Genomic DNA, 144,179 nt, shown 5'->3' with positions numbered 1-144,179 from the left:
CCTCAGTAAACTACACCCTGTGATTCTGTGCTGTCATTGTCAAAAGTAAACCTCACCTTGTAGCTCGGCCGGATCGTAAGCAGAGTCTGTGGTTCACTATCGAAATAAATGGGAGAAATTGCAGATGAATGGGCAGATTCTCGCTCGCGCCAGCCACGATTCTCGCTCAAACAGCAGCCAAATACGCCAAACAGCAGCCCATGCTATCTATATGACAGAGGCGAGAGCAGAGCAAGTCACGGAAAAAGCTCCAACGGATTCAAGCGGAGAAGGGGAGACTCGGAGAGCTTTTACGAAGATAAAGCTGGAAATATTTCAGTGGTCCGGGCGTATGATGGCCTATGGGGAGCGTTTGAGTACCTCTCAGGCATGCACACAGTACAGACAAACTGTTCCTTGTCTTAGATAGACCATATCTGATTGTGTGATTTCACTCGAGCGCAGCGCGCTGGACACCATCAACCAAATTTAATAATGCCATTAACAGCTCTCAGTGGATTGTAAATGCTCCAGGCTCAGAATTTATTTCAATTCGTGAAAGTTGGTGGACCGTGGACGCGTCACGCCAACTTACAGCATACAGCCACAGACTAGTACTACAGTCACTTCATTCCTATAGGCTATTACCGACGGTCCGATCCCGACTTGGAAGTTGGATGTTAAATATATATATAATATATATATATCAAAAAATTATTAAAAAAAAACTTAAAACTTTTGCCCGTCAAATTGACGGTTTTAAAAATTAATAGCGAGTTACGGTTGACGTGGATATTTGAAATGTGAACGTATTTTACGGGTAAAAGAGCTAAAAACAGGCAGACGGGCGTCAAATTTAACCCCTGCCCAGAAATGTTAAATGGCGGTGAACTCACATCAGAATTCGTGCAATCACAGTGTTCATTCAAAGCACAATATTATCATTCGAAGTATAACCATCAGAACATTTATTTAGCATTCCAGATTGCAAGGCTATGTAAAACACCCAGTGTGTTGGTCCATGTGTCAATAAGACGTATCTTTGTCCTCTATTGTTTGCACAAAAAACTAGATTATGGCCTAAGAAAAGGAGGGAATTTGGACCTGTAAAAGAGACCAGAACTTAGCCTGTAGCAGGCCCAGCAACTAGGCCTTGAGGTCCTTGTAATTTGGCCCCAAGGGCCTTGCAATTCGGCCCAGTGTAACAGAACTCAGGCCTGTAAAATTCATGGTCGCCAACAAGCCCTGGCAATATCGGCGCCCGCTTGCATAAAACTTGAAGACATTTTGTCCTTTCAGCAACAGGGGAGTATCGTTTCCGTCCGGTACCTAATAGATTAAAATTTTTCTCAAAGATCCCGTCCTTCGTTGCAAATTGCACCACCCAGGCTAGGGTGATCTGCTCGTTTTGCTTAATAGATAAAACGTAAAATTCTATAATATCTGTAATGGGACTTTGAGCCTATCTCTTGAATTCTGTGACTACTGTCAGTAAATACTAGGTTGAGTCATATGGCTTAATTCCTAGTGTGATATATTATACTCCGAGGCTATCTCTTGAAGTCTGTGACTACTGTCAGTAAGTACTAGATTGAGTCATATGGCTTAATTCCTGGTGTGATATATTATACTTCATAGTCACCATCTGTCAGAGGGGGTATTTATTGTGGGCTCTTTGTATCGGGTATTATCATTTATGGATATATAAGACTCAGACACGTTGGCCCAGGAGGCGTTCATTCAATTTTTCAACCACCCTTTGAACATCTACTTATTTTTGCTGGTTCCATACCGGTATATGTCTTCCCGAAGACGGTACTTTTGTGTTTGTTTTTGAACTTCACCACACTATACTATACTATATTGGTTTGTGGATGCTCCTTACTGTGTTGTTATGGTTTTAGATGAGTTGTTTCGATATAGTTACTCTTTGGACGCAACATAGTTACTCTTTGGACGCGACCTAGAATCTACTACCGGTCACTATCTGCAGGTATGTCAATTACTCACTGGCTTTTTTTTTTATCGGTAGTGGTATGTTCGAATGTCACAGGTCCCTTGAAGGTTGTTGCGTATTTGTCTGGGAAGCAATTGTTTTGGCGATTGTTTAACAACTATACTGTTTTTATGCCTTGTTTTGGGAATGTTCCTTAAATTCTGTGAGTGGTTTTTGTGGTCTGAGCTTGTCCATATTCTGGTGCTTACTGTTATATGCATCTATATTTTATGTCTTATTTTTACTATCCATTTCTAGACCACTCAACATTGCTCACATGCATCCGGATATTGAGTACTTTCTATGCCATTGTTTTTCTTCCTCACTTGAAGGTTGTTGGCTGCCACTGAATCCTCGGGATGTGTCCCGCAGGGATGGAATTTAATTTGATGGTCAAATTTTCTTATTACTGGATGATTTGCTTGTTAAAACTTGAAAAAATTGCGTAAAGCTAAAGATAGTTCCTTAAAACGGTCAAGACCGCCCTGGGAGGTGTGAAAAATTTGAGTGAGTCTGCTTTGAAATTGCAACCTTGGTGGCGAGGCTAGCTTAATCTGCTGTGTCAACTCCACCATTACTGTCTGTGGCTTCTGCTCTCTCTTAGTCTGGTGTGTCAAGTCCACCATTACTGTCTGTGACTTCTGCTCTCTCTTAGTCTGGTGTGTCAAGTCCACCTTTACTGTGTGTAGCTACCGCTGTCCTTTTCTGCTGTCTTTTTAAATATAAACAGGATTATCCAAGGGATAGAATTTGATGAGCAGGATTATCCCAGGGATAGAATTTGATGAGCAAGTTGCTTGATAATTTTTCGGTTAATTATAATGAAATTTTTTCTTGTTAGTTTATATCTTATATTAAAATGATAAAAAATAAACATTAAAATGCAAAAACCGTCAAATGGTCAGATTCGAATATCCTTCGGATTTGAATATCTTACCCTGATCCAAGGGACCTGATAGAGTAGCATTTGAAGGTTTATTACCTGCGTAGTTGCACGTTTAGACTACTTTGATTCACATATTTTCGTTAATTTTAATTTAATCGTTTAAATTCCACTCTGGTCTCTGCACTCCTTGGTTATTACTGTGTTTAGGGTAGAAGTTTCAAATCTGAAACACTCGTTAAATTTAACAGTTTTTACCACTCTAGTGCCCATTGTGATTATTTTAACAAAAAAATATTGCCGGCCAAGAAATTTTTTTGACTGTATTTGGAGAGTAAATCACCATGAATGGGCCGTCAAATTCCATCCCTGACCATGTCTGCAGGATGATGTAAGGGATGTGATGTCTGAGCGTTGAACAGTTTATTACCTCCGTGCCCATCTCTATCTTCTTTTTAAATACCCGCTCTGCATTTGATTTTGGATCCGCCATTAATGTTTGAGCCAGTTAGACCTAATAGTGCCCTAACATCTTACGGTCACCTTTTGAAATTTCTACTTACCCGCACAATGTGGCTCTTCTATGTAAGTAATTTTTTTTGAGTTGTTTTAGTAAGATTTTTTGATGCTAAATTTTTTTAAGTGAAATCTTGATTTGTGTTATTTAAACTGTGATTTTGACTTTATATAAGGATTGAACACCCTGAAAAAACTCTAGAGCACTTGGATTGTGCATGGGTTACCCATCAAAATTGTGATTTCAATAAATTACTAGGGGATTTTAGAGAAATTAGACCAAAAAACACATCTCCTATTTCTAACTTTCCCTCTGGTGATTAAGTATTTTGCCCTCAGCTTATGGAGATCAACTAGGGGATTGGCTACTGCAATTTCAATCTAACAAGAATCCTTATAAATAACAGTCATTATCAGCCTCCATTTGATGACTTATTGTGTGTTATGGAATAAATTTACAAAAATTGTTAAAATAGAGTTTTCCATGACACTCACATATTTAGTTAAAGCGTAAAATGAAGGGTAAAAAAAATACAAAAACGTCAAAAAGAATTTGAAATTCCAGGCCTGGTCGGCCCACGAAGTAATTGACGGCAAAGGCGATCAGGGAAGTGACTTAGAAGAACTCTATGTAGTAAGACTTCAGGGAAGTGACTTAGAAGAACTCTATGTAGTAAGACTGAGGGCCGACAGGGATCAGAGTTTTTGGATAAGAGGGTGAGGTTCAATGCACAACAGAATTTGGAGGTGAAAAGAAGGCAACACAACCGATATTTGGAAAAAGCAGTAAAAGTGCAGTGCATGCTAGCGAGAGGACATTTCAAATCAACAGTGGAAAGTCTCACTCGGGAGCAAAATAAAAGTGTTGACGATTTTTGATGGATAAAAAGGCCTATCGGCCTAATTAATGCTTAGAGTGATATAAATAGAAAAACAATATATCACGATTATATTTATATTTTCATATAATTTTAATGCTTTTGTAAGCAATAAAATAAATAATTTTTTTTAATATATATATATATATATATATATATATATATATATATATTTCAAGTATAAAAATAAATATATTTAATAATTATTTATTTATTATATTACATAAATGAAATACAAATAAATTATAAAGATATTTAATAATTTTTTATTTTTTATTTTACAAAAATGAAACTTGAATAAATTAACTATATTGTATAACATTATATTGTGAATAAATTTATTAAATATTTTTTTTTGAGATTTAGCCCAAAACATTTGATAAAGGAAGAAATATAGAATGATCTTAAAAAATATGAGGAAACATGGAAAATGTAATCGTTCTTAACAATCTAAATGGAGAAGTGAGTAACATGTTGGAAAGAATATAATACAATTAGAATTTATGATCCAAATTCTAGAACAAAGTTTTGGAATAATAAGATTAAGTGTTCTAACAAGTTTGAGGATCTTTGGACTATGAATTTGAATGAGTAGAGTTTACTCTTAGAGGTAACGTTTTTATTTAAGATTTCAGTCACTAGCATTATTTTAATTCACTCTTCTTTGATTATATGTTGCATGGTTTTCAAAGTGCAATTTCAATCGGATCCACATTGCATTTTGGAAGGGTTTCTGTGGAATGACATCAATGACAATGGTAAACGCAGCCGCTATAGTTCTTGGTCGAAACACTGTGACATTAAACCTGAAAACAGAGCCACTGACGCCCATTTTCTCTCCTGCAGGCCATCTCGCATTCGGTTCTCGAGAAATTTTTGTCTTCCCACTCTACCGGCTCAGGGCCCATGCTACCTCGCCCCTGATGGAGGTCAAGCCCGGATCTGAATCGGGCGCTGCACACAACCTGATCGCTTTTGAGGATGACCACTCAATCATTGCCGCAGAGCAGACAGACGCAACCCTTAAGGGCAGAGACTATCGTAGGCATGAATCCAAAGTGCCAGATCTGAACAACTTCTGGGGGATCCTACATACCCTAGATCTGGTGCATCCTGAAATTGTTTGGGCTTCGAAAGGGAAACACTCCTCTCAATAAGGAATCTATGCCATGCATCGCTCTGGGTCAATCCCTCTCACCACGAAAGGGTGTATCAACCTCAGATCTGCGATTGAACTAATAGATCTAGCACACAATAGACAAATTTGCCCATACCAAGCCTAGATCTGGAAGTCTCCCATCTGCTCTAGATCATAGTCGCAAAACGTAGATCAAATCTCGGGGTAGGCAACCACCAAGATACCTCTCTGCCCTGAAGTCCAATGCACAGAAGAAGACTAGAAAGGCAAGCAGAACGGTGGTGATCAAGAGGTATCGAACAGAACGACATAGGCAATAGATCAAGGCCATTCTCAGCCGGATTCATACCCTATAGAGACAGATCTCATACAGTTCTTTATCAAATCACTGGAAGGTAGGCATTATTGCTTAAGACTTTGGAAGGTCTGTAGGATCCAGGATCTAAAGTATAAAATATAGAACCTCCTGGGTATACCAGAGCAGGGACAAAATCTGATCCACATGGGATTCAACCTATAGGATAACTACACCCTTCAGGATTACAATATAACTTCAGACTCTACAATCATCATAAATCTCTGTCTGTGGGGTGGATGTTCTGGAACCAACTCTAAGAACACAAGATCCTTCAAACATGCAGTCAAAGGTAAAGGGAAAATGCAGACCAAACTGGCAACAACACGTGAACTTCCCAGGTCTTACATTGTGTTGGTCACTTTAATTGCTTATTAATTCAAACAACCAAGTGCTACATAAATTGTCAACCCAGGGAAGTATGTTTATTTCAAAGGCAACTGCGTACTATATGTACTCAATCTCAAAAGCAATAGAAGTTGTAGTAAAGACTAGTCACACCTTGCTTAAGCAAACTGAAGCTCCACCCTGAGTTACAACAAAAACAATCTATTGCAGACAGCTACCAAACAACGGTTAATTTCGTTAAAGGAGTAATCTAATGAAAAATAATCAATCTGCAAAGGAAAGCACTAGCTATGTTGTAACAGAGAACAAGACCCTATTCCAAGAGCGAGAATCTTCAGCACCTGTTTCTGATTACCACACTGCCAACTCACTCTGTAAACTCAATTGCCAATGAAACACTTGTGAATGAACTATGGATAAACTGAATAATGCAGCAATCTATTGAAAAGAAAACATAGTTTCAACAATAATGTGAAAACAATATTTAGTAAATAGTTCTGTTAACAAGGCATAGATAAAAGACACACTTAACACACTGTAGAAATATAATGGGTGAATCTTGTGATGAAGGTCAGCGCTGTCCTTCTTACAAGATTTCCCAGGAGACGAGAACTAGAAAGAAATGTTCAGAACAAAATTTTATACATCCATCAATATGTCATGTTACAGAAAAAAGGATTCCAGTTATGTTCCTTCAACTAAGCCTTTCCCTCAATTTTTTCATCCCCTTCTAATGCAGATGTCTCCTCTTTAAAAAGAGGAGACATCTATTACAATAGATTACATTGTAAGTCCTATTTTAACCCTTTATACAAAAATAGGGAAGTCAATTTTCCCATCAACAAAATTCTGTTACAATAATGTTGTCTTTAGATCATGGTCATTACATCCAGTGTAGCAACTCCTTCAGTGATCTTCTTTTGTTGCTGTCAAATCTAGATTACAAATCACAAATATTCAGCCACAAGATTTGTGCGTCGTTCCTACTGTTTCAGCAACTGTATAAGTAATCTTCCAATCTCCAAGCAGTTTCAACAACGTGGACTGCACGTCATTCTTTAACCATTTAGCAACTATCAATTCAATGATCAACAATAAAGATAGCGTAATTATATGTAAAATAATTAAACGTATAGTGATGAGAAGAAATATTGTGTACCTTTGGAATAATTGGGTTAAAACAGTCACAAGGACTTTAAATATAAGTTGAAAAAGGATGACATCTTAGAAAAATGTATGGTCAAAAAGTGACAATATGAGGTCCTAACACATTGTAGAACAAAAAACTAAGAATCCTACTCTCACCATTGCAATGTCTGAGGTAAATGCTTTGTACTCAGATCTTTATTCCCACATAGTTATCTGTAGATTTAATGGATTCTGGCCCAAATCTGATGTTATGCACCATTGGATACACACTACATGGACTCCAAACTGCGAAATATACTTATGCCCTAAGGGTTTTTTTATGGTAAGATTTAATACATAATAGGAAAAGGAATATATCCTTAACAAGCGGCCATGGTTCTGGGGCAGCGCGGGGCTCTTCATGACCCCTTGGTTTCTAGATTTCGATGCCAACACAATGGTGGTATCAAAGATGCCAGTCTGGGTTAAGTTTCACAACCTTCCATTACACTTCTGGCATCACAAGGTATTAATCACCATAGGGAACACCTTGGGAAATTTTCTAAAGATGGATGGAGACAGACTTGCAAAGGGAATATTTACTTTCGCTAGAATTTGTGTTGAAGTAGATCTCAGTCAGGGACTACCAGAAAGTATTACATTGAATTTCAACAATACACAGTGGATACAACCCTTGGACTACGAAAATACAATGTTCTGATGCCGAGGATGTCTACAGAAACACCCCCAAATAGAACAAGAAGCAACATAGGAAGCCTAAAGGATGTAAACATACATAGCCATTGGATGAAGAAGAAGACACAACATAGGCAACAAAATTTAAATCAGAAATGGATGAACAAATAGTCCAGAACAACACACAAAAGAGAGAGGTAGCCCCTAGCAACCCTTTACAGCAACAAACTTCCCAGCCAACAGGAAAGGAAATATCAGGCAACAACAGAACTCATGGATCAGAAGGATCTAGTCAGACAAGGACTCTCCCACAACTATAACTGAAAATCAGCTATCCATTATAACTGCTACCCCCAACACTGGAGGATGGCGAAAGGTGGAGAAAAAGAAAGGGAGAAAAGAATGGCATTTTTATTTTTATCTTTTATTATTTCTGGTTTATGTGAAAACAAGAACAGATCATTTGCATATGCTCTTGAGCATCTACAAAATGTAATTTTGTCCCATGAATAAAATTACGACTTTTTCCACAGGAAAATAAAGTTTGAGGATCTTAATATAATTAACTAATTTTTTCCTTTGATCAATTAGCATTTTCTTTGGGATTACCTCTTGAGTATTCATCTTAGGGTGGTTCTATCATTTTGGTCTATTGTTTTCCTTTATTTTCCTATGAGGCAGGTTAATCTTCCAAAAAAAATTCTTTGGTAACATGTGTCTAAACTATCTTTACACTCAAAATTTTTATTTTCATAATTCAATTCTATACAATCATTACACTTGAAGTTGTGTATTCTTATATTACAATTTTGGAATTTATTGACAATCCTTCTATTCTATAATAACATATTCTTGTTAAAGTTCACTTCAAAAACACTAAATTTCAATTTCTTTTTAACTTATTATCATCCACATGAAGATGAAATCAATAATTTCACCTAAATTAATATCATTAAAATAAACATTTTATTCAAATTCAAATCATGAAACCATAAAATTAAGATTTAAAACAAATAAATAACTTTACTTTAAAATCATCATCTTTTTTCTCTAACTTTTTCAAAATATTTACAATTTAAGAAAATAATATAAATTATTTAAAACAAAAAGTCACATGGTCAAATTCATTTACTCAAATTATAAATCATAGCTACAATCCATAACAAACATATATTAAATATGGTTTATCTCTCTCTCTCTCTCTCTCTTTCTATATATATATATATATATATATATATATATATATATATATATATATATATTCCACTACCACTCAATATATAATGTTGAAAGTGTTGGGAGAGAGGAGTTTGTCATCATGATCCCTCCAAAGAAGAAGAAATCTCCTCATAGGAGGAATGTGATGTGTACTCACATTTTTGAAGCACACATGTACATCATGATGTATGATTGATTAACTCAGGCACCTCCTTTCATATGATTCTACATAAGCACTGGTTTTCCAAACATGAAAGGTATAATGGAGGAACTACTGTTTTCCTTTGGGATGACTCAATAGCTAAAATCATATGATGAGGAAATGTCAAATTGATGCTCAAGGATAGATGTGTTAGAACACTCCCTGGTGTTCTACAACTTCAAGGGTTGGTTGGAAACATGATATTTGTAAGCAAGATGAGTATTGTAGTTGTAAATACTATGTTTGAAAAGGAATCATGTAGGATGATTCAAGCAACAATGATATTGCTAACAGGAGTTTGAACTAGAACTATGTACAAGTTGTTGGGAATCACTATTAGTATTGGGTGTAACAATTGTTTTTTTCTTAAGGCTGTCGAGGAAGAAGTCAAAACTGCTATTATGCATGGAGAAAATGCAATGACGTGGCATCAAAGAATAGGGAAATTTGGAGAGAAGGGCCTTCAAGAACTATAGAGTAAAAGTATGGTTGACGTTATGTCTAATTACATAGAAGATCTTGGTTTATGTGAACATTACATTTTTGGTAAACAAACTCTATTAAGATTCTCAACACGCAACACAATATCCAAAAGGATTTTAGAGTTGTACATAATGATGTATTTGCACATGTGTATGTTTCGTCACTAGGAAAAGTTGTGTACTATGTCTTTTTCATTGATTATTTCTCAAGGAATATATGGATTTGTTTATTCTAAAATAATTTGGTTGTCTTTTGTAAATTGAAAGAGTTTAAGGCTCTTGTGGAGAAGTCGACAAAGAATAAAATCAAGGTGTTGAGAACAGATGGCAGAGGAGAATTTTGTAAGAATGAGTTCAAGGAATTCTATAAGTAATGTCTACAAAAAGGTAGATGAATACTCCTTACAAACCTCAACTAAATGAGGTTGCATAAAGGATAAATAAGAAATTGATGGAAAAATCAAGGAGCATGCTTAGTGATGTGAGATTAGGGTAGGAATTATAGTGAGAGGCAATGGATATCGCAAGGTTAACTAATAAATTAGTCACCCTCACCAACATTTGTTGAGAAGATTTGACACTAGGCATGGACTAATAGGAAACTCCTCTTGAATCATTGGAAATGTGTTGAGATATTAGCACATAATTTTAATATGCATGAATCTAGACTAGTCAACATCCCTATTCCTTGGTGTAAAGTTGTTATCTCCCCAATAAATAGAGTCTATAGATGGCGTGTAGAGTCAAAAAAAAACATTCTACAACAAATACCTACATATTATCGTAATCATTTCCTATTATGATAGTGAAACACATCTCCTCAATATAGTAACTAAAGTATTTATAATCAATATCAACTCTGAATGTTAAAATAAGATGAAAAAGCTTAATTTTCAAATCAAGTTTGTTTTTGGGTGATGGGTGCACTTTTACTAGGGTCATGAAAGAGGAGTTCAACAATTAATGCCATCAATATCGAGGTACATTGAGGGATTTAGGTTCTTGATTAAATGCTATTTCTGTACCTTGATACATGATAGAATCCAATGCAAACATTGCAGCCCCCCTAATCCTGATATCTTGAAAATATTTAAGTCTACTGGATTTTGAGTGGGATCTAAAATTGTACTTTATCTATATGAAATCCAATGAGGTTGAAACCAGTCTCAAACACCCTTAAATTATTAACTGTAATATTAAAAATTCAAGTAAATTGATGAAAATGAACGATAATAGGGAATATCACATTTACATTACCATTAATTACATAACATTAGTAAGGCCCTAGGGTTGATTATAAGTCTACACTTCTCATAAATTATTATTAAAAAAAATACAATTGAGGGTCCTTTGTCATAATGTGCAAAACTAGTTGTTTTTTCTGAAACAAGAGTGGTTTCATTTCGAACAAATCGGTTCCATATAAAAAATAAGAACTTTTGTACCAAATCAACCTTTTTAGGTTTAGTTCCAATGGTTAAACTCGTTAGGGCCTAAAAATAATTGGAATGACTGGTTCAATCAAGATATCTGGTAAGGAAGAGAGAGGAGGAGAGAGAAAAGTAGGGCAAAGAGAGTAATGGTAGAAATGGATGGGTATAGGGAGGGATAGGTAAAGAGAGAGTTGTTGAGAGAGGGGGGATAAAGTGAAGGGAGGGAGAGAGATGATGGGAGGGAGAAGGGAGCAGGAGGGAGGGATAGAGAAATACACTAAGGGATGAGATAGAGAATATGAGATATTGTAGAGAGTGAGAGAGAGAGAGAGATAGAGAGAGTGAAGGGAAAATGGGACTCTTTCTCCATATACATCACTCTCTCTCCCTCCCTCCCTCTTCCTCCCACCCTCACCTCTCTATCCCCCTCTCCCTCCCTCCCTCACCCACCCCCCCTCTCCCTTCCACCCTCACCTCTCTGTCTCCCTCCCCCCCCACCCTTCCACCCTCCCTCCCCCTCCCTTCCACCCTCACCTCTCTGTCTCCCTCTCCCTCCCTCCCACTTACATCTCTCTCTCACTCTCATCTCTCACACCTACCTTCTCTCCATCTCCATCTTTGTTTCTCTCTCCTAACACTGTCTACCCAACCGATATCTCTCTCTCGCTTGCTCCCTTTGAATCTTTCTTTTCTTCCCTCACTCCCTTAATCTCTCTAACTCTACCTCACCTCTCCAACTCTTTCTCTTTCTCCCTCCATCCTTCCTCTTCTATCTCTCTATATATGGTGCATGAAAAATAAAATAAACCATAAAGACTGAGCATTTACTAAAATCAAACCCATCGGATATGCCCACATGTTCAAAACTACATCTTTTCTATTGTTCATTTCATTTTTATTGCTTCAAAATAAATTCAAATACAAATAAACAAACTTCTCTAGACCATATTATTATTCTTCCAAAATTGGTTGTTTCCCATTCCTCCAAATATATAAAATGACATGTTATTTCCTTGGTGAAACGAGTGAAAACAGTGCAAGATACATGACAATGGAGATGCAAAGTTAAGCACATGCCATTTTTTTTGCTAATGAAGTCAATATTTAAAGAATAACTTCTACTTTGAAGTTAATATACATCTGTTATAAGAGTAATGGAATGGAAGCATACTCGGCCCATAACCAACATGACCCAATATTGAAACCTAGCTTCTTGGTTTAACCCATTGCTAATTTCCTAAGAAACTATCATTGAGAAGATAAAGAGTAATGTTTGTGGGGAAAATTTCATATTTTTAAATTTAAATTTAAATTTTTACTCAAATATATAATTTATTTTCTAAGGTAAAATGGGTAAAGGCTCTTATGAGCTTCTTCTATGTAGTGATTAGCTATATTTAAATTTAAACTATTACTTAAATACATAGTTTATTTTGTTTATTTTGTTAGGAAAAAAATGTAAAATCTCTTATGAGTTTTATGCTTTATAGCGATTAGCCAGATTTAAATAATAACATAAAGTTTACAATGATTTATTTAGACCTTGACATTATATAAATAACCTCAACCAATTATAAGTTCCCTTAAATCTAAAAGAATATTTATGTTCTTAATAAATACCATTATAAAATTGTACAAAGAGTCACTCTATAATATAATATAGGAAAGATATTATACGGAAGCATGATAGTAAATAACAATAATGATAAAATCTTAATTAGAAAAAATAAAAATTTAAGAGTTTACTAAAAATAATATTTTAACTTGTCTAGCAGTTGCACAATTAGCAAAAATCATGTTATCAAGCCCTTGTATATCCAAGTGATCGAGAGTTCAATCCTCTTGGACATGTCTCACGTGTCGAACCTACAAAAAAGGAATTAGTAATTCAACTCATTTTGTTATACTTTTTTAATTTTATTTTTTTTGAAACAAAATTCAAAATGTGCATATTATATTAAAATAAATTTTAATAATGAGAATTTCCATATGTAAATTTAGTTAATAAACACATAAAGTCTTAAATAAATTTTTTTCCTAAACGTTATAATATTTTAGAATTGCATGCTTAAATTTGGTTAATAGACATGTGAAACTCAATACTTATAATAATCTCTCTCTCTCTCTCTCACACACACACACTCGAGTTCAAATTTGGACAGGGTATAGTGACTTGCATGATTAGATTTCTTTTGATAGTTGGTGAATATAGAGTTGATATGGATTTATGTTTATTCCTTTTAATATATATATATATATATATATATATATATATATATATATATATATATATATATATATTAACTTTTATATATTAACTTTTAATTTTGAAAACTCTATTGATATTTTAAAATAAATCACCAATTACACTTATGAGTTGTTAATTTTCCTATAGTCACCCACTTCAGAAATCAAACCAGCGACAAAAGAAAATTATTTTTGACCAAAAAATGACAAGGTTTTTAGTATTTTTATTATTTTTGACCAAAAAATGACAAGGTTTTTAGTATTTTTCATCCCTATCATAAGGCTATTGTAGATATCATGATAAATAAAACAAGGTAAATTTATGTGAATCATATACAGGAACAATGTTTCATATAAAAGATAACGACAAAATGAAAATGGATAGGGTTTCTTATCTAAGATAATAAAACTTCAGAAATCAAACCAATGGCAAAAGAAAATGATTTTTGACCCAAAAAAAAAAAATACAAGGTTTTTAATATTTTTCATCCCCATCATAAGGCTATTGTAGGTATCATGATAAATAAAACAAGGTAAATGTATGTAAATTCTATACAAGAACAATGTTTCATATACAAGATAACAACAAAATGAAAATGGATAGGGTTTCTCATCTAAGATCATAAAAAACAATTAAAATTAATATGAAAATCGATTTCCTATAAATTAATGTTTAATTTAATTAAATCTTTTAAATTATATTTATATTTATATTATTATTTTATTATTATAATTATTATAATAAATAGATAATAATATATTATCATTATATTTATATTTTTATATAATATTAAATAACTTTTTACGATAAAATGACATAGATTTTAAGCCTTTTCATCCCTATCATAAGCCCATTGTACCTAGCACGATAAATAAAAAAAATCTAAATGCATGTGAATACTATACAAACAACAATGATGCATATAGAAGATAGAGAAAAAATGAAATGGATAGGGTAGGGAAGGTAGTAAACAATAATAGTGCATGGGAAAAATATGATTTATGAACAATAAAAAGGATAGTAGCTTTTAAAATGGTTTTTTAGCTAAAATAAAAAAAAATGGAAATTACTAGGTAATAAACTCTAATATTTGTGGTTTATTAAGCATATAGGAGATCATGTAGTTAGGTACAAATTTGTCAGTGTCTTTCTCTTAGAGAGAGGCTTGACCCTATGTCACAAGGTTTGTCGAGCTTTAACCTTGAGGTCTGAATTTTGGCGAACCTCAAAAATGTTTTGAGATTCGACGAACCTCATCGAACCTCATAGCCAATGACCAAGTCCATAGATCAAAACTCATAACTTCATGTCACAACTCAAGCTTGTATTTTATCCTTGCAGTTTCCAAGTTTGTGATAGCATATTTTATGTTTATTGATGTTGATTTCTTACTATTTTATCCTATAATTCATTTTAAATTAATATGTGTTTATATATATAGACGAACCTAATAGCAAACCTCATCAAAAAATTTGAACTCAAACCAAACCCAATCATTGTCGAACTTGAACTCGAACTCGAACCATGTGACATTGGCTTGACCTAGTGGATTGAAATTGATGTGAAATTAATTTCTTAGAAATTAGTGTTTAATTTAATTTAAACTCTAAAATTCTATTACATATTCTTTTGTAAGCTTGGTAGGACTTTCTGATTTTTTAGTTTTACATGTCCATTATTCACCCCACTACAGGGGAGGGTAGCACAAGATTCGAACCCAATATCTCCAGTTTGGTGAGACTTCATTCCACGACCACCATCACTTGAGCTACCCCGAATGAACTTTAAAATTCCAGAAAATGACAAGGTTTTTTAGCTTTTTCATCCCTATCATAAGCCTATTGTAGTGAGCATGATAAATAAAACAATGCAAATGCATGTGAATACTATACAAGGAGTAGTGTTTCATATAGAAGATAGCGACAAAATGAAATGGATACAGTAGGGAAGGTAATAGATAATAATAATGCATGAGATAAAGATTCATTATGAACAATAAAACAGATAGTAGATTTTAAAATTGTTTCTTAGCTAGAATAATTAAAAATTGTGGGTATCTTTCCATTAGAGAAAGTGTTTTTGTGTATATTAAAATTGTTATGAAAATCAATTGCTTATAAAATAATGTTTAGTTTAATTTCAACTCTATAATAATAATAATTAAAATTATAATTATTAAATAATATATGGGTATTAGATTTATATTTCTATATAATATTAATATTTTTTATTATAAGATTTTTTTTTTTACAATAATATAAATAATCTTAATATATAGTAATAATAAATATATTTAATAATTGTTTATTTATTATATAAAAGAAATGAAAAATAAATAAAGTATCTATATCTTATAACATCGTATTTTAAATAAATTTATTAGATAAATTTTTAGAGATTTAGCTAAAAAAAATTAATAAAAGGAAAAATACTAGAATACTTTTTAAAAATGTGAGGAAGCATGGAAAATGCCATCAATCTTAACAATATAAATGGAGTGGATGTGAGTAATATTTTGGAGAGGATATAATATGATTAGAATTTAGGATCCAAAATTCTAGAATAATGTTTTGGAATAATAGGATTAAGTGTTAAAATATGTTTAATGATCTTAATATAGTTAATTAATTTGTTTTCTAATTATTTTGTATTACTGTATTATACAATTTAATTTATGAATAGGTTAGATAATAAAAATTACACAATAAATGTAAAACTTGTCAATTTTAGAATTATGATTATTGTAGAAATAAAAAATAGAAAGCACTATTAAAAAGAAATCATATATTCAAAATCTTTGTAGGTACGGATAGTTTCATTAGTAATGATTATATAATCATATTTAGAAATGTGGTTGTAAACAAAGATGACCTGTAGCTAGAAAAACGAATGTGTTTTTGTTTATGTGTATGTTTGTTATACCAAAATCAAAACCAAAGAAACTAACTCATCTCACACATAGAGGAAAAAGATAATCTTGCTATTTTTTTAATTTATAAGAATGCAAATTCCCTCTCCAACCAATAAAAACAAGCCTAAGGATGTCATTTCCCTACCCTAACTATGTGCAAGGCATTAAAATCCATACATAATGCATAAAACTCCTAATGACACCCATATTAAACTCCTATGTTAAAGACCCCTCGTGATGCTTCACATTACTATGTTTATATTTTGTTCATGGTGCTTGAGCTTAGGTTTAATTAGGGCTTAAAATCCTTGTTTAACCCCCTTCAATATGTTTATACATTCAAACCCATTTCTATTGTAGGGCCTTATTTACGTGTTTTACCATGTTTATGTATACGGCCTTACTTACCCCTTTGACCATGTCTATGTTTGATTTTGAACTTTTCCCATTAGAAACTCATGACTAGCTAATATTATAATGGTCCACTTACCAATGGTTGGAATAAGAACATGCATACAATTTCAATGTGCAAACATTATCAATGGATGCGTGTTAATAATGTGTGCATGCTAAAAATATAGGGTAAATGCAGGAACACTCGTACCGATATAATACAGAAATAAAACAAGGCCTAAACTTAATTAATGTGAAAAATACCATGCTGTTTGTAGGAACACGCACTCTTCAGGAATACTATTATTGCAATACTTTCTTGTATTTTGTGTCATTGAGAATCGAGTCGTTGTATATTTGATTCTTGTGAAGATGGAAAACAAATGAAATAAAGCAAGAAATGATAATAGGAATAAAGGAAGGATAATAGAATATGATATTTTTTTTTAAATGTTTTTTTTTACTACATATATTGTATTGATTTATTTATTACATAATAAAATTTATATATATGTATTGATTTATTTATTATATAATAAAATTTATGGGACAATTATATTATGAAGAGTTGATACCATAAATTTGTAAATTCAATAAAATCTTATTCTTAGCAAATTCGATCATGAAGTCCAAAACTGCAAAACTTATAAATAATAAATTATAAAATTAAATACAACATTTCATTACATGTTTAAACACAAATTACTTTATAAACATTATTTACTAAACTAATTTAGGAAATTCTTTGAACACTTTATGAAATCCTTGATCATTCTAGTGCCCACACATATTTAAACCCTTTCCCAATTTTGAATTGATTCAATGTTAATGAAGCATGTGTGTATAAGGGTTTTAGTATCTCTTGAAACCATATTAATAAAAAAAGATTATCAGTTATATGTACCATCACATGCATACTCAACCAGGGAGATTGCTTTGATTTTTTTTTAAGGAAAAGGTAACCCATACTTTTAATGAGATATATAAAATCAAGTTATATTTTCGTATGGTATTTATGATTAAATAGTGAAATATTAATTATATTTAGTTAATTATTTTTTAAATATTAATGTTATTACTAAATAAAAAATAATGATATGTTGGAAAATACATATGATTTTATAATGAAGTATATTATAGAAAAAAATATAATTAAATAAAATATTATTATGTAAATTATTAAAGATTATTAATTTAAAACAATTTAATGTCATGGGAAAATAATTAACACAATATGTTAAATAAAATCTCATTAACATTTATATGCCAAATTCATGCAAGAATTTTGATACTTTTTTCATGGTTAATATCTTTTGATACAACATGTATGTTCTAGGATGATATATGGTATTGAAAATTTTCAACCAATGCTCAACTATAACATATAAAAATTAATAAATTTAATAAATAATACAACATTCCTATATAATATAGGTAAATTGTACAAGAAAAAAAAAACTTTTGCTTATAAGTGACAAAAATTGTTGCAATGATCGGTTGTAATATCATAATATTTATAATCATAGGCTAATGCAAACACAAATTCCATTTTCTATGGCTAATTATTCCTAAAAATACATAATTAAGAAAATAATTATTTAGTAAATAATTTTTTTACTACTAAATGAAGACATTTTCAACCATAAGAACTTTTGTAATCTCCTTTTTAAATTATTATATCGTCAAATTCATTTTTATTTTTAACTTTGTGTTTGAATTTGTATTATTAATTATAAATTTTTCTCACCCATGGTTATGTTTATATGCAATTACTTAAAAAATTATAAATATACGCATCGTACTTGTGAGTCTCCTAGTTGTGGATTTTCTTGTTGAAATTTGTTCATCATTTCTAATTCCTCTTATTTGACTTATTACATCCATTCGTTCAAAATGTTGTTTATGGACATTGTAGAAATGTTTAATGATGCCTAATTTCCTGCAATTTAGTAAAAGGGTTGGTTTCCCCTTCTAAGTTTTAAATCTTTTATTTATGTGATTTGAATTAGATAATTATATTGTTTTTCACCCACCTCGATGCATTTGGAGTGGGAAAAGTGGTGGAATCAGCTCGCGAGACCTTTTTTACCAGCGAAAACCAGTTTGGCGAAACGAGGTTTGAAACCTTCCGGGAGCATTTTGAGGCATAAAACAACTTTTTTTGGCAATAAAAGTTTGCCTCTGTAGTGCTGTAACATTTCATGCTATTATACACAGATTTACCTTTCCAACAACACAAGAACCTTGTTAATCAGAGTATGTATGCAAAAGTTATGTCACTCAAAAGTTGACCTTCCTATTTTCACATTTATAGTTCGGGAGGATGCTATGTCAACCCACATTATTCATGGAAAAGAGGCTAGCCATGTGTCTTTTATGTAAAATACTCTATAAGAGACTATTCTGTAACTCTAGTTAAGATTCAATGTAGTCAAACTTAACCACTAGTAGGCTATCGGGCTATGTTATAACCAAGCCACTAGGAGGAAGAGGCATTCCATTCCCTCAAGAGAATTTTGTTCCATAACTAAGCAAAGATAGCAAGCAAAGATAGGAGGTAGAGCACACATAGAGGATCTATGCACTATAGTGGCCCACGGGCCACAAGCATTGCTTGTTTGTACCTGCAACCATATTTCCAGACAAAGAAAGAGAGCAAAGCCACCTCACCTTCCAGATGGGTCTTCTCCCGAAAGGGTTTTCGAGAGAGCATATCTTTCATCTTATGTGTCGCTGAGATTATTTTGTAACTATCTATTTTCTGCATAAGCTATATTCACATGCATGCAATAATTATAGTTAAATCTTAAAATCTTAAAATTTAATAAACTCTAATAGTGTAAAATTTCCAAGGTTTGAATATAATATTATTAGATCTGTTGTGACAAACTCTCCAGTGGAATATCCATGGCAGTTTACGAATCATTTGATATCAAAGTGGGTTTCTTTGTATATTTTATGGAGATTACAGGGATCTAGATCGATGGGGTCGAAAATCATAAAACCCTAATCATGGGCGAAAAATCTATAAATGAACCTCATGATCCTGCAGACGCGAGGTTTTCTTGGCTTGAATAGAAGTCACAGATATAAACCATAATGTAAACCTCCTCATGGTGTCCCTAGGAAATAAGTTGGGGATATTTAGAGAAGATGGGGTTAGAATGCAAGAGAAAAATAAGAACGGGGATTAGGAGATTGGGAAGACACGACGAACCAGCTGAACAAAGAACCTAGAAAAGAGCAACCTGGTTTGAGTGTCATGAATCAATCTCTATTAAAAAAGAAAGAAAAAGTTGATATCAAGACATACCACAACGAGATCCATGCTCTGAAGCTGAACCACTAGCTACAACAACTAGAAGTTTATTTCAATGTCCATCAGATCAAGGAAGGCAAAAGATCTCATTTGCATGGCTGAAATTAGAGGGTCGTGCACTGACTTGGTGGGAGAGACACACAATAACCCTGAGGTTGGAGGGAGAAACTCTAGTGACTAAGTGGGAGGATTTCAAAACCCTCATTAAGTCACAATTGTATCCCATTGAGTACGTGGAGGAGAATTGGATTTGGTGGAATTACTTTAGGAAAGAGCGAGGCAAAAGCATGCAGGAATACACCGCATAATTAAGAAATATCACTATAATGTTTGGTATCTCTCCAAAGAACCCATATATATTCCTCAATTATTTATGAGGTTTGCACTGCCATCTGCGTGAGAAAGTGGTGTTGTTCAAGCCAAAATCGGTGGATGAGGCTTGTGTACATGCATAGTACCTAGAGAACATAGGCATGAAAAGAGCCCAATCAAGTGGATCAAATTTGAAGGAGAGACATGAAGCTTCTAAGGAGGGGAAGAGGAAGAAAAATGTGGTAAGAGATAAAAATATGCCAGCCACAACACACCAGTGCAAAGATCCTAGCAACCACTACAACTGCTACAACATTGATGGCCATATAGAGGAGAAGTGATGGAAGTTCTATCCAAAGCTAAATGCAAAGAACAAGAAGTAAGATAATAAGAAGAAGAACCTCATGGCCATTGATTCAAGCAACTAAGTTGAAAGAAGCTCATATGTGGATGAGAATATCGTGTGGAAATCAGTGCAGATGGAGGTGAATTTGAGTAGAATCCAGCAAGAGGAAGAGAAAGAAATGACCAAACTCTTCCATATAAAGGTACAAGTCAAGAAGACAAATATTGATTCTTTGTTTGACTTAGTATCACAGGTGAATCTCACTGTAGCAAATCTGATGAGGAAGTTGGGGTTGCAAGTTCATGATCATCCAAGCCCATATCCATTCAGATGGGTAAATAAGGATGCAGAGCTAAAGGTAACAAAAGAATGAAAAATTAGATATACTATTAGTGCTTATTTTATTGATGAAGTAGATCTCGATGTGGTTCCTCTTGATGTATGTGGAGTCATTTTTGGGAGTTCATACATGTACATGTATGACACAATATTCATGAGTAGAGCTAACCAGTATTGACTCATCAAGGATGGAAAATCATTCATCATTAACACGCAGAAATGAAACTCAGAAATTTCACTAGTAAGTGCCAACCAAGCCAAGAAATTGATTAGTTCTAGCAAGAAGTATGTTTTATTGTTTTTAAGAGAAATTCAGTCTAAAGAGGATGGGTGCACTAAGAAACATAAACAACAATTGGAGGACTTGTTACAGGCATACAAGGATGTGTTCTGAGAACCTAAAGGGTTACCACCTATGAGAGAAGTGGAGCATGAGATCTAGCTATTTCCAGACTCCCCATTGCCAAATATTGGGATGTACAAGAAGTTTGTTATAAAAGAAAGTGAGGTCAAGAAACAGTTGTAGCAACTGCTGGGAGAGAGTGTCATTCGACCGGGTACATCACCATGTGGGGCACCCATCATCATTGTTCCAAACAATGATGGGACTTGGAGGATGTGTATAGATTACAGGACATTGAATAAAATCACACTAAAGAGAAGATACCCCCTGCCGAGGATAGACAATCTGCTAGATCAGTTTCAACAAGCAAAATATTTCACCAAGCTCAACTTTAAGTCTAGATATCACCAAGTTTGAGTCAAAGAGGAAGATACATGGAAGAGTGCCTTCAAAACCAGGAAAGGTATGTATGAGTGGCTAGTTATGCGATTTGGCCTATGTAATGCACCAACTACATTTATGAGAATAACGAATGGTGTACTATGCCTTTTTATAGAATCATTTGTTATTGTCTATCTGGATGATATACTAGTATATAGTGCTACCTGGGATGAACATATTTCATGTTTGTCGGAGGCGTTGGAAACATTGAAGAAGCACCACCTACTAGCAACAACATCCTCTTTCACGTGGCGACATCACTACAACCATGATTGACAACATGAATATGCAACAAGCATATAGAGGAAATGATGATTAACACCTATGAAAATGACATGAATGCATCAAAAAAACACACAACCCATCCAGTCCAAGGGGTGAACCATGCTCTCGTACCACTTTCTAACACCCTCCTCCCACATCTACCGAAGTAACCGACCAACTAGGGTAAGCATGTGACCAGAGAATACTATAATGGGATTCAACCTCCTATGTGACCTTAAGGAAGTGGAATCGACAGAGACACAACATAAAGACCTTCCACATCAGCAAGAGGACTCCTAGGAACCATCCCAATCTCAAAGCCAACTAGCCCCTTGGTCCCACTGAGTTTTTAGACCATTTATCCTCTGGATACTACAATGATATGGGCATGCAAGAGTCCAGAAGGCTCTCAACACTCCCACAACATGGTATGCCAGCATCCAAGCACTATGTTTCTCAGTGCTATGCCAACGTCCCCCGGATTTGAACCACTTTTTCAGGCCTAGAGCCTAGGTCATTGCCCATAACTAAATGAAGCCTTCAGAACAGAAGGATAACAAGGTAATTATGATGCAAATACAATTACTTTAGCAAGCCCTTGATTGGACCCATACTAGCCATGACAATCATTTCGTCAAACATGTCACAAATATGTAATCTACAGGAGTAAACAATAGATATGAGCATAGGGGCCTCATATTATCTGAGAATCGATAAGAAGCATATTTCCCTTACATCATTAGTTTCATTATCATCTATTAGGTCATTGATACATTTTTCATTCATTTAAAAATCAAAACGTGAGGAAAGCCATACATTGCCACCACTGCAAAAAAGACATGCTTGTAACCAGCATAATAACAATAGAAATATCAATGGTACATTAGCCATAGAATCCACATATAAACTATTATATTTATACATAACATATCAAAGAAAGAACCTCTTATTAATGAATGCAAAAGCCAACCGGGGATGGGACTACCAAATTCCACCCAGTCATAGAATGGTTGAGCCAATTCTCTCTTCAACCATTCACCCCCGTGCCATATTCCAATCATGAATGTGGGACTGAAACCAAAAGAACCAACCAAGGTATCCTGAGGCTAAGCCACCTCACTTTCATCAATAGAAACCATACTTTACAATAATCCACACCAAATCACTAGGCCAACACAATAAACGTGTAATAACATGGTTTACCATGATCTCCACTAGCCACTAGGTGAAAAAAATCATGGATTCCACTGGATTTGTCCACCTACACCGTGACAAATTTTCTTGTCTCCTAGTCTCTCAGTGTTTACCACAACCAAGGGAAACAACAAGTAGTCTTTACAGTATATCCCGCCATTCACCGGTTGAGGATTCCTAGGTCCACCGAGGTAACAAAAGATTTGTCTTTACCGTAGCCCATAGTCTGGTTCAGGGGTTACTAGGCCATGTGCTCTATCATTGGTAGATCCACCTCACTCAGCTTCGAATCCATGTAAATATCCAACTCACCCAAAACATGAGAACCCCATCACACCATGGAAATCCAGAAATGACAAGGCTAGGATGAAAACACTGTCACAAATGGGAAACCCATTCCATAACAACAAAAGAACCACATGCAATACCATGCATGCAAAATCTAGCAAGGAAAACACACATGTAAATTGGTACCTACAAAGAATCCTATTGCAGCTGCTTGATCCTGCTCTTCCTTGCTTGCTCCTTCCTTCCTCTTGCCTTCTTTTCCTTTCTTGCTACAATTCCAAATTGCTCCAAGAAAACTCTAAGTGTCCAAGAGTGAGAGAGAGAGAGAGAATAATGAAAGAGCTCAAAAAATGAACTGACAAAAGGTACCAACTGATGCTCAGAAGCCTTTTTATCAATTAGGCCTATATTTTCTTCACTTTCCATTATTTTCCTTCAATTTCCTCCTCACGTGCAACGTGTGACATTTCACTTTCCTTTTCTCTTATTTTCCATTATTTTCATAAATAAATGTGCCAAAAATGTCATTTTGTCTTTCCAAATCCTTAGCCATTTCTTTTGCCAATTTCCTTAGCCATAATAAACCAATGAACAACCACACTAGGATGTCTTGCCCAACTTTCATATTGGAATAAGTGTCTCATCAATCATGGTTATTATTTTTCCTTTATTAACTTTTATTACATGAAATTTTTACCAAGCATGTTACACACTCTTCGAGAGTACTACTATTGTGATACTTTATAGTGTTTTGTGTCACTAGAGACGAGTCCTCGTTGTATTTGATCATTCTAAAGCTAGAAAACAAATGAAATAAAAAAAGAAAGGATAATGGGAAGTAGGGAAGTATAAGAGAAAATATATTTTTTGTTTTTTAAATATTCTTTTGACTACATATATGGATTTATTACCTTAAAAAACCTATGAGACAACGAGATTATGGAGAGTTGACAACTTAAACTTGTAATTTCAACAAATCTCTATCAAATTCTTAACAAATTTAACCAAAAAAATATATCTAAAACTACAAACCTTATAAAAAATAAAATATAAATGACATATAAAATTTCATTAGATGTTTAAATAAAAGTTTGTTTCCAAACATTATTATTTAAACCACTTCAAAGAATCATTTTAACACTTCATGAAACCCTTAATCATTATAATGCCCACATACGACTTCGAATTGATTCAACGTTAGTGAAGCTTGTATGTGTAAGGGTTTTAATATCTCTTGATACCATATTAATAAAATATTTTATCATGTGTATGTGCCATCACATGCACGTTCATCGAGGGAGATTGCTTTTTATTTATTTATTTTTAAAGTAAAAAGATAAGCTATAACTTTGATGAGATATAGGTAAATAAGTTATATTATTTTTTCTAAGGGTAGTTATGATTTAATAGTCAAATATTTTAAATTTTAATGTTATTAATACATTAAAAAAAATAATGATATATTTTGAAATTTATATAGTATTTCACCTTGAAGTATATTTTAGAAAAAAATATAATTAAATAAAATAAGTAAATTATTAAATATGATTAATTTAAAACCATTCAATTTAATATTAAACAATTAACTCAATATGCTAAATAAAATCTCTTTAATATTTAAATATATTTAATCAGGTAGGAATTTGGTACTTCGTTAGTATATTTTGTTACAACATGTATGTTCTATACTAGTATAAGGGTTTAATAAATTGGAACATTTTCAAGCAAAAATGAACTAGAACATATAAAAATCAATGAATTTCATAAATATTACAATATTTCTATAAAATATAGGTAAGCTATAAGAAAAATTTTTGCTTTATGTGACAATATTTGTTGCAATGTTGCCATGATCACTTCTAATATTGTAATATTTATAATCATCGGATATTGCAAATAATATTGTAATAATTATGATCATAGGCTAATGCAAATACAAAGTCCATTGTCTATGGCTAATTATTTCTAAAAACACACAATTAAGGAAATATTTTTTTAGTAAATAAAAAGAAAATTACTACTAAATGAAGAAATTTCCAACTATATCCACCTTTGTAATATCCTTTTTAAACTCTTATACTGTTAAATCCATTTTTATTTTTAACTATGTTTCTAACTTTGTATTCTTAATTATAAAATTTTCTCACCCATGGTTATATTTGTGCCCAATTACTTTAAAAATTATAAAGATAGGAATCCTACTTGAGAGTGTCCTAGTTGTGGAATTACTTGTTGAGATATGTTCATCATTTCTAATTCCTCTTATTTGATTTATTGCATTAATTCATTTAAATTTTTGTTTATGGTCATTGTAGCAATGCACAATGCCTAATTTCCTTCGATTTAGTCAAAGGGATGGTTTTCGCTACTAGGGTTGAATTGTTTTATTTATGTACCATTTCCTTCCCCCAAAGAAGTTTTTAGATATGATAACTTTGAATTAGAAGTGATAACCTATTTTACATGACTAACCTTGTATACATGTAATACTCCTTAGAGCTAAGGGTGGTGGCCCATTACCACTGTTATGGATTTTACCAAAGTTATGGGTTTTGATCAATTTTCATTTTATTTGGAATTAACTCTTAAGGATTCATCTTAGGTCGATTCTATCATTTGGGTTTTTTGTTTTCTTTTATTTTCCCACGAGACAACTTAAACTTCCGAAAATAAAAAAACCTTTTATAACTTGTACTATCTCTTATTTACAACACTTCTATTTTCTTCTTTAAAACGCTTCTTTTTAAGTAACTAAAATTCGAACTCAATGTCTACTTTAACTATTTGGCATCCTTATATTTATACTTATAAGATTGTATGGAATTACAAAGGATTCAACTTTTAACTATCCTAGCTTCTGGTTGAGCTAAGTTATTGATATGTGATTGTAAATAATGTTTTGGTAATTGTCTTATTTCGTATCTTGTGGTTTCCGCTACCTTCCTCGAATTAATCTGTCTGTCTTGATCGTTTATCTAATCACAAGGGCAACACCTTTGCATTCATTAGGACTCACCCATGCAAATTATTAACCAAATTATATCAGTTAAGATTCACTGTATAATTTAATGAGTACAATGCTTAAGCTCGAGCCATACCTATATTAACATGACTTTTACCAAAAAACTAGTTTATTTTGCTTAATGTTTGTGACCTTGATAATTTGATTCCTTATAGTTAATACCCAACCCATTAAGTTTGACATCTTTAAATTAATATCTCCTATGTAAAACCAGGAGAGACATCACCATTGCCTTTAACAGTTATCTCGAATAAGCAACCTTGGCATAACATTTCACATATATGTAGTGTTATCATTTCATATCTAACTCATGGAAAAGTATTCAAGGTTACGTCTAAATAGCCATAATATTCCCATTTCAATTACCTCTCCTATCTGTAAATGCTTCTTCTCGTACATGCTTAGAAGGAAACATCGTGTAAGAAGGTTAATAGATATATATAATTAGACATGCAAATCTAGTTTTGTCCATACCAATATACATTTAATAATAACAACCCAACTATGTTTTATACTCTTCTCCAACTCTTATAACTACATAGACATCATTGATCCACAAATTGTATTCTATGAATATATGATGATTTGTAAGACATAGTTACTCATATAGAACTTTGTTATTTACATAATCTTTTCTTTTTTCTAGCATGCATAAATAAAATTTCATATTCTACTTATAATCATAAGATCCATTTTTTTTCCATGTGTCCCTAAGAAAATCTACATATTCTTAACATAACTGAATAAAGAGTCTTTATGCTAAACACCAAGGGTTGATGATATACTTATGTCAAAGGCATGCATTTTAGTCATCAATATACAACCTACATAATATATACCATGCAATATTGATGATGAACATAACCGAGAATCTAACCATAATTACTGATTTGGAAAACACTCAAGAACAAACACATTCCTCCTAACCATCAAATACCTCTTCTAATTCCCTCTGATCTAAGATCTTCTTCGTGCTAGAATCAACAACCCCTTTGAGTCCTACGTGGTTCATTTTATATTTTTCTTGCCAGCGAATTTTTGGTAGTGTCCTACATTAAGGTTTGCCAACCTTTTCTCCTATGCCCTTTTTTTTCGAAAAATATTCTTTCCCTTTTTCTTTAAAGCTTTCCTTTTTCTCCCGTGATGCCTTATTCCATCCTACTTAGTATCTTCCTCCAACTAAGTGATATAACACAATCTTCCTCTCCAATTGTGTGAAATCAATTCTTTATAATTATTTTCTCCTAGAGTTTTTTAGGAGATTTTAGGGAAGCTCCATCATGTGGCCCTCCACGAACAACGTTTTCCCAAGATGGGAAGAAACATTCTAACTCTATTGCTTTTTTTTTAAGTTTTTTTTTCCAAATAATTTATTTATTATATTAACAATAATTATACTAACTACATAATCACAAAAGTATAAACATGGTTTCCATAGCCATTCAATCAAATAATAGGTTACTGTCTAAAAATAGTGAAGATTAACAGTAGAAAATATAGGGTGTTACACCAACTCCAACATCTTAATAACCTAAATTGAGTTGTGAGCTAGTCCTTTTTCATGTGTGCCAAATTTTTTTTGGCAGGCATGAAATTTTTTCATCAGATGGCCTTAAGAAAGGAAACCATGTCATTTTCATAATAGAAAATTGAAATAGTTTGTAAAATAAACTTCCGTTCACCAAATCAAATTATTATTATTATTTTTTCGGGCTATATTTTATAATAAGTTTAATAATCATGGTGATCACATCAAATAATTTGATTTTGTACCCTAATGATTCATATTATGTTCACTCAATATTATCGTATTAAATAAGAGGCGTTATAAAGTAGTAAGTTGTTATTATATGTAACAATAATATGGAGAAAGGAAGAGTGGGATTGGTTTATAAATCCTATAAAAATTTATATATCTTTCTTATTTTATTGGCTTTTGTGCTATGATTTTTTCACTGCATTGCAAAAAGTCCTTGATTGATCACTTGAAACTCTCCAAACTCCTTCTCTATACAAGCTCAAGTTTCAAGTTTCATCGCCTCAAATTTTACGAAAGAAATTTGTAAAAGTTTGTGAAGTGGAAAAATATAATTATTATCAAATAATCAAACTACTTTTCCAATATTTTTTAATTGATCAACTATTTAATAAAAAATATTTAAGTGAAAGTAACAAACAAATTGAAAATGGATAAGCATATGTGTTTAAGTGAAATATCTATTTATCCATATTATAAATAGTGATTATAATATGAAATACCACCATGCGTGATTATATTTCATTGAACATTAAAAAAAACTATTTGAACGGAGATATATAAGAAGAAGGTCTTTGACCTCGAGAAAATACCATATTGGAAAATTAAGTCATTAAAGTTGTTTTAAAAATGTAAAATTACATTTTTTTTAAGTAATTTTACTCATGGTTTTGTAATTCTAGTTAAAAAACTAAGGTTGTAATCTAATATAATCTAATAAAGTGATTAGGGCTTTTGGATGTTGTGGGATCCTATATATTGTATTATAAAAAATGAAGTTGATTAACGATAACAATTAGAGGTGTTCTTCCTTCAATTCCTTCAATGCCATTGTAAGACAATTTGTTTTTCTCACACTAAAATTTCTAGAGGAGATAATTGTATCATTGTATTGTTCTCTTTATCAAACTTGTTGGATATACTAGGCATAGCCATAGGAAATAATGTAACTAATTTAAGTTTTGATGATGTGGTCCCTTTATTATTTCCCAAGGAGATGCAAAAAAAAACTTGGAAATTTAGAGCACATATGCCTTATTACCCGTTGCTATAAATGAAATCATTATTTGAAGTAGGGGTCATTAGAGTATATAATCTTTACATCTTGAAAACATGGATTTTAACTGGAAATTAAAGGAAAAATTCTAGAGACAAGATGATGAAATGGATGCCCTATGTAGGCTTATCAGTGACAGGAAAATGGATGCCCTATGTAGGCTTATCAGTGACAGGAAAATATAGTTAGCACTAGGGGAAAGTCAATGCTCAACAAATAGTGCTTCCAATAGGCCTCACGGAAACTTGTTAAATGATATCAAAATGCCCCACAATATTTACCTTTCTCTGTCTAGTCCATGAATACTTGCTATAAATATATCCTTTTATTGGGTCCTTATTACAACCTCTATGTTTGTCACGTGTATGCATTATGTAGCTCATCTACAATAATTGTTTTGATAACAAAAGTTTTGGTTGCACCTCTCAATCTTTCTTTGAGGAAATAGTTGTATGGAAAATGAATGTAAATATCCCTAGAGTATTTTTCTGCCATCGGGTGTGGACTTAACAGAAGAAGTATTCATATTTGCTAAAAACTGTTAGACTAAACAAAGTGCAGCTGAAAAAAATAAACATACACAGCACAAATGAAAAACTCATAAAACCATAACACAGAGATTTAACGTGGTTCACCCAACCAATCTGGGCTATGTCCACCAGTACAGAGGCATCGGAAATCTTATTATTCAAAGTAGATTACAACAAATCTAATAATTCACACATGCTCTCAGCTCTCCCCTATTTCCTCTACTTTCTCTACACACTTTTAGACACACTTACAATCCTTTACGGATTACATTTCTATATAGCTGGAGCATAAAACTGAATCATAAATTCCCTCACAACAAATATAGGATACATTAACTCCTCCTTAAAAATACTGGAGCTAATATAGCAACTAATCCTATTGTTGTCACATACATGAGATTTATGCCCAATTTAATAAAACCGAAAATCTCAACAATCTCCACCTTGACAACAATTAGCCTGATGCCTTGTTCATTTATTATTTTTATCTTTTCTGCAAGCCAAGAGAAGCCAAACACCAACACAGCTTCTCTAACAAAACTGGTTTCATGAACATGTCTGCACAGTTTTCCTTCGTATGCACCTTTTCAAGAGAAACACCCCTTTCAGTGATAACCTATCTTACAAAATGGTACTTGATTGGTATATTCTTTGATTTACTATGATAGGCTGGATTCTTAGCCAAATGAATTGCACTTTGACTGTCACAAAATAATTTGATGTTGTCATGTAACCTGCCAAACTCACCAATCAAACCTTTTAACCAAACCACTTCTTTGCAAGCATGAGAAGCAGAAATGTATTCTGCTTCAACAGTGGATAAAGCAACAATATTCTATAGCTTTGGCATCCAGCTAATAGCTCCACCTACAAGAGTAAAGACATACCCTGAAGTTGACCTTCTCTTATCCAAATCACCTGCAAAATTGGAATCAACATATCCACAAACAGATTCACTAATTTTATTATAAGTGATACAGTAATCACTTGTGCCTCTCAAATACCGAAGCACCAATTTCACTGCTGACCAGTGTTCTTTTCCTGGATTTGCCATATACCTGCTGACAACCCCAACTGCATGTGAAATATCTGGTCGAATACAAACCATCGCATACATCAAACATCTTACTACATTGGCATATGGAATTCGAGACATATATTCCTTTTCTTCATCTGTATTAGGACATAAACTGGAAGAAAGCTTAAAATGGGAAGCTAAAGGGACTGACACAGGCTTCACATTGTTCATACCAAACCTCAAGAGTATTTTCTCAATATACTTCTATTGTGATAGCCACAGCTTACCATTGCTCCTGTCTCTGAAAATCTCCATGCCCAAAATCTATCTTGCTACTCCCAGATCTTTCATATCAAACGTCCTTGCCATCTGAGCCTTTAACTTCTTGATCTCCACTACGCTTTTTCTTGCTAAAAGCATAGCGTCAACATATAACACTAAGATAATGAACATGCCATCATTTAATTACTTAAAATAAACACAATGATCATATTCACTTCTTATATATTTCTGACTCAACATGAAAGAATCAAACTTCTTGTACCATTGTCGAGGTGACCGCTTCAGGCCATACAATGATTTTTTGAGCTTGCAGAGAAATTTCTTATTGCGATGCTTAACAAACCCTTCCGGTTGTTCCATATAAATTTCCTCATCTAAGTCTCCATGTAAAAATGCAGTCTTAACATCTAGTTGCTGCAATTCTAAATCAAGCAAAGCGACTAATGCTAACACAATTCTAATTGAAACTATTTTAACAACTGGTGAAAAAATCTCATGAAATTCAATGCCTGCTTTCTGAGAAAAACGTTTTGCGACCAGCCTCGCTTTGTACCTGTCCTCAGTATCATTCACACCTCGTTTCAACTTGAAAACCCATTTACATCCCACAATTTTCCTGTCTTTTGGAAGTTCCACCAGATCCCATGTGCCATTCTTGTGTAATGCCATCATCTCGTCCTTCATAGCTTCTTTCCACTTTTCAATTTTCGAACCTTCTATAGCTTCCTGATAACACAGAGGTTCATCATCATTAGCGGTTAAAGCAACTGAAGTAACATAATCATCATACCTTCTAGGAGGGCATTTAATTCTCGTGGACGTCCTTAAAGATGTTTCTGGTGCTTCCACAATTGGCTGACTACCATTTGTAGGAACATCTTCATGATCAGCATCTGAGGCCTGTTCATGATCTACATCTGGACCGTGTTCATGATCTGAACCTGAAACCTGTTCATAACTAGTATCTGAACTATGGTCATCATGACTATCATTAGAAGTGCTTTCAAACTGAATGTGCTGAAAATCAGATACATCATCCTGTTTCAATCTATTATCTACATCTAACTGTACAAGAGACGATTCATTAAACTTTACATCTTTGTTGATGATGATCTTGCGGGTAGTAGGATCCCACAATCTATATCCCTTTGTTCCATCACCATATCCAACAAAGATATACCTTTTTGACTTTGGATCTAATTTAGTTCGCTGATGTTTAGGGACTAGAGCATATGCATCACAACCAAACACTCTGAGTTTAGAATAATCACAAGGGTGATCTTTCCATACCTCTTGAGGAATCTTGCAACCAATTGCTGTGGATGGTGATCGATTTATCACATAACAAGTTGTAGCCACTGCTTCTATCCACAATTCCTTCTACAAACCAGCGTTACTCAGCATACTCCTTGCTCTCTCTAAAAGAGTCCTATTCATGCGTTCAACAACTCCATTTTGCTGAGGAGTATAAACAGTGGTCTTATGTCTCTCGATCCCTGCATCCTTGCAATAGTTTTCAAACTCCTTGGAAGTAAACTCACTACCATTGTCAGTTCTTAAACATTTTATAGTTCTACCAGTGATGTTTTCTACCAATGCTCTAAACTGTTTGAAAACTGTAAAAACATCAGACTTCCTTTTCAACATGTAGACCCACACTAGCCCCAAGAGTTAGCTCAATCGGTCAAATCGAGTGCCTCGCCAATGGGAGGTCACAGGGTCGAATCCCGAAAGCTCTTGGGGTTAGGTCAGTAAATAGGCCGAGGGGTGTTGATGTCTTTGGGTGCGTCCACTCAGTGTTGAACAACCCTGAATGTAGCGGCTACCCATTGACCCAGGTATCCGTGAACCAGAAGTGAAAAAAATGAAAAAATAAAAGAAAAAAAAAACATGTAGACCCACACTTTCCTAGAGAAATCATCAATAAACGATACAAAATATGACGAGCCATCATATGAAGCTGTAGGGGCTGGAACCCAAACATCAGAATGGATATAATCAAGTATTCCTTTACTAGTATGTTTGCTTGTTTTAAGCTTTTGCTTACTTTGTTTTCCAAACAGACAATGTTTACAAAAATCTAACTTTCCAGACTTTAGATTAGGAAGTAACTTGTCATCAGCCAAAATTTTTAACCCTCTTTCACTCATATGGCCCAACCTTTGATGCCATAAGCGAATGGAACTACTGTCATGTTCAGACACCGTAGACACATGATCTGACCTTGTTCTTCCTTCTAACTGAAATAGATTTCCTACCTTCTTAGCTTTCATTACTAGTAAAATACCTTTGTAAATTTTCATTACTCCACCTTGAATTACAGTTTTATATCCATTCGTGTCAATTGCTCCTAGTGAAATTAGATTTTTCCTTAAATCTGGTACATGTCTTACATCAGTTAACATTTTGGTTGTCCCATCAAACATTTGCAGCTATATACTCCCTATTCCCACAATATTACACGTGACATCATTACCCATGTACACGACTCCATCATTAATTGATCTATACGTCTTAAACCATTATTTATGAATACACATGTGGTTTGATGCACCAGAATCTAACAACCAATGTTGATCATGATTTGACAAATTAACTGATAACACTTCATCACTCATACCTGAACGAGATGCCATACCTATATCTGTCGTGTTTGCCTCTTGCTTCGCTGTCGAAGAGTCTTCTTTGGATGCTTGCTGTCTCTTCCAACAGTCCTTCTTCAAATGTCTCGATTTGCCACAAGACCAGCACTTTACCTTACTCTTCTTCCCTTTCAATTTTGATCGTGAGTCGTTGTGCTTACCAGAGCGTCTTTCTCTCAAACGACCTCTAGCCATCATTGCTTCTGATGTAGAGGTGTCGGCATTTGACCTCTTCTTTGTCTCTTCGGACAACAAAGCTCCAACAACATCATCAAATTCAATGGTTTCTGATGAACTAAGACTTATAGAAGTAACAAAATGATCCCATGACTCGGGCCACGAACACAATAAAGTTATAGCTTTATCTTCTGATTCAAATGTTACTTCTACACTTTCTAATTGCACCAGGAGAGTATTAAAGACATTTAAAAGATCAGCAATAGTTGTACCTTCCTTCACGTGCAGACTGTACAATTGTCGCTTCAGATGAATCCTACTGGTCAAGGATTTTGTCATGTACAGCTTCTCCAGCTTCGTCCACAAACCAGCAGCAGTTTTCTCTGACACGATGTTAAAAAAAACATCATCCGCCAGACACAGTCGAATACCACTCAGAGCTCTTCCATCCATTTCATTCCATTCATCATCTGCCATGGGGTAAGGCTATTTGGCTCTTCCCAACGGCGCCTTCACCACGCCTTGTTGCACAAGCAGATCGTGCATCTTCACTTTCCAGATCTCGAAGTTATTTTTGCCATTAAACTTCTCGATCTCAAAACGAGCAATTTGAGTTTTTGCCATGTTGTATCAAACAAACAATCTCCAATTCCGAATTAAAAACGCCTCTGTCGTACTGTGTAATCACAATTTTAAAAGAAAAACCAAAAAATTGCAAATTTACCAGAGGGAAAATCTGCCATGCGCTCCTGTACAACGAAAAAACTGCGCCTAAAACACATCCACTGCTTGGCACTCCGCTGACAGCCGATCAACTGCATCAGAGAAAAATCCGTTTAAGTGTCGAAAAATTGGCGTGCTTAATCCCATCGATTCCGCGCCAATCTGAACATTGAATCTCTGGCGCGAGTATCAGACTCGGATCCACGCCAATTGGCGCGACTGTTCCAAAATAAAACGCGCCAATTCGTTTACTGCCAAATTGGCGCGACTGTCTCTGCTAAAACCGCGCCAATCGCTGAAACTCCACCTTCAGCCGATCTGTCACACGCACCAGCTCCACCACCAGCGACTTGTAGGTTATGGGCCCTCCACGCTCCATTGTGCAGCTCTGATACCACTTGTTAGACTAAACAAAGCACAGCTCAAAAAAAAAATACACAACACAAACAAAAAACTCATAAAACCATAACACAGAGATTTAACGTGGTTCACCCGACCAATCTGGGCTACATCCACCAAACAGAGGCATTGGCAATCTTATTATTCAAAGGAGATTACAACAAATCTAATATTTCACACATGCTCTCAGCTCTCCCCTATTTCCTCTAATTTCTCTACACACTTTTACACACACTTACAATCCTTTATGGATTACATTTCTATATAGCTGGAGCATAAAATTGAATCATAAATTCCCTCACAACAAATATAGGATACATTAACTACTCCTCAAAAAACACTGGAGCTAATATAGCAACTAATCCTATTGTTGTCACATACATAAGATTTTTGCCCAATTTAATAAAACCAAAAATCTCAACAAAAACAAGTTATCATCTATATAAACTCCTCAAGGCCGTGGAAATGAAAAATAAATAAAACAATTCAAACCTAAATGTGGAACCCATCACTTTGACTAAATTGGAGAAAATTATGAAATGAGAATTACTGCAATAAACATATACAACATTTAAATGAAAGAATACAAATAAATAAAAAAGAGAAACTAGAAAATATGAACACATCTCACAACTAAATTCTGTAATTATGGGACTGGGGACCGGCGAAATATCCATGACGGGGGACTGGACCTTTCTTCGATGGCTTTGATCGTCCAAGCCAATTCCGACTCAACGCGATACGGCCTTTCGCGACTCTTTTATAAGATTGTGACTCGGCCCAGTACCCAGACTTCCTTCTTCTGCTGCAGCCGCTGTCACTTTCTGTTTAGACCTCCGAGAGATCGACGGAGGCAAATTCTCGGGAATTCAGATAGCAGATTGAGAAGTCCTTGAGACAGAGGACAGCCGCATCGTAGGCTCTGGCGGTGACCTCAACAGTGGAATATGAGCCCGGAAGAAGATCCCCTGCTACTCTTCTTTCTGGCTTTCTTGCTGGAGACTTGGCATTCTCTGCGTTCTGAATCCTGAGTGCCGTTGGGCCAATCAACACGTTGTTGTGATTCATTACTCCTGCAACCAATTGGGCTTCTCTCGAATTCCTTGATTGACTAACGGATTTATCCCAAATCCATTGATGAATGCTCAGACAACCAATTACTCCTGCAACCAATTGGGCTTCCTTGATTGACTCATAAATTTATCATAAATCCGTCGGTGAATGCTTAGACAAGACACCCTCGTGAGAGATACGCAACTATGGGCCCGTGAGAGTCGAGAGACAAGAACAGCGAAATTTGAGTTAGGTCTGTAGCTTTTCTTACGGTTTTATATATATATGTATGCAGTTTTTCTTACACTTTTAAATATGTGTATGTTTGTGCGCATATATACACATATATGTGTATATGTTCAAATATATGCGTATATTCACATATATGTGTATATATTCAAGTACGTAAGTATAAGTTCAAATATTTGTGTATATATTCAAATATATATGTATATGTTCCAATATCTGTGTCTATATCTTCAGATACATATGTGTATATCGTTTGGGGAGAGGGTGGAGTGCGTATATGTTGATGTGTATGTGTTGATGGCAACGTGTGGGTATGCGGATGCAGATGCTCTGGGTCGTGTGTATATGTTCAAATATATGCGTATATTCACATATATGTGTATATATTCAAGTACGTAAGTATAAGTTCAAATATTTGTGTATATATTCAAATATATATGTATATGTTCCAATATCTGTGTCTATATCTTCAGATACATATGTGTATATCGTTTGGGGAGAGGGTGGAGTGCGTATATGTTGATGTGTATGTGTTGATGGCAACGTGTGGGTATGCGGATGCAGATGCTCTGGGTCGTGAACTGCGTTGCTGACCGGGACGCCGCTCAAAACATATACGTGCTTCTCACACTGCGGTTACACTTTAGGGTTGGGTAGCCATGAATAAAATAATATTTTATTGTCAACCTCTATTCTTAATTCAACTATATTGTTATTTATAGTTTATGTGTTTAAACGGAGACTTGAAAGTATGATTGATATGAAAATCCATTTCTTATAAATTAATGCTTAATTTATTTTCATCTTCAAAATTATTGTGAAAATAGAAAACAATTATATTTTTATTTTTATAGGATATTAATGCTTTTGTAAGTAATATTTTTATTTTTAAAATAATATATATAATTTTCAAATATAAAAATAAATATATTTAATAATTATTTATTTATTATATTACAGAAATGGAATACAAATAAATTATAAATATATTTAATAATTTTTTATTTACTATCTTACAAAAATGAAACACATTATATTGTGAATAAGTTTATTTTATATATATATATATATATATATATTATAGAGATTCAATAAAAAAAATGATAAAAAAGGAAATATTAAAATGCTTTTAAAAATATGAGGAAACATGGAAAATGTAATCCTTCTTAACAATTTAAATGGAGAAGAAATGAGTAACATATTGCAAAGCATATAATATAATTAGAATTTATGATCCAAAGTCTAGAACAAAGTTTTAGAATAATAAGATTAAGTGTTCTAACGTATTTGAGGATCTTAATATTATTAATTATTTTTTCCCTTAAACAATTTATATTTTTTTAGATTATCTCTTAAGTATTTATCTTAGGCTATTTTATCATTTATCATTTTGGTTTGTTGTTTCCCCTTATTATCAACGTCACATGGCAGATATAACGTACTTGATAATGTGTTGACGGTCTATTAATAAAACAATTGGCCAAAAATTAAAAAACAATTCACAAAATTAACTTTGTAAATGAAATTAATTTTTTATTTTAATATAATTTTTTTTTTAAATCTTCATTGATTCATATAGTTCACTTCTTATTATGTCCTCATTGTTTCGGCCAGCATGTGCACTTGCTGGAGAGCGTGTTGTCCCAGACTGTTGTATGAAGCTAAGTTCGTACCTTCCTTTTTCGTACCTATCTTCTTCTTTTTAAAAAAATAATTAAAACGGAAATACCAAGGTTGGGATGACAACGTTTTATTCTTAAACTAATAATATCTGTAATGAAAATACCACTCTACTAGGGTGAATTAACTAATTCTTTTAATGGGTTATAGCAAATAATCCATTAACTATTTCTTTTGGTTCGTTCTCTTGAACAATACATCAAGGTGTCCACGGGAATATAACTTATATTTATATTTATTCTCCAGGGAATTAAATTATTTTTAATAATTTTTAATTTAAGTATTTTAATTTTTAATAATTTTTAATTTAAGTATTTTAATTTTATATTTTATTTTTTAAATAATAAAATATATAATTTATAATATTATTAGATTAAATTTAAATAAAATTCACAATGAATTAAATACAATCACTACACTTGAAGTTGTGTATTATTATATTTCAATTTTGGAATCTATTGAGAATCTTTCTATTCTAGAATAACATATTCTTGTTAAACTTCACTTCAAAAACACGAAATTTCAATTTATTTTTAACTTATTATCATCCACATGAAGATGAAATCAATAATTTCACCTAAATTAATATCATCAAAATAGACATTTTATTCAAATTGAAATCATGAAACTATAAAATTAAGATTTAAAATAAATAAATAACTTTACTTTAAAATCATCATCTTTTTTCTATAACTTTTTCAAAATCTTTACAATTTAAGAGAATAATAAGAATTATTTAAAACAAAAAGTCACGTGGTTAAATTCATTTACTCAAATTATAAGTCATAGCTACAATCCATAACAAACATATATTAAATACTCTCTCTCTCTCTCTCTCTCTCTCTCTCTCTCTCTCTCTCTCTATATATATATATATATATATATATATATATTATTCCACTACCACTCAATATATAATATTGAAAGTGTTGGGAGAGAGGAGGCTTGTCATGATGGTCCCTCCAAAGAAGAAAAAATCCCCTCATAGGAGGAATGGGATGTGTACTCACATTTTTGAAGCACATATGTACATCATGATGTATGATTGATTAACTTTGGCACCTCCTTTCATATGACTATACATAAGGATTGGTTTTCCAAATATGAAAGGTATAATGGAGGACTTGATGTTTTCCTTGGGGATGACTCAATAGCTGAAATCATATGATGAGGAAATTTCAAATTGATGCTCAAGGATAGAAGTGTTCGAACACTCTCGAGTGTTCTACAACTTCGAGGATGAGCTAGAAACATGATATTTGTAAGCAAGATGAGTATTGTAGTTGTAAATACTATGTTTGAAAAGGAATAATGTAGGATGGTTCAAGAAACAATGATATTGCTAACAAGATTTTGAACTAGAACCATGTACAAGTTGTTGGGAATCATTATTAGTAATGGGTGTAACAATTTCTTTGTTCTTAAGGCTATTGAGGAAGAAGTCAAAACTTCTATTATCCATGGAGAAAATACAATGATGTGGGATCAAAGAATGGGGAATATGGGAGAGAAGGGCCTTCAAGAACTATAGAGTAAAATTATTGTTGATGTTATGTCTAATTACATAGAAGATCTTGGTTTATGTGAACATTACATTTTTGGTAAAGATGATACGATAAGATTCTCAACATGCAACACAATATCCAAAAGGATTTTAGATTTGTACATAATGATGTATTTGCACATGTGTATGTTTTGTCACTAGGAAAAGTTGTGTACTATATCTTGTTCATTGATGATTTCTCAAGGAATATATGGATTTATTTCTTCTTAAATAAATTTGATGTCTTTTGTAAATTGAAAGAGTTTAAGGCTCTTGTGGAGAAGTGGAAAAATAAGAAAATGAAGGTGTTGAGATCAAACGACAAGGGAGAATTTTGTAGGAATGAGTTCAAGTTGTAATAAAAGTGTACACCAAGGTGGAAGAATACTCCTTACACACCTCAACTAAATGAGGTTTCATAAAGGATAAATAAGAAATTAATGGAAAAATCAAGCAACATTCTTAGTGATGTCAGATTACGGTAGGAATTCTAGTTAGAGGAAATGGATAATGCATGCTTAACTAATAAATTAGTCACCCTCACCAAAATTTGTTGAGAAGACTTGACACTAGGCATGGACTAATAATAAATTATCTCTTAACCATCTCAAAGCTTTTCGTTGTGATTCTTATTTACATGTTCCAATGGAAACTAGGAGAAAGCTAGAAAATAAAGCTAAAAGGTGCATCTTTATTGGTTATAATTGTGGTTTAAAAGGTTATAAGCTTTGGGACCCAAAAACTAGGAAGGTTATTTACAATTGAGATGTTGTATTTAGAGATGTCAAATATGTTTTCAAACAAGAAGTCCCACCAAATTGGAAAATAACTAGACTTATTGGAGTTTGGTTGTGGCATGAATATTTGTTGTAGTAGAGGAACATGCTTCAAAATAAGAACCTCATATTATAGTATTGAGATTATTTCATGAAAGAAGGAAACTAGAAAGGTATACTCCACCTAATTTTTGTTGCAATTTTATTTTTTCTATTATTAATCATCATCCTAAAATGGTTATGGAGGTAGTGTATCCAAATGGTGGTAAACTCTGAAAAAATCCCATGACTAAGGAAGTGGTGTCCTTGGACAAGAATGAGGCTTGGGATATAATTGAGTTGTTAGATAGAATAATTCTCGTTGGTAGAAAATGAGTGTTTAAGAAGAAGTTGAATATATAAGGTAAAGTGGAGAAATACAAATATCTATTAGTAGCAAAAGCCTATTCCCACGTATAGGGAATTTACTTTGGTGAAAATACACCTCCTATTTCTAAATTAACCTCTATTAGATTAGTTTCCTTTATAATTTCTACCACTTTTGATCTTGAAGTATAAGAAATGGATGTGAAGAAAAAATTCCTATATTGGGATTTGGAAGAAAAAATATATATGAAACAACTCGAACATTTTGCAGTGAAAGGAAAGAACAAGTTGGTGTACAATTTGAAAATGTCCCTATATGGGTTAAAGTAATATTTAACAATGCGGTATCTAAAGGTTAATACATATGTGTTGCAGTATCGGACGTTTGATACATATGTGTTGGGGCTTTATTGACAAAGAGAAAAGGTAATCATTATGTGTATTTCAAATAGGTAGGTAATCATTTTATTCATATGTTCGTGTTTGTGTATGATATGTTGTTTATTGGAAACAACATGGAAATCATTGAGGAAGTGAAAAATAAAATTTCCTCCAAATTAGACATGAAATATATTGGTGTTGCAAATTTTATTTTGGGCATGGGAATTGAAAGAGATTGGAAAAACAAGAAACTCCTCTTGAGTCATAAGAAATGTGTTGAGATATTATTGCAGAAGTTCAATGTGCATGAATGTAGACCAATCAAGGTCCCTCTTCATTGGTGTAAAGTTGTTATCTCCCCAATAAATAAAGGCTATAGATGGCCTCTAGAGTCCAAAAAAAAACATGCTACAACAAATACCTACATATCATCAAAATCATTTCCTATTATGATAGTGAAACTCAACTCATCAATAGAATAACAAAAATATTTATAATCAATATCAACTCTAAATGTTAAAATAAGATGAAAAAAGCTTAATTGTCAAATCAAGATTTTTTTTTGGGTGATGGGTGCACTTTTACTAGGGTCATGAAAGAGGAGTGCGACAATCAATTCCATCAACATTGAGGTACATTGAGGGATTTAGGTTATTCATTAAATGCTACTTATGAACCTTGATATGTCACAGAATCCAATGCAAACATTGCAACAACTGCTACCGCCCCCCCAATCCTGATATCTTGAAAATTGTTAACTATACTAGATTTTGAGTGGGATCTAAGATTATACTTTCTCTATATGAAATCCAATGAGGCTGGAACTAGTGTCAAACACCATTAAATGATTAACTGTAATATTATAAATTTAAGTAAATGGATTAAAATGAACGATAATAGGGAATATCACATTTACATTACCATTAATTACATAAATTAGTAGGGCCCTAGGGTTGAATATAAGTGTACACTTCTCATAAATTATTATTATAAATTATAATTATTTTGTAAGGTAAAAAAAGGAAAAGGCTCTTATGAGTGTTCTTCTTTGTAGTGATTAGCTATATTTAAATTTAAAATTTTAGTTAAATACATAATTTATTTTGTAAGGTAAAAATGTAAAGGTTCTTATGAGTTTTCTGTTGTATAGCGATTGTCTAGATTTAAATAATAACATAAACTTTACAATGATTTATTTATACCTCGACATTATATAAATAATATCAACCAATTATGAGTTCCCTTAAATCTAAAAGAATATTTATGTTCTTAATCAATACCATTATAGAATTGTACAAAGAGTCACTCTATAATATAATATAGGGAACATATTGTACTGAAGCATGAGAGTAAATAACAACAATGATAAAATATTAATTAGAAAAAATAAAAAGTTAAAAGTATTAATAAAAATAATAATTTAACTTGTCTACTCGCAGGAGCACAATTAGCAAAATTCATGTTATCAAGGTGTTGTGTATCCAAGTGATCAAAAGTTCAATCCCCTTGGACATTCCTCACCAATCGAACCTACAAAAAAAGAAATAGTCATTCAACTCATTTTGTTATACTTTTGTAATTAAATTCTTTTTTCAAAACAAAATGCAAAATGTGCATATTATATTAAGCTAAATTAAAATGATGATAATTACCATATGTAAATTTAGTTAATAAACACATAAATACTTAAATAAATTTGTTTCCTAAACTTTATAATATTTTAGAATTTCATGCCTAAATTTGGTTAATAAACATGTGAAACTCAATACTTATAATAATATCTCTCTCTTAAGACACACTCAGGTTCAAATTTGTGACTTGTATCTTAAATGATTTTATTCCTTTTTTTTTGGCTAATGCAAGAGTCTTTCCTTCTATTCCAAATAATGAAAAAGGATTAATTACATAAATTACAACCCCAGAGGGTGTGGGGCTACGATCCAAAGCCTAAACCATTGTGCCAAGGGTAAACTCCCCTGAAAAATGACCTACACAAAACAAATACTTATTAATCCGTTAGAACAGAGCGAAAGAAAACCATTCAAGATGGAACTAAAATCGGACCCAAAAAGAAAATAATATAAAATAAACCCCCATCTATTCAGATTATGGGTCCGAAAAGGGGGAATAAAAAATGCATATGTGGCCCACCCGAAAATCCGTTATGTTCGCCACGAAGCTAGACAAGCACAGACGATAACAGAGAGACATGCCTCACACCTGGACACACCAACATGCATGATGCATCTAGGTCGTTGATCTACATCGCAAGATCCAACGAATGAGGAACATATCGGATGGCAAAGAAGCCCAGAGGATACCCGCCCGATGAGGGTGGTATTCTCTCTCCTACTATAGCCACATGTTGCATGTAGAGTGGCATTGGGTGAAAATTGGTGAAACTGCTCCCAGTGTTGAGAGCTTCCGATAAACCATAAACCACCTTGAGGGTGGTATTGACACTACAGGTTGTTATGAGGAAAGTTTCGAGTCCGCTGTGGAAACCAAGACCCTGGCCGGAACCCATCGAACTGCAATTTGACTCTCCACCCTGGATCCTTAGTCGCTTGATCCAACGGATGAGAGGAGTCTCCCTTTGAATAAAACTAGGAGGGAATCCCACCATCCGAGCACCCGAAAACCTGTAGACCAACCCTACTGGTTCACTGTGACCATTGCCAACAATTATGTACCTATGGTGGGAATCTGCTGTACTTTCTGACTGAAGGCTCTTCACCCCCTCTTCCCACTGGTCAAAACTGAGATGATCTGTATTAGGAGAAAGTTTAGCAAAAATCCGCAAGTTGCCGATCAACTTCCACCCAAGAACTCTGTGTCTGAGCTGTTTTGGGCTGGTAGAACTAACAATGGCCTGCGTACCACTTTCAAAATTACCCCTGGAAAACCACTTCATGTTAAATGTATATCGACTAAACCCAACCTCTGCTACTATTGACATTCTCTATTCTGATATATTTCTCGGTCCTCATTTTCCTGGTTGAGGCAGTCATCCCTTTGTCTACCCTATGGAACCTCTTGCCATCTGTATTTATTGCTACTTTTAGTACAGAGAGCCCCTTTATTGGCCAATATGTCTGCCAATTTATTGGTTGTCCTTTGCACATGTGTGAAACTCAGGGTTCTCATGTTCTGAAGGTGGATATGGATTCTTTGATAAACCTGAAGCAGCCTCCACTGTCTCGAGACCTTTTCCGGAGCTGAACCACAACAGATTCTCTTGACCAAGTTGATGATTAGCTTATAATCAGCGTCAATTATGATATTCCGAAGATTGTTGTACTTCAGGATTTCTAAACATTGCTCCAGTGCCATTAGCTCCGCCATATTGTTTGTGGCTCTTCCCAAATTGAAATGAAAAAGATATTATATGTATCCTTTTTCATCCCTTAACAAACCAGCATAACCAATTATACCCAGATTTCCTCTATCCCTATCTGCTTCTTTGAAAATTAAGGCAATGCCACCCCACAACGTGGAGGTAAATATGCAGGTGTTGAGGAGGTGCTCCATTGTCTCCTCTTGTGACTCACATAGCTAGCATCTGGATGGGCCCAAAATGTCCCTTTTTTGGATGTTCTCCCAAGTTAGAATTTTCTTATGATGTACCAACCACATGAATAGTTTGGTTTTCATCCATCCTTGGTTCTTCCAGAGATTCTTCCAAACCCAATCCAATTCTGTAGAATCAAGCTCAAGGGCTAAGCGCTTTGCCTCTTTAAGGTTAAAGGTGCCTTCATTGTTATTGCCCCATCTAAGTTGGTCATGATCAATTGATATCAGTATTTTTCTTTGATCCAAAATTGCTATTAGAGCATCAGCCTTTGCTTTCAAGGGGCTATTATCCTTGTATTCCATTTTCTTCCAGGTTCTCCATTTTCCTTCACTATTTTTCTGATCCCAAAAATATTTTACCTGTTGTAACCCTTTGGTGTTAGTATCATTCTTGAGATCCACAAAGTCTTCTCTTAACAGTTTAGGTTCTTGTTGCCATTTATCCTCCCAAAACCATGCCAGGTCTCCCGTTCTAATTTCCCAGAAGCTATTCTTTTGAACTATGCCTCTATTCTCCCAAGCTTTATTCCAGATGTGGGAGCCTTTTATGATACCAGACATCCTTATGTGGTCCTTGTTTTTCCAATTACTTGCATATTTTTCTTTCCAAATCTAAGCCCATGGAGCCTCTGAGTCTTTTATCCATCTCCACCATAATTTTGCCCCTAAAACTTTATTTAGCACTTCAAGATCATCCAGTCCAAGACCTCTGTGGTTTTTAGGTTTACAAATTGTTTCCCAAGTTACCAAGGCCCATTTCTTCCTCTCCTCCCCTTTACCCCAAAGAAAATCTCTTTGGATATTTATTTATTGTTGCATAACTCATTTTGGAGCTGGAAGGGCTGAAAACATGAATATGGGGATTGTTTGAAGGACAACTTTTGTAATCACTAATCAGCCCGCCAAGTTCAAAGATCTAATTGTCCATTTTCAAATCTTGTCCTACAGCTTATTGATCACTCGCTCCCAAACATTCTTGTTCAGAATTTTGTCTGTTAGCGGTACTCCCAAATATTTGGAAGGTAGAATTTCTCTTTGAAAGCCCATAATTCTGGAGATGTTCCGTTGAATAGCAATGTTAGTATTGAAAAAGAAAATCTTTGATATTGAGAGGCTTACCTCTGTACCCGCCGCCATAGCAAAGTCACTCAGGATTTGTTTATAGGCTAGTGCTTCTTTGACCATGGGAAAACCTTGTAGCATGGTATCATCTACAAATTGTTGATGGATCAAGGCTTGCCCATTCTCAGATAGTTTGATGCCCTGGATCTTACCTACTTCTTTAGCGAACGTGATGGTTCGTCCTAGTCCTTCCATCATGAGAATAAAGAGAAAGGGGGAGAGAGGATCTCCCTACCTAAGGCCTCTTGAGGGTTTAAAGGTCTTAGATGGAGAACCATTAACTAGAATTGAAAAACTAGAGGAAGTCACCAGGGCTGTTACCCATCTTACCTAGTTGTGGTCAAATCCAAAGGCTATAAGGACCTTCCTAATATACGTCCAATTTAACTTATCATAAGCATTTTCTAGGTCCAATTGCATAACCATTCCTGCCTGCCTATTACTCATCAAGGAATGAACCACCTCATGCACTTGAAGGATATTATTGAATTTGTCTCCCTTCCACATATACCATTTGCTCCACAGAAACAAGAGTTGGAAGAAGGGGTTCAAGTATATTGGCAATTATTTTAGATAGTATCTTATACACCACATTACACAGAGCTATAGGTTTGAATCTATCTGGAGTCATAGCATTGTCCTGTTTGGGAATCAAGGAAATAAAGGATGTATTGAGCACCTTCAATATGGTTCTATTATTCCTGGAGTCCTCCACTACATTCATAATATCTTGCTTGACAATATTCTAGCATGCTTTAAAGAAATCTACATTGAAACCATCTGGGCCAAGCACTTTTCCATTCTGCATTTCTTTGATGACTTCACTAACCTCCTCTTCATTCACTGGCCTATTAATATTGTGATTATCTTCTCTTGTTACTAGCTTAGGAATGTGCTTTGTGAAGTCCCTGATAAACTGTGATCTATCTAAGAAAATTTCCTCTGCTATGCTTTGAAAATTTTGCACCAACACAGCTTCTATATCTTTATGGGTGTTGAGAAGTTGGCCTCTAGAGTCCTTGATCATTGAGATCCTGTTGTGAGACCTGTGCTCCATTGTAGATCTACGAAAAAATATTGTGTTTCTCTCCCCTTCTTTTAACCATTGAATTCTTGACTTTTGTCTCCAAAATATTTCCTCTTGTTTACATAAGTCCTCTCAATCATGTTGATGCTTGTTGTCTTGTTCATTTCTTTCCCCATCAAAGCCATCAATGATAAGGGTTTGATTAATTTCTTGTATTTTTCTTTCAACAACTTTTTTTGCTTTAAAAATATTACCAAACTCATTCTTATTCCAATCTTTGAGCCTAAGCTTGATGTGTTTTAATCTTTTGTATAATAGAAACATTCTCGTTCCCTGGATCTGCAGATCTTCTTTCCACCATTTTTCAATGTTGCTAATAAATTCTGGATGGGTGAGCCAAATATTTTCAAATCTAAAAGGTCTATTCTTTGAGGTTCCAATGCTAGTAAACTCTATTTGAACCGACCAATGGTCCAAGCCACCAAAGGGGAGAATTCTCCCTGTCATATCAAGGCCTGTGAACATAAGGTCCTCTGAGATTATGAACCTATCTAAATTTGAGGCTACTTGAGACTCTCCTCCTCTTTTTTTGTTCCAGGTGAAGAGGTCATTACTAGTGTCTATGTCAACTAGCTTCATGTTGTCTATAAAGTTTTGAAATGCTATAGAGTCTCTACTTATAGTTCTTGTGCCACATTTTTTTTGTCAGGGATTTGATCATGTTAATGTCCCTGCCTAAAATCCATGGTATTCCTGAATGTTTATCTCTTAGATCCTCTAGAGAAGTGAGTAGCCTGAGTTTATCATCAGGTCTCTGAGGGCCATAAATGTTTGTGACTAAATAAATCTCCCTCTCTCCCATAGGTTGAATAACCACTGATAAATAATTCCTATATGCCTCTGCATCCACTATGCCAATCTTTTGGGGGTTCCAAGTGTAAGAATGCCTCCTGTTGATTTGTCTACCTTGACTTCTATAAAATCATATCTATTGAGCCATTTGTTGTGTATTTCTCTAATTTTTTGAATTGAACACTTAGTTTCCTAGACAAAAATCACATCAGGAGTTTCTTGTTTCATTCCCTTGTTAAGAATCCTTTGTTTTCTGTTACTTCCTAGACCTCTAATATTCCAAGATGTAAGCTTCATTAAGAAATATTTGTAAAGGAGTAGCTGGTCAGATCTTTCATCTTACTTGAATCTATCATCAGTTTTCCACATTCAATCAGAACCTCATTTTGATTTTTTCTGCCCCTTTTCTTTCTTCGGTTTCTGGGAGCAAGTCCTAATGTGGTTTTCATGGTTTTCACCCCTTCATTGTCCTGCCTTTCGAGGTTTCTTTTCCCTCCCGACCCTTTAGCCTGAGTTCTCCATAAAAACAACTACTGCACTCTATTAAACTCCTCTTGAGGAAGTGAATCCACCCCTTCCATGGTTCCCTGTTTCAAGAACCTTTCCAGATCTAGGTGTTCTCTTTCGAGAATGTCCTGCAGTTCATGATCCTCCATTTCTACCTCACTCGGGGTCATTTCTTGGTCCATTTCCAGTTCCATATTGCTCAACATATTCCCATTTTGTTGGTTAATGTCCTGTATCTTCTCACTATTTTCTTCCTTTTCCTTCTCCCCTGGGCTGCCCTCCATGGCCTGATCTACCTTTGTTACCTCTTCCTCTTCTTCTAGAACTTTGTACCTGTTCAGACTTGCCTGTTGTCCCTCTGTGTGTTTTTTTTTTGCAACCTTTTACCTCCTTTTCCTCTATTTCCCACTTTATGAAAGCTCTCAGTATCTTTCCCTACTATAACTTTACTTCTGCTCTCTGTTTTGTTGAGAGGGAATTCTCTGAATAGATGCCCATGTTCATGGCATTTGCGACATCTAAAAGGAATATGTTCATAATCCACTGTTTGCACCCATTCTTCATCAAAAACTTCCAGGATCACCTCATCCAGTAGAGCTCTAGAGAGATCCATCTGAACACATATGCGGGTGAAGGATGTGTACTTTACCCTTCTAGTTGCCTCAGATATTTTAATAAAATGCCCTAATTTATTCATATTGCTGATAAAGATTCTGGTTGCTAGTAATCTAGAGGTAAGGAGTAGAGTCGTACCCAAACCAAGACTGAAGTGAAAGTCTTATGCTCCGGGACAAAATTCATTATCCAAGGCCGCATATATAGTCCTGCAGCTGCATAGAAGTAGGGACCTCCTTCAAACACCCTGTCTTTATCCTTGATGTTAGTAAAGACTACAGTAAAGAAAACCTTTGACCCAAGATGTAGGTCTACATCCCCTTCAGGTTTCCAGTGATATTTAATCCATGCCTATAGCGCCTTCTCTATGGGCCATAACCCCATAAATTTACAAATGATAGCATAAGTCCTCATATGCTCCCTATGTGCCTGCAATGCCGGATCACTTAAAACCACTCTGGGTATGACCTCGATTTTAGGCTTACATGGACCCTTTTGCTTTTTATTTTCTGCTTCCTATTTCTTGTCCTATTCCTATTTTTATTTTATTCTGTTTTCCTCCCTTTTATTATTTTGTTCTTGTGCATCGTCGATGTTCCCTTTCCCTCCTCCTGAAAGACCTTTTTCAACCTCCAGTGGTTTCTTGCCTCGGCTGGAGACTGCCTGACTGTAGGAGGGAGTGGAGCTCCCCCCTTTACACCTCTCCATGGTGCTCAACTCCTGAATAAATTTGGTGAACCCTAGCTCTTACCAGTCGTTCAACGCCGCTACAAAGAAAACTCATCTCGAACCCTATCATATCTGGATACAGGAAAAAAAACAAAAGCAATAATCACAATCAAATGATTTTATTCCTTTTAACACTTGGTAAATCTAGAATTAATATGGACTTACGCTAATTCTTTTTAATATTATTTATATTTTTTTTAGTTTTAATATATATATATATATATATATATATATATATATATATATATATATATATATATATATATATATATATATATATATATATATATATCTATATATATATATATATATATATATATATATATATATATATATATATATATATATATATATATATATATATATCTATAATCACCGATTACACTTATGAACTGTTGACGAAACTAATGACAAAAGAAAATGATTCTTGACCAAAAAATGACAATGTTTTTAATATTTTTCATCTCTATCATAAGGCTATTGTAGATATCATGATAAATCAAACAATGTAAATGTATGTGAATAATATACAGGGAACGATGTTTCATATAGAAAATAACGACAAAATTAAAATGGATAGCGTTTCTTATCTAAAATAATAAAAAAATCCATTAAAATTGATATGAAAAATCGATTTATTATAAATTAATGTTTAATTTAATTTAAGCTTTTAAATTATTATTATTATTATTATTATTATTAGATATAAATATAAATAGAAATAGATAATAATATATTATCATTATATTTTTATTTTTATATAATATTAAGTCATTTTGTACCATAAAATGACAGAGATTTTAAGCCTTTTCATCCTTATCATAAGCCCATTATAGCTAGCATGATAAATAAAGAAAAGCTAAATGCATGTGAATACTATACAAGCAGCAGTGATGCATATAGAAGATAGTGACAAAATAAAATGGAGAGGGTAGGAAAGGTAGTAGACAATAATAGTGCATGGGAAAAAGATGATTTATGAATGATAAAAAAGATAGTGGCTTTTAGAATGGTTTCTTAGCTAAAATAACTACAAATGAAAGTTACTAGGTAATAAAATCTAACATTTATGGTTTATTAAGAATAAGGGAGATCGTGTAGTTATTTACAAATTTTTGGTTGTCTTTCCCTTAGAGAGAGGCTTGACCTAGTTGTTATAGACATTTTTGGGCACTGCAACCCCAATCATAAATGTCCATAAACCAAGGGCTCTTAAGTCCCTAAAAGTGTTGTTCCAACCTCTAAAAGAATAAGGTCAACTGATTACATCTTCTCCCAGAAGTTCTCCATGAAATACTGCTCAGAACTGGTCAAAACTGGACCATCTCACCTGCTCCATGGTCAAAGTGCACTGCATCCCACTTAAATACACACAGGAGGTGTGATGCATCTTGAAAATCCCTTCTATGGGGTGCGATGGGTGAGAGTGGACAAATGGAAGGGTCAATCTGCAAGGTGGAGGATCATGTAATCTTCTAGAAACTTCTCCCGTGACACTTTCCTCTCTGCATTCGCCCAGGGATGAGTAAGAGATCATCAATATCCAAGTGGAATCAAGAACTATCAGAGAGAGGACACTAATCAACTCTCAAAAGCTGACTCACCCCCTTTGCAAACATCCATATATGGATCTCTCATCCCAGAGATCCAGAGGCTGGAATTTTGTATCTTGTAAGGAAGTGTTGCTGGTTTCTTGGTGCAATATCATAGTGTTGGGTGATCTAAGCTTTTCATGAGGTGAAGAAGGGCTTTCTTGCTGAGAGGATGATGCTGGGTCAAAACAATTGGTTGTAATCCTCTTTGCTACTTCTTGATTATCAATAAAGCTATCAAGTTTTCCTCCACATTCTTGTATGATTAATGATATATGCATTTGTGTTGTCAATATATATCTGGTCCTATATTGTTTGTGATAATAGATCTATGTTCTTGGATAGTGTTATGCTGCTTTGATTCTACAGGTGCTCTTTGAAGCTGGGTAGATGAGGAAGCGAGTGGCAAAGATCTATCAGAAGGGAGAGTAATCAAGCAAGGAACCAAGCGCAAGATAGAGGTTGGCCTCCTTTATTCCCCTCTTATCTATTTCTCATAAAGGAAAACGAAAGTAGTTTTAGTTTGTTTGTTTCTAAGGTAGCTACCAGCCTTAGTGGGACTAGCAGCTCTGCATAGACATTAGATTTCCCAATAACAAAATGGCAACTCCGCTGGGGAGCGAATAGATTGTTTGTTTATCTACATTTGTTTGCTTTATAAACTTACAGACGGAACCTGAAGTCAAGCCATCTAGCCTTCGAACTGCATTTGCTATGCAAGTGCAAAGTAGATCAATGCTGCTTCAGTCTATCTCTGGGTTTTGTTTATGAACTAAAAAATTGAATTACAAGCTCTCTAATTGCCCTTGTGGTGGCTCTAGTAATCTCTTTAGATCTACCCCTGTGATTGATTTACTAATTACCACTTGCTCGGCCTAAATCCCTGAACTGAGCTGCAAACTGTTACCCGAAACCCAGTTGAAGTCTTGTCCCTAGTCCAGCGCACTGTCTCTTTTGTGAATTCTGGATGCATCGCACATCCCGAGTGTAGTAGGTGTGCCACATCTCTTTTTCACTGTGTTACAGGTGCGCTGATCAGACAAGGCCTTTCCTGATCCTAGACTTTGGTTTCTGTGTTCACTCTTTTCAGCTCTATTCAAGAGTTTTGCTACTTGTAGTCAATACACCTCTGTTGAAACCCCCTTCCTTGCCATTATTCCACCTCCATTGTGCAAAGAACTGTACATTTTTTAATGTATTTTGAGCCATTTTCAGTTCTCTTTTACAAATAAGTAGCATAATTGTACTATCGTTTCCTGATTTGAAAGTGTCACAAGTGTCGTTTTCAGTCATAGAAGAGAATCCGATTGTTCTTGATAGTCCATTACACTGTTACTCTTGTATTTGATTTGAATTAGTAGTTTTTCAAGTGTCGAAAGCAAGTTTTCAATTCCAAATCGCAAAGTGTCGTCATTGTCATAATTTTGTCTTGAAAAGAAACTTGCTAGTAATGTCGCTTTGAAAAATAATTCAGATTTGCGCTTAGCTTTCTTTTTACCATTCACACATTAAGAAGGCTGAAAACAAATACATGCACGTGCATTTGCATTTATACTGTTTGTTGGTTTGATTTAGGACAGTGCATATAGTGTGTCCTCTCTGCTCTATGTTGAAAGAAAGTCATCTCTCTTTCCTTAGTAGCTAGGATTTCAATTGCAAAAAGAAGATTAAACGACTGTTTATCATCGTAGATTGCATTTTAGGAATTGTACATCTACATCATGCGGTGAACCTGAAAGGAAAATTTCTTAAGCAAGATCAACTGTAAAATAAATTTAATGAATCTAAAAACGCTTTGGAACCTAATGCACAACATCTAGAAGTCTAGGCTAGAGACGTATTTCGGCGTCATAAAGCCTAGTAACTGTTGTTTTCATTGTTGGTTGGGTGATTCCTCCACTTTGAGACGATAAGTGCCAGTACGGACTTGTGCTCCCACGTACCGTCGAGTATATATTGGGAGACCACAATAGGCTTTATCCTTTATCCATAGGAAGCCGTGTCTACCGCCCTATCGATCGCAATGCACTGAACACAGCATTCGGGAAGATTGACTGCCGTACTGTAAAAAGTGTTCTGTAGTTTTGCGATTGGTTTGGTAATCCCTCTGTCTAGATTTCCAGAGCAGTCTCTTTCGTTCCTTTTCAGACTCCTTAAAGAAAAAGGTCCATCTGAGCACTTGTCACTTCAGGCTCATTAAAAATCGAAGGCGACTAGAGTCATCTTTTGTTTTTTCTCGACTCTTAAAAATTGAAAAAACAAGTTGTGTCAAAGTGTCTAAAATTTATTTTAATCGGAATGAATATCACCTTTCCTACGTTGGTCTTAGGTTCAAAAAAATGGATCCCACCAACCAAGGAATTCCCCTTGGAGGAAATCCTAGTCCCTTCTCTTCTTGGGGAGATGTTGGTGCGCCCCATATGGCCACATTGTTACTTCCAGGATTGACAATTGGCTTGCCCGTATGGCACTTCTCAACCTCTATCGTTCAGAACACTGTGATTCCTGAACAGTCAAGTTAGCAACTAAACAATACCAGAGTTACCCCCCAACCTTCTATTTCGTCCAATTCTTCCTCTCCTCCTTCCTCTTCGCTTGATGAAGCTGGTAAAGTCAAAAATCAAGTAATCGAGAAGAAGGAGAAGAAGAAGAAAGAGAAGAAGAAGAAGGAGCCAAAGGCAAAAAGGGGCGACCAGGCATCGTCTATCGAAAATCCACACACTGCACCATCCAGGCCTAAATCCCCATGTGTCATTTGTAAAGGAGACCACTATCTTCAAGATTGTCCTTGCATCCCTCGGATCTTAAGGGACTGGTCTCCTCGTTTGCACAATCCAGTGTCGTCAACCTCTGATGATCATGTTGAAGGTACACCGTCAACTAGTGAAAGTGAAGCCCCTGGACGAAAAGGAAGATGTAAATTTCCTTGTAAACTGTGTGAAGGCGATCACGCCATCCACCGTTGTCCCTTCTTAGACGAGGCTAAAAGAGTTTTGGATGACCGTCTGGTTTCACCGTTACGACTTCCTCATATATATAAGAAGCTCTTGCTGAGTCCGTCACTAGTTGAAAATCCGGCTGACATGCCCTTATGGTCGGCAGAAGAATCTATCATTGAAGATAAACCATCTGAATCCACACCAGACAAAAGTCAAAAGGTCGAGGCGACAATTGACCCAGTCTTGCCTTCAGAGGATCCATCTTTAGATGATACAGTCACCGAAGAGAACAAGGATGACACCGTCCAAATTCTTTTCGTAAGCATAGACTCCGATGAACATGGGGGCAGTCTACCCATTCCTTTACCGCAGGAAGGAAGTTCGTCAGAGTCATATCCGGCCGTCTATTTGGTCCCACCTCCAAGAAATCTAGTTGTTTCCTTCGATTGGAATCTACTAGGCAGGCCCTGCTTACCGGCTAGTGTACCATTTCGAATCATTGCTCAAATATATAGAATGGTCATGGCCGGTACCATCATAGATGAAGGTGCTTCTGTGAGTATCCTTTCCTCAACCGCTTGGAAAGCGCTTGGTTCGCCATTGCTTTTGCCCGAGATGAGAAATCTAACAGGCTTTGACAAAGGAACCAGTCAACCGTTAGGGATCCTTCCCAATGTGCCGATAACATTGAGAAGGAAAACCGTTCACATGAACGTAATGGTAGTCCAAGGACCCCTGGATTATAATCTACTCCTTGGAAAAGACTATATTTATCTCATGGGAGCTATTGTCTCCTCACTCTTTAGAGTAATGTGTTTTCCGCATGAAGGAAGAGTGGTCAAGCTCGTAGACCAGCTTTCATTCCCCGGTTCACACATAGAAAATAGTCATACACCAACCCTGAATGGTCTTTTCACACAATGCCTCATCAATCCCCAGTCCGTCCTCTTGATGAGCACGAGTGATCTGGAGGATATGACTGAAACCCAGGGGGCATGCACCCTGGCTTGTTTTGACAGGAAAACCTTGGGTATAGGGTAGGTTTCTGCAGAGGATATATGACTGGCTGACACACCCATCCATTTTGGAAAATGGGATTAGACCGGAATAAGATACCTCCTTTAGAAGGTAGGCCTTTCCCAATAGAACAAATGTTTTGTCTGCAAATTGAAGGGTAACCTGGAAAAGGTAGGCCTTTCCTGATATAAAAAAATGTCTTGTTTGCAAATTGAGGGGTAACCTTGAAACTCTGCTTCACTATACCTGGGGGCATGCAAACCTTTTGGCATGCAAGCGAAGAGCGACCATTTATTTTTTAAATTTATAGGTCCTCTAACCCTTTAAACTCGTAGGATTGGTCGTTTCCTAACTTGCATAAAGAAAGGATGCGGGGCAAAGCTTTGAAAAAATGTCTTTTTATATATGAGACATCCCTATTATACGACTAGATTAATCGAGCAGTTTTAACGCGGAATTCAAGCTTGTTAAAAAATAAACATAAGCAATGAGCAAATGTTCCCCCATAGTTTAAGCTCATTAAAAAATGAACCAATTTCCAGTAAATAACCATCGTGAATGTATTATCACCAGCCTTTGAAGCCTTGGTCGTGTTCTCATCGTCACCTCCACTCTGTATTGGCCGATCATTCACCTCCATTTGATTGTTTGCCCTTTTTGAGGAACAACTGTGAAGAGTGATCTTGTTAGCCTTCCTTGTGACACTGCCATGATTGGAAAATTCCAAACCTTACCTAGAATCAGCTACTACCCAAATTTATCACTCGTTCCTCAAAAAAAGAGTCTCCTTTAAGCTCTTCTCAACTGACTCGTAAAATATGAAAAGATCTCCAAGCCATTGGCCTCTACAGCTCGTTGAAGGGACCGGAAGTGCTATCCCTCCTTTGGATTTTAATCTTTTTGGACTTGAGGGATTATTACACAAAAAGATTGAGCGCTTATCTTGTTCGGCTCGTTAAAAGTACTGAAAATTCATCCCTTTTGTATTGTTTTATACTCTTTCGGGCTCAACGGATTATATGAAAAAAAAGGATTATTAGAGTTTTCTTTACGTCCCTTTTTGTGACTCTCTAAAATTGAAAAGGACTGAGTTATCCTTATCGTTAAACTCGTTAAAGCCGAAATAGCGACAAACTTGTCCATACAGACAAGAACGAGTTTCACTATCACTAGGCTCGTTAAAACATAGCGATGGGTTTGCCCAAAGGGAAAATTATAGAACAAGCATATGTTATCCTCCTCAAACTTGACAAAAATAAAGAGGTACTGGTTAGCAATGACTGGGGAAAAATTGGGAAGAAAAACTTGAAGAAACTTTATCGGTAGCAAGTCACTCTTGAACATGACACTTGCACTCCGCATCTGAGTCGGGTTGGGCTGTTCCATTCACTGGTCACATCACCATGGTTCTGTCACACCATCCATATTTGGGGTTAATGCTACCGATCCATCATGTCAGTGTCGCCGATATGTTCAAGAGAAGTCGCTCAGAGAATTCACCTGTGTCTCACCCACTGCAATACATTTACGCTCCATTCTTCATGACCACCACCCTGAACCTTATATCACCAGATCGTTTTCACCTCCATTAAAATCATTTGCTCCGTTCCGTGTCACTGATGTGGGATTCACTGAGGCCCTCCTATGACGGATCGCTTCTTGTCGACATCAGCTCATTATCCAAGAAGTCGATCTAGGAACAACCATTTCAGTACTTTGAAGCTTGCATGCTAAATGGCAAGTTTATCACTTCCGGCGACAGGTTTACATCAATGGCCTTCGACCGAAAGATTTTGCGTGGTGTTCGACGCCAAGTCCTTTATTCAAACCACGTGAATTGTACTGTAGTACCTTGAGGGTCATCATCATTATCGGTGATTCCTCTCGCGCCTATTAACAACTTACATCATTGGCTGGTAATCAGGCGATGTCTTTCCATGTTCGACTCCAGAACATCTCTCACATGGATCGACTTGTACTTTGAGTGAAGATCGAACGAGATTGAAGATCCCGTATCTAGTTTCATCCATTCGGGCTGCGATATATATTTAGGAAAATAAAGACATCAAATGTACATCATTACTGCATAGATAATCATCCAACCTAAGGGATGATGGCTCTACCAGAATATTCAGTCTACACTCAGACGGTTGTCTGTCTTATGTACATGAAAATGAATTTATAAAGCTAACATGGGAATGCCCGCCTCAGCTAGATCATGAAAATATTATGAAGATAATGTATTGTATTGTATCTTATTACAAGTCGCCTTCTAGCTTGAAAGAACTTCAGATCCTCATGATAAAGCATTTCACCCAACATCAACAGATTAACGACCTCATGCTTTAGGGGGCAACTATTAAAGACATTTTTGGGCATTGCAACCCCAATCATAAATGTCCATAAACCAAGGGCTCTCAGTCCCTAAAAGTGTTGTTCCAACCTCTAAAATAAAAGGGTCAACTGATTACATCTTCTCCCAGAAGTTCTCCATGAAATACTGCTCAAAACTGGTCAAAACTGGACCAGCTCACCTGCTCCATGGTCAAAGTGCACTGCATTCCACCTAAATACACACAGGAGGTGCGATGCATCTTGAAAATCCCTTCTATGGGGTGCGATGGGCGAGAGTGGACAAATGGCAGGGTCAATTTGCAAGGTGGAGGATCATGGAATCTTCTAGAAACTTCTCCTGTGACACTTGCCTCTCTGCATTCGCCCAGGGATGAGTAAGAGAACATTAATATCCAAGTGGAATCAAGAACTATCAGAGAGAGGACACTAATCAACTCTCAAAAGCTGACTCAACCCCCTTGCAAACATCTATATATGGATCCCTCATCCCAGAGATCTAGAGGCTGGAATCTTGTATCTTGTAAGGAGTGCTGCTGGTTTCTTGGTGCAATATCATAGTGTTGGGTGATCTAAGCTTTTCATGAGGTGAAGAAGGGCTTTCTTGCTAAGAGGATGATGCTGGGTCAAAACAATTGGTTGTAATCCTCTTTGCTACTTCTTGATTATCAATAAAGCTATTCAAGTTTTCCTCCACATTCTTGTATGATTGATGATATATGCATTTGTGTGGTCAATATATATCTAGTCCTATATTGTTTGTGATAATAGATTTATGTTCTTGGATAGTGTTATGCTGCTTTGATTCTACAGGTGCTCTTTGAAGCTGGGTAGACGAGGAAGCGAGTGGCAAAGATCTATGAGAAGGGAGAGGAATCAAGCAAGGAACCAAGCGCAAGATAGAGGTGGGTCTCCTTTATTCCCCTCTTATCTATTTCTCATAAAGGAAAACGAAAGTAGTTTTAGTTTGTTTGTTTCTAAGGTAGCTAACAGCCTTAGTGGGACCAGCAGCTCTGCATAGACACTAGATTTCCCGATAACAGTAGTGGATTGAAATTGATGTGAAATCAATTTCTTAAAAATTAGTGTTTAATTTAATTTAAACTTTAAAATTATATCATTATTACTATTATAATATAATATTAAATGATTTTTTACTAGAAAATGAGAAGGTTTTTTTTAGCTTTTTCATCCCTATTATAAGCCTATTGTAGCTAGCATGATAAATAAAACAAGGCAAATGGATGTCAATATTATACAAGAAGCAATGTTTCATATAGAAGATAGAGACAAAATGAAATGGATAGTATAGGGAAGTTAGTAGATAATCATAATGTATGGGATAAAAATTATTTATGAACAATAAAAAGGATAGTAGATTTTAGAATTGTTTCTTAGTTAGAAAAATTAAAAGTAAAAGTTACTAGGTAATAAACTCTAATATGTGTAGCTTCTTAAGTGTATGGAATATCATTTAGTTAGCTACAAATTTATGGGTATCTTTCCCTTACAGAAAGTGTTTCCCTGTATCTTAAAATTGTTATGAAAATTAATTTCTTATAAAATAATGTTTAATTTAATTTCAACTATAAAATAATAATAATAATAATAGCCCCAAGGATTAGCTCAATTGGTCGATTCCCTATTCTTAAGTACCTTGCCGATCAGGAAGTCACAGGGTCAATTCTCCTTGATGCCCTTGGGGTTAGACCCTGCTAGTCTCGTTGACGGGCTTTACAAGAGGTTGATCTGCCCAGATTTTTCCAAGGGAAATAATAATAATAATAATAATAATAAAAAATATAATATATCATTATTAGATTTATATTTTTATATAATATTACTTTTTTTTTAATAAAAGAAAAAATAAAAAATTTACGTTAATATAAATAATCTTAATATATAGTAAAAATAAATATATTTAATAATTATTTATTTATTATATAAAAGAAATGAAAAATGAATAAATTAACCATATGTTGTGACATCGTATTGTAAATAAATTTATTAAATATATATATTTTAGAGATTTAGCTAAATAAATGTAATAAAAGAAAAAAAATACTAGAATACCCTTTAAAAATATGAGGAAGCATGGAAAATGCAATGTCATAACAATATAAATGGAGTGGATGTGAGTAATATCTTGGAGAGGGTATAATATGATTAGAATTTAGTATCCAAAATAATGAAGTGGATCTGAGTAATATTTTGGAGAGGATATAATATGATTAGAATTTAGGATCCAAAATTTTAGAATAATGTTATGGAATAATAAGATTAAGTGTTAAAATATGTTTAATGATCTTAATATAATTAATTAATTTGTTTTCTAATTGTTTCGTATTAGTGCATTATACAATTTAATTTCTAAATATGTCAGATAATAAAAATTACACAATAGATGTAAAACCTATGAATTCTAGAATTATGATTATTGTAGAAATAAAAAATAATAAAAACTAGAAAGCACTATTAAGAAAACATATATTCAAAATCTACATATAAATCTTTGTAGGTATGGATAGTTTAATTAGTAATGATTATGTGGATCATATTTAGAAATATGGTTGTAAGAAAAGATAACATGTAGTTAGAAAAATGGATGTGTTTGTTTATGTGTATGTTTGTTATACCTAAATCAAAACCAAAAAAACCAACTCATCTCACACATAAAGGAAAAAGACAATCTTTCTATTTATTTTTTTTAATTTATAAAAATGCAAATTCTTTCCCAGCGAATGAAATAAGCCTAAGGATGTCATTTCCCTACCCTAACTATGTGCAAGCCATTAAGATCCATACATAATGCATGAAACTCCCAATGACACCAATATTAAACTCCTATGTTAAAGACCCCCTCAGATTACTATATTTATATTTTGTTCATAGTAGTTGAGCTTAGGTTTAATTAGGGCTTAACATCCTTGTTTTATCCCCCTTCACTATGTTTATACATCCAAACCCATTTCTATTGTAGGGTCTTATTTACGTCCTTTACCATGTTTATGTATATGGCCTTACTTACCCCTTTGACCATGTCTAGGATTGATTTTGAACTTTTCCCATTAGAAACCCATGACTACCTATTATTATAATGGTCAATTTATCAATTGTTGTAATAAGAACATGCATACAATGTCAATGTGCAAACATTATCCATGGATGCGTGTTAATAATGTGTGCATGCTAAAAATATCTATGGGGTAAAATGCATGCACGCTCGTACCTATATAATACAAAAATAAAACAAGGTCCAAACTTAATTTTTGTGAAAAATATCATCTTATTGGTAGGAACACATACACTCCTCAGGGATTCTATTATTGTGTTTTGTCTCAGTGTTGTTGTGTTTGATCATTGTGAAGATGAGAAACAAATGAAATAAAGCAAGGATACACGCAAACAAAAAAATGAACCATATTAATAAGATACTATACTCATAACTATATTAGTATTATCATATAGTCATTATAACTTTATATTTATTTAATATTATTAAATATTTAAAATTTAATTTAATAATTAAATAAATTTTAATTTTGAATTAATTTTTAAAAAATAGAATATTAATTTTTTAAATTCCAATTTAAAATGTTTAAATTTTCTAATATTTAAATTTTCAACTTTTATTATTAATAATTAATTTATTTATTTTTTAAATATTAGGTAATGTATAAAATGATCATGATTGATGCTCATTAAAATTAATATAGTTTATTAAACGTTAAAAAAAATCCTTAATTAACATTTTTTAACATATTATTTTTATAATTTAAAAGAAGAGAGAAAATAATATGTTAATATTATTTCATATTAACCTATTAATTAACATAAATTTATATTAAGTAAGTTTAAAAACAATATTATATTTTTCTCAATAATTTTTTATTATATAATAATTTATATAATAATAAATTTATATTAAATTAATTTTTAAAATTTAAGAATATCTAAAGTGATGTTTTTTAATGATTTAAAAAAATATTATATTTTTAAATTCCAATTAAAAAATGTTAATTAAATTTTAAAATGTTGAAAAAATAAATATGAAAAAAAAAACCATTATGTAATAGGTATAGTAAATAAATAAATAAATTTATGTTAAATAATTTTAAAATAATATTAAATTTGAGAAACAATCAAAATGCTAATTTTTAAAACAATAATTTAAATTGATGTGTATTTTAATATTTGAATAAGAATATAGTGCCATTATTTTTGTCCATAACCATACTTTAAGTTATAAAAAATAAACAATAATTCATTGAAAAATAAACATAGTCTCCTGAATATTAAAAAAAATAAGATAATTAATTAAGATTTTTTAATATATTATTTTTATAATTTAAAAGAAGAGAGAAAAATATGATAATATTATTTCATATTAACCTATTAATTTAACATAAATTTATATTAAGTAAGTTTACAAACAATGTTATACTTTTCTCAATATTTTTTTATTATATAATAGTTTATATAAAAATAAATTTATATTGTCCCCAATCGGGGTGTGAAGGGATGCAAGACCCCCATAGGGATCATCGTTATAATTAAACAAGTGTGGTGCAGGCCAAGTGGATGGCCCACCCAATGCAACCACACACTCAAGGCAATTAAGGATCTGGTGATCTGTAACCAAGTGGCAAAGCGAACCTTGGGTGCTTCGGTTTTACAAGTGGTAGGTATCGCATTTTGGGGTTTCACCTCAGGAGCTGCTGTGACGTGGTGAACGTTGATTGCAAGACTAGAGACCTGTGCCACGGGCTAAGCACCCAAAGCGATGTCAACAACGCGACAACAAGGCATGGCTACTAGTATGTATCTTAGGCCTTCCTAGTTCATGAAATGGTGGTGTTGTTGTAAGGAACGAAGCCAGACTTGTAGGGTTTGGTGATGGTATTGCACAGGTTAATTGGGATTGGGTTAATCCTATCTCTCTTAGCGTCTGGAATGTTTAAGTATTTTATGGAAATCTACTGGCTCAAATGGGCATGTATGGGGAGTTGGGCCCTGCATTTAGTACTCTGTCTATAAATTCTGTTAACGAGTCCTTTAATTCTAGGCATCTGAGGCCTGGATGGGTCAGCGGTTAGTTAGAGAGTTTGATGTCTTATGGAAATATTTTGGCCTAGAGGGGTCATCACCAGTGTCTTTTCTATAAATTCTGTGAAGGCTTCATTTTGTTCTTGGAATCAAAGGCTTGGTTGGGCCTGGAGTCAGGAGTCTGGGAGAATTAATGCACCTGAGCCATTTGAAATATATGGTGAAGTCGAGTCTTCTGCCAACCCAAAGGCAAAGGCTGAGGGTGTCGGGGTTCTTTGTGTTTTCATTCCTTAGAATAGGAAATAGGGAACCAAAATTGTCTCCCACAGGAAAGAGACGGATGGTAAAGCCTACATTTGGCATTTGGATGGTAAAGATTTTATTAAACCATCTGTGTGCACTACCCTTTTAGCTCTGCCTAAAATACAAACACCTCTAACTCTGGCATTGCTGGTTCTCGCTACAGTGAGGGCATGGGAGGTACCACAGTCGTTGAGAGACCTATTCTATGATAGCATGGTGAAGGAAGAGGCTGGCACGGGGAAACAAGGGCATCATCGCAACAACAATCAGAAAAACAAGAAAGGCAAAGCATCACTGGCTTCGTCCAAAAAGCTCCAATGTAAAAGAGGAAGGAAAACACGAGGGGAGAACATGAAAAATCTTGTGCATGCTTACAGTGTTGGATCCCCAACACAATTGAAGTATGTAATCTTGTCATGGGAGGGAAAATTGAATGCCTAGGCAGCAATAGAACTGATTCCAACAGAGGACTGGGAAACTTTGGTAATGGACCCTAGACACACCCGCGAAAGGTTGACTATGTTCAAACAGTTATTCCAACTATATTGGGTAATGAAGAGCTTACTGGCGAGAGACATGTCAAAAACCAAGAACTTGGATGACCCCTAGCAAACCGAGCAATCTGAATCGACCCTCAAGGACATTCAATGATAAATATAGGCAATACATGTACAAAAATACCATCATAATGTCCGCCTTGGCCGCATAGGAAAACAGCTAAAAGTCTATAAAAAAATGAAATGCTAAGATCGAGTGCAAAGGACCCTGCCCTTGTAGAATCGGCTAATGATTGACTACCGGGAATTCATGATATTTTTGAATGTTTCTGATGTTTTTTATTGTTTTTATGATCTAGTTATATAAGATTTACATTGTTAGTAGTACATATAGATGGGTGATAGATATGTTAGCCTATAAAGCTTGGATTGACATACTCAAACTGTTTATGTTTTGGATGGCTTATGATGTTGATCGGTGGCCAACATACCTGGTTTCCTTCGAGCAAGTTGAGGCCACCAAAAATATATTATGTAATCTGCTTTACAGATGATTAATAGAAAGGTATTGCCAAGCTTACACCAAATATATATATATATATATATATATATATATATATATATATATATATATATATATATATATATATATATATATATATATATATATATATATAAATTTTTAGAATTTAAAAATATCTAAAATGGTGTTTTTGAATGGTTTAAAAAAATATATTATATTTTAAAATTCCAATTAAAAAATGTTAATTAAATTTTAAAACGTTGAAAAAATAAATATTTAAAAAACAACATTATTTGATAATTATAATAAATTATTTATAAAGAAATAAATTTATATTAAATAATTCGAAAAATAATATTAAATCTTCTTAATATTCTCTTATTAGTAATATATGTGAGAGAGAGAGAGAGAGAGAGAGAGAGAATCAAAATGCTAATTTTTTAAAACGATAATTTAAATTGATGTGTATTTTAATATTTGAATAAGGACATAGTGCCATTATTTTGGTCTATAACCATAAATTAAATTATATAAAAATAAAATCATTGAATTATAATAATTGTTTTTAAATAACAATTTTAAATATAATAAGTTCGGATAGGCCTATATTACCATATGTACTTACTAATGCCCCTAGCACTGAAATTGACTTAGTTTTCAAAGAGTACAAAAGGATATGTCATTAAACTAATTTCATAGATTATGTTCAAGTAATTTTTTTGTATATACACAACATATGTACATGCGGATATACAAAAGATATGTACATATCTTCGGTATATGCACATTTCCATATATGCGCAATTTCCATATATGGAAGTTTCTCAAATTAAGTAGATGCACATATATAAAAGGCATGCATATACGAAAGATATACACATATAAGAAAGTTACACATATTTGGAGGATATGCGCATATACGATTGATGGACATATACAAAAGATGCCCATATACGGAAGTTACATATACTAAAGTTGCACATACATGGAGGTTATGTGTATATACGGAAGTTGCACATATACCTAGAAGATATGTGCATATAAAGAAGTTTCACATATACAGAAGATATGTGCATATCTTTTGTATGTGCACAATTTCTATATATGACAATTTTTTGTATATGGAAGTTGCGCATATACGGTATATGCACATACATAAAAGACGTGCATATATGGAAGATATGTACATATAAGAAATAAACATATATACGGAAGATATGCGCATATACAGAAGTTGCACGTATATGGTAGATGCAGATATACAAAAGATGCACATATACAGAAGTTACATATACTAAAGTTACACACACATGGAGGTTATGCGTATATATGGAAGTTGCACAAATACCTGGAAGATATGTGCATATAGAGAAGTTTCACATATACGGAAGATAAGTGCATATCCTTCGTATATGCACAATTTCCCTATATGTGAAATTTTCGTATATGGAAGTTGCACATATACGGTAGATGCACATACATAAAAGATGTGCATATACATAATATATGCACATATAATAAAGTTACGCATATAAGGAAGCTATGTGAAAGATTTCAGTATCTTCTTCACATATCTGAGAATCCGCATATCTTCAAATCATTAGAATCGACCCCATCATACCTTGGTGTTAGAGAAGCTAAATCCAAGGTTGACATGGTTGTTATGATATGTTATTATCCATCCTCATCTCATCAAATAGCTCTAGCTTTGTAGTGCAAGGCGGGGGAAACTGCGCATCTATTTTTTGAATTGTCACATCCTCTGACCCCACCTACTCTTAATATTTGTGTAGATTTGGCTTGTGAGACTGTTGGTTGTCACATGGACCTGTTTCCTCAACCTCCATCCCCGCGTTCATTAGGGGATTTTTGAGGTCTAAAATGGGCCTCCTAAGAAAAATGTACAACCAAAATAGAATTTATAAGAACCAATAGGATTTAAGATGATGATGTCAACCACGAGGGGTGATTCACCATTTTTGGAGTAAAAAATTACAAAGATTAAAAAATAATAAAATAATAATAATACTTTTTCAACTCGTATTTTCAACTTATATCCCAAAATGTTTACTCAAATTTTGAGTGAGAGTACTCGTTGGATGAAAAATTTAGTTCCTCATCTAAGGAGTACGCATGTTGGATACTTTAGATGAACCCTACTACATGAAAAATGAGAAATACATGAAAAAACGTGATTGCAGTCACATTTTTCATGTATTTCCCATTTTTTGTGTAACAAGGTCCATCGAAAGTATGCACCATGGGTACTCAGATGAGGAATCAAATTATGTATCCAACAAGTGTTTTCACTCGAAATTTGAGTAAACACATATGGAGATAACTTGAAAATACGAGTTGAAAAAATAGTATTGTCTTTTTTCCCTCTAAAATTTGATGATGCAATCTAATCTTTCTTCTATTATTTCCATTATTATTTAATAATTTCCTTAGGAGGCCCATTTTAGCCCTCAAAAATCCCCTAATGTTACTAATCCTCTAGATTGTACTTTGTTGTGTTCTCCCATTCTAGACTCCACACTTGTTGTTCACAAGGATCAAGTTGTTCATGAAGTTGGTGTTGTGCAGCCAGCCTACATTGTCATTCATGATGAGTGTGTGCGGGAATATGAAGGAGAACCCATGGTGAAGGATCACGTCCTTCTCTCTGCACCTCATCTGCTCTATCCTAACATCCCTTTTGATTCTTCCAATTCTAATTTTTTCTTTGAAAAAATTTTCGCCTGATGTTTCTATTTCCGATCATTCACAAGACATGATGGATGTTAGTTCATCATTGCATTGTGGTGAGGACACATATTTATCTAAAAATCCATTCAATATTTCATTTGTCATCTCCAAAAACACAGAGGGTGAACATCTTTATTTCTCATCAACCCCTCTGAATGATTCATCAGATCATGAGGATGTCGATGAACTTCCTAAATTTTCTAATTGTGGTTGTCATGAACTTTGTACTTGTTCATTCGATCACGATGTTCATTCACTCCTTGTTAATATTTCTAAGCTGATAGTCTCTAATAATCTACCTGTTGATGAAGTGGAAACACCTCAAGTGGTCGAGGCACTTCAAGTTGCACTAATGGTTATGTCAGGCCCTAACTGTCCTGAGGTTAGTTCCACTTTTGGTTAGAAAAATGGAGAAAGACCAAAGGCTCCTCATCACTCTCCTATGTGCATTGAAAATCAATCTAGTTCACAAATTTTGCTTCCTTCATCCAAAACAAACGATCCCATCTCTCACGCATTGGAGGAATCATACACAACAAACATTCTTGTGAAACACAAGTTGCCTTTCTTTCTCATGGTTGCTTCTTTGTCACAATCCAAAGAGTCTACATGTTTATTGTCTACACACAGTGTGTCCCATCACCCTGATGTGTCCGCAGAATGCTTATCATGCACTTTTACTCTTGTCTTTTCTGTGGACGCTTTTGAACTCGGAGCGTGTTAGCCTTCATTATTGTATATTTCTTGTTTGCTAGTTTACATGTATATCTTTCTTGTTTACCATGCCTTCATGAACATGGGCCAGCTAATGCGCCGGTGGATGCATTGGAAATATCACTTTACATGAGTACACCCATGCATTATTTAGCGTAGGCGTAGTAGTAGTGTTTTCTTTCTTCCTTTTCTTTGATTTCTGGTTTGCATGTTTGTTTCCTTTCTTACTTGGTGTGTTTTCCTGCTTACTTGATTTGGTTTTCTTGCTCACTTTCTTTGCTTTCTTGTTTTTCTTTTTCTTTACTTCTTCTCTTTTCTTTCTTGTTTTCTTTGCTTGTTTGTACTCGTAGGTTAGCCTCACACGAAACCATGTTTGGATATTGAGACAAACAAGGAAAATATAAGTGGACGTGTAAAACTATCAACATTTGGTTATCGATTTTTCTCTCTCTTTATGAATAGCTTGTTGTATTTCGTCTATGATACCCCAATGGAAAATACATTTTGTTCAGAGTGATTCTTGAGGAAAACACAACTCTTGCACTTTAACTAGTACCACCTACTCTAATTGGTTCTTTTGGGTTAGCCCTTGTCAGCTCAGTCTCGTAGAGTAAGGTGATGGGTAAAACCTTAATAAGTGTCTCAAAGGTATATATAAATACTTCTCTGAAGGGACAACCTCTTCTTCTCTCAATAAGTCAGGATCCCTCTTCTGGCTCTGAAATAAATAAGTCCCTATGCACAATTCTTTGAAAATAAAAATAAAATGTGAAAATGAAAAAACTAAACAAGGCAAAAGAAGAGAAAGGCTTCCTATGCAGAGAGGTGATGCAAGTAACTCCGTCGAGGTACTAACCAAGATCACTCGTAGCAGAGCGATGCTTGTGTCCTTGCGTGGCTTCATTGGGGTATTGTCCAAGCTTGCTGGCAGCGGAGCAACACCAAAGATGAAACTAAGACTCTGACATTTATATTATTTGTGCATCTATATACCCATCATCCCAGTCAAAATAGATTAGATGACTTGGCTTGGAATGTGTGCTGACCAATCAAGGGAATGGTATGCACTATATCTTTCACCTAAGCTAGTTCTTAAGCCATGACAATCAAAGAATCGAACAATACTCCCAGAAGGGTTAGAGTCGCTTTTCACAAAACAAGGTCCATATAGAGAGCTGGATTTCTACCAGTGTGTCTCCAATGATGTAGCGGCTACAATCACCCTCCAAAATTTTGGCATGCATGCAAATTTCAGAGCCTACCTTGGATCCTCTCATTGATTGTTCCTTGGTCACTTATTGGTAAGTTGATGACCTCAAGCCCCCCCTCCTTGATCTTAATATTTTTTCACGTTCTCATCTTTATGTAATATGTGTCATCTTTGGGCATTAGGATTATGGTCTTTCATGAAAAGGGAATGTTGTTCTACTTCAAGGGGAAATCTTGGGCATAAAGGTTCTTCTCATTACATAGTCATGTTTCACACTCACTTCATGCACTCTTGTCACAAAGATTGTTACATCAAGCAGAGTATGTCTTTTATGTTTTGGATGGTCTATTTTGTATCACTAAGTTTTCATGTGTGATCATAGTCAAGTTCTGTCATTGTTTGCATCAGTCTCATTGATCTCACACTTAGCCCAGTTTCTCGAGCAACCTAGCCTCATCCAACTTTCTGGAATTGCACACTTTGGTTTTGCAACCCTCAAACTTTTTTCTCTTGCCAATTGGAACTGCATAATGCACAGGGATCCAGCCTCCCTTCGCATCCAAACTGCGCAGTGGTTTCCTCCAATGTCCTTCCCCAGCCGGAACCCATGCTCTTCAGAAGTTGCGCAATGTTGTCCCTCTACTACCCAGTCAACACTTCTCTCCAGAAATGTGTAGAGCAGTCTGACTGCCCTGCATTCAGAAACTGTGTAGAGTTGTCCTCCTAGGACCCCATCCCACAATGGTGTCATGTCATCAGAAAATGCACAGTATTGTCCCTCAGCTGCTCAGGCTACACTGCACTTAGAGATTGTGCAGAAGTGTCCTCCTAGGACCCCATTTTGAGGCAATGTCTTGCATCTCAAATCTTTGCAGTGTTGTCCTAACTGACCAACAACTTTTCTCTCATAAATTGCGTAGAGCAGGCAACACAAACTTTCTTTGGAAAACTGTGTAGAACAAGCCAACAACCTTGCTCCCAAAAATTTCAAAGAGCAGGTAGCCCGACCTTGCTCTCGAAAACTGCGCAGATCATCCTGACAATAGTCATTGTCCACTAAAAGTGGACAAATTTATCTCTTAGTGACCATAAGGAGAGATGACATACCAGATGACTCTCAAGGAGTTGAGGAAAAATACCAAGGAACCGAGTTATGGCAAGAGACCACGACCACATGAAAACTCCGTCAGATGCATATCATCTCGAGGGTAAGTATGGTAAGTAAATAATATATTTTGAAGTACATCTCTTAGTGTAGCTTGAAGGAATGCTTGTCATTGTCATATCATTGTATCTTCAGTAACATTCATGTTTGCAATCACAATTCATTTCACATGTTTCCTCTACGTGTCTTGCTTCCTTTTCACTTATTTTACCATCTGTCGCCTTTGGAAAATTGATTTCTATGTCATGCGTGCAACCCAGTTCTGGTCATGTTGAAGGTTTGTCTTTGTGTGTTTGGGTTATCTTAGCTATGCAAACACCCGTCACATTTGTTAGTGTCAGTCTTTCTAGCCTTCCTCCAGTGATCAAATATGCTCTTACAAAGTGATTTTGAAGTGTCAAGGTCAAATTTTGTCATTTCAGTGAGTCTTCAAGAAAAATTTGGTCACTAGGCATTAGGTCTAGGGTTTGCTTTCACTCCTTCTAAATTTGTCCAAATGTCGGTCCATGTCATCATTGTGCTGAGTCTATCATCATTCATAGGGTTGTCCTCATCAGGTCAGTGTCTAATGAGTCATTTTACACCTTGTTCATGCTTCAATTGCGCCTAGGCAAGGTCATTTCCCTCTCCTAGGGTTTTGGAGGTAAATTCTCTTGGATGGTCAAATCATTAGAAAAACTTATATCCTGATGTTCATACACCTTCCGCTATCCTTAAAGTACCTTATTAAACACTTCCCATCACTGAGATCCCTCAAATTCCTCATTTTCACACGAACCCTAGTTTCTTGCTACAACCTGGAAATTTTCTAGGTTTGGCCTGTGTTTTGCCCTTTTGGACCCCTTCCCCTCACTCAATCTCTGAGATTCCACTTTCCCCTACTTCCTAACATCCCTCCCTACTCCCCTAAATTTCCTCAAGAATTTAGAAGCCCCCTATCACCTTCATTTTGCTTCATTTCGACAAAATCTCTTGTTCCACACATCGGGGTAGGTTTTACTCAAATGATTTTTCTGAGCAATCAATGATGAATTTGGAAAAACTGAGAGATTTTTTTGTTCAAAACATGCCAACTAAGAAAAACCTATTTCACGTTTTACACAGGTGTCATTTTTTTAGAGAAATGTCAAAAATACCGTTGCCTCAGGAGAATCGAATGCACCTCTGAAGTGACCTTGGGAAAATCAAGTTTTCTCCTAGCTTGGTTGGCCAAATGACTTTCTTTATGAGTCAAATGATAACTAGACACAAAGCACTTTCCAATGAGCTATCATGAGCTCAATTTTTAGGCGATTCAGTCATTCAAAAGTTGACTGCAACAGCATTCTGCCTTGAGGCAGCCTCATTCGGCACATTTTGACCAGTCTTGGGAGATTTGATTTCTGACAGGGAAAATGAACTCCAAATTGAAAAATTATAGTTTGTTTGAAAATTAGACTCAAAGACCTTTCCAACGAGCTATCTTGCACCAAATTTGGACAACGGGAAGGCCTCCAAAAAGCATCTGAAATTCGCGCTACGTGTAGGGCTCAGGCGCGCTACGCATCAGGGTTTTGGCTCAACGGGTAGCGCGCCGCGCGTACCCTTAAGTTGGGGAGGTCCATTTCACAAAAAATCAGCATTTCTGGATTTTTCATGACAAGTTACACTTTCTCAGCCACTGCCAAGACATTTCATCAAGTTTTGGGCCCCCAAAAGGTAAAAAAACATGCAAAAAATGACCTCACTGCCCCTTTTTGGACACACAGGAAGCAGTCTTGGGAGATTTGATTTTTGGAGAGGCAAATGGGCACCAAATTAAGAAATTCTACTTGGGTTGGAAATTAGACATCCAGACCTTTCCAACAAGCCCACCTGAGCCTCATTTGGATGCCGGGAAGTGCCCCAAAAGTGGGCGGAAAGGCGCACTACGCGTTGAGAAATGGCGCGCTACGCGTCAGGGAAATTTGCCAGTTTTGCACCTTCAGCTCAGGAAACGTAGCATTTGACCAGTTTTGACTTTTTGGTGGGATTTTTCATCCTCCTTGATGTAATTGATGTAATTTTATGTTCACATGACACTTTTTAACCTATTCTAGAAGATTCATTCATAAAATGGCAAAAAATTAATGAATGAATTGGTTTCCTAGCTTATAGAGGCAAGTTGTTTTGATTGCCTAGATTATAGTGCTCAGTTTAGAATTGGTTGAAACAGCTCCTAGGATAATGAGCTCGAACCCTAGAGGCTAGGGAAGGGTTTTCATGGTCTAATTATGTATTTTGTAAATCATTTTCATGGTTGGAGGGGTTGGACTCTTGAGGGATAAGCTTAGACTGTATTACTCTTTGTATCTCTGCAATTTTGGCAAAGGAAAGACCAGGGTTTTGCAGCACTATTTGGGATTGCTGTGGTGATTTGTGTTGATGGTGTGTTTCTCTCATGTACTTGTAAGTTTTTTATGTGTATCATTTTCCCACTCTTCTCTTCTGCAAATTAAGTAAATGAAGTGTTAAGGTAGAATTCATGGTTTCTATGCTCTGCCTTTAAGTTTGCTTAATATCTATGTTTTTGTATGTTTAAGGAGAACTCTCGATGGTTTCTTGCTCTCCTTAGCTCCTCACCGGTCACATCTATCCATCCACTTATTTCAAAGGCATCAAGACAATCTCCTACCTTGCCCCAAAAAGATCTCTGCAAAAACTGTGTCTCATCCCCGCACCCAAAATTGTTGTGCTCAGTTTTCCAACAAAACCCTAAAAATTTAAAATCAAACTTTCCCTATCAGTTTACTAGCCTAAAATCAGTGTTCTTTATTGGTGATCTCAGCCCTTTGGAGACCTTTTGCCAAGATAGACCCGGAGAGAGCCCTCTCCTGTCCTCATAGGGCTAGCTACGAGGCTAAGTGGTTTGATGTTGCCTTGGATTTTGCCTTCCTCAGCCTGAGCCAAATTCAAGCACTAACATATTGGCGACCATACTGGGGAAGAACAAATGGTTTACTTGTTGATGTCATTTGTTTTACAAGCTATAGACGGAGCCTGAAGTTATGCCAGGTAGCCTTCGAAACGCTTTTGCTATGCATAAGCGAAAGTAGATAAATGCTGCTTCAGTCAATCTCCGGTCTAGCTTGTAAACGTGACATTTAACTTGTTAATTACCCCAGTACATGTATCAAGTTCAGATCTGATTGTTGATGGTGGACAACGATCATACACTGGCAAGGCTGAAATCATTCACTTGGCGACTCTAAATCATTTTCGAGATCAAATCCAAAGACTCCACTGGAGGATGATCCCGACCAGCAAAAACATGAAAGGACAACATGGACAGATCAGGTATTCAAGTTGGAATTTCATCCAAGACATTTTGTTCTTTGTCATAAATTATTTCTTCTCTTTTCCCAAGAATGTCAAGAAGGCTTTGCAAAGTATACTATGCTTGAGAAAAGATCCTCGGCCTGCAGTTGATTCTTTCCCTTTGAAGATTGTGAATACCAAAGATTTGCATGCCTTTGAGCTTGATCAGGATCCTTTTTCCGAATTTTGTGATGACCATCTTCAAATTGATGAGTCTCAAGAGACCAAGACTAATTCTATACCTGCTGTACATACCCCTACACCTTGTAAAATTCCAGATCGGTATAAACCTCTTGTTTTACCTTCTGTTCTCCATGCTTTCCCCAAAAACTATGATCTATACTTGCCGAGGTTTGATGGTGAAAGTAAGAATGTCAACGCTGAGCAACATGTGCAGAATTTTGAGTCTTTTCTAGACCTTTTTGAAGTTGATAGCGAAGATGTTAGTATAAGGCTTTTTTCTCTTTCTTTGCAAGCCAAAGTGAAGAGTTGGTTCAAAGCCCTGCTTGATGCAAGCATTTCAGATTTCCAGCAGTTTGTCAAAGTTTTTCTCAACAGGTGGATGATCGGGCAGAACCTTTTCTTGATTGTAGAAGAGTATAACCAGCTGAAAAGATTGCCAGGGGAGACAGTACAACAATTTTCAGCCAGATTTAACCAAGTTTATTATTCAATCCCAATTGATATAAGGCCTACTCCTAGATCTGCTCTCTTGCACTATCCGGGTGCCTTTGATCTGGAAATGGAGTTTCAGCTGAGAGAAAAGAACCTGGCAACACTTCACGAGATGCAGAACAGTGCAGTAAACGTAGAGGCGCATCTGCTAATCCGACGGGCAAGGTTGAAGGAAGAAGAGATGAAAAACATAGATCCGGAGAAATCAACATCTCTAGAGGTGAAGCTTGACATTTTGGTAAGTGCAGTGGAAAATATGATGGAAAAGATCAACACAAGGAATGATTATGATGTTCAAGGCTCGCTGATTGAAAAAGAACAAGTTGCTGATCCAAAACAGTTTGTTTCTTATCCTAGTTGTCATAGATCTGATAATGATTGTTTTGTAGATCACCTTGGCGAAGAAAGAACTGTTGATATGACCTGCATGCTTGATGATATGTTTTATACCGATGATTTGCCTCAGTTTGATCAGTATGATGATGATTATGTTCTCCAAACAGAAGCTAATCTTGCAATCAAACAAGCAGCTAGTTTGTGGGAGGAAGAAGTTCATTTTCAGCAGCTTGAATACAATGTTCAGCCATCACATATCAGCTATGACATTGATGAGGAAAGTGCAGCAAAGTTTGAAGTAAGTGAAGGATCTTTGCCTTTTTGTTTTGATTCATTTCAGTTCATCAGAGATAACTACCATGCAATCAGAAATCAAATGTCAACAAGTCTTGATTTGAATCATCTTGAGAGCAATGAAAATTTTGTTCAAGACTTCTCATATTCAGATTTGCAACCCCCGAAAGCCATTGATTGTCAAGTTGCAGCTGAAGACTTGGAAGTGGACACACATAATTTAATGATTCAAGGTGACTCCGTACCATTCTGTTTTGAATCATTTCAGTTTTTGAAGGGTAGATTGCATAGTAAATCTTCAAATGAACAGCCTATAACAAATCAGCAATCTCTCAGTGTTAATGTTGAGGATGAGACAGATAACAAAATTCTTGAGCAGCTTGTAGCATCAGATTTGCAGCCACCAAATGAAATTGAAGGGCAGATTATAGACGAAGCTGTGGAAGACAAAATACATGATTTGATGATGCAGGAAGATTCTATACCCTTTTGTTTTGAAGAATTTCAGTTTATAAGGCAGAATCTTAGTAAAATCTCTCAAGAAAAAGATGAGCAGCTAGAAGGATGTCATACATTTTCAATGGATACATTACAACAGTATTTTCAAGTTTTTCATGATCCAATAGCTGATGTTTTGGATGAGGTTTGCAGTCAAAGTCTTTCTCCATTGACTACATGTGAGCTTGAAACATGTGCTGATATGAATTTGATCCGGCAGCCAGTTTCTTTCTCATTTTCAGCAGAGGTCTCGTCACAAGGCTCAGATCAAAGTTTGCATTCATGGTATGAGGAAACGAGAAGTAATCCATTAGATGAGCTAAGTTCCAGTGTGCATGAACTTCAATATCCTTATGTAGTGTTTTTGGAGGCGGATCGAGACTTCATATCATTCAACGGATCTGTTTCTAAGCTATCATGGCAGTTGCCGTTCATTAGTTCTCTCTTGTTGTTCATAAGTGAGAACTTGCGGAAAATTCGAACAACGGATGGAATACTTACTTGGTTGCATTGGTTGTTTCATTTCACTTGATCAGGTGATGAATGAAACTGTTAGAGTAGGTTTTGATGAATAAGCTCCACTTTGAGCATCATTTCCAGTTTGTCGGTTGTGTTTAAGTATTGAGTCAATTTTTAGTTGAGTGAGAGTCAATTTGTGTTGTCAAGTCATCAATTTTCAGTCATGCATTTCAGCTTGAGTTTTTGACTCCATTGCCCAATGGATAAAGGCACTGTCTAGCTCTTCCAGAGATCTGTTGTTCTTGGCACCTCCAAGGAGCTACCATCCCCATTGGAGCCAATGTTAGTGTCAGTCTTTCCAGCCTTCCTCCAGTGATCAAATATGCTCTTACAAAGTGATTTTGAAGTGTCAAGGTCAAATTTTGTCATTTCAGTGAGTCTTCAAGCAAAATTTGGTCACTAGGCATTAGGTCTAGGGTTTGCTTTCACTCCTTCTAAAGTTGTCCAAATTTTGGTCCATGTCATCATTCTGCTGATTCTATCATCATTCATAGGGTTGTCCTCATCATGTCAGTGTCTAATGAGTCATTTTACACCTTGTTCATGCTTCAGTTGCGCTTAGGCAAGGTCATTTCCCTCTCCTAGGGTTTTGGAGGTAAATTCTCTTGGATGGTCAAATCATTAGAAAAACTTATATCCTGATGTTCATACACCTTCCCCTATCCTTAAAGTACCTTATTAAACACTTCCCATCACTGAGATCCCTCAAATTCCTCATTTTCGCACAAACCCTAGTTTCTTGCTACAACGTGACAATTTTCTAAGTTTGGCCTGTGTTTTGCCCTTTTGGACCCCTTCCCCTCACTCAATCTCTACGATTCCACTTTCCCCTACTTCCTAACATCCCTCCCTACTCCCCTAAATTTCCTAAAGAATTTAGAAGCCCCCTATCCCCTTCATTTCGCTTCATTTCGACAAAATCTCTTGTTCCACACATCGGGGTAGGTTTTACTCAAATGCTTTTTCTGAGCAATCAAAGATGAATTTGGAAAAACTGAGAGAGGTTTTTGTTCAAAACATGCCAAAGAATAAAATCTCCTTCACTTTTTACACAGGTGTCATGGTTTTAGAGAAATGTCAAAAATATCGTTGCCTCAGGAGAATCGAATGCAACTCTGAAGTGACCTTGGGAAAATAAAGTTTTCTCCTAGCTTGGTTGGACAAATGACTTTCTTGATGAGTCAAATGATAACTAGACACAAAGAGCTTTCCAATGAGCTATTATGAGCTCAATTTGGAGGTGAGAAAGGCATTCAAAAATTGACTGCAACAGCACTCTGCCTTGAGGCGGCCTCATTTGGCACATTTTGACCAGTCTTGGGAGATTTTATTTTTGACAGGGAAAATAAACTCCAAATTAAAACATTCCAGCTGTGTTGAAAAGTAGACTCAAGGACCTTTCCAACGAGCTATCTTGCGCCCAATTTGGACACCGGGAAGGCCTCCAAAAAGTATCTAAAAGTCGCGCTACGCGTAGGGCTCAGACACGCTACGCATCAGGGTTTTGGCTCAACGCGTAGCGCGCCGCGCGCTACCCTTAAGTTGGGGAGGTCCATTTCACAAAAACTCAGCATTTTTGTATTTTTCATGACAAATTACACTTGCCCAGCCACTGCCAAGACATTTCATCAAGTTTTGGGCCCCCAAAAGGTCAAAAAACATGCAAAAAATGACCTCACTGCCCCTTTTTGGACACACAGGAAGCAGTCTTGGGAGATTTGAGTTTTGGAGGGGCAAATGGGAACCAAATTAACAAATTCTAATTGGGTTGGAAAGTAGATATCCATGCCTTTCCAACAAGCCCACCTGAGCCTCATTTGGATGTCGGGAAGCGCCCCAAAAGTGGGCTAAAATGCGCGCTATGCATTGAGAAATGGCGCGCTACGCGTCAGGGAAATTTGCCAGTTTTGCACCTTCAGCTCAGGAAACGCAGCATTTGACCAGTTTTGAATTTTTGGTGGGATTTTTCATCCTCCTTGATGTAATTGTGTAATTTTATGTTGAAATGAAACTTTTTAACCTATTCTAGAAGATTCATTCATAAAATGGCAAAAAATTAATGAATGAATTGGTTTCCTAGCTTATAGAGGCAAGTTGTTTTAATTGCCTAGATTGTAGTGCTCAGTTTAGAATTGGTTTAAACAACTCCTAGGATGATGAGCTCGACCCCTAGAGGCTAGGGAATGGGTTGGCATGGTCTATATTATGTATTTTGTAAATCATTTTCATGGTTGGAGGTGTTGGACTCTTGAGGGATAAGCTTAGACTGTACTACTCTTTGTATCTCTGCAATTTTGGCAAAGGAAAGACCAGGGTTTTGCAGCACTATTTGGTATTCCTGTGGTGATTTGTGTTGATGGTGTGTTTCTCTCATGTACTTGTAAGTTTGTTATGTGTATCATTTTCCCACTCTTCTCTTCTGCAAATTAAGTAAATGAAGTGTTAAGGTAGAATTCATGGTTTGTATGCTCTGCCTTTAAGTTTGCTTAATATCTATGTTTTCGTCTATTTAAGGAGAACTCTCGATGGTTTCTTACTCTCTTTAGCTCCTCACCGGTCATATCTATCCATCCACTTATTTCAAAGGCATCAAGACAATCTCCTACCTTGCCCCAAAAAGACCTCTGCAAAAACTGTGTCTCATCCCCACACCCAAAATTGTTGTGCTCAGTTTTCCAACAAAACCCTACAAATTTAAAATCAAATTTCCTTATCAATTTACTAGCCTAAAATCAGTGTTCTTTATTGGTCATCTCAGCCCTTTGGAGACATTTTTCCGAGATAGACCCGGAGAGAGCCCTCTCCTGTCCTCGTAGGGCTAGATACGAGGCTAAGTGGTTTGATGTTGCCTTGGATTTTTCCTTCCTCAGCCTAAGGCAGATTCGAGCGCTAACAAAATTCAGACAAAAAGTGATAAGAATTGTTGCACAAGTGTCACACTCGTCACTCTTAACCTTTGAGCCAGTCTCACTAAGCACATGTTTGTCTTGGGTGTTTGAGGTGTCTTTTCGTTGAGTCGTGTTAAGTGTGTGATCACAATGTCACATTTTCACAAGTACACCTACTTTCACACTTAGTCATTTTCCTAAAAATCTGTCGACTAGAAAACACTTGTTCAATCGTACCCCGATCTCAGTGACCTTGCATTGCTTCCTGAACCGCGCAGAGCTTGAAGTTGTCATTCGGGCAACCTACACTGTGCAATTATGGAAATGAGCCATTTGACTATCTCCCAAAACTATGTAGATGTTGTCCCAAAACTCGATCCAGACCGCACTTCACACAGGATCACCCATCAAGCCTCCCATTGGTCAACCAGAAAATATGACTTGAGTTGTGATCCAAGGTTGTGTTGATCTCCAAAACTCTGTAGATATTGTCCAGCCAGACTGCCTTGCATTTCCTACAGAAACTGTGCAGACATGTGGGATAGGCCTTTGCTGCCTTTCACTGCACTATCCTAGGAAATTGTGCAAATCTGATAGGAAGGCATGCCTACTAGCCTGCTTTGTCATCAACCCAGAAATTGTGTAGAGTTATCTGACACCTGCCCTTTTGCCTCGCTCTGCAATCCGCCTAGAAATTGTGCAGATCTAACATGCAGGCTTCCCTCCTGGCCATCTCTTTTCTCACTAAGGAAATTGCACAAATTTGTCTGTCATCTACACTTCTCTCCTGCTCTACAATCATCCCAGAAATTGTGCAGTTATGGCCTGGCTTGGACTATCTCCCAAAATTGTGCAATGTTGATCAACAACTCTTGTAGCCCGATCTTGTTCTCCTCTAGAAGACTATGAAAATTTTCCTGCCAGTGCTTCCTAATGCCCTCACTATCTTGCTTGGAGAAACTGCGCAGATCCAACCTAGATGACCTGCCGAGTTCTCCCCTTGAAAATTGTGTAGATTGGCCTAATAGTTCCCCAACACCCTGCTTGGTCTTCCTCGCAGAAACTGTGGAATTCTAACTCCCAGATAGGTTTTATCTCGCAACTGTCATTGTTGTCCTAGATTTTGCAAATCTGCCTCCTAATGACATCTATAAAGTTTTTCCCAACAGTGCTCTGGAGCCTCGCATCCTAGCCTGAGTTGTGCTCTACACATTTTCAGTGCCCTATCCCTCTCTTAGTCACCTGCATTGAAATGGAAAAAAATGCATCATGCTAGACTAGGAGATTTTTGGATATGATGTCGTCTCGTCATGAGTGATTGCAAGAAAAGTTGCATCGATGAAGCATGGCACAACGATGAACGGGATGAAGAAGAGGCACATGTTAGAAGACTTGCTCACATCCGAACGAACACATGAGGCACATCAAGAAGAAAGTGAAAGGGACACATACACATGCACCATCAATCAAAGACCAAGAACATCGAAGAACCCGCACACTTTTCCTTACAGAGCTAAAGAAATGTTACACCAAGAGGATACCATCACTCAACAACACAAAAACTCAACACGAGCACCGCACTCAACTAGTACATGTCAACAAAGTCATGTCGAGTTGCATCATGAGTTGTCTCGACCATATCACTAATATGGGCCATACTTGTTGCAATTAATGTAATGTAAAGTGGAAGTCCAAGAGACCCACATATGAAGACGAAGATTCATGTAAATTGGAAAAGTCATAGGAAGTCAAATAGTCATGAGGGAATTCGAAGAGTCACAAGGGTCAGTTATCCCCTCTTGGCTATATATACCCCCTCATCATAGGAGCAAAATAATTCTCACCTTGGCTCCTCCCACATAGCCTTGAGAGTTTGTAGTCTATTCTTTGAGGAGTGAGGAGTGGATCCAATGTCCCACTATTGGGGATAATGATGTATGGTGTACAAATGTGTCTTGGAACTTTTTCTTAATCCAAAAGCCTGCTAAGGCCAACACGTTTTCATGCATGTGTTGTATCCGTTTGTAAGACTATTATTTAAACACTTGTAATGCATGTTTGCTTAACTTGTACTAAGATAGTTGAATGGCTTAGGTTATTTTAGTGAATATACTATTGAATATGTGTTGTATTGGTTGTTATCATTGTCTAACCCATGTGGACTACTCTGCTAGACATTAGACATAATCATCTTGTATACTTGTTATAAATACCATCACATCCATGTGGACTACTCCATTGGAAGCTATGCAGATCCTTGTTGTGTTGCGTGTGACTCTTCCTGAGTTGGGACTCCTCCCTCTCAACTAGAGACTCAATTTCACCCTCTCCCTTTATAGTGAAGGAACCCAGACACAGAGTTACATTATGCATTCACCAAGCATACTCACCTCGCTTTCTTAAGTTACAAGCATAACTTTCATGTGTTGAACAGTAAGAGCTAGGGAAAATCTCTAAGATAATGGAAACTGGGCCATCATACTGGATGGACTCTGAGACAAAACAGTGTGAGGTCTAGTTGGGACTTCATACCCAGGAGTTCCCCTAAATTTTGGCACATCCAACATAGTAAAAATGTCTTAACGAAGAAGACATGGGAGTTAATGGGTAAGCCAAAGCTACATTGATCACCGAATCGGTTAAGGATGGGAAATCAACAAAATATCTTCCCCTTAGGAAGACTACTATGTGTAACTGTGGACATTAAAAAAGTTGGCAGTACTGCTTATTTTGAGGTAATAGAGATCATTGATGACAACAACCCCTATCCTATAATACTTGCAATTTATTGGGCATTTGAAATATGGATATAATTAATTTGAAGAAGAGACAAATGATATTTGAAGGGAGCAACATGAGAGTAATTGTTCCATTGCATCCGCCAGAAGGGGTAAGATATAATTTACCAGTTAGAGAAGAATATTGTGCCACTGACATAGATAATATATATCAAATGAAATCAAAGGAACAAGATTTGGTTAACCCTACTGCAAAAGGCAATTTGACTTGGGAGCATGATAATTCTTATACCTCAGACTCAGAAGAAGAGTTAGAAAACTGGTAAAATAGGCTACAGGAAGTATCCACAAGGCATTGTGTAAGAATTACCCAATCAGTTTGATGTATGATATATAAGGTATGTAATCTTCCTTCTTATGATGGTTTGGGTGATGTAAATATTTTTCTTGATGATTATGAAGAAAAGGTTCCAAAGAATCAAAGGTTGTTAGCCTTAGATATAGCCTTGAAATCTACCCGTATTATGTGGTAGGGTGTACATGAGAAGAATATAGAAGGCTAGCATGAATGTTGAAGATCGATGTGGATAAGGTTTGGACAGATATATATACATATATAGCTAAAATACGATGGTGAAACTAATCCTAGGAACCATACCCATCTATGCAGTTGATCCAAAATGGATTTTGGATAAACTCCTAAGTCTAAGTGTTCCTCATAGAGGAAAATGAAAGTGCAAGGAAGTTCCTGGATATAGCCCCATTGCAGAGATGTTTTCCTTCTGAATCTATTACAACTTGAATGGGCTAAAATGGACTTAGGGTGCAGAAGTTATTGCAAAAAGAAGATGCCCCATTTCTTTGGAAAAAGAGGCAAAATCCCCTAAAATTGGCAAAATACCCCTATGAAGGGAAATCGCATCGGAAAAAGGCAAAAGACCGGACTTAAGAAAAGGCAGAAGAAACCCCGATCCACTGATCTAATGTATCAAATCAGAGGCAGACACACATATGATATCGGGACCCTGGATCTGGTGATTGCAATCATGTGATACGCCGATCACCAATGATCGGATCAGAAAATCGGCATCGGCGATGCACAGAACCCCTGGGCCATATTAAGCGACATGATATATGATAGTGATCGCGACAAGAAATCTCAACCGTTGGATCGCAAGAGAAATGGACGGCCAGGATTAAATCGGCGATCAGCAATTGCCGGACCCGATGGATTTCATAAGCAAAATTCAGAAATTTTGAAATCCAGAAATTCGGATTTTCTGTGTATTAATGTTTTTCAGTGTAAAACCTGAAATACAAAGGAAAATGCTCGAAAGTAATAAAATAGACCTGAAGGGAAATTCTAAGTCGATTGCATAGAAATTGAGTTCCATAAAGGTGGGTTTTAGGCGGGCATCAAGCGGTAAATGGTTTTGGGCCAACTCCGCCAGCTCCCACACACTGGTCGACACGTGGCTGTGGAGGAGAGAAGAAAACCACCTTTTCGGGTGGGTAACCTCCGTACTCCTAAGCTGCCCGAAAATACATGATGACCGTTGATTAGAGGTCCCGTAGATTGACGGTGGAGAGTGCGATAGCAGCCAAAGGTGGACCTGATGCGATATTAGGGTGGATACTATAACATTTGAAGTTCGATATGGGGAAAATTGTTGGGATTTTCTTTGTATTTCAGATTTTTCATAATAAACCCAAATACAAAGGAACTTATGCCTATGCGACTTGCGATATTGATTTAAAGGTAGACCCGATGGAATATACAGTGGATTTAATGATATTTCAGGTCCGATAAATGATAGATTGGCAGATTTTCCCGTGTTTTAGTGTATTGCTCTGTGTAAAGAGAGAATGACTATTCTGAGGATTTCAAAGGCATTGATGGTCCTTTCATTACAAAACAGGTGGTCACCATCCCTAAAGGCATGTAGCAATGATTGCTAATGCTTAGAGGGGGATTTGAGCAGACAGAGGCCGAAGCCAAAGAGCCTAGAAGGGAAAACGAATGGATAGCGCCGACTGGCTGAATAGCCACAGAGTGTTGAGATAGGAGCACAAAAAGCTTAGCTGAAGCAGGAAGTAGAGGCAAAGAGAGCTAGAGCCTTCAGCCAGAGCCAAGAGCCAGAGACGAGGGCCAAAGCTAGAGCCGAGAGCTTCAAGAGCCAGGGATGAAATGGTGTATAGGCCCATTGTTTTTGCGTAAAACATTGGAGTTGAGCCAAGAGCTCGTAAAAGGACTTTACCATAATCCCAGAGAGCCTAATTGAGTTGACTAGAGCTCAAGGAGATGTAGCCCAACGGTTTTGGGTGAACTCCATATTAAACTTGTTGTCTTATGTGTGTGTGTTATTTGCTGCATTGTTTCACTGTTATATGTTTTATATCAGTTTAAGCACAATCATTTTATAGCACATAAACAGTTTAAAATAAACATAAGCATACACCTATTTTCAAGCAGATATACTTCCGCATTGGTTAATCGTTTGTGACATGGGAATAATTTAAGCTTTGGAAGTGGGAGAGGTTTTTGTAAGTTAGACAAGAAGCCTAAGTGCCCCATTTTCAGATTAGGTGGTATCAGAGCTTGAGATTGGTTAACCTCACCTTCAAAGAAGGTTATGTCAGAATGCTTGATTGACAGAGCAAAGATTGCTTGTTTGAAAGGTGTTTGGGCAGTCAAGAATTGATTGTCTGATTGATGTATTCTTGTTTGCAGACTGATTATTGTTTGAGTTTGCAGAGGTGAAGGGAAAGCTATTGATATCTCAGTCTAGGAAGGACAAGAAGGAAGAAGGGCTAAAGAGATTCTTCTATCCCAAAGGACCTCAAAGCAATCCTTGAAGCACAAGGGGTTTGATGCAAAAGGTTGCTTAAATAAACTCGTTATTAATCTTGTTTGAAGTTATTTTTTCCATTGGCATACTGACAACTTCTACCAGTGTATCCTCAAATTCCTCCTCCATCACAAGACTCTTTAATGGAGACATGAAGCAAGACTTGTTCATCATGATGGACAAGGTGAGAGACATGTATGAGGATGGAAGGAAGAGTAGGATACTTAGAGAGTAGTTGAATTCCATGAAGGAAGAGAAATAGTTTCTTTCTGACAAATTGAAGGAAATGGAGAGGCAACTTCATATTGCAAATATGAACCTGAAGAGGATACAGAGTTGGAGACACAACTCTTTGTTGCCCAAGAAGCCTTAGTGAAGTATCCACTTGAAGAAGAGGTAAACCATTCCAGTCTGTCTTCAAATTCTTCTAAGAATGCTTATATTGGTTCTTTTGAAAAACATACCAAAGGAGTAGGTTCCAAGCTAATGTCCAAGATGGGATATGAAGGAAGGGGCTTGGGAAAGTATGAACAAGGTATTGTTGAACCAATAATAGTCGAGGAAAGGCCTAAGTATCTGGGTCTTGGCTATGGATAGTCTTATGGAAAGTGTCCCAAAGTTGCCATGAAGGCCATTGAAACAGCTCCAAGAAGAAGTTGCATTGTAGAGTGTGAAGATTGTATTTAGGAGGAATGCAATGGATTGAAACATCATTTGCAGGATACAGGTGTTCAGAGGCACACACTTGAACCAGAGAGTTGGGGAGACTCTGATAGCCTTGAAGAGATTGATGGTGTTCTAAAGGGAGCCACTTCTTCATTCAATTTACCTCCTCATGAAGGAAATAAGGGTGAAAGAGGCAGGTATAAATCTAGTTCTAGTCATTTCCCTTTTGATTGTGCAAAGCATGATAAATTTCCACATCGATATGGGAAAAGTATTGCTTGTTCCTTTTGTTGTTTGGATAACCATAATGTTTCTAGATGTTGGAAGAGAATGGCCACATAAAGGAAAATTTTGAAGGAAAAGAAGCAAGAAGCCAAAGGTCCATTGAACAAGGCAAATCATGTTGTCAAGAGGATGCACATGTAGCGCACTTACTGCCATAAGCAAGGACATCTTGCTGCAAAATGTTGGACTTTGAATCCATCAATGCTTCCACAAAAGTTGAAGAAAGTGGAAAGAGAAGATGGCAGAAATGGAAAGGAAGATTCCATGGATGATGTGTCTCAGGATGATTCACATGATGATGCTGATGTGTAGACAAAGGTAGTACCTTTGAAAAGGATTGGTAAGAAATGGTTAGAGTTCTTATCTAATTAAGATTGCATGTCTATTGATGAATCTACATTATATTTCATTTCAGCTTCGAAAGTACAGTGTGCTTAAGTGAAAGTTGAAGGATGAAATGCATGCATGATCATGAGATGCATGAACACAGGGATGTTGATGATTTCCTTGTATTTAAACATGTATGTGTAATTAGCTTGCAAGGTTGATTGCTTTGACATGCATGTGATGCCATGTTGAGTTGGGAGAAGTTAACTTGGTCTCCAAATGGAGATAATGATGAAGTGTTTCATCTTTTGAAAAAGAGTCGTAATGGTCTTTTTCTACATGCTTGACTTGAAGGGTCTTCTATTTAAAGGCATGTTTTGTGGGCTTGTTATCTAGTCCATCATTTGTATGCAGATGTAAGACATGGAGGTGTTCACAAGATGTGAAATCTGTTTCTTTTGATGAAGCAGGAGTTTAGGCCATCCAGTTGTTGTCTATATTTTTGTTGTTGTTGACAGCTTTTCAAATAGGTACAAAAGAAAGTTCTGTGGAGCAGATGACTTCACATTGGTTTGAGCCACCTTGGATCAATGATCAAGGTATAAGAGTTCAAACTAACTCTTATGACCATTTTAGTAGAAGTTTTGCATGAAGGCAAGAAGGAAGACAATTCTTCCCAAGAGAACCAGCACATCCAGAAAGGAAAGTGGTCAGAGACTTTGATCCAGAGGCACTATGCCAGGCAAGTGTATGGAGGCTAAAAGAAGAGGGTGCTATTACTCTCATTTACTGTTCAGATCAATATATCAGTGTTTTGGAGACCAAAAGTTCTTTAGTGGGAAGGCGTGATCCAAAATGGATTTTGGATCAACTTGTAAGTCTAAGTGTTCCTCACAGAGGAAAATGAAAGTCCAAGGAAGTTCTCGGATATAGCCCCATTGCAGAGATCTTTTCCTTCTGAATCTACTGCAACTTGAATGGGTTAAAATGGACTTAGGGTGCAAAAGTTATCACAGAAAGAAGATGCCCTATTTCTTTGGAAAAAGAGGCAAAATCCCCTAAAATTGGCAAAAAACCCTTATAAAGGGAAATCGCATCAGAAAAAGGCAAAAGACTGGACTTAAGCAGAGGCGGAAGAAACCCCGATCCACCGATCTGATGTATTGGATCGGAGGCAGACACACATGCGATATCGGGACCCTGGATCTAGTGATTGTGATCATGTGATACGCCGATCGCCGATGATCGGATCGGAGAATCGGCATTAGTGATGCAGAGAACCCCTGGGCCATAAGCGATGCAATATGCGATAGTGATCGCGACGAGCAATCTCAATCATCGAATCGCGGGAGAAATGGATAGCTAGGATTAAATCGGTGATCGGCGATTGCCGGGCCTGATGGATTTCATAAGCAAAATTCATAAATTTTGAAATCCAGAAATTCAGATTTTCTGTGTATTAATGTTTTTCAGTGTAAAACCTGAAATACAAAGGAAAACTCCCAAAGGCAATAAAACGGACCCAAAGGGGAATTCTAAGCCAATTCCATAGAAATTGAGTTTCGTAAAGGTGAGTTTTGGGCGAGCCTCATGTGGTAAATGGTTTTGGGTTGGCTCTGCTTGATCCCATACATTGGTCGAAACGTGGCTAGCGGAGGAGAGAGGAAAACCACCTTTTCGGGTATGTAACCTCCGTACTCCTAAGCCGCCTGAAAATGCATGATGACCATTGGATCAAAGGTCTCATAGATTGACAGTGGAGAGTGCGATAGTGGCGAAAGGTGGACCTAATGCAATATTAGGGTGGATACTATAACATTTGAAGTTCGATATGGGGAAAATTGTCAGGATTTTCTTTGTATTTGGGATTTTTCGTAATAAACCCAAATACAAAGGAACCCGCACCTATGCGACTTGCGATAGCAATTTAAAGGCAGACCCGATGGAATATAGGGCAGATTTAATGATATTTTAGGTCCGATAAATGGTAGATTGGTGGATTTTCCTGTGTTTTAGTGTATTTTTTGTGTAAACAGAGAATGACTATTCTGAGGATTTCAAAGGCACCGATGGTCCTTCCGTTATAGAACAAGTTGCCACCATCCCTGAAGGCATTTAGCAATGATTGCTAACACTCATAGGGGGATTTGAGTGGACAGAGGCCGAGAGCTAGAGAGCCTAGGAGGGAAAACGAACAGATAGTGTTGATTAGATTAAAAGCCACAGAGTGCTGAGACAAGAGGGCAAAAAGCTGAGCCAAAGTAGGAAGCAGAGGCAAAGAGAGCTAGAGCCAAGAGCCAGAGCCGAGGGCCAGAGTGAGAGCTGAGAGCCAGAAGAGCCAAGAGCTTCAAGAGCCAGGGATTTAATGGTGTCTAGACCCATTGTTTCTGTGTAAAAAAGTGGAGGTGAGCCAAGAGCTTGTTAAAGGACTTTGCCATAATCCCAGAGAGCCTAGTTGAGTTGACTAGAGCTCAAGGAGATGTAGCCCAAGAGTTTTGGGTGAACTCCATATTAAACTTGTTGTCTTATGTGTGTGTGTTATTTGCTGCATCGTTTCATTGTTATACGTTTTATATCAATTTAAGCAAAATCATTTTACAGCACATAAATAGTTTAAAATAAACACATGCATACACCTATTTTCAAGCATATATACTTCCGCATTGGTTAATCATTTGGGAGATGGGAATAATTTAAGCTTTGGAAGTGGGAGAGGTTCTTGTAAGTTAGACAAGAAGCCTAAGTGACCCATCTTCAGAACAACAATACAACATGGAAGGAGATTCCATAGCAAGAATGGGTACATGGATTCATTCATACATTAGAGACAATCCCTAAGAACTGGTACTTTGAAATAGAGCTTTGAAATGGTACAATAAACTGGGTAGACATGGTTGATTGCTTCATATCAACATTCAACTTTGAGGATGATGCACCCATACATAGATTTGGCCCTTCAAACAGTTAAGAAGAGGATATTTGAGAATGAAACCCCATGGACATGGCAGCAGCCTAATTGGGTTGGTCAGATAGAAAATACACTAGAATGCTCAAACCTTACTTTAGAAGAAGAAGAATATCCTTGCAACATCGACATAGTAGAATCAGAAGGATACCGTGAAGTAACTAGACCTGAGCCAGAAATATGAGATATAACGATGCTACTGAAGACCACGAAGGTGAACATAAGATCATAAAAGGAACATAGATTTGGATGGCCAAAGATTTTGATGAGTGACCAAGGTTCCCACTTATTGAATAAAACTATTGAAACATTGACTGAGGAATTCCAAGTTTATCATCACAAAAGTACCCCTTATCATCGTTAGGCAAATGGAATAGTAGAAGAATTTAATAAGATTTTGGAAAATTAACTTACTAAGGTATGAAATGTGAACATAGATGACTAGAACCTTAGAATCCCAACAGTTTATGTGCTTATAGGACCACATCTAAAAGGTTGATAGGTTGGACACCCTTCAAGTTAGTTTATGGGCAAGAATTTGTGATGCCCATGGAGTACACCATGCCTAGTTTGAGGATTGCAAATTTTATATATATGGCATACCTTGATATAATGGAGGAAAGAATGTCGTAGTTGATTTCTTTATAAGAATTCAAATTTATAGCAAGATTCCATCAGGTGGTACAAAAAGCAATAGAAAAGGCTTGGCATGATAGACATATTAAGCATAAGAAGTTCCAAGTAGGAGACCTTGCTCTCCTATATGACAGTAAGTTTGTAAATTTTCGGGAAAATTTGAGATGCATTGGTTGGGCCCATATATTATCAAGCATATTATTGATGGAGGTGTAGTAAATTTGCAAAGTTAAATGGAGAATTGATCCAATGAAGAGTAAATGGAAGCTGGTTGAAGCTATACAGGGACAATCCTCTCCCTACAGCCTCCCTCTAAAGAAGAAAGGAGGGATTTCTTAGGGCCACCTATAGTTGAAAGTGGGCACTGGACCATAAACTATGTTGCAGACAGCTTCGATGTAGGAAGTTACTTTGCTACAATCTGGATTATGTCGAAGTTCGTAGAAGCCACAACATAAGACGGGATGTTCACGACAATATGGATGCATCGAAGTTCACCAGAAAAATATGACCATTAAAAGGGAAAAGTTAATGTCAAAACACACAAAAAGTTGCATTTATGAAGACATATTGGCAAGATCTAGGAATAGATATGCAGTTAATGAACACAATATAAACATAGTCTGGATAAAATATAAGCTAATGATGGGATTAGATACTCAAAATTGCTATAAAAGGCCATGATGAGCCCCAGTTTTGTAGCAAGGATGCTACAACTCCTAGGCCGACAAACTTTACTTTATCAACCTGGGGTTCATACAAACTTGGAGGTGACAATGCTATATGTACAACAGATGTAACAATCTACTCTTGTCACTTCTCAACTGAGGCGATAGACCACTAGGGTTTTTCAAACCAGTCTTTTATTAACTAGAAGGAGGCTGGATACTGACAGTGAATGTAAAGCTATCTTTGATGCAGAAAGTAAATTCTTTACTATTTTAAGGAAATGAAAGTGCTAAATAGAAAGTGCTATGAAAGGACATGAAATGATCTCGCTAAGAATTAACACACATTACTTGCAAAAGAGACCTAATTTAACCTTGCATTTTATCATATATCTATCTGGAATAAGTAGGCATGGAAATTATCCTAACATTTCTATTACTGATGTAAGCATGCAATAACTAATTATTGCAAAAAAGAGTCTCTTGGTTTTCAATTTAGAAATGTAAATTCTAAGCTAAACAAGCTAATTTTTTGTAGTGGAGGAAGATATGGGAAATTTGGTCAAAAATTACATTGAGGGGTATGGAGGTCAGGTTGAAGGCCTACCCTAGGCTTGATCCTCATTTCTTCCCAAAATATTCTAAAACAAGCTGCTACATGGTTTTTTGTAGTTTCTACAGGATTTCCTGTAGTTACTATAGGTTGTCCTAGTTTACTACAGGAAACTTAGCTAAAAGTTGTACGAAGGTAGGGAAGGTGAAAGGAAGTGTTGGGAAGATGTATGATGGTGGAATAAGGTATGGGGAAGATGCATACTACCCAAGGATCAGATCAACTCTTCAGGATCATTGGATTTGCTCAAGGTGGCTGTGCATAGTGGCTACAAATAGAAATCTGAGTTAGTGGTTGGTAGGGTTGGGTGAGAGGCGGAGAAGATGTATATGAGGCTAGTGGAATGAGTTCCTCCCTGTATATCAGCAACTCCTACAACAATACATATTATTTTCTTCATTCATGCACAACTCTATGTAAATGTGGAAAAAATGAGTTAAATTTGAGAAACTAATTTATTGATGGCTAATGGCTTAAATCTATGTAATGGAATGCTTTCTAATATACAACAAACTCAAGAAATAAAAATGATGATTGCAGGTGCTTCTAATAAATCATCAACAACGATCTACTCACAGGAAATCCTAAGCTATGTAATAACCAAAAGATAAATTTGTTTTTCAGGTTGTTGGAATGGGACCATCAAACCATGATCCCATGAGGGAGATGAGGATGAGGCCATAGTCACAAGATTTTCTGAAGTCTTTTCTTTCACTACTGTAACATTGATCTACTTCTCCAACTAATGGAATAGAATTAACCAATCATTCAAAGACTTGTAAATTAAATAAAGTAGAGATAACTTAAGCAACTAATCTATGATTCTAATATAAGAATACATGTACAAAAGGAGGAACCTCTACTACTAGGCTTGGGCCTTAAACCAAGAGCTTTGGCCCTCTGAGTCAACTCAATGCTAGATCAAAGACTCTTTTCATTATCACCAAAATGTCAAAAATACCATGAGCATAAAAATCACAATATCTTAGCTCAACATTACCTCTTAGCTACAATAAAAGGTTGTATTCGAATGAGTCCCTAGGCCTTCTTATTTATACAAATGAAGCTACCAACAACTTCCTTAAAATTAGGGAGGGCTTCTCTCCCAAACTCGAGATTGACTTGTCTTCAACTATGACTGGCTTGGTAGCAAATGAACTCGGTGGGATTGGTTGTTTGTAACTTCGAGCTAATGAGATCTGGTGGAGGAATATTCAAGTGATTGAGGAGTTAAGGAGGGAGACCCAATCTCCTAAAATCCCTCTTTCCTATCTACTTCAAGTTCTTGCACATAAACTAGCGTAAAACTACTCCAAATCCTGCAATTAATGCATATTAGGCTAGATGACATAACATCTCACCTTTACCCTTCTCACTAAGAAAAATATAATAAAACATGTAAATAAATCTGAGAAAAGTTTATTTTAATAAGATGGAGAGTGGCACTAAGGACCATATAATTTACCTATTTATGAGCCTCATCACCACCCCCCTACTAAAAGTGTTTCTCATCCTTTAAGAAGCTTAGTCTATGTCCATAAATTTCATAGCTCTCGTGGCCTCTTTCACATCCCAGGCCTCTATTGATGGAGCTTTATCTTGTCAATAAAAACTTGCATGTTTCGTTATTTCCTCCCATTGCTTTCTTTCCTCTTCCTCCTTTCTACCTTCTAGCATACCCAATGGCAAGGGTGGACTAAGTTTCAAACCAATCCAAATGATTTCGAATCTCTGCAATGCATTCTTTTACAGTGGGGTCCGTTGTAGTGCATCTCTCATACTTTTAGGGGAATGATACTCCCTAATCCTAAGGCTATATGGTAGGGTGCTCCATCTCCTTTGGCATGCTTGCTAGCTTTCATTCCCTAGAAATCTGAAGGTGTTCTCAAAATGTGTGATTTCTTGCTCTTCTGTAGATAGGTATATTAGTGCAAGTTGGGGATCATTGGCGATGCTTTTGTGGGTGCTAATGACAATGATTGAATTTATTTGTTCTTCTCTGATGTAAAGGGGCTCGCTTTCTTCTCTTTGCAACACCCTCTTCACCTCAGCCCTGGCCTCCTCAAGACTCATCCATGATGCAAGCGACATTCGTTGTAAGTCCCCCAACTTTTCTTTGGGGTCCCACACATTCAAGTATATTAAGGCCAAGTTGTGCAAGTCGAATTTCGATATCTTGGCCTTATCCTCTAGGGTTCGCTTGACATATAGTTCAATGAGCTGCCTATAGTCTTGGAAATGCATAGTCCCCTGTTCTACTAGTGTCTTGATCTTAAATTGTAGTCATTGATATTTGAGGTACAAGGCATATAATTTTGTTGGCATCCTGCACTGGAGTGCCTCCATGGAGAGGCTTGCCATGGTGGCCAATTGGCTCTATTTTTCCTGTGACTGCCTCCTTAGCCATGTGTTTTCTACCTCTAGTTGAGATCTCATAATTTGTTCCCTATTTCTTATCTTACTCAACTCTTTGCCCATCTCTAGTAGTTTCTCTTCCATATGGCCCACATCCTCTACCTTCTTTGATTTGGAAATTTTCATCCAGCGTTGTGTCCTCCCTCTCTCTTTCTCAAGCTCAAATAAGACAGGTATGGGAAATTTCTATGGTATAACTTTGCCTCCCTCAATGAATTTGTAATAAGAGCTTAGATTGGGTAGTGGGCTAGGCTCCTCCAGCCCTTGGAACTCTCCCTCTTATGTCTTTGGAGAAGTTTCCCCCTCCTGCACTTGTGTTGTTGCTTCCTTGCCTTGCATTTATCGCTGTTGTCCTACTTGTAGTTTTTTTCGTGTTTCCTGTAGTGCTGACAAAGTTTCCTATAGGACTATCTAAGGATCCTATAGAAGGATTTTTCCTTTCTAAAATGGGGCCAAATGTGCCTTATATTTATTTGTTGATACTGAAATGGTGACAGGCCTCCTAACATAGGTGATGGGAGACTTTGGGGAACCTTGTTTTGATGTGCCCTATTCACCTTTTATTTCCAGGGAAACTAGATTTTCCTGCTCTTTTAGTGAGATCTCAATTACGATTGGAGTCATGGTGGGTGTTTTTGGTTTCCCTTGTTTGATCCTAGTGCTCTTCCTTGTTTTGAAATAGAGGGGAGGCTGCCTCTGTATTTTCCGTTTTGACTTGACAGGTGTGCTTAGGGAATTCAAGGCAGTAGCTACGTCCATCTCAGTGGGTTTAGGAGACAACCTTGGAGATTCCTCCCTTTCTTTGGAATGTTCCTCAGGGCCTGCTTCTTCCTTCTATTCTTTCTATTCACTTTTCTCCTCTTCTCCTTCTTCTTTTCCTTCTTCTTCCTCTTGTTTCTCTGTTTCTTCCTCCTCTTCACCACTAGAGGTATTTTCCCTATCATATTCAAGGCTTGTATTTCAATCATAGCCTCTTTTTCCATGTCTCTAAATGTGGACCATTGAATAGGGATTCTTAGCTAGCTCAAGGCATCCTCTAGTATTAGCTTAATAAGTCCATGGTGTGCCAATTGCTGATGTTTTCCCTCTTGGACCTTTAGGCTCATGTCTATTATTGATTGTAGCAAGAAGTAGGGTACACTAATTCTTATGTGAATGGGTCTCTCCTCTCCAAATATCAGTTCATGGAGGAGTCTAAATTGGTAGACATAGATTATACTGAGCCTTCCCTCATAAGAGATATATTTGAGAATATGATAGCTCACCTCATTCCAAGGATAGGGGATGCTTTCCCTTCTTTTCCCATTTTTGTCCTCAATTGACTCTTCATCCCTTAAGAAGAAGTTTTTCTTTGAAAAAGTGCTTCGAGCCTTATCCTCCTTTATCGATGGCATCCCTTAAGGAATTGTAGTGATTCTTATAATTACCTTAGGACTAATTGTAATTGACAGTCCTCTTACCACAATAGTAGCATTGGTTCTAGCCTGAGGGTTAAGTGCCACGGAAAATTCTTGAGCTACATCATCATCATACCCTCTGAGCAGCTCAAAGAATCCTAACCAGTTATACCTTCTAAATATTTATACCACAAGGGAATGGAATTGTATCCTGGATGTCTCTATGGGTTCCCTTATGTTAAATCCTCCTATCATGTCTCTGCTTTGGTTAGTTGACCATAGGGAGTTTGGAAGGATAGCATTATTATTTCTAGGGTGACTGAGAGTTTGGAATATTGGTGTATGGCTGCAATTTCTTTCTATCTACACACAACTTTTTAATTTCACACAATCCTGTCTAAAACCCCAGACCCATTGTAATCACTTAGAGAACTCAGATTCTTTTTTCCTAGCTATAAATTCATAACACAAGAGATATGGGCCACCTACCTTTCATTATGATGCTTTAGATGAGGAGAATTGTTGAGTAGTTGGACCCTAGGCACCCCCTTTCAACATTCTCTGTGAATTTCCAATGCTTCTTGTAGCTCCATGCGTTTCCTGTAGTTCTATTTAGGGTGGCTGAAACAATTTTGCTTCCTCTATGGCTCTCCAAGGTGGTCTTGGTCTTCTCTGATCTCGAAATGACAAAATTCTTCATGAGAGTTTCTAATGTTTTTTATTTATGGTCGATTCATTGAAGTGTTGTATTGGCTGGCAGTGTACGTTATTTCATCTTTGGGACTATTGACCCACTATTAGTTATCATGCAACCTCCCCTCATAATGATCACCCACTCTCACACAACTTAAACTTAACCACATTTTCAACTCATTCTCCTTGATATGACATTGCAACATGTCACTCTAACTAGCAGTTCACTTTTTTTTTTCTAGCTGAGAGTGGCTAAGTTAACTAGCCACCTCGAACTTATAACATCAAAATTTTTCATATTTCTACACCTTTATGATATCCTACTTAGGTAAGAATTCAGATGTGGTGCCATACTTTTGCCTCCCTTTGCTTGGTTGATGCATGCTAGAGGGTGATTCTACTATGCTTATTTTTGTTCAGGTAAGTTCTTTTCCTTGGTCACTTTTTGTATATTTATTCTTGTTGATGTGGTTGTCTTCTTTGTTGTTATGTGCAGGTGCTTGGTCTCTGCTTCTGTTGCTGAGATCTGGATAGGAGTCATGATGTCTACAGGGGTGTTAGATCTATTTACTTTCATGGATGGTGAATAAGAATGCATGGAGAACCTGCTGCTGTGATAACACAGGCTGCTACAACGTTTCCTGTAGTTACTATAGGAAATGCTGTAGTTTTCTTTTTTTCATCAAATTTTTGCTTCTTTTTTTCACTTGGAGGAGAAATGGGTGGTGATGTAGGAGTGGAAGGATGGAAATAGAGGATATGGAGTGGTAGGTGAGTGAGGCTAGTGATTGCATGACCCTTGGACTCTGTTTTTTTTTTTTTTTTTTTTTTTTTTTTTTTTTTACTGAGTGGTTTTTATGGACACAGAGCTTGGTAATCTAGAAATACTCTTCCAGACCCAAGGTTGACTTCTTAAATTTCCACAGTATGGGTAGGGCAGGATGTCTCTCCACTATAGACCTATTGTGCCTACTTGTTGTTTGGGTTCGGATTTGGCTGAGCATACATCTGAGGTTGCATAGGTGGTGTAGGGTGAAGGAGTTGTGGCTAAGATGGAGGTGGGACCATTAAGGATGGATACTGGTTGTATGGGTTCCTCCACCCCTGTGATGGTGTATTCCACTGAGGTTGTGGGGGAGAATATGGCTGAAATGATTGATTGGAAGGTTGGGACTAGTATTGTGGTGCAAAAGGCCAAGGACATGGTGTGGACCATGAAGGATGCGCAGGAGGAAACCAAGGGGGAATGGATGCATTTTGGTTAAGGTTGTAATATGAATAGGATGCCCCTTGCATGCCCTTATGGTATGGTTGAGGTCCTTGAGGCCTCCTTTGGTTGATATAACAGATTTTTTGAGTCACACCTTCAATTCCTTGATACATATCTTTCAATCGAGGCAGAGAATGGAACTTGTTTTTGGAGTGGTTTTCCTCACAGATCGAGCAGATATCTATAATATTAAATGGACATTCATTTCTATGGTGCCTCCTTGTGCATTTAGAGAAAAAGAAAACTAAGGCTCTTTATTCTTCCTCCTTCTTCCTCTTGATCTTCATGGTGTCCATTTACAGAGAAAGGGTATGAAACATTTCACACCTAAAGTCTCCCAATATGTTCCCAATTTCACTTTTGATGGATGTGTTGGAGGAGGATGAACTAGCCAAAGCTTGACTAGCCCTACCCTTCTTTCTGGCTACCCAAGAATGATTTTTGAAAACTATCTTGATATCATCATAAGGCAACTGGTAGATGTACCCTCCTGACAACATGTTTATGGTTTCTAGGAGATCTTTCCTGATACCTATAAGGAGAACTAACTAGAGTGATTCAGGATCGAGGGTGCATTTGGCCCTTTTGTTACTGAGTTGGAACCTTTCCTTATAATCTTCCAAAGATTCATCGTGTCCCAAGGTTATTCTAAAGATTTCCTCTTTGGTGCCTTTGGACCTACAATAATCCATGTACTTGTTGTTTAAGGCTTGTTGCATTTGATCCCAGGTAGTGATGTTGTCCCTAGATAAACCCATGAACCAACACAAGTTTGTATCCTTGAGGGTGGATGGGAACAATTTCAACTTCTAGTCATCAGAGGTATAATCATAAGTTTTGGAGATGACAACAAAATCAAACAAAAAGGTATCAGAATCCTTTGAGGTTAAGCCATGGAAGTGAGGAAGGGAAGAGGCACTTATGTTTTTCATCCTACCATCTCCATTAATTTCTCTAATGGGAAAATCACCTTGAGTTATGTTTTCATCTCCATCTCTGTTTTCAATCCCATTTCTATTTTCATCCATGGTCTAGGTTGGTGGAATGGTTTCTTCTTCTTCTTCCCCAATAGGCTCTTCAAAGATCTATGGTTGTTTGCCTAATGGATCCTCTAGCTCACAGCCATCGACGAAGAGGGAAGGTTGGCTATTTGATGGTGTGCGGGTATTTGGAAAAAAAATTCCTAAGTTTTCTCTACTACTATGAGGCATGAAAGAAATTTGTTTTTTTCTTTTAGGATTTTTTTTGGAACTACTAGTAGAATGGAAAGAAACCAGAAATTGCAACTATATATTGAATGCATAACAAAATGAAAGTAGGAATTACACCTATTTTCTAAATGTCAAATAGAAAGGAAAGGAGAAATTACATCTACCTAGGCACCTCTCCAATAACATCGCCAAAAAGTTATCAGCCCCAGTATCTCAGCAAGGATGTTGCAACTCCTAGGGAAACCAACTTTACTTTATCAACCCGGGGTTCATGCAAACTTGGAGGTGACAGTGCTATATGCACAATAGATGAAACACTCTACTCTTGTCACTTCTCAACTTGGGCGATAGACTACTAGGGTTTTCCAAACCAGTCTTATATTAACTAGGAGGAGGTTGACTACTGACAGTGAATGTAAAGCTATGTTTGATACAGGAAGTAAATGCTTGCCTATTTTAAGGAAATGAAAGTATTGAATAGAAAGTGCTATGAAAGGACATGAAATTACCTAGCTAAGAATTAACACACATTACTTGCAAAAGAGACCTAATTTAACCTTACATTCTATCATCTAGCTATCTAGACTAAGTAGGGATCGAAATTATCCTAACATTTCTATGACTGATGCATGCATGCACTAACTAATTATTGCAGTGGTTTTCAATTTAGAAATGTAAATTCTAAGCTAAACAAGTTGATCTTTTGTAGGGTAGGAAGGTATGGGAAAGCTAGTCAAAAATGGAGTTGAGGGGTATGGAGGTCAATTTAAGGCCTACCATAGGCTCTGATCCTCATTTCTACCCAAAACAATCTAAAACAAGCTACTACAAGGTTTCTTGTAGTTGCTACAGGATTTCCTATAGTTTCTACAGGATGTCCTGGTTTACTATAGGAAACTTAGCTGAAAGTTGTACGAAGGCAAGGAAGGTGAAAGGAAGTGTTGGGAAGATGTATTATCGTGGAATAATTTATGGGGAAGGTGCACACTACCCAGGGATGAGCCCAACTCTTTTGGATGGTTGGATTTTCTCAAGGTGGCTACAAACATAAATCTGAATTAGTGGTTTGTAGGGTTGGGCGAGAGGTGGAGAAGACTTAGATGAGGCTAGTGGAATGCATTTCTCCCTATGGATCAAAAACTCCTACAACAACACATATTATTTTCTTCATTCATGCACAACTTTATGTAAATGTGGAAAAGATGAGTTGAATTTGAGAAATTGATTTATTGATGGCTAATGGCTTAGATCTATGGAATGGAATGCTTTCTAATCTACAACAAACTCATGAAACCAAAATGATACTTGCAGGTGCTTCTAAGAAATCATCAACAATGATATAGTCAACTGGAAATCCTAAGTTATGTAATAACCAAAAGATAAATTTGTTTTTGGGGTTCTGAGAGTGGGGCCCTCAAACCATTATCCCATGAGGGAGATGAGGATGAGGCCACTGTCACAAGTGTTTTGAAGTATTTTCTTTCACGACTCTAAAACTATCTAATTCTCCAACTAATGGAAGTAAAACTAACCAATCAGTCAAAGACTTGTAAATTAAACAAAGTAGAGATAACTTCAACAGCTAATCTATGATTCTAATCTAAGAATACATGTACCAAAAGAGGAACTTTTGCTGCTAGGTTTGGGCCCTTACCCAATAGCTTCAGCCATCTGAGTCAACTCAGTGGTGGATCAAAGAAATGCTTCTCATTATCACCAAAATGTCAAAAATAACATGAGAATAACAGTCATAATATCTTATCTTGAAATTGGATCTTGGCTACAATAAAAAGTCGAATCCTAATGAGGCCCTGGGCCTTCTTATTTATACAATTGAAGATACCAACAACTTCCTTAAAATTAGGGAAGTTTGGCTTCCAAAATCAAGGTTGACTTGTCTTCAACTATCACTAGCTTGGCTGCCAATAAACTTAGTGGACTTGGTTGCCTGTAACTCTGAGATGATGAGATATGGTGGAGGAATATTCAAGTGATTTAGGAGTTGAGGAGGGAGACCCAATCTCCTAAAATCCCTCTTTCTTGTCTAATTTGAGTTCCTGCACTTAAATTATCCCAAAAATTCTCCAAATCCTCCAATTAATGCACATTAGGCCACATGACATAACATCTCACCTTTACCCTTCGCACTAAGAAAAATATAATAAAATATGTAAACAAATGTGAGAAAATTTGATTTTAATAAGTCGGAGAGTGGCATTAAGGCCCATATAATTTACCTATTGATGAGACTCAATAGACTATGTCCCACCCAATTTTGGAGCTTTGATGAATTGAGAGTTGGGGTGTTGATAGTGTGAAGAAGTTGTAGAAATTTTCACTATCGTATGTCGTCTAAGTGTTTTTGGGAAGAAATTGTTTGTAATTATCATGAGAAGGGATTACTTGGAATCATGGAAGTAGGCGATGCAACAAATGGTACGCTCGTAGCAGCATCATTAAAAAAGAAACAAATATCTCCACGGAAGAAACCAACCAAGGAAGAGAGAACAAAGAAGAAACGTGATAAGAAACCTGTGGAACCTCAACAAGAAGTTGAGCAAGTCACAGGAAGTGAGGAAGAATTGGAGCATGTAGAGTAGATGGAAATAAATGGCTCAACTTTTCCATCACCTTTATCACCATATATTTCACTGAGAAAACCAAATTCTAAACTAGTGAAAGACTCATAGGATGCGAAGTTTGGCACCTTCACACCCCTATTGCCAGAGGAAGTACCATTTACTAGGGAATTACTCAGGAAAATACCCCAGCTAAAGTTCACAGACTATGACCTCAACGATAGGAAGAAATACCTATAGTTCGTACCAGATAGATATTTGAAATAGGTAAACTACCTGGAGAGTGGTGTGATGAGGTTAGAGCCGCAACATTGGGAAAATGGATTGTCACAGTTAGGGTTGATGAACATGTTAAACTTGTCGCACTTCGATAGAAGTCTAGGGAGAATAGCTCGTGTGCAACATTTGCTCGTGCTGGTGCATGATGGATGCTTATGGATGGGAAATAATATCCCTATAGATCCAATGTTGATATGGAGAATCACCAGACTACCATATCAAGGGTGGAAACCCACATAACAATTTGCTAGGAAAGATCTGAATCGTGCCATAGCCGATAGAATGAAGAAGAAGTTTGGTTTGACAAAAGGAAAGAGGGGATATGATATAAACTCAATTAGTGACCAGGCAGTTCTCTTCACAACACACATATTGGCTAGGAATATTATGACAAAGTGTTAGGCTAATGAAGTCCCTCGAATCATAATTTCATTCGCTATGTAATGCACCAATGGGGTTCAGTACAACAGGGTCAAATATCATTGGAAATAATTTTTGGATGACTGTCGCGAGGTCCAGGAAAAAGGAACAAAATTTAATTATTCTTGGCTAATTTTGATTATAACGATGCTGACATGGAGAGAACTCGATGGTTCGCAGTTCCCTCTGGTAACATCAGATGTCTATGAGGCCGCACGATATGCCTCGCTGTGGTATACCAGTCGACTATCATGAGCAATGGAGAACATGATGTTTTTCATGTTATATCACATGGATTTACATATGTTAGTGAACCAACATCCTCGCCTATCGCTAAGCCTATAAAAACATTATAGCGATGTTGCAAAGTTAAAGGTGGATTTCCACAAAGTATATATACAGGCTCGCAAGAACACAAAGAAGAAATGGCATCCATTGCCACACTTAGTAACATAATATGATCTCCTTGCAAAAGTACAATAGTTGTTGGCAGAATGGATGACTACGCCGGAGGTAGAGGTAGAAGATAATAAGGTAGAAGAGGACACCTTGCAACATGGTGAAGCGAGTGGAAAGGAGAAAGATACGGATGAGCAGGAATCAGAGGAAGAGGAACAACATGACAAGGGTCACCAAGATCCTCCTGAACGAGATGAGCATAATAAGGAGTCTAAAAAAATAGAAACAGAACAAGCTGTTGCAAAAAAGAGGAAGGAACACGACGAAGCTACCACGAAGATCAAGAAGAAGTATAAGGTAGATAAGACGAAGGATATCACGCCAATGATCCTGACTGATGGGGACCTGGAGAATATTGGGGATAGAATTCAAGAGGTGACAACAGAGTCGTGGAGTAAGAGGGAAGATCAATATGGCACACTTCACACAAGTGTGCAGGAGTTGATCACAAAACTTAAAATTTTGGCACAGACAGTTATGCAACCCGTGTAGGTAGTGGAGAGGATTGGAGAAGAGAGGCAAATAGAGCCTACTCTTGCAACAAGGTTCGCACCAATACCTACTGGAGCCCTATAGTTTGAATTCGTTGAGGTATAACAACAAGCCAAAGGGTAGAATCATGTCAATATGAACATCATAGCGGTACCATTACAAATACTACACAAGATGCACATAGAGATAATTGAAGAGATGAAGTTGTGTGAACAACACACTTCGCAACTAAATATTTAGGTAGAGAAAGAGCGACCTTCACTTCAATAGAAGCTCGATCATATCATATAGGAGAGGGATAAAGTAGTTCAACAGTAAAGAAGATCGAGGAGGTGATTGAAGCAACATGCAAAGAGATTCCAGACTTTGATGTTCGAGAAGAAGAGCCAGTGGAGGACAAGGTCGTGAAGCTCGGCCTTGTAGTGAAAAGATATCAAGAAAGATACACCATAGTAAAATTTAAATATGAAATGTAGATGAGTGAGCTTCAAATGAATATTAAGCCAACCATGCCGTAGAAAGTAAGAGAACAGAGGTAGACCGACCTAAAGAATGCAATGATTAGCATCTCCACAATAATGGGAGAATGTGGGAAACTTCTAGATGAAAGCTTGCAGATTTGGACTTCGTTACAGGAAGATCCAAATGTGTATAAACTACATGAAGACATTCAATAGAAGCAACAATAGTTAGAAGAGATTAGGGCATCTATGAAGACCTTACCAATCTCATAGAATCTCGCTAAGATCAATGAGGTAAATTCCCTCCAGAAAAAGATTGATGAGCTAAGGAAGGAAGAACAAGTTTTGACAAAAAGAACTCAGCCTTGGAAGGATGAGGCTCTCCAATTGTCCTAGGCAGTAGATGAGAAGCTTCAAGAACTTCAGGAGAGGCAGACAACAATGGTGCAAAAATCTACTAAACATATGACAGAAGCACTACTGGAGGAAGCACACATCTAAGAGAAGCAGGTCAAAGAGATTTTGCAGCAATTCAACAATACTTACAATAGTATTGCAGAAAAAATCAGAGGAACAGTAGGTGAGTGACTCGGGAAGAGTCACGTGTGAGTGTTCAAGGACTATTCGGTGCAACCCAACTTGGCATAGTTTTTGGCAAAGAATCTACATTTTGTGGGGAAGAGCAAGTAGGAGAGTGCGAAGTGGACCACACAATGAAGCAGTCAGAATATATCGCGTGGTATAAGGGCGTCACAGTGGGTCGAAGCCCCTCCTTTTTTTAAGAGCATGTGACAATGTAAAGGATCAATGGTTTTAACTACTTTTTTTAGGGAGTACATATTATTTGGACCATGGTATTGTAATTATGTACCCTTGATGAAATAGTATATATAGGGTGAGATAATAAGAACATAGATTGTTGAGATCTAGATATGTGTTATGGTTGAAATTTTATGATCTGTTGTTTGGGAAAATAAGGTGAGGCTCTATAGCTGAGTGCGTAGAGGCATGAGTCTAGAGTTGAGTGCGCAAATGACCTGCAGCTTAATGCGCATGTCAAGAACTATTTTTTGTACAAAGAATAATTATATTAGAAACAATTCTTGTTGATGTAGCACCACATTGGAGTGAACCACAGTAATTTGGTATCTTCGTGTGTATATTTTGTTATTATCTATTATAGCATAGCAATTTATTACAGTTGCATTTATTTCAGTACAATAATGATTGATGATTTTATATGGTAAGTTTAAGTGATTAAATGAATGCGGAAAAGGGATTTATGAATGATAAGAAAAAAAGATAATATAAAACACCACATTGCATCATCCTTCAAAGCTGCAAAAACCTAGCTCTGCATCCTTCCATAGTCACTTCAGGTGAGACTATGATCTTCTTGCAGGTCATTGCCAAAAGGGACAGTGATTGAGGGTTTTGTTGGTGCGTAGTATAGATCGCAGCTAGGTCAGCCCAAATAATAACCAACAGTTATATAAAAGACCTTTGCCCAAGGAGGAATTTATTAGCTCAATCCAGAAGGAATTGAATGTGATTGGAAGTTTCATAGTTCCAGTCCATAACACTTTTAGATATTTTTGTTTAAAAGGAAAATAGAGAAAAATAAAAGATCTGGTTGAAAACCTCTCTGAGGCAGGCCAGGAGGAAAAAAAAAAAAATTAAGAAAAAATAATAAATATCCCTAGATGAAAACATCTCTTAAGGCACCTAGGGAAGGAATGCGGGTTGAAAACCTCCTCTAAGGTAGCTTGTGTGTCTCAAGAAAAAGAAAACAAACAAACAAACACAAAAGATAGAAAAGAAAAGAGGAAGAGGAAGAAGCTTATATCCTATTCTCTAACCTTTCTTTTGTTTTGCAGAGTTGTACACATTGGAATATTTCATGGTTTCATTCCAAGGCCTACAAGATGTCATCCATACCTCTATCCATACACCACATAATCATCCTCTACAGTCACATCTCTATCTCTCTTGACCATCCTATCATAAAGAAATCTGAAATTCACCTCCTCTCTGTGCTACTACAGGAAGGTCTTGTAATGCTACAGGAGGAGTCTGAGGAGCTACAGGACGGGTATCCGAGGAGTAATGTGATCCAAAAGACCATCCTTATTATAAGAAAATCTAAATATGGTCCTCCTAAGACTTTCCCATCACTCATCCATCATCCATCCACTCATTTCACCAAGAGTTTTCTCAAACTTCTCCACTATATCCTTCCTTAAAAAAAAACACACGGAAGTTATCCCTGTCTATCTTTACAGTGCCTACACTACTCCTCCATGATTCTAAACCTATCATCATCACTCATTAGCATATCACTCATCTCCCTCGTGCCAACTGAAAACTTAAAGGGGAGAACAAGGGACTGCTACAGGAAGAAACTCCTCTTGTAGCAACCTCTACAACCACATAGCAAAAACTGAGATTATGTTTTTTTCACCACCAAAAGGGATGATGAAGCTCAGTTTTCAGCCATGAAGAGACACCTCATTCTGAGGGAATATTCCCACCAGTAGCAACAACTTGAATATTATAAGAGACACTTGCAAACACACAACAGCAACAGTCAAGGCAACATAAAAAATGAAGACATGCACAGGAAATAAGTCACAGAGGTCAACTCCCTTGTTCATCATGATGTATGGTCCAACTCTAGCATGCAAACCTCTGCAACAAATTGGTCCATAGGTAGGCTCATTTATGGCAACCGTAACCTCCCTCTACATAAAAATTACAAAAACATATTTTAAGAAAGAAAATGTGTTTTAATAGGTTGGAGGTGGCTAGTGAACTTGGCCACGCTCGACTAGTCAATTCAAGTGTGAGTTAAGTTACCCATGCAACATGGAAATGTCAACCCAAAACAAATTGATGTCCTCGAAGAGTAGGGTGATAATGACGAGGAGGGGGTGATGATGACAATTAGTGGTGACTATGGTACAAAAGAAGAAAGTCATGTTAATTCCAAGTCACCACATCACTCCAAGATTTTAATCAAAAAAGGATATTATGTGTTGGATCGACTCCATTTACACGACCACTCATTCCAAAAACCAGTGTAGGAATGATGAGCTAGTGCATCGAGCAACTAGAGTGACACCAAGGAGTTTCAAACCCTACTTGCATAGTGTTATAGGAGAAATCTACAAGAAGTCATGCAATTTCTACAGGAGGGCGGAGAGGAGCTACAAGAGGAATTGAGTGGAGAAAAAGGAGTCACAGTGGATCGATACTCTCTCAAAAACTTCATACACACCCATGATTTCTCTAATAAGAAGTATGTGACCCTCCTCATTTATTTATAAACCTAATTTCATTAATAGTCTGCTTGAAATTAAGAGCATATAGCAGTTAATTGATCAATAGGGGATCCTATTGGAGGTTTTTGTGGTTAAGATACAAGAAATAGCTTGGTGAATATAATTTTGAGTACCCTTCTTCCTCACTATCACCAAGCACTGTGCCATTGTTTCACCAATGGGACTCCCTAATTTTTTTGAAATTTCAGAGTTGCATAACATCAAGGAGTAATAGAGAAGAAATGGGGGGGGGATTTAATATAAAGGAACCCTTAGATACCAGGAGAATTCACCAACACCCTCCTATAATTGACATTTTCAGAAACCACTAGTGGTAGGGATTCTTTGAGCTACTAAAGGGATATGATGATGACCTTGCCCATGAATTTGACACAAGATTACACTCTCAAGGGGAAGAAAGTGCCAGAACTGTTATTAGAGGGTTGTCCATTTGTCTCAATCCAAAAACCATCAATAGAGTAACCACCTTGCCTCTAGGAATGATATGTAGAAAAGAAGACAAGAAAGTAAGTGTCACAGTTAGGAAAAAATTATTCCTTTCAAAAGAAAAGGCTGTAGAAGACAAGAATGGAGTGAGTATAGAAAATTTTCCTTACCCCTGGGATGAGGTAGCTTACCATATCCTTAAATACATATCTTGTGAAGGGATATTAATTGTATTCTATGCCTACCACATCAATTTTCTCCAAGAGATGGGATTCAAGGCAGACTTACCCCTTTCTTAAAGACTTAGTGTCCCTCATTTTCTTATGCAGCCAATCATGGAGATAAGTCAAATTATAAGGGAAGGAAAACACAAGAATTTAGCCCACAATGGTCTCATCAAATTGATAGTGGTAGATTCTTTAAACCATTTGAGAATCCTTGTCCTATGGAACAAATTTGTAGACATGGATAGGGAGAATTTCATAGAAGCACAATCCCTCACACCAAGAGAAACCTAGGCCTCTAGTGTTGGAGGATGAGAAGGAAAACCAAAGGAAGAAGAAGGGGAAAAAACAAAAGAGGAAGAGGCAGCAAGGTCAGAAGAAGAAGAAGAAGAAAGAGAGATAGAAGAGGAGGAGGCATCTAGAACAGAAGGAGAAGAAACAAAAGTAGAAGAGAAAGAGACAATAGATACAATGGAAGGAGAAGCAAAGGAGAAAGGAGAAGAAAGAATGAGCCCCAAGAAGACTTCTCCACCCCAAGGAACAAAAGACACTGAACAGGAAGTGGCTGCAACCTTAGCTACATTGGGTACTCCTGTCAAGCCAAAAAGGAAGCAATCAAAGCCAAGTCAAATGTATTTTAGAACTAGGAAGAGCACTAGAATTAGACAAGGAAAGCCACAAAATCCTACAAGGGTTCCTATAATCATTGATGAGTCACCAATCAAACAGGAAGAAATAGGACCAATTGAGGGAAAAATTGAGGCGGTCACTCCTCCTAGAACCAAAAACATGTCCCCCATAGCCCCTGTGAGTAGGCACACCGCTAGCTATGTCACCTTCAAGAAGCCAAGGACACAAAATGCATTTGAGGAAGATGAAAAAGTGAAGCTATATGAAGAATAGGGGAAGCTACAGGAGCCCAAGAAAGGTTCACAAGAGGTAGCCACCACCTCAAAAAATGTTGAAAAAGGCCTACAAGAGCTCCAAGAACCTAGACAACAACTTATCTTGAGGTCCTACTACAAATTCATTGAAGGAGGGAGGATTATCCCCTAAAATATTGCAGTCACAATTCTTTATGAGATAGATATATAAAGAGGAAGAACCCATAGGTGGATGCAAATTGATAAATCTAAAAAGGTAGAGGATGTAGGCCTCATTGAAGAAAAGGTAATTGAAATGAGAAAAGTGTTAAGTGAGCTGAGAATAAGAGAGTCTATAATGAAGGAGTAGCTACACAAATAAAATATGAGTTTGAGAGAGAGGTTGCAGGAGAAATAAACACAACTTTCCACCATCGCAAGCCTCTCCATGGAGGCATTGCAGTGTAGACAACCATCAAAGTATTATGACCTCTTTCTCAAAGAACAGTGGATGCAATTCCAAATCAAAACCTTGGCACGACATGGATCTATGCCCTTTCGTGATTACAAATAGTTAAATTACTTTTCTAGCCAAGCTAACATGGAAGAGAAAGAAAAATTAACTGAATTTTACATACATGACCTCATTCTGAAAAATAACACAACTTTTCACCATCGCAAGCCTCTCCATGGAGGCATTGCAGTGCAGACAACCATCAAAGTCTTATGACCTCTTTCTTAAAGAACAATGGATACAATACCAAATAAAAACTTTGGCACAACATGAATCTATGCCCTTTCATGATTACAAATAGTTCAGTTACTTTTTCAGCCATGCTAACATGGAAGACAAAGCAAAATTAACTAAATTTTACATACACGACCTCATTCTAACAAATATGAATTTTTAGGATCCTAATGTAAGATTGGGAGATATACAACTCATGACCTTAGCATCCTCGATGAAAAGAGTTGAGAAAGAAAAAATGGTAATAATAAAGGAGTAAAAGGAACCATTGTATATCAAGGCAGAGCTAGTGAGCCCAAGGGTTGTCATTAGCAACCATGGCATCATATCTAATGATGTTTTTTTAGCACCTAAATATCTTGCCAACTAGAAAAAATCCATCCTACACTTTGAAGACACATTTAGGTTGTTGGGAACAAAAAACCTACAAGCTTACCAAAGGAGATGGCATGCCTTACCCCACAAACTACATATTAGAAAATATCACTGTTGTGAAAGGCTAAGGAATCACTTACAGAGAACACCATTATACAAGAGGATCATGCGAAGAATGAAAGTGAGGTGGATAGGACTCGAGCTCATTCCACCGTTGTTGTTAGGCTTACAAGAAAGAAGAGATGAAGAAGGAGAGGAGAACGAGTGGACACAAATATAGAAGAATGCAAGTTTCTATCCCCAAGAGGGAAAACCATCTGAGGAGCCTTGGTATGTTAGGGAGGCCACCAGGGCCATGAAAGAGATGCACATGGATGACTGAGTTTCTTCGAAGATGAGAAACACCTTCAACAGGGGGGTGACGATGAGCCCCATCAATAGGTACATTTTGAAGATTAATATGCCATCCTCTAGCCTTAAAACTACCCTTCTCTTGTATTAATTCATATTTTTTGTTATATTATGCTTAGTAAGAGGAGTAGAAGGTGTTTGTCATAGTATGTGACTTAATGTGGTTTAATTGTAGGAAATGAGGCATTTTTTAGGCTATTATTATGCAAGGGATCAATGGAGACAACGAGGAGAGAATCTAGGGGGTTGTCCACATCCTTAACTCCCTAAACTCATCTTGGCATCACTATATCCTCACTTACTAGTTCGAGTTCATTGATAACCGAGTTACTCCTAATCCAAGTGAAGATCAAGAAGGATAAGGTCCACCATTTCCGAGATCAAGGAGGGAATGTTGATTTGGGGTAGCATCGGATGTGATTTAGCCACGAAAATTGGTGGAGAGGCTAAGGCACATGATACCTCTAATACCCAGAAAGAGTTTGGGTAGATTCTAAACAGTTTGAGAGATATTAATATAATTAATATTTTTAGTGGAGTCCCTAAGTCTAAACTTAGGGAAAATAAAATATTAATGTGTATTAATATAAAACTGTGTTAGAATGGTCCAAAAGTCATGGATCAAGCCAGATTTAATCTCAGCCATTGAATAGGGACTTAATCTTGGCCGTCGATTTTTCAATGAAGAAAGTATGAGAGGAGGCTTGAGGGTCACTTGGAGAACATACCGAGAGATCAAGATTTCGACTTTCTGGGGCTGGGTTTGCTGAGAAAGTTGAGAGAGTGATCTAGTGTTGCAACTAAGGGACAGTGAATACAGAAGCAGAGGTGCAGAGATAGTGCTGGGGGGATCAGCGCAATAACAGGGAAAGCTGACGCAGGAGGGCAGAAGTCAGAATTGTCAAGAAAGCTGACGCAGAGAGTAGAAGCCGAAACTGCCAGGAACGTTGACGCAGAGGGTACAAGCTGGAATTACTGGGAACAGTGGGAACTGTTGGAACTACCTAGAAAGCTAACACAGGAGGGCAGAAGCCAGAACTACCGGGAAATCTGACACAAAGGGAAAAAGAGGCTGACACATTCCCTAGAGGCTGACGCTAGGGTTTTTCGTGGGGCAGATTGGAGCTGAGGAGCTGCCGGAGTGTTTATCCGAGGTTTTAGCAGGAGCATCTATCTCCGAAGGAGAGGTACTAATGCTGAGATTTTTCTCTGTTGGGTGAGCCAGATTTGGCACCCAGATTATATTATGAAACTGCTTAATAAATCAAACGCTCAGATAGTTGCGCCAGTTTTCCCGCATTGGGTTTTTCCAGGGACATTAGTCCAAAAACAACGGTGTCACTTGTGTGCTTGTTTCTATTTCCTTCAGTTGATGAACTGTAATGTGTTGAGCATGTACTTATATTTATTTCGAGTATTTACATAGTAAATAACTTGTTAATTAATAGAAAAACTAGGTAGGAATAAATCAGAAAGTACATGAAGGGTTTTTATCAGGTTAGACTTAGAAATTTCAACATGGTATTAGAGGGTGGTTGCAGATCACAGGAGAACTGAGGACATCATTCGAACAGAGCAGCAACAACAGAAAACAATTATCTCGAGTGACAGAAGTTGTTCCTAGTAGAGTGGCAACAATGAAGGGGTGGCGTAGTGTCTGTGTCATCGATATTGAGCCAAGAAGAGGGAGCGCAGAGGATGAGGGAGGCAAACGTAGGCTCACGTAGAGCCATGCAGAGGCCAAGAGGGCTGACACAGTTGGCTGAGGAGGTTGATTTTCTGTTGTCAGGATTGCGTAGAGCTTAGGAGCTCTAACCTCCAGTTTGTTGGGGCTTAGAAGGCCATGTGTAAGTTGCATAGTGGAGCTGGTGGGGTATTGTAGTCAGAACTATACCTAACAGGGCAAGGCGAAGGTAGAGGGATTTGTTGCGAAGGTGGATTTCTAGTTAAGGAATCTGGATCAATGTTGTTGTTGCACAGACAATCAGAGAAGGGAAACTTGACGTTGGTAGAAGGATTTCTAGTTGGGAAATCGGGACTCAGAGGGAGTCCAAAAGAGAACTTCCAGATGGGAAGTAGAGAGACCCAGCAGGAGTCGAACCGAGAACATCCAAATGGGAAGTAAAGAGACTCAGTAGGATTCGAACCGAGAACTTCCAGACAGAATGTGGAGGGACTCAGCAGGAGTCGAACCGAGAACTTCCAGGTAGGAAGTAGAGAGACTCAGTAGGAGTCAAACAGAGAAATTTCTGACGGGAAGTAGACTCAGGAGGAGTCAAACAGAGAACTTCCTGACAAGAAGTAGACTCATCAGGAGTCGAACAGAGAACTTCCAGGCATGAAGTAGAGAGACTTGAAGGAGTCAACAAGAAGAGCAGAGAGATGGCCATGAATGGGCTAAGGGATCAGGACAGATTGGATGAGGCATCCAACTTTGCCATCTAGAAGGCCAGGATCCTTTTTGTTCTATGTACCATGAGTGCACACACACCACTTGAGTGGAAGTGGGGAGACATCGAGCTGTAGTCAGACAGACTACAAACGATGAGGGGCAGGATCCTCGAGGTACCTATCATCTTGGATTAGACCTTGCTAAGAGAGCCCCGAAGAGGAGTAGTAGTATTGGCGATGTCAGTAGACACGGATGTAGATGGAGCGACAAAGGGAGTTATAGTGCAGGATTCCCAGGACAGCGTGAGGCAACAGTGTGAGAGGCATGGGAGTGTTGCACTAGTGCAGGATGACACAGAGAGGTGTGCAATGGTGTGAAATGCATGGAGTTGTTGCAGTAGTCCAGAGGTCAAAGAGGGTGCACTTATTAGTGGCAGAGGGAGCTTCAGCATCAGGGTTGTCTCTAGCTTGACAGAGATGTCATAGTTGGGAGATCGGTTACTTACTTCTCAGTAACTGAGTTGTAGTGCAGCAGTTAGTAGTGGTAGTGCTATGGGTAGCGTGATGCAACATGTTGAGAGGGGTTGCAGTGTAGATGCAGCAGTGGCAGTGGTAGGGCCATGGGCAGCAACACAGGTGAAGAGGGAGTTTCCGTACAGATGTAGCAGGGGCAGTGGTAGGGCCATGGGTAGTAGTTTCGGATGCAACAATGGAGAGAATGTTTGGCAGAAAGCCTAGCATCAGCACAGGGACCAATGCCGGATGATCAAGGTGATGCTCAGTGAGGAGTATTACTACAGCATAGTCCTCGCTAAGAGGGAGTGATGATTTTCGGTAGCATCGGATGTGCTCTAGCCACGAAAATTGGTGGAGATGCTAAGGCACATGAGATCTCCAATACCTAGAAAGGGTTTGGGCAAATTCTAAACAGTTTGAGAGATATTAAAACAATTAATATTTTTAATGGAGTCCCTAAGTCTAAACGTAGGGAAAATAAAATATTAATGTGTATTAATATAAAATTGTGTTAGAATGGTCCAAAATTCATGGATCAAGCTAGATCTAATCTTAGCCATTGATTAGGGACTTAATCTAGGCTGTTGATTTGTCAACGAGAAAAGTATAAGAGGAGGCTTGAGGGTCACTTGGAGAACATACCAAGAGATCGATATTTCAACTTTCTGGGGCTGGGTTTGCTGAGAAAGTTGAGAGATTGATTTGGAGTTTCCGCTGAGGGGTAGTGAATACAGAAGTAGAGAGGAAGAGATAGTATCGAGAGGATCAACGCAGCAGTCGGGAAAGCTAACGTAGAAGGGTAGAAGTCAGAACTGTCGGGACCTGTCAGGAAAGCTAACATAGAGGGCAGAAGTCAAAACTATTAGGAACACCCAAAACTTCCAGGAAGTTTCAGGAACGATGACGCAGAGGGTGGAAGTCGGAACTACCGAGAAAAACCAGAACTATCGAGAACTGTTAGAACTGCCTGGAAAGCTAACGCAGGAGGGTAGAAGCCGGGAAAGCTGACACAGAGGGCAAAAGAGGTTGACACAGTCCCTAGAGGCTGACATTGGGGTTTTTCGTGGGGCAGATTGGTGCTGAGGAGCTGCCGGAGTGTTTCTCTGGGGTTTCAGCGGGAGCATCTATATCCAAAGGAGAGGTACTACTACCGAGATTTTTCTGTATTGGGTGAGCTGGATTTGGCACCCAGATTGTATTTTGAAACTGCTTAATAAATCAAACCATGATATAGTTGCATCGTTTTTCCTTCATTGGGTTTTTCTAGGGACATTAGTCCAAAAACAACGGTGTCACTTGTGTGCTAGTTTCTATTTCCTTCAGTTCATGATCTGTAATGTGTTGAGGATGTACTTGTATTTATTTCCAGTATTTACGTGGTAAATAACTTGTTAATTAACAGAAAAAGTAGGTAGGAATAAATGAGTAAAGTGCATGAAGGGTTTCTAACGTGTCAGACTTAGAAACTTGAACAGGGAACCATTCCTATTTTTGAGGGCATTGCTTCAATTGCCCTTTTGTATAAATAACCACATTAGGTTTCAAAATTTTTGTTCAGGTAGGTGTAGCTATTGAGCTCCAAGCATTGAAATTGTTATGTTCAACTTTTATGTGATGTATTAGACTTGCACTTTTTGATAAGGAGAAGTTGGATTTTAAGTTGCATCTTAATTAGTTTCAAAGGGGTGAGACCCTTGGGTTTGGACCCAACCCAGAGGCTTTGGTCCGTCTTCTTGTACTTATGTTTCTTATTGATTCCAAGTAGTTCATAGTTTCTTTCATTTCCATAGTAGTTATCCTATAAAATATTATGGTTGAAATCTATACATCAACTCTCTTATGGGAGAATGAGTGGAAGGATTCACAACCAAAACTAAAAAATATTGTGTTTATGATTACTTAGAAATAGATTAGTATTGGTTTTCCTATTTTACATTTTCTTCCTATAGTTTAGGAGTTAGTTTAGTGAGTAGATCAGTGGTGTGCATAAAGTAGATGTCATTTAAATTTCACACATATTTTCCATCATAAGTTGTTTCAATTTGCAAATGATAAATGGATGCATGCGTGTCATTGATTTTTGGGTTGATTGATCTACGGGGGAGGTCACCTTCATCACTTCCATCTTGAGCTCTTTCACCTTCTCCTTCCACCTCCAAGCTTTGTCCCAAAAACCCTATATTGTGAGCTATTTTGTCTAGGTAACTGAGAGCACTCATCCTAGTGCCAGACAAGACCTTGAGAGGCCTTGATCTTGGCTAGGGGCTCAAATCAACCCTATCTCATTTGATTCAACTATTGTTAACCTATCCATGCCCTCAAGCCAACGTTCCCACCTTCAAACACCACTAAGATGCCCTCCTATAGAATTACATTCCTGCTTGTAGAAATTTCCTATTGCAAACATGTAGTAGCCTTTTTCTTGACCAATTTCGATCCACACTACAACTTTGATCTAGCATAGATGCATAATGACCTCCAAATATGATGATATGATCAAGAAAAGATCCTAGGCCACTCCAAACCTTCCTCGTCTTCAATGCAAAAATAGAGTAGAGTTATTTTCTTTATCATGAAATTAGGTTATAATTGATTTATGGGAAAGTATGAACTAGGTAGATGGTACGTGTGATTATGATTGGTAATTTGATGAAATTTGCAAGATAGGTTAGTTTCTTTTCTGCAAGGATGATGTAGTGTGATGAATTATGCAAGATAACTCTGCTTCATTTATGCAATTAGATTATACTTTATCTTTTCATGTATTGAGTAATTAGGGTTTTACAAGTTGAGTCAATGGAATTTCTATTCCCATACTTAGAAGAAATTTCCAATTTTTCCTTTATCAAACTTTCATTCTCATCCAATAAAAGGAATGTTCTTTGAGAACTTTTTGATCTAATTTTGTAACTAAGGATGGCATGAGTGAACCCTATCTATTGTGCATATAGCATTGTCACCTCGAAGTTTATACGAACCCAAGGTTGATAATTTGAGTTGAGGATCCCTTAGGAGTTGCAACATTCTTGGTGCAATACCAAGGCTCACCAGCTGGAATAGGGATTTTAAATTTTTATGTCGCCAGGTTAAAACAAGCGAACCAAGTCTCCCTTTATCATTGATTTTTTTTTTTAAGCTTGTTGGTGTGAATGCTCTAAAACTTGAATTTATTTTTATTGTTGGAAAGTTTAATATCAACACACTTGGAATAAATATCAACATGCTCCTTTTTATCTTTGGTTTTCAGCATGATTGTTGAAGTTGGTTGTATGGAACTTATGTCGGTCAAAAGAAACAATATAGTAACTAGAGAATTATTGACAACTGGTGGATTATTAACTAGTACTTTATTCATTTCTTCATTATGTCGGTCAGTTGGAACATTAGTCATTTGTTGACTATAATCTATGATTGGTTTTTCAAAGTGAGTGTGCTCAGTCTAATCGCATAATGAGTTGTCTTCAGATTTATCTTATTGGTCCAACTGTTTTTGCTTTAGCTGACCTTGCTCCATCTTATTCTTCTCCAAGTGATGATGTTATTCTATAATATGAGTTGGAGATTTAATAGGTGTATCATCTGTTAAATCAATTTCAGTTGCTTTATTAGTTTGTGTGTTGATGACCTACTCCGTCTGATTATGAATTTGATTTGTACTATCATTATGTTGATGTTTTGTGTTTCCATTATCCTTGCTAGAAGAAATACCATTCTACTCATAGTTATGATTTAGTGAAGCCTAGAAAATATCCTCCATTTTATTCTGAAAAGAACACCTTTAGCATGTTCCATTGCATTTTGGATAAATGAAACTTTGGGTTTTTGAGACGTTTTGACTATTTTTTTATTTTTCCTTCACTTGCTAGATAGATTCATCAAGTTGGTGTTTTTATATAAGATCCTCCAGATGGATATATTTAGGTTCCTTTTGCCATTGGGCCGATTTGGACATGGTCAGAGTGGCCTTGGGGCTGTGAGACTCTTTATGACTAGACTCTTGGTAGGTTTCCAGTAAAGGCATTGATAAATAAATTTTGAAAGCTTGTAGGTATAATGCGACTTGTGCCTCTTCTTCTAATTCAACATCATCCAACAGAGTAATGATATCATGGGATGGATCAAAGACTGTAGAGGGAATAACAAAATTGGTATAGGACTGTTGACATAATTCGTCAAACACTTGGACGATGCAAGGTTGGTAAGGGATTTCTTGAGGGTCAAATTCTACAAAGTTATTATATCATACATTTGTGATGTCTAGACATAGAAGGATATGGTAACAAGGGGTTAAAGCTCATCATACATGTTGATGAACTCTCCATTTATTGGAGATGTTCCTAATGTTTATTAACCAATTAATAATTAATTTAAGAGGACCTAGGGATTGTGATTTCCCTGACCAATTGTGCAAAATGATCCTAAAATTATTCATAAGAGGCATATTTGTTTTTGTGAAGTATGCATCCTCAACTAGTGGGATAGACTTCATTGAAAATCAAATTAAAAGAGAGGGGAAAGGGATGGATTTACCCAAATTTTGACAATCCTGGAAGTTGGCTTTAATGAGGTCTTCTACATGTTCCACCCAATTGTATCCTTTACCAGAATTTTCTATCTCACCAATTCCTCTTAGCATTGTCAATTTCACATCTAAGGCTCAACCAATAGTTTTAAGAGATAAGGAAACTTTTGTCTAAGCCCATCTGACGAGCGAGTCCAAAACCTACCTGATGACTAACCCTCTTGAATTATTTCTTGATGCTCCACCAATGAACTTTGTGAGTTGCTTACTACCATTAGTTGTGGTCAAAACCTTTTCACCCTTGTATTGTAAACCTGTGATGAGATGAATGGTAGTGCCAAAAATTGATTGTGGTTGTGCAAGCCACAACTTTCCACTGTGGTATCCACTGACTAAATTCTTGGCGACCTCTACCTTCATTCCTAGCAAGTCTGCTACCAAGGGAGTACCAAGGATGTCCCAAATTCCTGCCTTTCGGAATAATTTAGACTAAGGATTCCATTGTCCATTCAGTTTGGTCCAACTGAGACAGGATTCAACGTGTTCCTTCCAAGAGGTTTCATCCACATTTTCCTACCTTATATTATGCATGCAAACTTCTAATTCTATTTTCCCGGGAAGGTTGAACCTTGCCTTGATCTGCGCTTCTACTCTAACTTCATTGTCTGTAGAATGGAGTTTGTGCTTCTCCATTACAAAACCATTCTGAAGTTCTACAGTTCGAAGGAAATCCAAGAGCTTAGAACAGGGAAAATTTTAAGAGCCACCCTAAATTTATATGTATAATAAATGGGCTAATACCCATGATACATAAGAAGAATGGGAGGCGATTTTATCAATAATATAATATGTATATATAATTTTTTTGGCGAATCTCTCACCAGATTATTGTATCTTCTACAATAATGGAGAATCTTTCACTGAATTATAAAATCTTGTAAGATATTGACAAATCTTTTACTGAATAATAAAACATTGTGAGTCTTGGCGAATGTTTTGTTAAAGTATGACACCATATATGATAATAAGAAAACATATTCATTAAACTGTAATATACTAACATACATGGAAAAAGGAAACATAATTTTCTCTTCCTACAAACAATGTTCCAAGTTTTAGTGGCTGTGTTTGTCAAGGTTCTTACAATAGACTCTTTCATATCCTTCTATTAGTTTTGATAATATTCCACAACAAAGTTCTTGTAGGTGTTGATATTGACAACGAGTTCTGTCAAGGTAGGAGAGATTAATCTTTTCTCTACAACTTCTGTCAAGCTACCACTTTTTTCAAGTTATCAATTTTTTTTCTTATCCCATAGACTCCAACTGCGAGATAAAAAAAAAAAAAAAAAACACATCAAGTTTGTTTACCCCAACACACCAACAAGTAGCAAGCCCCAACTATATTATATAAGAAAGTATTAGGTATCCCAAAGGGTTGAAGGGGATCTAATTGAAAGAAGTGACCATTATGAGAATACTTCCAATCAATATATGAATATATAAATGTAGATTTATTATTATTTTAATTGGAAATATTCAATTAAATAATAAAATTTAATTACCGCTCTCCCAATCTAAATTGCTTATTAGCATAATTCACTACCCTCATAGGTCTCACATTTTTTAACAACGTTGTAACATGTAGATTAATTTTCTTTTTGGTGAACAATATCCACCTTTTAGGAAAATATAGTGCAGTGGCTCCAACCCATACAGATCATTAGGACAAACTAAGAATAGCACAGAAGATGAAAGGTTGTACAAACCAGCTTATTTTTCAAACAACTAATCCAACATCAGTACCTAAACGTTTTATGAAGATATCATATTAAGAATGTTTGAAAAATGGTGAGAAATCTTCTGCGAGGCTGATGCGGAAAGAGTGATAAGGTTTCATTGTTTTGAATTTTTTTTGTTAAATCCAAAAAAGTAAAAAAACAATATTAATGGAGATATTGGTATCTTTTACTAAATTTTGTGAAGTGACTAAATGTAGCTTTAACCATTCACGTTAGGATGTTTTTACAATATAATTTCCTAAGTCTATTTAATATCTTCATTATCATAAAAACTAACTTATATCCATCTTAACTCCACATCTACCACTCTTAGGGGGATGAAATCTATTTATCCCTCTGAGTACTTGGTAGACCCAAAATTAAGATGGATCTAAGATGATAGGATTTCCCCTTTAAATAGTGCTCACATGAATACCATGGTATTGCCATGGGTTATCATAAACCTGGAGCTTAAAAATTACTAATACCATGGGTTATCATAAACCTGGAGCTTAAAAATTACTATTAGTAATTTATAAAAATTAATAAAATTAATAATTGATTTTTATTTTAACCAAGTTAAAAATGTTTAACACACATTAAATTACAACATCCATTTTTACTCTTGATCCACCATGCCCGAGAGGGATCAAATATTTTTTCACTCTATGCTAGTTTGCATATCACGATATTTGATCCCTCGGGGTTTAGTGGATCTAGAGTAAAGATGGATCTATGCTGGTTTAATTCCCCATTTAAATAGGCTACATTCCAGGTGAATACCAAGGGTTAATACCATGTGCCATTTTTATTTTTATTAATACTAATATTAGGGTTAATAATGTTTTTTGCATGGTATTAATAATAATCTAGCGCACGGTGTTTGGCCCATAGTATTTTGCCCATAGGTTTCACCTAAATATAATGCATTTTTTTAGTGTCGTAAACATAAGGTGACTTATGGAGTAAATATAAAAAAAATGCTTTATTTGTTTACCATACCTCTCGTTTATTTATATTTTTATTAATTTAGCATACCTCGTTTACAAATATGGTATTTGGCCCATAAGATTCACTTAAATAAAACCTCTTTTTTGAGCCTTGATAAATAGAAAGAGAGTTATGGAATAAATATGAAAAAAGGTTTTATTTATTTACCATACCTCCAATTTATTTATATTTTTATTTGTTTACACCTTTGCATGTATATAAGGTGATTTATGGAGTAAATATACAAATTTTTTTATTTATTTACCATACATCTCATTTATTTATATTTTTATTAATTTACCATACTTCTTTTATAAATATGGTATTTGGCCCATAGGATTCACTTAAATAAAAACTATTCTTGAAAATTAGGTCGAATGGAAGGTTGTAACTCCTAATTTTAAAGGCTAAATTTACCTTTTTTACCCTCTCCCTTAAAATAAGGTGGGCTATTTGAGGCGATTTGTAAAAATGTACTATGATACAAAATATTCGCTCATTAAAAATTTAAAACCCTTGTATTATGATACAAAATATTCTCCGAGTAAAAATTTAAAACCCCTTAATTTTGCCTAAGGGCGAACATTCACCCCTAAAATTTTCCATGGCTCAAAATAAGTGATTACAAGAGTGGGAATATCCAAAATATCATCATGGTGGTAGGAAACATTGAACGATATTTCTCGCAAGATTTTGGTTAAGCGTGAGGCTTCATTTATTTTTATAGAAGTAGAATTAAATTGTGCCATCATTCGTGTTTGGTTGCCCTTCCTTGAAATGTCTAGTCAATTTGTGATTTTATCATCAAATGTCACTCGCCACGTGCATGCCACATGATCACCACCTTCTTCACGGGGTGGTAAATAATTATGTGTTGGTTTGAAATTATTTATGTTGGACGTCTGAAAATGATGGGATGTGTGAAGTCTATGTCATGTCAGCATAACGCAGATGTAATTAAGTGCTCCGATTTTTAAATCCGTATTTTTTTCTTTTGTGTGATATGTTGTCAAGGTTGCACGTTGGGTATTTATTCGTGACTGGTTTTATGAAACTGCCTTTATTCGTGACTGGTTTTATGAAACTGCCTTCCAACTGTCGGTCGAAGCCCCTCTCTCAAGTCTCTATTTGGTTGAATCGTACTTTGTGACTTTGTTATGTCAGATGGTTATTTCTTGGTTCAAGTCGACTTCTATTCTGTTGGATTGATTTATTGGTTGAGGTGGAACTTTTATACTGGTCTTAAAAAATTTATCTACGCTATTCTCGTCGTTTGTCTCCGAATTTATGTTAGTCCATATTTCTCATTCCTCTTAGAATATTGCATAGGTCAAACTCTTGTTCCATAATGTTAATGTGTCTCCTTACTTAATTCGTCATGTTTTTGCCTTTATTGGATATCTAACTATTATGTGGATTATTTTTATCACTAATTTATAACTACTTTTTATAAATTGAACTTTACTAAGAAAATGACACATTCTAAAATTTATTGCTCAGTTAGCTTGCCACAAAGTCTTCCTGGAGCTAACCCACACTAAATGTTATTAAAAGACATATATTTTAAGACGAGCACCATTAATGAGTGACTTGAAAAAGTGTCCTCGTAGTTTTTTCAACTCAAAGGTTGTAGAAGATCGAATTTCTTCTATGACGAAGGGTCTTAACCATGCTATTTCAAGTTTTTTTGGGTTTCCCTTCACTCGACCATCATACAATAAGACTAAGTCATTCACTTGAAAAATTTTAGTTTATAGGTTCCCCTCATGGCATGCGTTCTATTATTCTTTACTAATTTGATCATGATAGAGAGCATACATTTGATCTTCTTGTAGTTTATGTAGTTACCTAAGTTGTTCCATTTGTAGGTTTGTATTATATGTTAACATAGTCAATACACTTTATGCATTCACCAAGAAATGAAATGGTATGAGTGCTTCTTTTCCGTAAACAAGTTTGATAGACGTCAATCTCATTGAGTACTTGTATGTTGTGCAATATTCCCATAGAATGGTTGGAACCTTGTCATCCTAGTAATCTCTATATATATTGTAGATATTTTTTAATCCTTTATGTATTGCTTTTTGAAATGTTCAACAACGCCATTTTCTTACAAGGTGATATGATGTAGTATTTCTATGTTCAATCATAAAGTTTTTCATTAATATTTTAAATGTACCATTGAAAAACGTGTCCCTATATCACTGATATTGATCACGGGACATCTAAATCATGTTATTATATTTTCCTATAGAACTTCATTGCTACTTCTTTGGTACACAAAGTGACTCATTGTGTTTCTGCCCATTTCATTAACTATTAAATTATTTTTATTATATATTTTTCTCCTATTCGTTTGAACCTTTAGGGAAATGGACCAATGGAGTTGATCACCAAAATCTCAAAGTGATATTGATAGAAGAATTGAGTGTAGTTGCATATGATGTTTCAGTAGTGGTCGTCCAAATCTTTGTCATATGTCACATTTTTGTACACGGTTTCGATAGTCTCGAAATAACATTGGCCACCATAATCCTCCTTGCAATATTTTTCATGCAGTCATTTCACCTAGAGAATGACCTCGGATGCCCTTATGTCTTCTTCATTGAAGATTTATTTATTTCATTTTCTGAGGCACATCTCTTAAGTACCTCGTTGATACCAAGATTATATAGTAATCCATTTAAAAAGGTGAATGGTTTTGATTTAATTACAAAGGTATTTTTCTTCTTTTCGAATAGCCACTCAAGTGCCTTACTAGTATGTATAAATCATGTTATTTCTGTGATTTATGAAGGGATTGCCTCAACTCTGAATAAATTTGCATTGAAGATGTCATCTTGAATATCAGAAGATTACTCTTCAAAATCTAGTCACGATAAGTTGTTGGGACTGACATTATTTTTACCTAGTCGAGTATTGACTTTGAATTCAAAATAATGAAATAATAATAACCATCAACAAGTTCACCCTTGATGAACTAGTCTGTTTATGAGGTATTTCAATTCTTGTTGATCTGGGCATAATATGAAAGGGTTCACAAGAAGTTAGTGTCAAGAATTTTGTAGGGAAAAAATCAATGCCAAGGATTCTCACTCAGTCATTGAGTAATTTCTTTGGGCTCTATTGATTTTTTGACTAGCGTAAGCATTTGGATGATCTATCGATTTATCGTCAAGTTGCACTACAACCACTCTGACTATGACATTTTATGCATTGACATGTATGTGAAATTGTTTTGACTAGTCGGGAAAATTAAGGATTGGTGCTTCAACTAATTTCTTTTTTAACGATTGAAAGGCCTCATCACACTCATTATACCAAATAAATGGAACATATTTCTTTAAAATCTCATATATCAGGAATGTAATGTGAGAGTAATGCTTAATGGATCATCTGTAGTACCTTGCGTCTCCCAAAAAACTTTGATTTATTTTTTATTGACGCAGGGCTTCAAATCTAAGATTACCTTAATCTTTTCCATATCAAATTTAATCCCATCCTTCAAGACAACATAGCCCAACAATATTTTGATTGACATTACGAAAGATGCACATTTTAGTATTTAGTGATAAAACAATCTTACCACATCTTTCAAGCATTAGTCGTAACTTTTATATGTGATCTTTTGGGAGTGTGTAGATTGTCCAGTTGTCAAAATAGGTTGCCATTGTTTTATAAATATACTCTTGAAAAAATTTAGAACAATTTGTGAGAATATTGCTGGTGCACTTTTCAAACCAAAATGCATCCCTCGATAGGAAAAGGAATCAAACTCAATAGTAAACATTGTTTTCTCTCTATCTTCTTCCATAATGTGATTGTATTGTGAAAAACCATCTATAAATGAGTAGAATTCATACCATGCAACTTCGTTTATAATTTCATCAGTAAACAGAAGAGGGAATGGATTAGTAACTATTAGTTTTTTTAGCCCACGGTAGTTGACACAAATACGTTATATATTTGATTCATGCTTTTTATCCTGTACGACCATGAGACTTATCCATTATGATGTTTCTATTGGATAAATGATGCCAATGGAAAGCATTCCCTCTATTTCTTTTTGAACGACAAGTTTATACTTGTGAGAAATATTTTATAGTATATTTATTATTGGCCTTGTTCCCAGAATGAGGTTAATTTTCATTTACCACATTTATTTGACAAGTCCCTTTAGATTTCTGTAATCACTAACAAAGAAATCCTAACATTAAGCAAGTCCACGAATTTTGCAATTTTTTTGTCCAACCAGTAATGACCAAGTCAGGAAATATTTATTGAGTTGTGAGTTGATATGTTTACTTCACGTGTTTTTATTTTTGTTTCATTCTAATTGGGTGCTTTTCATTCATCAAGTGGCTACTCCCTAACTTTAATTTCTTGATAGCCTCACAAAAACTATTATTTATTTGGTTTCTTAATTTCTTTTTTGTCAAGCTTGTATACTAATTGTATTCTTTTATGGTTTTGTGGGTGATTTTTCTTCAAAGTGTTAGCTCCCAGGTTGTTCCCTTTGACTCCCAAGGGAATACGGCCGAGGTAACCACTAACCAAGGATTGTAGTTTCTAGCCAAACTGTAATCAGAGAGGGCTCTCTCTTATGATTTGTCTCTGTTTTGGTAGTATCTTAGGCTAGCTATGATGTTCAGGGTTTTGTTTTATGTTTTGGTTGAGGGATGTCTTCTGCATCTAAGGTGTAATTTTTTAGGCAGTATTAGTCCATTGGGCAATGGAGTCTGTGGCTACAGGTTGACTGAATTTTGAGTTGAGTTACTGAAATTACAGGGCCATTTAAATATCTCATGGAACAAATCTGAAATTGTGATTATGAGGTGTGTTCAACCAGTGAAAGGCAATTAAGAATTTTCCACTAAGCTGGGTGTGAGAAAGAGATGTGTTGCACAGGAGCAAACTTGAATTCCTGAAACAACAATCACTGTGAAAGATATAGTGTAGAGGTGTAGCAATTAAGAATTACACCTTTATAACTGTAACTAAAGAAAACATTTATAATAGCATAGATTGAGTCCAGGGTAATGTGTGATTAAATCCTGGAACTATTCTTTTTCTTTGCCATTAACTGTAAAACATAGAACATGAATGAGCTATGAGAAGATGACAAAACACATAACTAAGAGTTTGAAGAAAACTTATTGATTCATGAAACACGCAAGAATCCTGTAACATTCAGCAAAACACCACAATGACTCAGATAACGCAGAGCTTTGGAAATTCCATCAGCTTTTGTATTAATAGTCTGGAAATTTACAGCATAAGAAACTCTTGAAGAGAGATCAACAACCCCTTGCAAACTCATGCGAGGGGGAATATATACAAGCGGTCATACAAAATATCTGAGGCGTTGAGTTATCTGAGAAATAAATGTGTTCACCAACTTTTCAAGATAGCAGATAAGAAAGTTATTACATCATTGAATACAAAATAAGTGCTCTTTATGTATGTCAGAAGATATTTTGACCTTTGGAGGCCACTGAGTCGGTCTGAACGTTCTGCTTTTACTCTGGAAAAGTGTGCCTTTATGGCTGTCGTGCTGTAGTTTTTTGGCCCTGTCATCTGTAGTTGTCACTGCTGCTCTGGTGGCCGATTAGTTCTGCTGAGTTGGCCCAGCTTTTCCTTTTCATGCCTTCTGGTGTTATCATATTTTCCTGTGCATGATCACCTATGAATTTAAATGGAAATTTGATTTACAGGCTCCGGTTTATAATATCATTTGTATTGCCTTAGTCCACCATTCCTGTGTGGGCAATTGATGTCTTAGAATTGCATCCAAAGTCTCATCTGCCTCGGTGTATTTGTAGAAGTTGGGAGGCACTTCAAACAGATGTTTGATTTCATCCATGATAAAAAATAAGTTTTCTACCCTGTTGTAGAGACTTTGTCCTGTAGCTGGCCCTGTTTCCTCTAAGGTGCTGGGCCTTTTAGTGATCTGATTTGTGGCGAATGTGTTGACCCTCTTGGCATATTGCTCGTGTGTAAGTAGCCTTCCTGCGCTGTTCAGTAAGCCAGGGAGACCTCTGTTTTGCAATGCCACATATTTGTCCATGAATCTATTGACCTCTGTCTGCATATCTTGGGTCCTTCTTTCTAATGTCTGCACTAGGATTCTTAGTGTTAGGACCCTCTTTATTAAAAAAATAGTCTCAGTTCTATTGGAGATTCCCATAGTTGCTAACTGAGCACTTGTTCTATTATTAAGCACATTGATCATCCTGTTGGCAACTTCAGGCATATTGCCTAGAGAAGCCCTTGATCTCTGAATTTCCCTCTGTGCTTTTGCAATGAGCTCCAACTGTTCATGAATTGTTTCAATATACTGCCATTGATCAGTGATGGATTGGCCAATATTGGCCCATAGCACTGTCTTGAGCTCAGCCACTACTTTATCCAGTTTGAGCTCCTTCTCCAGCTCCTTTATCTTGTCTTTGAGGGGTTTTATTTCCCTGCCCTTTTCTGCCACAGTCTGCTTGGATTTATCATATCTTTCATTTACCTTGGCTAAATTCTCCCTGGCCTCATTTAATTCTGTCATTTGGGCTTCCAGGGCCTGAATCTCGTTTCTCAGCTTTTGCATGTCCAGGCTTGGGGCCTGCTCTGTTGTTGGCGGTGGTGCTAAGGTAGAAGGTGCTGCCTGTTCTGTTTGTTGAGTGAGGGGCGCAGTAGTGGGAGGAGCTTCCTCAAGGTTTATTATTTCTGGAGGAGGCTGAGATGTTTGACCTCCTTCCTTTTGGTGTAATGCTGCTTGCAATGCTGCATGTGCAGCCTCTGATTCTCCCAGCTTTTCTTGAGTCTGGATCAGTTGTTTATATAAAGACACCAGCAAAGTTGTTGCATCTTGATCATGTCTCAGCTGGGCAACTTCTTCCGTTTGAGGGTGAATAGTTGCTGGGATTTTGATCTTTTTCCTCAAAGCTGCCATGTCTGCATCCCTTAATTTCAATATTTCTTGTATGCCCTTGATGTCCTTGGGGTCATGCCCAATCTCTATGATTATATCTTCTAAGGCCCTGATCCTGTTGTCCTTTGCTTGAGAGGATGCTCTCTCCAAGTCAAGTTGGGCAGCTGTATTATTTAGGCTATTTTCTAGCCTGTAGTTATCCAATGTCTTATCTGCCAAGGAGGCATACACCATCTCACCCGTTTGCTTATGCAATTCAATTTTGTCCATTGGGTGGATGTCCTTGGCAAGGACCTCAAGATTGATCCTCAAGTAGTCTGAAGGGGACTGTGGTTGCAATGCAGTTGGCATGAAGTGGCTCATGATCATTTTGCCTTCATTAACATCATATGCAGACATCAGTCTTTGCTGGTTAGTGGGAGCCATTTTCAACAAATGATTATATAGCTGTATTTTTATTGGCTCATTCCTCCTCTTTATGTCAATGAACTGCTGTTTGATGCTCAGTTCACCTTCTCTCTGCTGGCTTGAGGAGCTGACTTCTCCTCCCACTATCCTCTCTTGTTCATGTTGGAAGGAACTTGCTGAGGCCTCCATACGTGGTGGGCCCATGCCCAAAGATTGCCCCATAGGCATTTCCTCTTCTGAAAGGGGATTCATTCTGTGTCTTTTCCCCCCTTGAGTTGTTGTCGTTGTGAGGGGAGTCTCTCTGTCCCTCTTTCTACTTATATCCTCCTTTTGTGGGGTTTGGAGGATTGAGGCTTCAGCTGTTGTTTCCTGCCTAGGAGGCACAATTTGTGGTGGCTGCTGCTCAGTAAAATTTGGGGCCTCAGGTGCCTTTTCTTGCTGTAGTGGCTGCTCTTTCTCTTGCTGCCCTTCTTGTGGCTGTTGTACCTGTTGTTGTTGCTGTTGTACCTCCTCAAGAGGTGGCTGTTCTGGTTCCATTTCCTTTTCCTTGCCTTTGGTAGAGGTTGGCTCAGTTGCTTTGGCTACTTGCTGATTTGTTGTGGAGGAAGATGCAGCTGTTCCCACTTGAGTGCTTGGAAGAGTGCACACCTGTGAACAAAGCTCTAGGTCAGCCACCTTTTTTAGATTTCTTAGGGCTCTTTGATTTAACTCTTCTTGTGTGATAGGCTCCTCTAAGGTTCCTCTCCCCCACTTTGCTTGATTTGCATACTTTTCTATATGAGGAAGCCTTACATGGTCATAACTGGCCAGCCTATATTTGACCCTTCTTAGGCTTATGAAATGATTGGGGTCATAAGGTTTCCAAAGGAAACTGGTTTTCAGGCCAAGGGATTCTAACATGCTATCCGCCTCTTTCCAACCTTCCTCCCTTTTGTTGTAGATAAAGTGGCCTAATTGGTTCCTGACCTTGAGCTGTGCTTTCTTGCCTCTACCTGAAAAGTGTAGCACATCAGCATTCCCAAATTGCCTGAAGTATTCCAGGGAAAACAATCTCATGGGCACATATTTGGGCAATCTGTATGGGGGCAACTCACACCCATATATCCTTATAACTGTGTGGTTCTGGTAGAAGTACCAGTCCCCAATGCTGTAAGATTTAGACAACTGAAGTATCCTTTGCATCTCATCAGTTAGTCTTGGAGGAGGTGAGCTCATCATCAGAGACATGGCTGGGTGGATGAAGAGATCTATGAACTCACAGTAGGTATATGGAGAGTCCGGTCTGCAGTGGAAGACAGAGGACCAATAGACTACTGACCTTGGATTGCCTTGGGCATCCACTCTTTTCACAGCAAAAGAAAACTTTTCATGTTGATAATATAGGATTAGGTGGTAGATGTAAGAGGTGTATCTGAACACCTTTTCTCTTGCCAAGTTCATCAACTGCTCATGTATCTTATCAGAGATGTATATGGCATAGTTATAGCAGATCGGAGACTTGCCAGGAGTGAACATGAGCATGATCACCAGCACAATTTCATCAACAAATTCAATTGAATTATAGCCCAAAATGGGACTAATCATGTCTGCAAGATCTCTGCCCAATTGGTTGAGGTATACTTGGTTAATAGGAGGATACTTCACAGAGTCAGAGCCAATGTACAGCTGATTGAGTTTGGTGACCTGAGCATCTGTCAATCTAGCTCCTTGATTTATCAAATCTATTAGTGATAAAGGAACTAATTTCTTCTTAGTCTTGAAGTTCAGCATCTCTTTGATAGCTTCAGGGGTGATAAAGAAAACAACTGAGCCTGAAGGGTCAAGCACAGCCCTCTTAGTAGGGTCATAGCATTCGGCACATAGGTGGATTAAATCAGGGAACTGGTTGACCTGAGGGAGCTTGAAGATAGGGAGAAAAGAGTCCCATATGCCCAATACATCTGTTCCATTCTCATGCTTAGCCTTCAATTCATTTAGCAGGTGGATGTGGAACTTGGTCTTCATCGGCATTTCCTCTGATATTTGATAGTCCAGGTATGCTAGAGGTTGCCAGTCCAATTCTCTCTGAGGGGCATTTAAAGGGGCAACATTCAAGGCTACAGGTGCTACAGGAGGATCCATGGTCACTTTTAGGATTTCTGTTCTTTTATAAACTGGTGTTACTGTGCAGAGAAACACCAAAGAGTTTTTCTTTAAAAGAAAGGTGAATTACTGATGAACAGAGAATAAATGGTTAATTACAGCAATTGAAATACTGTTCAAAGTATGGATAAGACAAATGACTGGCTTTAGACTCTCTTTCACAGCAATTTGGTGTAGTTTAAGCTACCAGTCCACGATTGCGCGAACTGAACGTAAATTTTATGAAAACACTGGTAATATAAAGCTCAGCTGGTGAATTTCGACCTTACAGTGCAAATGGGGACTAGGCACAGGGGATTCGCCGGTGAATTATGTGTTTTTTCACTGTTTTAAGCTAGTTTTGGCGATTCACAGACAAAACGAGGCGCAGGAGGGATTTACAGGGATAAATACCTGGCAACTGTCAACAATGGTCACGAATGCAGGTGGAAATGGCTCGCCAGCGGTCTCCAGGTCGAATTCAGCAGGTTGGCGTGAGTTTGGACGTGAAAAACATGCAGAGAAAACGATAGCCGTTTTTGCAAAAAGTGCAAAAAACGCGAAATTTTGGCCAAAATATGGATTTTTCGGAACATTGGCGCTTTTTTGGATGACGTCAGCATGACGTCATCAGGTGGGGTCAAGGTCGGGTGACGTCAGCATGACGTCATCAGGTGACGTGGCGGCATAAGAGAGGTCCACGGGGATGGTGAGGTGGCAGACAGGTGGAGCACAGGCGGACGGGGGTGCCGACGCGGTAATGACGCTGGCGGTGACGCTGGCATGCGGGTTCACCGAAACCGGAAGTGGTTAGCGGTTTCATATCGCACCGCCTTCCATACGGAAGCGGAATTGTCAGAGGGGCCTCCGATACGATGTGGGGGTGACGCGTGGCAGAGGCCTGACGTCACCCTCTGACAAATTTCGGACGGTATCTTTCGGACGTCGGGGCCGGTCCGAAATGCATGAGGGCCGTCAGATGTAAAGGGTCCGATTCGACGGTCGACAGATTGTTGAGGTGGCCGGACGATACGGATGGGGGCGGGATTAAAATAATAATTCTTTCGAGACTTGCGCCCGGCGGAACCTTAGGAATTTGGCAATTTACGTGGTTTTTTAATGTTTTTTTTTTTTTTTTTTTTTTATAAAAAATGTGGATAGCGCTAAGACTTTGGATAAATGGAAAAAGTGGGTTTTTATATGTATTTTGCAAATGAAGCGGGTTAGGGGAAAAAGGGGTTTATCACAAGGTTTCTTGGCAAATGAAGGGTTTGATGGGTTAAATGACTTCTGAAGGGGAAAGAGGGGTAAGGCTTAGGGCTCTTAAACTGACCAGATGTCAATTTAATCCCTGATAGTGAACATAGGGCTATAATGCCAAGGGGAGGGATATTTATACAATGCTTGGGGTTTATACACCATAGTGTTATAATAGTAGGGAAAGGTTAACATAGGGGATTTAGATAATAGAAGTTAGGGGTTAATATGGATGGAAAAGGTGAATGAGGAGTGAAATAACTAAGTTTATGTGAAGACAACTTAGCTTAGGGAGTAGATCAAAATGAAAAGAATTTTTAGACAAGAAATGTGGCTTTCAAAGGAATAAGAACCAGCATACAACCTCAAATTCTTCCATGAATCTCAATTGATGAAGGGATGTTAGTAATGAATGTGAAAGGGGAGAATGTGAAGTTAGACATGCTTCTTTGTTTTTCTGCAACATGATGGAGAAGAAGACCTTCTCAATCCATTGATATTCTTTTGTCAATAGGTTAGCACACATTGAATTGTAAGGAATGACATTTCTGCAACCCCATCTGCCTACCCATCTACTTGCCTAGCATTTTTTGTTTCTTCATGGAGGGTGCACTTAGACTTGCAGACCCTTATGTGCCTTTTCTTTTCTTTGGCTTTTTCCTTTTGATTTTCTATCTAGAAATAACCTTATTGCTTCCAAGGTCCCAGATTAAGCAGTTGGGAACCTTACTTCTCTACCTAAGCTACTGGTCTGCCAAGATTAAACAGTTTGGACAGACTTCTTTCTCTATTCTACAACAGAAAAATTGAAATATGGCATGATCTAGATTAGGCTTTTGGACCATCCATCAAAACTTACTCAACATGAAGTTATATACACACCTGGTCTCTTTTTGGAAATATGGGATCTTTATATCACCAAAGCAGAGCATATTTGGAACTTTCTTTGCCAATCATGAAATATGAAACCTATTGGTATAGGTAGCTAACAGTGGCTCCACTTGGGGATGGCCTTTCCATTTGAAAAGCCAAGAATAGCAGGTCAGAATGCCTGGGCCCTTGACTGCTTTTACTAAATCCTGAAGTATGCTGCTTTGACATGCCAAATTGTACTCTTCCATCTTGGTAGATCTCTGAACTCATTTGCCTTTTGCTAATAACTAATAAAACTTGAGAAACTGCAATTTTACATTTTAACAGAAAGTAATATATACACCTGAATATGTACAAGGGAAACTCAGGCTGCACTTATGGGTAGTAGTCAAAATAGTGCTTCAACATCCTGCCATTCACGGGACCTTCATCCAAATCAGTTTCATTAAGACTTTTAAGGAAATAAGTATTGTTTCCTTGTACTGCTTGAACAGCAAATGGTCCTCTCCAAAGGGAATCAAATTTTCCATGTTTTCCCTTATCTTCTCTTCTTGAGTCCCACTTGAGGACTTTGTCTCCAACATTAAAATCTTCTGCCTTAGTCCTTCTGTCGAAGGCTTTCTTTAACTTTTCTTGTAAAACTTGAACTCTGCTGTAAACTTGGTCTCTAGTTTGCTGCAAACATATTATTTGATTTATCCTTCTTTGCATATCATTTGGCTCAGCTTGACTCTCTTGAAGTAATTTCATGACAGGGATTCCCAGTGATGAAGGAAATTTGGCTTCTAATCCATAAACTAACTCATATGGGCTGATCCTAATGGATCTTTTGGTTGTTAGTCTATCTGCCCATAAGGCATTCACAAGCTTCTTGTGCCAATTCTTCTTATTTTCTTCCAATATCTTCTTTATGATGTTCACAAGGCTTTTGTTTGATGATTCAGCAAGGCCATTTCCTTGGGGATAATATGAAGTAGAATGGCCCAAGGTAATGTGAAATTTGTGGCAGAAGTTCACCATCTTCTTTGATCTGAAGGCAGCAGCATTGTCTGTTATTATTTTATCAGGACAACCAAATCTAGAAAGAATATTGGTCTCAAGGAACTGAATGATAGTGGAATCATTTGCTTGTCTGCATGGAACAGCTTCAATCCATTTAGTAAAGTAGTCTGTAGCTGTTAGAATCCATCTATGTTGGCCTGAAGATGAAGGGTGAATTTCCCCAATGAAATCCAAGCCCCATTGTTGGAAAGGTCTCTCTGTTGCAATAGGCCTCAAAGGAAGTGGCAGTAACTTTCTCTTTCCCTCAAACACTTGACATTTATGACAAGAGGTGGTAAATTTCTTGACATCAGAGAAAACAGTGGGCCAATAATAACCAGCCCTCAAGATCTTATCCACAGTGGACTTCCAATACAAGTGTCCACCATAGTCACCTGCATGAAATTCTTTGGTAACATTGTTAGTCTCATTCTCAATGAAGCAGTTTAACAGTATACCCTCATGGTTTTTCCAAAGCAAATTGCCTTCCATGACACAAAATCTTGAAGCTTTCATTTTTAGGAACCTACACTTAGTCCTGGACAATCCTGGTGGAGCACACAGGTTTTGTAACACATAACATATATCAGAATACCAAGGGGATTGTTCAAAGGCTACATTGATCTTTGGATTCGCCAGCTCCGGTTCATTGTTCAGCTGGTTTATGTCTAAGGCTTGGAAGTTTGCTTCTGTCATTAGTTTGGCTAAACCTTGCCCTTTTATTAGTTTTGTTGGTTTTATCTCAATATCAAATTCCAAGATGTTGGCAATCCATTTTCCTCTTCTACCCTCTAAGTTTTCTTGAGTAAGAATGTCTTTTACAATGGGACTTGGTACATAAGCTATAACATGGGAATAAAGGATATAAATCCTAAAGTCTTTAATGACCTTGACCAAAGCATAAGCTTGTTTCTCCATGATCTGATATTTCAGAGGTGCATCTCTAAGGGCTCTACTAAAGAAAGCAATGGGTTTCTCATTTCCTTGGTCATCTTTTTGTAATAAAACAGCAGCAATAGTATGCTGGGAGGCAAAAGAGAAGATGATAAATTCCCTGTCAAATTGAGGATTTGTTAAAACTGGAGTTTGGGTAAGGGCCAATTTTATGCCTTCAAAGGATTGATTTGCTTCTACTGTCCATTTTACTTTTGAATCCTTTTTTAGCATGTTGTTCAATAATCTGACCAGTTCCGCTAAGTTTGGGATAAACCTTCTTAAGAAATTAATCTTCCCTAAGAAGGCTTGCAATTCTTTGATGTTTCTTGGGTGGGGCATTTGCAAGATAGCTTGTATCCTGTCTGGGTCAATTCTGATACCATCCTTTGAAATGATATGTCCTAAGAGCTTTCCTTCTTCCAAACCAAATAGAGACTTCTTTGGGTTCAAGGAAATTCCATATTTCCTACATGTTAGGAAGATCTGTCTCAAATGTTTCAAATGTTCTTGGTCTGATTTTGAGAAAGGTGTGAGGTCATCCAAATAAATGACAAGGAAATCATGAACCTCTTTGGAAAAAGCAATATCCATTGCTCTTTGAAATGTTGCCCCTGCATTCTTCAATCCAAAAGGCATTTTTACATATTTGAAAGTTCCCCATGGGGTTGTGAATGCAGTTTTGTCTTGATCATCAGGGTGCACTAGGATTTGATTAAAACCTGAGAATCCATCAAGTAGTGAGATCCTTGATGCTCCTACCACTCTTTGGAGAATGTGATCCATCTTAGGTAAGGGATAGTTGTCTTTGAGGGATACTTGGTTTAGGTTTCTAAGATCAACACAAAGTCTTATTTCACCAGTTTTCTTTCTTGTAGGTACCAAATTTGAGATCCACTCAGAAAACCTGATTGGTGCTATGATACCAGCTTTAAACATTTTTTGTATCTCTTTCTCAATTGTAGGGAGGAGCATAGGGTTTATTCTTCTCAATTTTTGCTTAAATGGCTTTTGATTTGGCTTGAGAGAGATTGTGTGTTGGATAACAGAGGTGTCATAGGATTTTAAGTCCTCATAACTCCATGCAAAGACATCCTGGAACTCTTTGAAAAGGTCAATGTATTTGGGCTTTTGATCAGGGGGTAGGGAAGCAGATAATTTTATTATCTTGGGCTTTTCAATGGTTCCAATGTTGCATTCTTGAATGGCAGAGTTAAGGGGCTGCATTTTTGGTTTTCTTGGGACATCATTTGAATAAAAAATATCCTCTAGTGGAGTTAGGCCTGTTGGAAGAAAATTATCTTTCAATTGTATCACTTCAGCTTCAGCATCAGCCACTTCTTCACAATTGATTTGCTGAATTTCTTGTATGTTGTCTTTGTTGAAAATTGTTGGATGTAGGATTTGGTGAGTTGTCTTAGGTGATATTGGCTTGTTATTCTGTTTACTCTATATTTGTGATTGACTTGCTCCTTCAACTATTTGTGATTGACTTGATCCCTCAAGTATTTGGGATTGACTTGCTCCCTCAGTGTCAATTTTTAGTCCTGCAAATTCTTGTTGTAAGGTCAAGAAATTATTTATTTGTGCATCATGTTCAAATACTTGCCAGTCTTTGACATTGTTTGGGACAGAAGGTCTGTGTTTTACCTCAGCTGTAAAGCAATGATGGGGCTCAAAAGGTAAATTGCAGGTGCTTGCAAATGTGGCCAAACTATGAGCATGCAAGTTATGGGTCCTGGGAATCTTGGTAATTTGAAATTCAGTGAAGGACTGTAGTAGTTCAGCAGCAGCAGATCTATAAGATCTCAGTCTTTTGTCATTAGTAATGAAATTTCCCTTTACTTGTTGGATAATCAAGTTTGAATCTCCCATAATTGAAACCTTTATGGCTTGTAAGGGTTTTACTAGCTTAAGGCCTAACAAGAGAGCTTCATATTCTGCCATGTTATTAGTGCATCTGAAATTTAGTCTGTAGGCTCGACCTTCTGCATGATTGTTCTGCTTGTTATGTATCCAAACCCCAGCTCCTGCCCCTAATTTGTTAACTGACCCATCAAATTCTAGAAACCATAGGTTCTCTTTTTCTAGGGGAGATTTGATAACTTCTCTGTGATCTGGAATAGTGAGTTGAAGTTCTGGTTTTTCACTTGTTTTGTCTTCTAGGACAGTCTGATCACTTGATTGAATCAGCTTGATTTCTAGAGCAGCAGCTTGTTCATTAATGTCCTGATCCTGTTCAAGTGTTTTGGTTTCTTCATCATTTGTAAGACCTGAATTATCATTGAAGAGAATATATGAATCTATATCGGAATGGACAGCATATATGGGAAAGTTTTGAGGTTTTTCTTCACTGCTGACCATGTATTTCATGAGTGACTCTCTATATAGCCTCTTGGGTTGACCAAAGACTGAGATGGTTGCATATGACATGTCTAGCTGTAGGGAACCTTGGAGTTTAGCTCCCCATGACCTTGATAACAACATCCCATATTTGGGTGGGATATTTGCAACCACAACATCCATGAGGATTGTTTTATTGGGATATTGAACTAGGGACACACATAGATCTTTTATGAGACCTAAACACTTAACTTGGCTGGAGTCAAATGAGAATAAGTCCTTGTATGGTCTTGCAATATCTAGATTCAATCTTTCCATGACTGATTTTGGCATCAGGTTGTGAGAAGCACCTGAGTCAAACATTGCATTGTGTAGTATCTTGTCATGAACATGCAGGCTGACATAGAAAGGTAGGATACCTGTAACAGCTGTCTTTCCATCAACTTCTGGACCGAACAGTAATTCTGGGGTGTCATCCAACACATTGACATTATCTTTATTACGAGTAATTTGAAGGGACTTCTTGATTTGTTGTCTATACATGTCATGCTTGGCTAGTTCTGAAAGAGGAATAGCTACTTTTAGTTTGCCAATTTCAGCTTCTAAGTCAAAGGGTCTTTCAGATTGGGTCTTGGTGTTGTGGGTGACAGCCTTTTCCTTATTCACTAGGTCTTCTTCTTGTTTCTTTTCTTGATCTTGAAGCTTGTCCTTGTTACTGACCTCTTGAGAAGTGTTACTTGGATTGGGCTGCAAGGGTGATGTAGCCATAGGCTGTTGTTCAGTTACTTCCTCAACTATTACCTCATCTGTGATTGGACCAGTTTTATCACTTGGTTCTGTGATAATAGCTTTCTTAGGCTGTGTTGTGCCCTTTGTCTTGTCAGGCTGTGTCACATTTATAGTTCTGCTTCTTAGCTTATATTGTTTATGAATTTCATAAACAGCTGTGTCATATCCTTGTTTAAAGTCAAATGACTCACCTGACCTGGTTTGGAATTGCTGAATGTCATCATCTTTATGATCCTCTTGACTTAAGAAAACTTGTTGCTCATCATTCAGACCCATTAGGTTAATGTGGGTGTCATCTATTTGTTCATCCGAAGTGGATGCCTCAGTATAGTTTTCCTGGAAAGGAGGTCTTATGTCTGGGTCAGAACCGGTCTTGCCAACGTTTGGGTTTTGATTTCTGCTAAAGTTGGATTCCTGTTAGGGTTATTTTGTGGTGCATCCCATGATGACTTTCTCTCCACTGATTCTACTCTGTCCCCCAATCTCTTCATGCCAGTGAGTATTGCATCCAGTTTTTGATCAAAGGCTGAGGGTTCTTCTTTGAAGGTGGTTCTCTTTTCCAATCTTGCCCTGTTTCTTTTGGCAATCAGGTTAGCCTCCACTGTGACAGCAACCTTTTGGGCTTCTTCAAGGGTTTCAGGCGCTCTTTCCTTCAATTGATATGCCATATCAGGGTCAAAACCATCAGGGAATTTGTACAAGGCCAAATCGGGGGGGGTCTTAAATTCTGTGGTATTGCATTATATACATTATTAAATCTTGCACAATACTCCAACACGGTCTCTTGAGGACCTCGTTTGATTGTGTCATATTCACCAAGTATATGCAAGGGATCTTTCTTTTTCTCCCATCTGTTAGTAAAGGCTTGATAAAGATCATCAGGTGTTGTGATGGTATTTGCAGCTAGTGATCTAAACCAAGTTCTCACATCCCCTGTGAGGCTCTGAACAAAGATTCTCATTCTCACACTGTCATCATCTATTTCATAGTTCTCAAAGTGGTCTTGCATCCTTCTGGCATGCTGAATTGCTGTAAAAGGGCCAGTGGAGTCAAAATATGAGATCTTGGATTGATAGTCCTGAGGTAGAGCTGGAGCATTAGCAGGTAACTGCAGGGGTGCATATCTATTAGCCATATTTGCAGGATTTATAGGGTTGATAGGGATAACTGGGATAGCATGAATGACGGGTACAACAGGGGTAGTGGGAAAGGTGGAAACTAGAGTGTTGGTCAAGGGAATATGTGCAGTGGATGAAGGTGTAAAAGGAGGACTATGAGATGTGGATGGTGAACTGGGGGAACCAAGGGTAGATCGAAATAGAACCTTGATTGGAGTTGGAACAGGGTTTGGATGAGTTGTCTCAGGACTTGAATCAGCAAGAGTTTCCTGTCCCTGCTGCTTCCTAATGATCTTAGGGATTGTATTAGGATTTTCAAAAACAACTGGTGGATTTGGGTCAGGATTTGACCTTGTATATCGTGGATTCTTCTTGGGAGCCAGCTTCTGAATTTCTTTTTGGTATTTTTTAGGATATTTTTAGAACTGTTTCAAGGGACTGCTCAAACTTTTAGAACCACTGTCTATAGACAGACAACAGTTGAAAAATAATATGCTTGTCCCCAGTGGAGTCGCCAATTATGTTAGCTCCCAGGTTGTTCCCTTTGACTCCCAAGGGAATACGGCCAGGGTAACCACTAACCAATCTTTGGATTGTAGTTTCTAGCCAAACTGTAATCAGAGAGGGCTCTCTCTTTATGATTTGTCTCTGTTTTGGTAGTATCTTAGGCTAGCTATGATGTTCAGGGTTTTGTTTTATGTTTTGGTTGAGGGATGTCTTCTGCATCTAAGGTGTAATTTTTCAGGCAGTATTAGTCCATTGGGCAATGGAGTCTGTGGCTACAGGTTGACTGAATTTTGAGTTGAGTTACTGAAATTACAGGGCCATTTAAATATCTCATGGAACAAATCTGAAATTGTGATTATGAGGTGTGTTCAACCAGTGAAAGGCAATTAAGAATTTTCCACTAAGCTGGGTGTGAGAAAGAGATGTGTTGCACAGGAGCAAACTTGAATTCCTGAAACAACAATCACTGTGAAAGATATAGTGTAGAGGTGTAGCAATTAAGAATTACACCTTTATAACTGTAACAGAAGAAAACATTTATAATAGAAGAGATTGAGTCCAGGGTAATGTGTGATTAAATCCTGGAACTATTCTTTTTCTTTTCCATTAACTGTAAAACACAAAACATGAATGAGCTATGAGAAGATGACAAAACACATAACTAAGAGTTTGAAGAAAACTTATTGATTCATGAAACACGCAGGAATCCTGTAACATTCAACAAAACACCACAATGACTCAGATAACGCAGAGCTTTGGAAATTCCATCAGCTTTTGTATTAATAGTCTGGAAATTCACAGCATAAGAAACTCTTGAAGAGAGATCAACAACCCCTTGCAAACTCATGCGAGGGGGAATATATACAAGCGGTCATACAAAATATCTGAAGCGTTGAGTCATCTGAGAAATAAATGTGTTCACCAACTTTTCAAGATAGCAGATAAGAAAGTTATTACATCATTGAATACAAAATAAGTGCTCTTTATGTATGTCAGAAGATATTTTGACCTTTGGAGGCCACTGAGTCGGTCTGAATGTTCTGCTTTTACTCTGGAAAAGTGTGCCTTTATGGCTGTCGTGCTGTAGTTTTTTGGCCCTGTCATCTGTAGCTGTCACTGCTGCTCTGTTGGCCGATTAGTTCGGCTGAGTTGGCCCAGCTTTTCCTTTTCATGCCTGCTGGTGTTATCAGATTTTCCTGTGCATGATCACCTATGAATTTAAATGGAAATTTGATTTACAGGCTCTGGTTTATAATTTCATCTGTATTGCCTTAGTCCACCATTCATGTGTGGGCAATTGATGTCTTAGAATTGCATCCAAAGTCTCATATGCCTCGGTGTATTTGTAGAAGTTGGGAGGCACTTCAAACAGATGTTTGATTTCATCCATGATAAAAAATAAGTTTTCTACCCTGTTGTAGAGACTTTGTCCTATAGCTGGCCCTGTTTCCTCTAAGGTGCTGGGCCTTTCAGTGATCTGATTTGTGGCGAATGTGTTGACCCTCTTGGCATACTGCTCGTGTGTAAGTAGCCTTCCTGCGCTGTTCAGTAAGCCAGGGAGACCTCTGTTTTGCAATACCACATACTTGTCCATGAATCTATTGACCTCTGTCTGCATATCCTGGGTCCTTCTTTCTAATGTCTGCACTAGGCTTCTTAGTGTTAGTACCCTCTTTATTAACAAAATAGTCTCAGTCCTATTGGAGATTCCCATAGTTGCTAACTGAGCACTTGTTCTAGTATTAAGCACATTGATCATCCTGTTGGCAACTTCAGGCATATTGCCTAGAGAAGCCCTTGATCTCTGAATTTCCCTCTGTGCTTTTGCAATGAGCTCCAACTGTTCATGAATTGTTTCAATATACTGCCATTGATCAGTGATGGATTGGCCAATATTGGCCCATAGCACTGTCTTGAGCTCAGCCACTACTTTATCCAGTTTGAGCTCCTTCTCCAGCTCCTTTATCTTGTCTTTGAGGGCTTTTATTTCCTTGCCCTTTTCTGCCACAGTCTGCTTGGATTTATCATATCTTTCATTTACCTTGGCTAAATTCTCCCTGGCCTCATTTAATTCTATCATTTGGGCTTCCAGGGCCTGAATCTCGTTTCTCAGCTTTTGCATGTCCAGGCTTGGGGCCTGCTCTGTTGTTGGCAGTGGTGCTGAGGTAGAAGGTGCTGCCTGTTCTGTTTGTTGAGTGAGGGGAGCAGTAGTGGGAGGAGCTTCCTCAAGGTTTATTATTTCTGGAGGAGGCTGAGATGTTTGACCTCCTTCCTTTTGGTGTAATGCTGCTTGCAATGCTGCCTATGCAGCCTCTGATTGTCCCAACTTTTCTTGAGTCTGGATCAGCTGTTTATATAAAGACACCAGCAAAGCTGTTGCATCTTGATCATGTCTCAGCTGGGCAACTTCTTCCGTTTGAGGGTGAATAGTTGCTGGGATTTTGATCTTTTTCCTCAAAGCTGCCATGTCTGCATCCCTTAATTTCAATATTTCTTGTATGCCCTTGATGGCCTTGGGGTCATGCCCAATCTCTATGATTATATCTTCTAAGGCCCTGATCCTGTTGTCCTTTGCTTGAGAGGATGCTCTCTCCAAGTCAAGTTGGGCAGCTGTATTATTTAGGCTATTTTCTAGCCTGTAGTTATCCAATGTCTTATCTGCCAAGGAGGCATACACCATCTCACATGTTTGCTTATGCAATTCGATTTTGTCCATTGGGTGGATGTCCTTGGCAAGGACCTCAAGATTGGTCCTCAAGTAGTCTGAAGGGGACTGTGGTTGCAATGCAGTTGGCATGAAGTGGCTCATGATCATTTTGCCTTCATTAACATCATATGCAGACATCAGTCTTTGCTGGTTAGTGGGAGCCATTTTCAACAAATGATTATATAGCTGTATTTTTATTGGCTCATTCCTCCTCTTTATGTCAATGAACTGTTGTTTGATGCTCAGTTCACCTTCTCTCTGCTGGCTTGAGGAGCTGACTTCTCCTCCCACTATCCTCTCTTGTTCCTGTTGGAAGGAACTTGCTGAGGCCTCCATACTTGGTGGGCCCATGCCCAAAGATTGCCCCATAGGCATTTCCTCTTCTGAAAGGGGATTCATTCTGTGTCTTTTCCTCCCTTGAGTTGTTGTCGTTGTGAGGGGAGTCTCTCTGTCCCTCTTTCTACTTATATCCTCCTTTTGTGGGGTTTGGAGGATTGAGGCTTCAGCTGTTGTTTCCTGCCTAGGAGGCACAATTTGTGGTGGCTACTGCTCAGTAAAATTTGGGGCCTCAGGTGCCTTTTCTTGCTATAGTGGCTGCTCTTTCTCTTGTTGCCCTTCTTGTGGCTGTTGTACCTGTTGTTGTTGCTGCTGTACCTCCTCAAGAGGTGGCTGTTCTGGTTCCATTTCCTTTTCCTTGCCTTTGGTAGAGGTTGGCTCAGTTGCTTTGGCTGCTTGCTGATTTGCTGTGGAGGAAGATGCAGCTGTTCCCACTTGAGTGCTTGGAAGAGTGCACACCTGTGAACAAAGCTCTAGGTCAGCCACCTTTTTCAGATTTCTTAGGGCTCTTTGATTTAACTCTTCTTGTGTGATAGGCTCCTCTAAGGTTCCTCTCCTCCACTTTGTTTGATTTGCATACTTTTCTATATGAGGAAGCCTTACATGGTCATAACTGGCCAGCCTATATTTGACCCTTCTTAGGCTTATGAAATGATTGGGGTCATAAGGTTTCCAAAGGAAACTGGTTTTCAGGCCAAGGGATTCTAACATGCTATCCACCTCTTTCCAACCTTCCTCTCTTTTGTTGTAGATAAAGTGGCCTAATTGGTTCCTGACCTTGAGCTGCGCTTTCTTGCCTCTACCTGAAAAGTGTAGCACATCAGCATTCCCAAATTGCCTGAAGTATTCCAGGGCAAACAATCTCATGGGCACATATTTGGGCAATCTGTATGGGGGCAACTCACACCCATATATCCTTATAACTGTGTGGTTCTGGTAGAAGTACCAGTCCCCAATGCTGTAAGATTTAGACAACTGAAGTATCCTTTGCATCTCATCCGTTAGTCTTGGAGGAGGTGAGCTCATCATCAGAGACATGGCTGGGTGGATGAAGAGATCTATGAACTCACAGTAGGTATATGGAGAGTCTGGTCTGCAGTGGAAGACAGAGGACCAATAGACTACTGACCTTGGATTGCCTTGGGCACCCAGTCTTTTCACAGCAAAAGAAAACTTTTCATGTTGATAATATAGGATTAGGTGGTAGATGTAAGAGGTGTATCTGAACACCTTTTCTCTTGCCAAGTTCATCAACTTCTCATGTATCTTAGCAGAGATGTATGTGGCATAGTTATAGCAGATCGGAGACTTGCCAGGAGTGAACATGAGCATGATCACCAACACAGTTTCATCAACAAATTCAATTGAATTATAGCCCAAAATGGGACTAATCATGTCTGCAAGATCTCTGCCCAATTGGTTGAGGTATACTTGGTTAATAGGAGGATACTTCACAGAGTCAGAGCCAATGTACAACTGATTGAGTTTGGTGACCTGAGCATCTGTCAATCTAGCGCCTTGATTTATCAAATCTATTAGTGATAAAGGAACTAATTTCTTCTCAGTCTTGAAGTTCAGCATCTCTTTGATAGCTTCAGGGGTGATAAAGAAAACAACTGAGCCTGAAGGGTCAAGCACAGCCCTCTGAGTAGGGTCATAGCATTCGGCACATAGGTGGATTAAATCAGGGAACTGGTTGACCTGAGGGAGCTTGAAGATAGGGAGAAAAGAGTCCCATATGCCCAATACATCTGTTCCATTCTCATGCTTAGCCTTCAATTCATTTAGCAGGTGGATGTGGAACTTGGTCTTCATCAGCATTTCCTCTGATATTTGATAGTCCAGGTCTGCTAGAGGTTGCCAGTCTAATTCTCTCTGAGGGGCATTTAAAGGGGCAACATTCAAGGCTACAGGTGCTACAGGAGGATCCATGGTCACCTTTAGGATTTCTGTTTTTTTATAAACTGGTGTTACTGTGCAGAGCAACACCAAAGAGTTTTTCTTTAAAAGAAAGGTGAATTACTGATGAACAGAGAATAAATGGTTAATTACAGCAATTGAAATACTGTTCAAAGTATGGATAAGACAAATGCCTGGCTTTAGACTCTCTTTCACAGCAATTTGGTGTAGTTTAGGCTACCAGTCCACGATTGCGCGAACTGAACGTAAATTTTATGAAAACACTGGTAATATAAAGCTCAGCTGGTGAATTTCGACCTTACAGTGCAAATGGGGACTAGGCACAGGGGATTCGCTGGTGAATTATGTGTTTTTTCACCGTTTTAAGCTAGTTTTGCCATTTACAGACAAAACGAGGCGCAGGATGGATTTACAGGGATAAATACCTGGCAACTGTCAACAATGGTCACGAATGCAGGTGGAAATGGCGCGCCAGCGGTCTCCAGGTCGAATTCAGCAGGTTGGCGTGAGTTTGGACATGAAAAACATGCAGAGAAAACGACATCTATTTTTGCCAAAAGTGCAAAAAATGCGAAATTTTGGCCAAAATATGGATTTTTCGGAACATTGGCGCTTTTTTGGATGACGTCAGCATGACGTCATCAGGTGGGGTCAAGGTCGGATGACGTCAGCATGACGTCATCAGGTGACGTGGCGGCATAAGAGAGGTCCACGGGGATGGTGAGGTGGCAGACAGGTGGAGCACAGGCGGACGGGGGTGCCGACGCGGTGATGACGCTGGCGGTGACGCTGGCAGGCGGGTTCACCGAAACCGGAAGTGGTTAGCGGTTTCATATCGCACCGCCTTCCATACGGAAGCGGAATTGTCAGAGGGGCCTCCGATACGATGTGGGGGTGACGCGTGGCAGAGGCCTGACGTCACCCTCTGACAAATTTCGGACGGTATCTTTCGGACGTCGGGGCCGGTCCGAAATGCATGAGGGCCGTCAGATGTAAAGGGTCTGATTCGACGGTCGACGGATTGTTGAGGTGGCCGGACGATACGGATGGGGGCGGGATTAAAATAATAATTCTTTCGAGACTTGCGCCCGGCGGAACCTTAGGAATTTGGCAATTTACGTGGTTTTTTAATGTTTTTTTTTTTTTTTTTTTTATAAAAAATGTGGATAGCGCTAAGACTTTGGATAAATGGAAAAAGTGGGTTTTTATATGTATTTTGCAAATGAAGCGGGTTAGGGGAAAAAGGGGTTTATCACAAGGTTTCTTGGCAAATGAAGGGTTTGATGGGTTAAATGACTTCTGAAGGGGAAAGAGGGGTAAGGCTTAGGGCTCTTAAACTGACCAGATGTCAATTTAATCCCTGATAGTGAACATAGGGCTATAATGCCAAGGGGAGGGATATTTATACAATGCTTGGGGTTTATACAGCATAGTGTTATAATAGTAGGGAAAGGGTAACATAGGGGATTTAGATAATAGAAGTTAGGGGTTAATATGGATGGAAAAGGTGAATGAGGAGTGAAATAACTAAGTTTATGTGAAGAAAACTTAGCTTAGGGAGTAGATCAAAATGAAAATAATTTTTAGATAAGAAATGTGGCTTTCAAAGGAATAAGAACCAGCATACAACCTCAAATTCTTCCATGAATCTCAACTGATGAAGGGATGTTAGTAATGAATGTGAAAGGGGAGAATGTGAAGTTAGACATGCTTCTTTGTTTTGCTGCAACATGATGGAGAAGAAGACCTTTTCAATCCATTGATATTCTTTTGTCAATAGGTTAGCACACATTGAATTGTAAGGAATGACATTTCTGCAACCCCATCTGCCTACCCATCTACTTGCCTAACATTTTTTGTTTCTTCATGGAGAGTGCACTTAGACTTGCAGACCCTTATGTGCCTTTTCTTTTCTTTGGCTTTTTCCTTTTGATTTTCTATCTAGAACTACCCTTATTGCTTCCAAGGTCCCAGATTAAGCAGTTGGGAACCTTACTTCTCTACCTAAGCTACTGGTCTGCTAAGATTAAACAGTTTGGATAGACTTCTTTCTCTATTCTACAACAGAAAAATTGAAGTATGGCATGATCCAGATTAGGCTTTTGGACCATCCATCAAAACTTACTCAACATGAAATTATATACACACCTGGTCTCTTTTTGGAAATATGGGATCTTTGTATCACCAAAGCAGAGCATATTTGGAACTTTCTTTGCCAATAATGAAATATGAAACCTATTGGTATAGGTAGCTAACACAAACAAAAGCTTTGACCAGCAATAAGTGTTTCTTCTATTTCTATTCAAATGTCCATTTTCTGTTCTGAGGTGCATCACATATAATTGCAGGTCGATCAAACATCAACTCATGGTTTTTTATTGTCTAATGATTTTTCTTTGATGAATTATTTGATTTTCTAAGTTGCATCATTAATTAATTCTTATTCCTCTGGGATAAATGGGGAAGGTGAGGTAATCCATAAAGTGAATCAATACTTCCTAAAATAATAGAATTTA

Source organism: Pinus tabuliformis, chromosome 8, assembly GCF_031772625.1.
Source record: "Pinus tabuliformis cultivar Carrire ecotype Pingquan chromosome 8, CPIR1, whole genome shotgun sequence".
Taxonomy (NCBI): Eukaryota; Viridiplantae; Streptophyta; class Pinopsida; order Pinales; family Pinaceae; genus Pinus; species Pinus tabuliformis.
The sequence above is the reverse complement of the archived record's forward strand: the minus strand, read 5'-3'. Positions refer to the sequence as shown.